The sequence below is a fragment of the Fistularia commersonii genome, chromosome 3, assembly GCF_037954325.1.
Source record: "Fistularia commersonii isolate RoL2024-O1a breed Wild chromosome 3, RoL_Fcom_v1.0, whole genome shotgun sequence".
Taxonomy (NCBI): Eukaryota; Metazoa; Chordata; class Actinopteri; order Syngnathiformes; family Fistulariidae; genus Fistularia; species Fistularia commersonii.
This window is the reverse complement of record NC_141286.1, coordinates 13917764-14036180: the sequence shown is the minus strand read 5'-3', so window position 1 is coordinate 14036180 and position 118417 is coordinate 13917764. Positions and strand designations below refer to the sequence as shown.

Here is a 118417-nt window from a genome sequence, read left to right as displayed (position 1 = left end):
GTCTGCCCGGCATGGAGGTGCTGAGAAATCTGAACCAGCATCACTAAACTGATCTGGAAACATATCCACTACAACATATTTATAACTATAGTTGGAGGTTAAATTATATATTTTTGGGGATTTTTTTTTAATCAGTTAAGTTATTATTTGTGTGTATTGATTATTTGTGTGTGTTGCTTATATCTTGCAATTTTTTTTCTAATAACCTTGATTTGCCCTCCACATCTTATTATCTAATTTTTTTCTGAAAATAATGGGAGACTCCTTTTCTCTTTTTTCATGGTTTTGTTTTTGAGGGAGTTGAGGAAGTGGATAAGTCTCCCCAAATTATCTTCATCCCCACAGTTATAATAAGGCTATTTAGTGGAGAAATCATCCCCCCCTCCCAAAAAAAGTACTTAAGAGAAATGGAAAAGCAGAAAATATAAAAGGGAACAGACTATATAACACACAAATCCCATTGTAAGAAAAACAATCATATTCTATATTTGTATTTATCTCTATTATCTGTTTATTTCAATGTCAAATTTGTTAGAATTTCTGTGAATTTAGTCTTTAATGAAAAGATGACTGAAAATCAGCAAAAAAATTAATTACCTTTAACTCTAAAGAATTCTTTTCAGACCTTTTTTTGTACTTCATCTGGAGTTTTAATTCCATCATGAAATGGCGTGATTTAATCCCGTCGAACACCCCCCCCCCCCCCCCACACACACACACTTCTCTAAAAGCGGGTGGGAAGAGTGGCTCTTTCACTTCCTCCCACTAATCATTTAGACAAAGCAGAATATCCTGTTTCGTGTTCCTGATCGTATAGCAGGTTGTGTGTCACTCGTGGGCACCGGTCAGAAGTGGGTTTCCTTGTGTCTTACTGTCAAGCGGCTGAAAGTCTTTCAACTACTGAATGTACAGATTATGCAGATTTTCATATGTTCAAACTTTGTGAATAAACCAAACTTCACATTTTCTGCGTGCGTGTGCGTGCGTGCGTGCGTGCATGCGTGTGTGTTATCTTAGCTAATTGGTGAGACGCTGCTGAGGTGAAGCACACGCGCAGATTTCTTTGCTCATGCTTCTATTGGTACCACTTCAGTTTCCCCTTTGTGATGCCACAGCCATTCTCGGGCACTGCAAAGCTTCCCTTTTCACAATGTGCACATGGGTGTGCTAGACAGATTCCTGGAAAAAATCAAATACATTTCATTTGACATATTTTCCTACATTGGAATCACAACAGATTAACCGCTGCTTCTGTATAATCATTTGTCCCAGCGCGTTTACTTTTTACCATCCCAGTGTAAATGATCTAACGAAAAGTTATCAAATGTAACTAACAGAATTAAAGTGAATTAAATGACCCTGTAAAATCAAAAATCAGCAGGAAGATGGCACCCTGTTATTCCAGAGTAAGAAGGAGGGGAAATTATGAATCTCCCAAAATGACCGTCAGAGCCAAACAAAGCTGTCTTTAGGCTCGAGGTGGACGTTAACCTACAACAGTCATCTGTCAGTCCCAGGCTTCCCTGTCAATCACACGTCCACACAAATAGACATCAGAACATTTATTTTCATTCACACCCATGGACGATTTGGACTCGTCCTTGAACCTGCTGACTGTTTTTTTTTTTTGACTGTCTGAGGAACCAGGAGAATCCCTCAGAGAACCAGGGCAGGCAGAGGAGAACATGCCAACTTTAGTCTGGTTTGAAAGTGGGGCTTGAACCTCAAGCACTTGATTTTTTAGGTAAAAACAAACCCCTGGGGTAACACAGTGACCTCAAAGTATTTGATCTAGTCCTTGGCATAGCTGCTCGAGCAGTGGGATCCAAGAGGCCCGAAGATTCACCTTTCGTTCACGATTTTTTGTTTTCCAGACTTAAAAAGCTGCGTAATAAAAAAAAAAAAAATCCTAGTCAGGCGTCTTCCAAGATTGGGATCATCTTTCTGTCCATTCCACATCTTCATTTCCCTTTCTCTTCTCCCTCCAGAAGGCTTTCTTAAAAGAGCCGGTTTCTTCTTTCGCCGCCGTTTGTTCTCGGCAGCACCCCATCAAACCCGGCGCGGAGCAGCAGTGACCTAATAGTGGCTGTAACATACTTGTGTCTTACTTTACCGAAAGCGGCGCTATCACAGGACAGATCTGTGGTAGCGTTACACCGTAAAACAATGGCAGGCCTTCAGACAGAGCCAACAATGGCTGCTTTGTCAGGAGTCGCTCCACAGCAGCCACGCTGTCTAAAAATATCTGATCTTTTCTCTGCTGCCTGATCTGGCACGTCTGCCATCGGCAGAAGTCACACGTGGGAACGTGCACCGGCTGCACAATTATGCAAAAACACGATTCATTTTCACCACTCCAAACTTGTTTCTTGTTTTAGGCGTCCCAGCGTGGAAGTTTCCCCAGCGGTTTAGAGAAATCTAACCTTTGCTTTCTGTAGAGTCGATCAGTCGTCATCAGCTTAGATCATCTGACCTTTACAGATTCACATTGAATGATTCTTCACGAAATATCAAAAATATTCTCAGTTTCCCGGTGGTTTCACCTTGAGCTTGGTGGTGAATCACCTTAATGTTCATTGAAAATGTGAAATCAACTTGAGGGCGGGCAATGAAGTTCAATTTTTTTCTAATGATTAAAAAAGAAGGTCAGAAGTTTCAGTGTTGACACTGGAGTATGGTATCTTTAACAGTTGAGGTTGGACATAAAATATGAACTTGACCTGCACGAAGAAGCTGTTATTGCAGTATTAAGGAGGGGCATGACACATCAATCAATGGCTCCAATTGGTCGATGTGAAGAGGTCGATGGAACCCCCCTGGTCCTGTATATTCTTGTTCTGTATATAATCTGCTATATACCCTTCTAGGTTAACCAGCTGCTGAAACCCAAATCTCAGCCCTTGGCTGGACCCCGTGGTGTGTTTTGAGGGGGCGCGGCACCCCAGATGCAGTCAGGTGGTTTGCGCTGGATGAGCAGAGAGCGTCCCTTCTGTAGGAAATGAGACGACATTCCTGGAGCTGTCGTTGGCGCGCATCCAGTGGGTTTTCTCAAGGGGACCCTTTATCTCCTCGCCGCCGCCAGGAGACGATCGGCCATCAGGGTTCAGAGGCGCAGCGTAATGTCGTCTTCTGTCCGGCTCGGAGTAGACAAAGAGGCCCTTTCTGAAGGTTCTCCCTCCTGAACCCCACCACCCCCATTAGCATAAGCAGCTGTTAGCTATGTCATTTTATAAGGACATAATTTCTCAGCGGAGGCGCTTCACCTCATCAGCAGGCATACGGGTCAGCGGACCGTGGGGAAGCACAGCCAGGGGTCGGCCAGTCTTACCTCGCCAGGGATTCTTTTTTAGCGCTCGACAGCGAACGGTTAGTTTTCCGACCGCAAACCGTCGGGGAAGATTTGGTGTGTGAGACCCAATACAAACACCCAGAACTAGGGCTCTTCATGGAGATCCTTCACACCGCCAAAAGTTGTCGTCGTCAAGGACTCCTGGAAAACCTGGCTGTAAGAAAACACTGCAGTGTCTCAGTCCAGGGAAGACCCAGCAACATTTTCTAGAACATTTCAGGGGTCAGTCCTGAGCCCCGGCAGGTAGCCTAGAGCACTGGTCCCAAACTCCCGGGTTACAGACCAGCACCGGTCCGTGGATCAATTGGTACCAGGCTGCACAAGAAATAAAAAAATTCTTTTATTTTGAAAAACGACCTGAATCTCTTGGTTACATCTCGGTCACTTGAGCGGCAAAAATGTAACCACAAGCTAGCAAAATGAGTATAAAAAACAGACGGAAAGTTTTTTTTTTTTTTATAGTCGCAATAAATAATGTACATGTTCTGGCGGTAAAATTGTCAAGCGTTGACCAATCAGCGATGACAAAAAGGTTGGGGACCACTGGCTTAGAGAGTGGATGACCAGTTTGCAGTTTTCTGGGATTCAGGCTGAGTGACGCAACAGCTCTAGAATTGTCCCTTGCACCTAAACCATGATCTTTACTGATAGTAGCGTGAAATTTGTTCAAAATAGAAAGATTTTTACTGATTATAAATGTAAGACATGAAAGCAGGAAGCCGTTCCAACGCAACGGATTTGGGCGCCATGACGTCAATTCAAAAGAAAGATTGTCAACTTAAGGTATAATCAACGTGAGGTTTGTGCCGTTCAAGATGGAAATGAAAATGAATGTTTTAAATCTAATTTTAATTCAGTTAAAAAGGCGGCGCACACTCCTTCCCGGTACATGCCGGAAAATTATGGAAATCCTGCCCACACCTCATCCTTGTCCTCCGTCGCCCTATCTTTTCTTCCGCCTATCTCTGCACCACTCTTTCATGCTCGCTACATTTTCTACTACAGGTGGTTCAGAGTATTTGCTTTCATCTTTGCCACAATTGTATGACATGATGAGAATAAATAGAAATAAGTGACTACGTCTGAGTTCAAATCAATTTTCTACCAGGTCCACATTCGCTGAGACATTAGGTTTAAATTCGCCCTGGAAAAAATAAGTGTATTTAAATAATTGCACCGCTGCAACAAAAAGATGGAATGGATACGGTTGTTGTTTGCTAAACTTCCACATGTTTTTCAGATTTTTCCACAGCTTTCCGTCTCCAAGCAAAGCAAAAACAAGAAAAACGCCGTCCTCAAGAGTCAACCTGTTGTAGGCTGTACTGGTTGAACCTTCTGATGAAAAACACCTCACCTCCAAAACAAAGGAAGCATTCTTTCCTCTCCATTGCTGATTGAGAGATTCACTTACCTAAAGAGCAAGCATCATTTATGAAAATGATTCATCCTGAGCCATCTTTATTCCTTGCCTTTTTGATTATAACTCAGCCATTACTTGTTACTCTGTTATTACATGGTAATTATTGCTCAATTATCACATGGTCTTTATAAGTTATTCATTACAAGGTCGTCTACCATTCTCCTTTCTCCTTTGGAGATTTTTTTTCATCATTTCAAGCTGTTCCTCCTTTCATTGATCACAGAATAAAAATTAAAAAAATATGCACAGGGAAAACAAGAACCAGATATTCTCACCTTATTTTCTGTCGAAAATAGTGGCATTGATAAAATCTGGGTAATGTTTTGTTTCAAGGTTACCCAATAATGAAAATTGGATGTCAGGGTTGATGTTAATAACCTTGTAACTCACCATCTGTTTACAGTCCCTCTATGATTTCTTTGCGCTCTCCTACATCCTTCCACCGACAGGCCATTTTTAAAAGAACCCCACCGTCCACGCTGCGCCGACAACTGGAATTCAGAAGAAATAGCTCATGAAGGCCTACCATCCCTTCATGAAAACATTCAGCGCCATGTGTAAACATCCAAGCTAAACGAGACCCAGCTATTGCTGTTGTGAGGGATTTCTTTGAATTGTTACAAGGTATAATAAACCAAACTATATTAACCACAGGCAATGCAGCCTCAGGGCGGCACTGGCCGGTGTCTCCCCGAGCCAGCCTTGGGGGGACCCGGAGCGGTGTCTCCCTGAGCCGGTCCCAAGCCCGGATAAATGCAGAGGGTTACATCAAGAAGGGCATCTGGCGTAATAATAACCATAATAACCAGATCATACCGGATCGGTCGAGGCCCAGGTTAACAACGACCGCCATTGGTACCGATGACCCGCGGCAGGGGTGTCAAACTCAAGGCCCGTGGGCCGGATTAGGATCGTGAACAGGTTTAATCCGTCTCGCAAAGCTAAAAAATACCAGGTTTGAGGAGTGAATTGAACAATAGGTACGTAACAGTAGTTCATATGTCATGATTTTACCCATCCGGCCCACCTTTGAATAGATTTTCCTCTGTGTTCCCCCTGAGCTCAAATGAGTTTGACCCCCCTGACCTACAGGGAACCAATGGAAACTGGGCTACTGTAGGTCAAAGAAGGAGAGGAGGGAGAGAGGAGGATACAGAGAATAGGGTTAGATGGAGAAAGTTGATTCACTGTGGCGACCCCTGAAGGGAAAACCCGAAAGAAGAAGAAGAAGAAGATGATAATAACCATGAGCAGCTGAATTGGCCAAGGAAAAGAAATCACAGGCGGGAGAGTGCAAAGGAGGAGAGGCCGATGCTAGCATAGCAGTGATGCTACCATAGCAGGGATGCTAACAAGCGCTGATGTGTTTTAGTTGAAAATGTTTGGGACACATCTCTTGTTGCGGTCAAATCAAACCGAAAAGTTTTTGGTCAAATTACTGGAAGAGGAAATAATGAATAAAACATACATTGTAAAAGTGGTACTTCCTGGACCCAGGTCTCGTCAACCTCCTCGTTTGAAATACACCCACTGGTTGGAAAAAGGTATTTCTATTTTAAACAAAATGTCTTTTATTGTGCAAATATTATCAAATAAAACTAAAGTAGTGATGGACACACAAATTTCTTAGCAAAGTACTTTTCACAGTACTCCACTATGATAAGGAGATTGTATTGTGTCCTATTTGTTGCTCTATGTCCACAGAGAATACGCAGCTTTCTGAATGACTTCCTCCACGGACCGGCACACACTGCATTGTGTCCCCAAGGCTTTTTTCCCCTGTTTCACACCTAAAAACACATGCACCAAGTCTTAACGTTACTGACAAATACAATATTGCTTCCTCACGCCGTGACACCCTATGCTTTGCCGACATTATTGCCCCGAGTGATTCTTCTTCTTCATCTTTCGGCTTTTCCCTTCAGGGGTCACCACAGCGAATCAACTTTCTCCAACGAACCTTATTCTCCGTATCCTCCTCTCTCACACCAACTACCTTCATATCCTCTCTCACTACGTCCATAAATCTTCTCTTTGGTCTTCCTCCTGCCTGGCAGCTCCAATTCCAGCTTCCGTCTACCAGTATATTCACAATCCCTCCTCTGCACATGACCGAACCATCTCGGTCTGGCTTCTCCGACCTTCTCTCCAAAACATCTAACATGTGCTGTTCCTCTGATAGACTCATTCCTGATCCTATCCATCCTGGTCACTCCCAAAGAGAACCTCAACATCTTTATCTCTGCAACCTCTAGTTCTGCCTGCTGTCTTTTGGTCATTGTAACAGTTTCTAGTCCAGACAGCATCACTGGCCTCACCACTGTCTTGGACACCTTTCCTTTTATTTTGGCCGATAGTCTTCTATCGCAATTGCCCCGAGTGATTCAGTTGCCTAAAATGCAGATGTTTGAATCTGATTTCAGCAAACGAGGCAAGGGGCGGTTTCTTTGTAGCAAAGCTGGAGGCAGCCAAGATGAAGACTTCTTTAGAAGTTACAAAGATGGTTAGGATCAGAGGGACAGTACATGTTAGACAATTTGGAGATAAAGTCAGACACCAGACTGAGATGGTTTGGACATGTATAGATGAGGCATACTGAATTAATTGGTAGAAAGATGCTGAGGTTGGAACTGCCAGGCAGGAGGCCTCAAGGATGATCAAAGAGAACATTTATGGATAAAATAAGAGGACAGGAAGTTAGTTGGTGTGAGCAAAGAGGATTCACAGGAGAAGGTTAGATGGTGGCAGATGCAACGCTGGGGCGACCCCTGAAGGGAGCAATCCAAAGGCAAAGAAGGAGGCCAGAAGACATTGTTTTGATTCATTTTAGCAAGCTGCTGATGTTATTTACATGTTGGTATTTGGTCGAACGGAGGGCGTGACATCCACGGCAGATCCTCTGACACAATTATTGATTTATGACCAACGCTATCGAAGTTAGGGTCTACACACGTGACACCATTCATGGATTTAAATGTTGATTTTATTTATTTTTTTCAATATTGGATTTTCATTTTCAGCTTAAAATATCGTCCTGATATCAGGCTATAGGCCGGGAATCTAACTATCTACTCTGTTTAGAAGCATTGAAGACAGAATGTCTGTCAAATAGTTAACAGAGCAGGGAGTGTTGGAGCTACATGACTGTAGATATAAAGTTTCGTTTATCTTGACATTCTTGGAAATCAAAAAAGGGACAACATAATCTGTAATTTGAACCGTTAGCTTTGTTGTGGAGAAGGTTAGCTATGGACTGATAAGGCAGCAGGTCCTCACTACTTACTTCCCTTATTTTGTTGCTATGCAACCAACGCTTTTCCTGCTTCCATACACTTTTGATCAGATGGCAAGATACATCTGGTCATCTTCAGCAGTGACAGTTACAGTTGGGAGAACAAGTATTTGATAAACTGCTGATTTTTTAAGCTTTACTTACTTACAAAGCATGAAGAGGTGTGTTTTTTTTTTGTTTTTTTTTTTTTTTAACGTAGGTGCTCTTCAACAAAAATCCAGAAAATCACATTGTATGATTTTTAAGTAATTCATTTGCATTGTATTATATGACATAATTAAATGTATTTGATACATCAGAAAAACAGAACTTAATATTTGGCACAGACACCTTTGTTGGCAATTAGAGCTCAGACGTTTCCTGTAGTTCTTGTCCAAGTTTGTACACACTGCAGCGGGGATTTTGTCCCACTCCTCCATACAGATCTTCTCCAGATCCTTCAGGTTTCGGGGCAGTCGCCGGGCAATAAGCACTTTTTCACGATACAGCGACAACATCCACCTCCAAACCTCTCAAACTCCCGCTTCTCAAATCAGATATCAGGTGTTTGCCTCCCCAGTCAAACTGATTCCCGCAAGAGAACACTTTGGTCCCAAACGGTTCGGTAACCGGGATGTCATCGGATGGGAAAGTTAATCTGCTGCCCTCCAGAATCAGCGATGAGAGATTCTTTACCGAAGAGATTCTTTGTTTCATGCCGTTTGTGAATGAAGTTGCAATTTGCTGTGATCTCAGGAAGACAAAGCCTTCTCTCACTGCGGCCAGCGGACTAGCTAAGTGGCCGGACTCGGCTGAATTGGTGAGAAACAGCCGGGAGTAAGAATCTCCCTGTGACATCAAAAGGCTGGGGGAGCGAGGGATGACAGAAGGCTGCTGGGCTGACACTTATCCCTCTGCAAGCCGAGCTGCCGCCGCCACCGCCGCCCCGCTTGGGCCTGAATGGATGTTGACGGCGAGGCATGCAGCGGTGACAAAACCTGAGTGAGGTTTGCTCCAATTCCTACAACTTCCTGCCAGAGCGGGTTGACGCTGCTTCTACCACTTCTACCAGAGCCCAACAAAGTGGATGAGGGGGAGAGAGAGCTAGAATTCGTGCAACAATGTGATGGTACGAATGCTAATACTAGAAATAGGTAAAAGATAAAAAAATTCACTTGTAGGCCGCCATTGTTGTTTACATCACAGTGCTGCCTGGCTAGTGATGTCATAATGTTTGCCTCTGGCTTGGTCCCATTCATTCATTCATTCATCATGCAGTGCAAAAACATGTCATCTGTGCAACCGTTCCGAATTGAACCTGAGACGCATAAGCGAGGATGAACGCTGAAGACAGAAGTCGAAATGATCTTCAAAATGAAGACGAACAAAGAAGAGGCAAGAGTTGGCCAAAGTCACTGGTGTACATGAGGCAACTGTGTTGCTACGCTATCAGAGAGAGAGCGTCTATTGTAAGACGCTTCACTTTTTGTCATCGGCTGGTCACTGTAGACTTATGGACTGCTATGTTTCCTGACCCGATAGTGCAGGTGCCTGGTCTTTCATTATCAGATGCTACCTCTGAATTAGTAGGTTGCCGACATCCTCGCATGAGAACAACCATTGTCTTCCGCCTGTGGCATTTCTTCGATCGAGCTTCGGTTGTTTCAAGAGGACTTTTCGTCTGCTTGTGACAGAAAACTTCTGGCACGGTGTTTGGTTTTAGTGTCTGTTTAAAACTAGCAGCATCTGTGAGCTCTTTCGGCAGCTTAGCCCGGCTAAATGCGTCAAACACAGCCGGAGAGATGAGGCAAGAATACAGCCTTGGATCCTTAGGATGTTATATACGTCCAGATGCAATTTCCCACTCTTTTCTTCACTTCTTGTCCCTTGGAAAGCTGTATCGACTTATATCAGTCCTTTCGTTTCCCTTCGACCGGAAATAGCACCCAAAAACAGCACAATGTGGCATTATTACTATTTATATCGTACCATGCCAAGCCAAAACATTGGGCATCAGTATATGTCATCAACCCAGCATGCATTGTGCTAGTAAAACAATGGTGGCACCCCTGGGATGAAGTGTGTGTTATAGATTTTTAAAGAAACAACAGTTGTTTGAAACAACAGCTTTTTTGAACAACACATTCTAGTATGAGACAGACAGTAAAGAATATTTATGCCTATCTTTTGAGGGAAAGATTCTCTTGAACTCCCATTGGTTTAAACCTGCATTTGTATACGGCCTTGCTCATGCAGTTGACTGAGAGGAATTAGTACTTCTAATCAATTTATGAGATGAAAATGTCTAAGAGTTGCAAGAGTTAGTGTTAATTTCTCTAGAAGCATATTCAGTGCTCCATCATAGCAGCTGCTGAGCTTGTAGGAGGTTTTTTTTTCCGTTCTGTTCGGTTTTTCAAACATTTTTCATCGCAGAAGTACATGAATTAGTCCAGCTGACCAAACACTCAGTTTCGATCACATGACAGCATCGTCCAAAGGAAAACAGTACCACTGGAAGGCAAATCGTGTAGGATTTAATAAAACAGTATACTACAAAGTTTACAATAAACACCACCCACTGCCACGGCAGTGAAGCACAATCCACTCATTGTCAGCGTGGTGACCTCCTCCCTCCTGGCTCTTACTCCTCCGTAGTTTGATGCTTGGACGGAGTAAAGTTTTGTTGTTTTTTTTTAAATTGTGTATATTTTGCCACAAGTGGAAGACCGCTGTGTTCTCATCAGCGGCTGAAAAGAGCCTTTGTTTGGCTCTGAGCACCTGGACAGATTTATCTCAGCAGCTCCCTCCCTCCCTCTCTCCCTCCTTTTTCACTCCCCTTTTCCTATATCTGCCCATCTTTTCTAATCAGAGTCGTTCCCCGGTTCATTCGGCCTGTGTGTCCAGCTGTAGTCAGAAACAATGGACAGACCTGGGAAACTGCTTCTGCCCGTATAGACGGATCTGGGGGTCGGCTCGCGCGTTGCCGTTAATTAACGCGACACCCGGCCTCTTCTTCAAGGATATAAAATTAAAGAAAAAAAAATGTACATTTATAGAACAGCCATCAAAGTGATAAAGGATTGACACACACGCAGTTAATTTATTCCACCTATCTTTTGCCGGAGGTATGCGATGGGGTTCGAAGCATCCATTGAACTTTCTGCTTGTTTTGGATTGGGGAAAAAAACCCATGCAGACAAAGGAAGAATGTGCAAACTCCTCAAAGACAGGACCCCTGTCGGAATCAAACCAGAGATTTCTGTTACTATTCTAACAAGTACTGTGGAACCTTGACTTACGAGTGCATCAACTTTTGAATTTTCAGAGATACGAGCCATTTCTCAGTCAATTTTTCGCTTTAGGATGCCAGCCGAGATCTGAGTTACAAGCGAGACGGATGAGTGTCTGGCACCGATGTGGCTGCCACTGTCCGTGACATGTGACATGGTGTTTAAATAAAGTTGGACGCACCGCCCGCCACTAGCCAGCCAAGAGAAATTTATTGGAAACATGAGCAAAGTGTGTTTGCTGTTGACTTGTCCATGAAGAGACAGAGAAGTCGTTATTGGTGAGATACCGTGACTGAGAGCATCATCTGTGAGAAGGCATGACGCATAAATGGGGATTTGTCAATGGCCGAGGCATCGGAAGAGTCATTCAAAGCCAGTTGAGGATAGTTTGATCATTTTAAAAAGAAGGCCGGCATTTAATATGTCGCTTAATACGTTCAGCAATAAAGAGTGTCACGAGTAAGTTAAGTTATGCGATAGAGCACAAAATGAAAAATTCCTCAGATCTCCTCCACTGATCTCATCCACCACCACCAGCATTGTTGTACGATCTTCAATGTAAATTCACTCCTTAAAAAAAGCTTACTTTTTCCCATTCTCTTTTATTACATGTGGTAATATTTTATACATTATTTGATATTGATAAAGTACAATTTCTTATTTAAAAACATGCAACTGTAATTGCAATGGATTTATAGCGTTCCACTTCATTTTAATATGGAACATTTCATTTTATTATACCAGCTAAATGTTACGAGCTTTGTCACAGAAAAAAAATAGAAAATCGTAAGTCAAGGTATTACTATATATACAGGTTTTCTCTTCTGCCAAGATTCTAATGTAACCAATGTTCACATATTAACGTTCTCCAAACTTAGCGTCTATTTTACAGTGCCGTTGGTACTGAGCTCTCAAATCCACCTGGTTGACATTGTCTGTTTTTTAATACACAATAAGACATGCATTGTCTTTGAGATTGTTTCAGTTTGGATAGTAAGCGGGCAGTCGTAACTTTAAGTGGATCTGTAAAACTGCAGTTAAAGAAAAGAGAGAGAGAGAGCGATGTTTTTAATTAAACAGGATTTATCACATTATGAGTCCACCACATTGAAGCTTTAAGCTGCCTGCAAAAATGTAAACTGTACCCCCATATGTATTTTTCACTTCCTCTAGGCCTGCTTTTAACATAGTGGATTTCTCTCATTATCTATAATTCCTCAGGTTTCCTGCCCTGCTGTATCCAGCTGCAGCTGCAACACTCCGATTTTATTTTCCAACTCTCTCTCTCTCTGTGTCTCCCTTTTTTTTTTTTTCTCTCCTCTGGTTTCACTCCCGCCTCTCAAATTTAGCTGAAAATGAATGATAATTGCTATTTGACCAATAACAAGTTCTCAACAAAAGACATAATGCTGCAATTAGCTGTCTGGGTACTGATTCTAATTGGCCTTGAAGCTTGCCGCTGGAAGGAGACTTGACCTTCATTGCAACGTGTGCAGCACCAATTAGCCTGAGCAGCCAAGCCTGGAAGACGAGGTGACCCGGCTCCACTTTCCCACGAAGCGACACTCCCAGGCAGACCGGAATATTCCCTTTTTTTTCCACATGACAGAAACAAGTAAATACAGTGCTTGTAACTGTATCGGTAGAACGCTCCATGTGAATTGCCGAAATGTTGAATCAGGGAAAGACGAGTTGATTTCTAGTGATGAAATTCGAAAGTGATGGGATGCTTTATAGGTTGTCTGCTTACCAAAAGTACAATTGTAGTTGTTGTATTTGAATGAAATAGGTTGTGTGCTCCAGGGGGCGTCTTTTGTTTTTCCATAAAAGCGATAATATAGACGCTTACCTGTTTGGGGTGTGTCATTGATGCGTGATAGTCACCTCACGTCTTCTCCTGAGTCATTGGGTTTCTCTCATTTCAAAGTTTCCCAGGGGGGCTTCGCTTGATCTACAACAGTGGTCACACCAGGTGTCCAGAATTGTTTTTTTCTTATATAAATTTTGAAACTATTGTTGTATCATTTAAGCTATAAGCATGTAATTATCATTGCTACTGGCATTACTAATTGATCATTATACCTTTTGCTCCTAACCCTCTTTCATTCCCCTCCTCTTTGTCTTTCTACCCCGCCTGGTTGAGGCAGAAGGCCGCTCACATAGAGCTGTCATCTGTCCAAGATATCTGCCCAGTAAAAGATAGTGTGTGATTTAATTAATAAATACAAATAAAATCTGACTTGACTTTAAAACCTGCATTCTAGCTAATGGCTCAACAATCACCTGGTGATTTTCAACACGGGACAGTTAATTTGATATTATCAGTGGTGTGAACAAGAGAGTGGATATTTAGAATTCTCAAAATGTGGTTCTGTGATTGACATGTGACCCTTTGATTGACAGCTGTAAACCTATCATGTGTATTCTTGATGAATGCGAACTCGTCACCCAACACGACTGTGTTTTAGCCTTTGGGAAATGGGAAAAGTCCACCTGACTGGGCGATTTTGGTCAGAAATAAACTGAGCCATGCAGGAAATGGGAAAGGGGAGCACAATTTTCTTGATTTTAACAATACCCATTTAAAAAAAAAAAAAAAAAAAAAACACAAACGCGACGTGTTTAATGACCCAGATGTCCTCTTCGAGCCGGGAATGTAATTTAGATATGGATATATAGGCTGTGATGTCACACGACCCAAATCGGAACCATATTAACCGTTTGAGTTCAAATTTGATTGTCTTCAGATGCTTTTAACTCCGACTCCCATCCCATCATTGCGACTCCAACCAGGTCAGGATACCCTTATACTCACCCACGCCTGAAGTACCATGGCTTATGTACGTACATATACGGTAAAGAAACTCGTGAATTTCCACTTAGTTTTTCTTTATGTCATAATAAAACACGCCGTAACAACCTAATCTACTTTTAGCTCCACATTGCTGATCGATTGTTTTTCCTTATGCTGGCTAAATAAATTATTCGAATCCAAATCGATTCCAAAGCATGACGTTGTAATAACGTATTTATCATAGTCTGCAAATATATTTCGTATTCTCTGAAATCAGCCCTTCGACATTGGATTTTTTCTATTTATCTATTTAATTTATCTCAAAATGCTGTCAAAATGTTGATCCTCGGCCTCCGTATCTCTCAGCCGAGAGTGAGGCAGGCGAGGAAACAGGCTGTGTGTGTGTGTGTGTGAAAAAGAAAACAAAAGACACTCCAAATAACAGGGATGCCATTTCACACGGGACTCATCACATGACCTCCATGTTTTGCCGAATCTGCAAGGTAATTTGCGGCGGAATTTTTTTGGATGAAGGTGAAGGTAAAAAAAAAAATCTGTACGCCGTCGAGTTTGCCGGTAATCCCCAAAACGAGTCCCCACCGTCGCAGTTTCCCACTGATTTGCATGGGACCGGTTCCACGCTTTGCATTCAGTTTTGCCTGTCCCCTGACTTCTCCTGCCAAAGCCTTCCCTTTCCTGTTTCACCCCCAACACACACACACACACACACACACACATCTTCTCCCCTCTCCCTGCTCTCTCTCAGCCCTTTGAATGGCTCTCATTAGGAAGTGTTAGGAAGTTGCTGAAGTGAGAAATGCTCGTTGTCCTAATTAGACTTTGACATGAAGCGCGACAAGAGGCAGCGAAGAGGAAACAATGGCGGGCTGTGTGTGTGAGTGCGGGTCTGCAGCCACGAGAACAAAAGCGTTTGTTTGCATGTGTTCAAGTCCATTCAACTCCGGCAGGCCCAGGTGCAACTTCACCGGGAACATCACAACTCATCACACCTTTGCATGGTTGACGGAGCGCCCGCAGTCAGGCCGGTTAGGCTGCCGGACGCAGATCAAAGCGGCCGTGTCGGGATGTAAATATTGTGACGAAGAGTGAATCCTCATTACTTTCGCTGGTGGGAAGGAGAGACACGGCAGGGTCGCTCAGGTGTGAAATCTCACTCTTGACTTTCTCACACATGCGGCCTCTGTCGTCCACCGGTCGTAACTGTACGGAATTCCGATGCCAATTCATTTTTAATATCCAAACGTACATTCGTCAATATCCTATCCGATCACGTTGAACTGGACGGCTCACCTGTCATCATAAGGACATCCAACCTTTGACCGGTTTATCGCCGACGGATGTTTGGACGTCAGCGTGATGTCAGAATCACGCTGTACTTGGGTCTCCGATGATTAGATGATGGAAGTCCGGCCCTCTTCCTCCTCCTCCTTGGACTGAAGATGGGAAATAGGGAGCGACAGCTTGTGACAGCTGGTCTGACATGTAAAAACTTTAGGTCATGGTTCCTTGAAAATATATCAAAACAAACCTCCATTAACCCTCTCACTCACACATGTGGGCAATTTGAGGGTCTTCAATGAACCTACTGCTTGTTTTTTTTTTTTGAAGGAAATTCACACTGATTTTAAGATGTTCATGAATATTCTGCATTCATATGTAATAATATAATAATGTGAGCAGTGATGCCATGAGTTTTTTAGAGAAATGTTCTGAAATGGTGGCACCAAACTTTGGGGGATGATAGGATTCACAGATTGACTTGACTGACATTTATTTTGAGGCTCACACTTCTGTTTCACATGAGGAAAAAACAGCATTCTTAATCTGAATTTAAAGATTTGATGAATGCTTGAAAAGTTACAAGAAACTGCTTTAAAATCAAGTTGAGCGTTATCAAAAAAACATAAAACAAATCGGACATTTTCCATTAATCTGCTTAAAGTGGGTTTCACTTTAAGAGAGGAAATAACGTTTTGGAAAGTCTAATCATCCTTATTGTCTCTAAAGTTTACTGATCTGCATTAAAACAATTGATTTCAACTTAATAACATGGTAATTAATTAAGAATTCGGAATTAATCAGAAGTTACCTTCAAACCAATGCCTTTTCTACACTTCCATACTCATGATCATGCAAGACAAAAAAAAACAAACAAAACAATGTAACTAGGTTATTAGTTACTTCTTAGTTACAACCCCCCGTCCAGGTTGTCAATCAAGGGGAACCCCCATGGTTCCTCATGACATTCAGGTTCTTATCATATATGACACAGACAACATGTTCCATGAGCCGCTGGAACCAGATCCCACTCAGATAAGAGCTACTGATGTGTTGTATGGGGGTGGAGCTGCTTCTGTGTCTGTGATGTGTGTGTGTGAGTGTGTGTGTGCAGGAGGGGGGGGCTCAGGGTTTATAAAGAGCCGGTGGATGAGAGACAGTGTTCAGAGGACAGAGCAGACACCCGGGTCCAGGACTGGACCACTGACCCTCCATGGCACAGAATGGAACAGCAGAGAATGGGGAGGCCCCAACTCCTCCCCTCCCCCGTCCCGTCCCGGTCCAGGAGATCCGCCACACCAAGGTAAGTTCGGAACTCGGTGTCCGACCCTCCCTAAGAAGGCACCGCCGAGGAACGTTTGAAAACTCCCCCCCACCCCCGCAGATCTTCATCAACAACGAGTGGAGGGAGTCCCACCGAGGGAGGACCTTCCCCACCTTCAACCCTGCAACCGGGGACAAGTTGTGCGAGATTCAGGAGGGCGACAAGGTGAGAACATCGCTGGTTCTCTCTGAACCACTGGAGGAAAAATCCTCTATCATCTTTGGTCCATCTCATGCCACTTGAGATGTTACCAGCAGATACCGGAAACACAGGGGCGTTACATTTTAACTTAATATTTCCTGCTGCAATTTTGCACTTTGCTTTCTGATATTGTTTTCAAAATTCTCCTTTAGTATTTGTCAAGGTGCATTCTGTGGAATGTCGTCCCGTTCGTATAGCGATTGGCCCGAGGGATCCCCGTTCAAAAAAGAGAAATCGCTACAATTCCACTATGACTTGAAGATTATTCCACTTTAAACATTATTGGAAAAAAAACGACATCGAGTTCGTCGACCCGCTGGCAGAAAAGCAAGTTCTGACACAGGACAAAATTAGACACATGCAAACAAATTTGTAGTTTTAGACAGAAAAAAACAAGAAGCTGTGGACTGTTTGTGTATACAAAGGAAACACATGCGAATCGGGCGAAGGGTTTAATTAAATTAGTTAAAAGTTACTATTATTGTTTTGACACCGCTTTGCGCATTTTAATTCATATCCCACCGTCACTGGCACAGGAGGACGTAGACGAGGCGGTGGTTGCGGCGCGAGCGGCCCTGCAAAGAGGCTCCACCTGGAGGAGGATGGACGCCTCCAGTCGGGGCAGGATGCTGCACAAACTGGCGGACCTGATGGAGAGAGACCGCTGTCTCCTTGCGGTGTGTTGTCACTCCTTTTTTCTTCCAAAAAAAAAAAAAAAAAAAAAAAAATTAAAATGTACAATGCTGATAATTAACCACGCAGTTTGAAGGAAACATTATGGGAGTATTTTGTTCTGAATTTATGCATCTTGTTTTTTTTTTTTTTTTTTTTGAGGTCGTACAGAGCTAAGCCGACATGCGACGAAACAGCTGCTAATTGCTAACATACCCCGGCACTGCTAATCAGGTGCAAACCCTCCAATCTTTGTGGAAATAAGGAACAGATTCCACAGAAAAAACACAGCGTTTTTACATGAGAGAGCGATTTGTCCACTCCCTCATTTAACCCTCGTGCGATCTTAACATTGTGTTTACTCCCCTTGTCCTACGGGTCAAAAATGACCCATAAGACAATCTTTGTACCTCAGTGGTGTACAGCCCACATGGAAACATAAACAAAGAAAGTATAACTTTTTCTGAAAATGGGGTCTTTTTAGGAAAAGTCATAAAATTTCAAGTTGGAAAAAAATAGGTTAAGGTGTTTTTTCTACAGCTAAACATGGCAGTGGGTCACTTTTGACCCGCAAGACAACACAAGGGTTAATTAACTGCTTTGTTCTCTGTAACTCAACACTTGTTTTTTATCATATGTTGGTTTTTCATCCAGATTTTAAGTCAGATTTGTATTGTTCTTTGCTTATAGCTGATCATTTCATTTTTTTCCCCAAAAACATATCATCACATATACACTGCTCAAAAAAATAAAGGGAACACTTAAAAAACACATCCTAGATCTAAATGAATGAAATATTCTTATGAAATGCTTTGCTCTTTACACAGTTGAATGTGCTGACAACAAAATCACACAAAAATGATCAATGGAAATCAATTGTATCAACCCATGGAGGTCTGATTAGGAATCACACTCAAAATTAAAGTGTAAAAACAAACTCCAGGCTGATCCAACTTTGATGTAATGTCCTTAAAACAAGTCAAAATGAATCTGTGTCGCTTCCTGAGTGGACACTATGATTTCACGGAAGTGTGATTGACTTGGAGTTACATTGTGTTGTTCAAGTGTTCCCTTTATTTTTTGGAGCAGTATATTTTGACACATTAGGCCAGGGTGGCAAAGGTCTAATCCATGTTGATTTTATGGAAATTATCGCTCCACAGACCCTGGAGACTCTGGATACAGGGAAGCCCTTCCTCCAGTCCTTCTTTGTTGACCTGGAGGGCAGCATCAAAACGCTGCGATACTTTGCCGGCTGGGCCGACAAGATCCACGGCAAGACCCTGCCGGTCGGTGAGTGTCCACCTCTGACCACCTCTGACCTCTGGGGCTGAGTCATCGTCACCTCTGCCGTCTGCAGGGAGACGGGAGGTCTGGCTGCTTGGGGGTCATGGAGGACTAAAGTTCACCCTCCAATCGATTTTTTTCTTTGAGCCAATAGAAACGGTTGTCAGCCTGTCAGACGTGGGAAAAGGGCAAACAGTAAAATGGGTCTAAATTAAAAACTTAGCTTCTCAAAGATTTATATTTTGCTTTTTAATCAGTTGAAAAGTACATTTTTGAAAATTATGTTGAGACTGAGATGTAGGGACAAAAACACTAACTATTGTTAAAACACGTTAATGACAGTTATTTTCATCATTTTGTAATTGTACTATCTCTAATTTCACATTTCAAAGATTACACCTTGATTTTTTTCATAGCATTCAGATTTTTCAGTTTTCCCCAAAATATATTTAGGTGGTTTGCATTACATTACATTACATTACATTACATTACATTGCATTTGGCAGACGCTTTTATCCAAAGCGACTTACAATATAGGACATAGGGACCGCAAATACACTTGCAAATACACGATGCACAGGAAATATACAGAACAGTAAGCTTGGGTTAGTGAGGTTTTTTTTTTTTTTTTTTTTTCGACAAAGACATACACAAACGTACACACACACACACACTGCATAGCCTAACTTGCTGCATAACCTGATCTGGGGCATCAGCGCAGTAAAAAGTCCTGAAAGAGAAAAGTTTTTACCTGTTTCTTGAAGGTTGAGATAGATGATGCTGGTTTGCATTCAAATACTCAACATGGAAAGTCACAGAGATGAATTAAAACATCAGTAACCACACATTATAATGAACTGGGTTCGTTGGAGAAGCTTGATACTGAAAAAGGTAAATTGAGGGGGGTTCCTCCTCCTGGGGGGGGTCGACCGTGGGTGGTTTGGGTCTCAATACTTCCCCTCGTGCCAGATTTGCGTCTGGTCGTCCTCGTTGGAACGACGGACAGACAAAACACCGGCATTTCCTCTCCATTAGGTGCCAATAGAGTGTTGAGCGACGCACAAAGTGGGAGGAAGAGGCCAGAATGGAGGCAGCGAGCTGCGACGGGATTAACACGCCTCCACGCTAATCCTTCAACATCAACATACTCTTGGCTCCACCGCTGTGTCAAGACTTCTTTAGTGCGTCGCGACCACTGTTCCATTGAAAACACAATGCTGATTCATGCGAGATAAATAGCCCATCGATGTGAGATCGACCGGTTCTTAAAGCTTGTTTGGATTCCGGACGTGTGTGTGTGCATTTGTGTGAGTGTTAACAGGAAATCTCACCCTTACAGATGGAAGGCTAAGCCTTCAAATGTCCCATATTCAGTTCGTTTGTTATTAATAGTCTATTAGCATCGCAAGCTGAGGATTATATCTTGCGGGAACTCATATTTCCAGGGAAGGAGTGTGTGTGTGTGTCCATCTGAAGCATGTTGAGGCTGTGCGCCTGAGGCTGCTGTCGTTCTATGGATGGATCTTGTGTTACAGGCCCAGGACGTTTCCCACTCCCTTCCCACTGAGTGACTGTGACTGGAAGATAAAGCCGGCTGAGACGCGTCATGCCATGAGGGGGACTCTCCCAGAACCAAATCATTCACACACGAAACTGGAGAAGGTCAGGGAGGAGGGTCCAGGATGGGACAACCTGACACACGTTTCACTTGAATTCACAAACTTAGAGCAGAACTCGACTCAACTGGGTCCCTTCTCAAGCAGGCTTCACCTGCTGGAATGGGGTTCTTAACTGCTCGGCCCCAATTTGGACCGGTCTTTAAGAAGCACTAAAAAGTGCTCAAAACCACTTCAACAACCATTTGAACACCACCCATGGCTGAAACTGACCAATCAGACCCTCCAGTAACTGCGCTGCATCTTCTTTTTACACCAGCCCGGGTCACATTCCCAATCCAGAATTGTCAAGTGACTTTGGTAGGGGAAGCAGAACTAGGGAGGAGAGAAGTTGAAGAAGCTAATTTCCCAGCAGCAGAGATGGAAGGCTTCCAGACCCCCGAGGTCACCGAGGAGCACCTGGAATCTCACCAGGCGTCGGAGAGATTCGCCAAGATGCTGAAGATGCAGTAACCACAGGGTGTTAAAGTGCAGGGGTCCCCTTGGTTTTGGATAGGAGAGTCTCGCCCTAATGGAAGAGGTTATGCGATGGAGCAGTGGAGCTCTGGGGGAGGACCCTTGAGGAGTCCACAAACCAGAGATGGGTCCAGAAACAGCCCGTCATCACTGCCTGTGACACTAGTCCTCATCCGGGAGTGTGTCCTTGTGGAGGGCAGGAGCTCGGCCGGGACATGCAGCTCTGGAATTAATAATCTATTTGGCCTCCGATTCTCTATTTGGTATGCTGGTTGTGGAAGGGAGGACAAGGATCACAAAGCCAAGATACAAGGCTGGACAATGTGATGAAGAACCTTCCTGTTTGGGATTTCAAAATGTTTTCCGGCCCCTGGAAAAAAAAAACAAAACATGGAGGCACAAGAGAGATGTGATTACCCGACACCCTTCCCTGGTGTTTGTACCATTTTTCATTGATTTTCAGATCACTGATCACTGATCATTGGAGATCTCATGCCAATCTTAACATTGTGTCTTGCGATATGTTTCCTGATAACCCCCCCCCACATCTTTGCCCTCCCACACCTGCACCGGATGACTCGCGGTTTGTGTCTACATGTCTTGCAGATGACAACTTTGTGTGTCTAACCAAACATGAGCCGGTTGGAGTGTGTGGCGCCATCATTCCAGTGAGTCAAAAAAGAATAACCTTATCACCAGTTTTCTCTGATGATGTGCGTTTGTCTGTTTGTCTTTTATGTGTGTGAGTAGATCCATCCATGCTGTTCATGATATGTCCATAAATGCAATTCGTTCCTAATAGGAATCTCCGAAAAAAAAACAGAAACCCCCCCAGAGTTGCGCAACATGGGAGTTGTGAGCAGAGAACAAACAGTGGTTCAGCTCAGGGATCCAGTGTGCACAGAAACCGTCACGTGTTCCGTCTCTGGATTCCAGATGAAGCCTTTCACGGGCACGTAATCACAAATACTCAGCAGGGATCCACCCACTGAGTATTAAGTTTTACAACTTATTAAGTTTGTCATGTTAGATAAAGTAAAATCTGAATCCCTGGGAATAACTTGTTTGCCAATTTATACAATGGCGAATCGTGAATAAATGAATCATTTGGATTCATTTGTTCATTCATTTATTATTTGGGACGCTGCTGTTTATCAAAGCTGTCATTGGGTGAGAGTTGGTGTTCACCCTGGACCGGTGACCTGTACATCTCAGGGCTACATATAGATTTAAACAGCCATTTACTCCGTCATCCACTCGTCATATAGAAATACAACATTCACTCTCACTCACACCTCATGAAGAGACATAAAACCATTAATTCTATCATGTAGATAAACGTCATATGGAGATATCATTCACTCTTTCATTCACACCTCATTTAAAGACATATTTAGAGACTTAGACATACTTTATTTATTAGTTATATTTACATTAAAAAAAATTGATGCAGTGGGTCAGAGCACAGCAGGGATATTAACAGAAATTACATGTCTAAAAAATAGAGAGGTGCACAAAAACAACCAACCATTCACCCTGTTATTCACAAGTCATGTAGAGACATGTGCAAATTCACTCTCTCATTCACGCATCTAGGAAATGAAGGGCTTATTTTGATTCAGAGTACAAAAGCTTAACTGCCATTGAATTGACTGTTGAGTTGTCGCTGGTCAGGTCTTGTATTTGAACAATTCTGTCGGAAAGAGCTGTCTCTGAGTGCAGCAGGTCTGCAGAACCGGACTTTGGGCTCCAGGCTTCGACGGTGACTCACTTCCAGCTGTAATTGCGCACCATCCCTCAGCATAAAATCAGTTACAGTGTTAAATCTCCTGCTCAAACAAACACACATTTGGTTGCTTTTGCTGCCAAATGGACATTAAACAGACTCAAAGGAAAACTGTGGGGATGGGTGACAGGGTGCAAGACAATATGGCCCAGCAGCTGTTTGCCCCGAATCCCATGAAGCTTTTATTCAAAGGAAAAATGCATTCGTGTCCCTGGAGTGAAGTGAAGGCCCGGAGGGGCCGAGTGGCACAGAGGACATCCAAGGCCGCGCCTCGCTGTTTGGTCCCGTCGCTGAGCAGCAGCAGAGAAATCTAGTCGTGCCGCGCTCACTTGAAAAAAAAAGTTGAGAAAACACCAGAAATAGATAATAATGCTTTATTTGTTTATTCATTTGTGCTGCTTCCAAACAGGACGTACAGCTCTTGAAAGCTCTTTTCAGCAGGTAAAAGGACATGAGCATGAATGCAAATAAACCAAACGCAAATAAACGCAGAGAATAAAAAAACATATTTAAGCATTAATGAAGACCTGCCAAATATTGATAGGAAATTAAGTCAAATAAGGCGTTGAATCTCTTTTTTGTGTACATGTGTGCGTTCCAGTGGAACTTCCCTCTGCTGATGCTGACCTGGAAACTGGCCCCGGCGCTGAGCTGTGGGAACACGGTGGTCATCAAGCCGGCGGAGCAGACCCCGCTCACAGCCCTGCACCTGGGGTCCCTCATTCAGGAGGTCTGGCACATCACCACATCCGCACTGGTCTGCTTTTGTCATGCACTTGACCTCAAAGGTCATCTGATTTAAGTCTGTAGAAAAAAAAAACTTTCTGACGGTTATTAATATGTAATAGACCGAAATCTTATATTGGCCTTGTCAGCTTCAACTGTGGCAAATTGTGTCCATCCTCAAGAGTAGTTAAGCTTTTTGTTCGCCGATCCCCACCGAAAGACTGTGGTTCTGTCATTTGAGATGAGATGAGATGTACTATAATTATCCCATGCTTGGGAAATTGCAGCGACAAGACATACAAGGACAAAACGAGCCAAAAAAAAAAAAATGTAAAAAATAAATACAATAAATAAATTCTGAATTGTAAAAGTATAAAGTACAATCTAAAAAAAGCCTTTCATTCTCATATTTACCAATACACAGGAATACATAATGAGCAAAGTGGCAAAGTGAAGTAGGACAGTAACTGATAGGAGTGAGTTATTGTATAGGGTTATAGCATGAGGTAGGAAAGATTTCCTGTATCTTTTCTTTACAGTTCAACAGCAGAACTGTAACGGTCTGCTGGAAAAGCTTCTCTGTTGTCTATCCAGTGTCAGGTAGAGGGGGTGGTCGGGATTGTCCATTATGGATGATGTTTTCCTTTGACATGTATGTGTAGAAGCGTGAGTCAGCCTGTATGACCATGGCGACGCCTCGGGAACTGATTATTTGTATCTTTGAGACAAAAAGAAATTAGCCAAAGACTGTAGGTTTGCAGTCATACACGGTGCACCCTCGAGCAGTGACGGACAAACTGGCTGACATGGATTTAGATTATCTGCGCTGATACACAAAGCTTTGTAAGAGAACCCTTGACTCCCCCCCCCCCCCACACACACACACACAGGTGGAGCTCCCTCCTGGGGTCGTCAACATTGTGCCCGGCTTCGGCCCCACAGCGGGAGCCACCATTGCAGCCCACATGGATGTGGACAAGGTGGCCTTCACCGGCTCCACAGAGGTTATATTTGTTTTTTTCTAACCAGTATAAAATGGCATCAGCAACTGCAATTGATCTGAGTTCTTATGAGAAACCTTAGATAAAGCAAGACAATCCACATCAGATCAAGAGGCTGCATAGATTAAGGATTTAAGTATGGCACCTTACTCTAACTTTTATTTTACCAAGCAAATTCATGCAACACATTCATGCAATACATTTGGAATATGTCAAATATTGTCAATTTTTACCACATGCTTATTTTTGGATATTTGTCTTGGCTTTTTAATTTCATAGTTTTAATCCAATTATTATGGCCTTTTTACTGATTTGGGCTACTTTTCTTCAGAACAAGAAAGTCAATGCATAGATGTATAATTCATCAGTGAGAAATAAGTAAACGATTCGTAAATACCATGAGATAGTTTCAGAAAGACAATAGATTGCAGAAATTGATGCACATATTTGTCAGATTTAGTTGGAAAGATTTATTGTCGAGAGCTCCTCTTCCTGTCCATATGACTTTCTGCGGTGCTCTGGCGCAGGTGGGCCAACTGGTGATGGAGGCGGCGAGCCGGAGCAACCTGAAGCGGGTGACTCTGGAGCTGGGAGGGAAGAACCCATGCATCGTGTTCGCCGATTGCGACTGTAAGTAAATTTCTCCCCTTTCTCATCCCAAACATCTTGGGTTTCATACAGTCTTCTGTGTCACTCGAAGGCCGTGTTATCTGGAACACTATTTGTGTGTGCGTGTGCGTGTGTGTGTGCGCAGTGCAGCTGGCCGTGGAGGAAACCCAGAAGGGAGCCTTCTATAACCAGGGTCAGTGCTGCACTGCAGCCTCGAGGGTCTTTGTGGAGGAGACCATCTACGAGGAGTTTGTGCGCCGCAGCGTGGAAAAGGCTAAGTCGATGGTAATTGGAGACCCTCTGGACCCCAGAACAAGCCACGGGCCACAGGTGCACCGCATACCCAACACACACATATTATTTTGAGATTTTTACCCGGTTTTGATTTGTCACTGAGCTATTGCATTTCATATTGTTCCCTTATAGTAGTAGTTTCACTTCTTCATATCTTATCAGGTTCTGTATTTTGATTCTTAATTGTGCAGTCTTGAGATTTTTATGACTGTGTGTGTTTGATGCAGATCGACCGGCAGCAGTTTGATAAGATCCTGGAGCTGATAGAGAGTGGTCGTCGGGAAGGGGCCCGGATGGAGTGCGGCGGTGCTTCCCCTGGAGGGAAGAGCCTGTTCATTCAGCCAACCGTCTTCTCCGACGTCAAAGATCACATGCGCATTGCCAGAGAAGAGGTCAGAGTTCACGTCTCCTTGTCACATCACCTGGAATTTAGGGTCATGATGCTGATTGTTTAACGGGAAAGGCTGGCATCTTGTGGACATATGCCTCTATTACAACTAACACACTACAAATAATTAATATTCTCTGCTGAATTACATTCATCTTAAGGTTTGTCATCCGGGACCTGATTATAATCAGAAGTGTAAAAATAATTAAAAAGAATCCTTATCAACAGCTCAGATGACATTTTTTAATGTTGATAACAGTAATCATAATAATGATAAAATATTTGATAAAATATGTATTTGCCTTTGCATATAATACGCCTCTAGATGTGAATATAAATAAGTAAAAAACAAATGAACAAATAATAATAAATAATCAATAATTATACATACAATTAGTACAATAAAAGTAATAAGTATATAAGTAAATAAGCAGAAGTATATAAGTAGAAGTATAAATAAATAGGTGAAATGAATAAATTTTGATTTTACACTTTACACTGCATATTCAAATATGTGTTTGTGTTTACTTTGCTTGACTTTATTTGTTTGTTTCCCCCAGATCTTTGGTCCCGTACAATGCATATTCAGTTTTAAGAGCCAGCAGGAGGCAATAGAGAGGGCCAACAGCTCACCCTTTGGCCTGGTGTCTGCTGTCTTCACCAGCAGCCTGGACCGTGCACTGTCTGTGTCCTCAGCGCTGGAGACTGGAACCGTCTGGTCAGTCCTGTATTATCTTCTTGTCTTATCCTATCTTATCTTAGTATCCCTTCCTATCCTGGTATATTTTATCTCACTACACAATGAACTTCTTTTGAATTATCTCTGTATCTTCAACTTGTGTTCATTCACCTTTGATTTGCCATCTATTCAACCTGACACTGTATCTTATTATCAGTTTTTGTTGTCTTACGCGTCTTATCATTGACTTGTCTCATCACATCTTTAATTTATTTCATCTTGTCTTGTTTGTCATATATTGTGTTACCTGTGTTAAGGATAAACTGTTATAACGCCCTCCACGCCCAGACTCCCTTTGGCGGATACAAGATGTCAGGAAATGGACGAGAACTGTAAGAAATTGTGTTATTTTATGCTTGGCCTGTCAGTGTTTTGTCCATCAGTTTAACCTGCCGGGTGTCTCGTGTCTATCCTGTCAGTGGGGAGTATGTCCTGGCTGAGTACTCAGAGGTGAAGGCGGTGACCATTAAACTAAGCCAAACACTGTGAAAAAGACACAAACTCCAGCTCTGCAGTGTCTCCCCACATAAGTCCACGGATGAAATGGGATTTGACGACCCCCCACCCCCCTACAAGTCTGCGACCACCATCCAAGTCTCTACATTCCAACTACAAGTCTCTGCAGTCTTTACATAAAACAGTCACTTCAGTTTCTCTGGACAACTCCTGGGATCTAATTCAGCATGTGGTATTTTAAAAAAAATGGATTTTACCAGAATGTCATGGGAAAAAAAGTCCCCTGAAACATAAAGCAATTCAACAAATGATAGTTAAATGCCAAGTAAACAAATAAAAATGAGTTCAGTGACACAGGATCACATTACTGGTGCTTAAAGAATCAACAAATGATATTAAAATGTCAAGTAAACAAACAAAAAATAGATCAAATCTGTTAAGTTCAGTGACACAGGTTCAGATTTCTTGTGCTTAGAATGAAACTTTTACAGATATCAAAGTCCATATTGAGTAAAATTACTGCAGATTACAGTCTTAATAAGAATTCACTTGGAGCAAGAGGGTGAAGGAGAACCTGGAGAATGATTTAATATTCAAAGATAACAGTAGACTTTCTGAAAACACTCCCAAAATATTCAAATAATCAATGGACGACATACCTTATCCACAGAAAACAAATCTTTGCATGAAAAAGAAAATGTAAACAATATAACACATACAAACAGGGACAACAATAAAAATGGTTTAAAGTCTGTACCCGTTTACCTCAGCTGCAAATTCTTCTGGTGTGACAAGAATCGTCACGGGGGGTCTCTCTATGCAAAGTTATTTTTTTTAATTAGGTTGACAAAATGTTATAAAGAGCACACGTCTCATACCTGGACATGGATCAACGTGGGATGTCTGTTCATTGCTTGGTTTGTTTCTTAACGCACATCTGACCTGACAATGTATAATAAAACTTCTCTCCGTTGAAGAGAATGTGCCTTTCAAAGTTTGGAAGGAACCCCGTTTCCTGACCCAGATGTGGTAATATTTACCATTTTCATCACTGCATAGTTCATGTCGACCGCTTTTGTTTTTCACCTAAATTTCTTTTTAATCAGCAACACAAACGAGAAACATGTCTGCTTATTTCCTAGTTTTGTATTTAAATAGACATTAAAAATAAAGGAAGGCAAATATAATGTCTATCGCGTTCATTTGTGAAATCTCTTTGGGTATTTCAACTTCCAGGGATTTTTCTTGATCTGTTAGTCTGGTTTATGTGGAACCACAAGGGCATAAATATATTTAAGTCCAGAGCCAAACATTTGCAAGTAGAAGAGAAGATTTATCCAACAATCTAAATTATTTTGTCCAAAATCAAGATTTAGTATGTAGAAATAAAATGAAACCAATATTTATTTTACTGTAGCCCAGTGCTTCTCAATTTTTTGTTACATTCCCCCCTAGGAGAAGAAATATATAGCGCCCCCCCCCTCCTCTGCAACTATGAATAGTATAATTTGTCTATAAAAATGTTATATATGGAGACCTCTACATAACATAGTATCCTTATTAAAATTAAAGAAAAGGAAAAAAAGAGACCACTTATAGATCACCTTGCAACAAAGAATAACTTCATGAACATTGTTTTTTAGTCTGTGACAGAAAAGATTTAAAGTGCATCAATTTGCCAGAAATAAAAAAAAAGAATCCTTTTTTAATCGATAAACATTTATTGACTGACTGAACTATTTGATACTGAAAACTAAAATTAAATAAAACCAATAAATAGTAATAAATTCAAATTGATCAGAAACATTAACTGTGGTGCGCAATATAGTGTAGCCTTTTAGTCAGGGTAACACCCAGGTAATGGTAAAACATCTGGTTTAATGAGGAATAGCCACAGCAACGCCACACAGTCAAGCCATACAGTTGTATGAAAAAGTTTGGGCACCCCTGATCATTTTCAAGATTTTCCTTTATAAATCATTGGTTGTTCGGATCAGCAATTTCAGTTAAAGATATCATATAGCAGACAAACACAGTGATATTTGAGAAGTGAGATGAAGTTTATAGGATTTACAGAAAGTGAGCAATAATTACTTAAACAAAAGTATGCAGGTGCATAAATTTGGGCACCCTTGTTGTTTTATTGATTTGAATACCTTTAGCACTAATTATTGGAACACAAAATTTGTTTGGTAAGCTCATTGACCCTTGACCTACATACACAGGTGAAGCCAATTCTGAGAAAGGGTATCTAAGGTCGCCAGTTGCAAGTTGTTCTCATTTTTGCATCTTCTCTGAAGAGTGGCAACATGGGAACCTCAAAACAACTGTCAAATGACCTAAAAACAAAGATTGTTCGTCATCATAGTTTAGGGGAAGGATACAAAAGGCTAGCTCAGAGATTTCAGCTGTCAGTTTCCACTGTAAGAAACATAGTGAGGATATGGAAGACCCCAGGCACAGTTCTAGTTAAGGCCCGGAGTGGCAGGCCAAGAAAAATCTCAGATAAGCAGAGGGCGAAGGATGGTGAGAACAGCCAAACTCAACCCACAGACCAGCTCCAAAGACCCACAACATGATCTTGCAGCAGATGGTGTCACTGTGCATCGTTCAACTATTCAGCGCCCTTTGCACAAGGACATGCTGTATGGGAGAGTAATGCGGCAGAAGCCTTTTCCGCGCACATGCCGCAAACAGTCGCTTGAGGTATGCTAAAGCACATTTGGACAAGCCAGCTTCATTTTGGAATGAGGTGCCGTGGACTTCTTCTTTCGGCTTTTCCCTACAGAGGTCGCCACAGCGAATCAACTTTCTCCATCTAACCCTATTCTCTGTATCCTCCTCGCTCACACAAACTACCTTCATATCAAATTTTCTCTTTGGTCTTTCTCAAGACCTCCTGCCTGGCAGCTCCAATTCCATTATCCGTCTTCCAATATATTCACTATCCCTCATCTGTACATGATCAAACCATCTCTGTCTGGCTTCTCTGACCTTCTCTCCAAAACATCTAACATGCGCTGTTCCTCTGAGACTCATTCCTGATCCTATCCATCCTGGTCACTCCCAAAGAGAACCTCAGCATCTTCATCTCTGAGACCTCCAGCTCTGCCTCCTGTCTTTTCGTAATTGTAACTGTTTCTCGTCCATACAGCATTGCTGGTCTTACTACTGTCTTGTACACCTTTCCTCTCATTCTGGTTGATAGCCTTCTATCACATAGTACTAGCCCTGACACTTTTCTCCAGCCATTCCAACCTGCTTGAACCCATCTCTTCACCTCTTTTCTACACTCTCTGTTGCTCTGGGCTGTTGACCCCAAGTACCTGAAATCCTCCAACTTCTTGATCTCCACTCCCTGTAGCCTCACCGTTCCACCCAGGTTCCTCTTATTCACACACATCTACTCTGTCTTGCTGCGACTAACCTTCATTCCTCTCCTTTCCAGCACATACCTCCACCTCTCTAGATTTTCCTCAAGTTGTTCCCTGCTCTCACTACAGATCACAATGTCTTCTGGAAACATCATGGTCCATAGCGATTCTTGTTTAAACTCTTCTGTCAGCCTGTCCATCACTATTGCAAACAAGAAGGGGCTCAGAGCTGAACCCTGATGGAGTCCCGTCTCAACCATGAACGTTTCTGTTACCCTAACGCACACAGCGCCACTGTCTCACAGCTAACACACATGTCCTGCACCAGTCTAAAATACTTCTCTGCCACTCCAGATTTCCTCATACAATACCAGAGCTCCTCTCTTGGCACCCTGTAATATGCTTTTTCTCGGTCTAAAACATGATGCAGCTCTTCTGGCCTTCTCTGTACTTCTCTATTAGCATTCTCAAAGCAAACACTGCATTTGTAGTACTCTGTCTAGGCATGAAGCCATACTGTTGTTCACAAATGGTGACTTCTGCTCTCAGTCTAGTTTCCACTACTCTTTCCCATAACTTAATTTTATGGCTCATCAACTTTATTCCTCTATAGTTGCTGCAATTCGGCCCATCCCCCCTATTCTCAAAAATGGGCACCATCACACTTTGTCTCCATTCTTCAGGCATCCTCTCACTCTCCAAGATCTTGTTGAATAATCAAGTCAGAAACTCTACCGCTGCCTCTCCTAGACACTTCCACACCTCCACAGGTATATCATCAGGAGTAAATGTTAGTTTCCTCACTGTGTTCATACCTATGTACTCTGAAAGTAATATAACTGTTATTTCGATTACTCACATGATGACACACAGACATATTTTTTTCATCTTTGAGCACACTTATCCTTGAACAGGAACATATCCTCCCTGAGCATATCATCCTTGGACAACATAAATCACACAAGAACTGTATGAAAATTACGCATGTGTGCAGCGTGAGCTGACGTCGCCCCTGTATGACTATGCATGAACTGTTTTATCCAATGAAAATTGTTATGTAAATAAACACGCTTGCCCATTAAAAGGCTGAGCAAGGAGAAACTCAGTGGGATTCTCTGGATTTGCCTCCAAAAAACACACTGAGTCTCCCCCTCTGCAGAGCACAAAAGAATAATCACTTGTCTGTGTTATTTCTTATGGTAACCTCAGTTTCCTCTTTATAGGTTTCAACTTAGACCAGCATAAGATAGAATTACTCCTAAACAAAAACTTTGTGCTGTGACCCGGATCCCAAATACATCCGAGGACTGACCGCTGGTGGAGGACACGCCGAAGCCCATCGATGTCCAGATCCAGAGATCTGAGAGAAAGACCCAGAGAGTGAATTCTCTACCTGGCCGGTAGTTAGAACTTCATACCAGCCATCATTGGATTGACGGGATCCGACCGAACCGAGGCGGCCGAGGAGGAAACACCACAATAGCAGACTGAGTATGGTTTATACTTTTTCCAGTAAAAAAAGTAGATATGGTTTCATACTACTATCTTTTTCCATTAAAAGATAGTAGACAGAGGATTATACTTCTAGTTCTAAGAAAAGAAAGCACAGCAGAGTGCACTGATTTTGTTTGTGTGTGTGTGTAACTGATACATGTGTGTGTTACTTCAAAGAGATTTTATACTGACGAGAGTCAGTCTCTGAAGTAAGTGTATTTTTTTGGTTGTGGTTAAAATTGAGAAAGTTGGTTTGCAGTGACAGCTGTGTCTGCAGAATACTAGGTTCTGTAGAAGCTTGGCACAGTCAATGATCTCTGTGAACATTATTACCGATCATTAACCACAACAACCAGCAGTGTAAAATGAGAAACTCTTGTAGTAGTAAAAATAAAAAAGACTTGGAAGGGGATGTGAAGTACATGCACAAATTGGATCCAGATAATGTAAAATATGTGAGAAAATGGAAAAAGAAATACAACTGGGATGGAAAATTAAGATTGGCATCATTAAAAATATGTGAAACTTATGGATGAACACGAAAAATGCAATAACAAGAAAAAGAGTAACAAAAAGTTTGACGAAGTAAGAAAAGTTTAAAAATGGATAGAACAAGCCACTATAACAAACACAAAGTGCACAAAAGAAGAAAAAAAGAACAAATTAAAGGTCAGAGCAAAGAGACTATGTCAGTCTCCTTCTCAAGAACTGGAATATATTAAAAGGTGCAGTGGGTGGGGTTCCAGAGTCATGATTCCCAGAGCTTAAAAAGCTGCCAGCATATGAGGACATACACAAAGATGGACAAGAACAATTTAAAGTAAGACCAACACAACAAAAGCTAAAATATAGATGAGGCCGAAATTTATCCTATGATACAAGTTCCAAATCCACACAATGCGTATCACCCCCACCTGTATGTGCACGGACTGTGGTCACATACTGAGGTAAAAGAAGCTGCAGCAGCTCTGCCTAAACCTGACGATGGCTGGGGGCCATTCCAAGATGCAGTTTTCCAGTTAGCTGAGTCATATAGATTGAATGGATTGGAGTTAGAACAAATATTCAAACTTGTTTTTCAATTAAAATGGGCAAGATGTAGAGGTGACTACACAGGAAGAAATCTCCAACAAGAGATTTTTCAACATCCAACAGATGGTCCTATGGTTGGAGATTATCTGGCTGCTGCACAAGCAGCATTAAAAAGACCAAGGCCACTGCATGCAGCCACTGCATCCCATGCACAGTTAGCAGCATACAAAAAAGAACAGGAGAAACTGTTTCACAGTTTCAATTCCGCTATGAAGGGAAATTTAGAAGCCATAGTGGATTAGAATTCAATGAGCAGAATGATTCTCCCTTCCAACAACATCTGAAACTTGGTCGGCTAAGAGGATTTGATCCAAAAATAAGTGCATGGGTAAAGAAACATCTGATTGGGAAACAGCGACATATTATGGCATATGCAAGGCATGCAGAGAGATTACATACAACCAAAGAAACATCAGCTTATGTCATGGAAGATGATGATGAAGAATTGGTAATGTTTCAAGGAGGTCGTAGAGGACGAAGACCTCAGAGAGGAAGTAGAGGAAGATTTAGATATCAGAGTGGATATGAGAAAGGACAAAATAGACAGAAAGATGACACATGTTAGCATTGTGGTAAAACAGGCCATTGGTCACGACAGTGCAGGCAAAAGAGACAAGGAGGAAAGGGACAGAAGAGATAGGTGAAGTGAGGAGCGTGCACTATTACCAAGTGCACGCACCCCACCTCAGTCAGATGAGGATGATAAAGAAGAAGAAGAACTAGAAAGTGTAAATATAGCAAGTGCATGGGAACTACTGAATAATTTCACAGAAAAACCTTACATGAATTTGGAAGTTAATGGGAGTCTTAACAGAATTCCTGTGTGATACATGAGCATGCAAAACAGTTTTGATAGGAGCATCTCCGAGAATAAAATCTTCAAACACAAATATAAAAGTTGAAAGTACCCATGGACACATCAAAATGCAAAAACTCACTCAAAGATTAATATAACACACCCAAATACAAGGCGATCATGTCAAGTACAAGTAATCATTGATCCAAGATGTCCTGTCCCACTTCTGGGAAGAGATGCAATAGCAAAGTTAGGAATCTTCGGTGGTTCCAGTTAAAGGAGGCATGAAAGCATATGTTTTCTGGCTCCCAGGACAATTGAACAAATAGGGATCAACGAAAAAGATCATAACTATCATTTGTTAGATATGGGGGATGCTGAGGAACAGGAAACAATAGATGCACTAAAAAATGTGGTGCAACAAGTGAGAAGATTCCCATGGGGTCCAGAAACACCCAATTGATTGCATGGAACCATGGCAATCGGCAATGATGATGACGAGTGACAGTTTTTTAGGAAAGTACACTAAAAGTTACACTGACGCATCTTGTCTCTGACAGACAATGTGATTTGTTCTGTCTTGTGAGATTACCAAAAGAAGAGCTGAAACTGTACATTGTGTAAAATGGGACACCACGTATGTCCTTGACTAAAGTCATGGGAACGCAGTGGAAAAATTTTGCAACAAAAGTGAAACATGCAGAAGAAGTAACAGACTGGCAGACGGTGTCCAGTTAAACTGAAAGTGCACACCCTATGCAACCAAACATTTCTCAGGAAAGAAATGACAAAACAATGAAGAAGAGATGACCCGAATTGATGATGTTATGAAGGAACTTCTCAGCAAACTGACAAAAGGCCTATGGACAAATGGTCCTACAGATGTGGGAAATTTGAAAATCGCAGAACCAGTAGTGATCGTTCCAAAAACAAGCTACAGGCCAAATGTAAGACGATAGCCTTTGAAACCAGATACTATCAAAGGAATAAAAACAGTAATCAAAGAATTATTAGATGCCGGGGTTTTAAGACCATGTTCTGGCTCTCCACTGAATACACCAATTTTCCCAGTAAAAAAGGCTGATGGTGAACACTGGAGAATGACACAAGACCTCAGATCAGTGAACTCAGCAGTGGTTGCTAGAGCACCTGTTTTGCCTGATCCACACACATTGTTAAATAACCTGACACCATCTGCAGCTTACTTCACTGTAATTGATTTAAGCAATGCATTCTTTACCATACCAGTACATCCAGACAGCCAATTCTGGTTTGCTTTCACATTTGATGGAAAAAGATATACATACACAAGAATGCCATAGGGGTATGTAGAAAGTCCAGCGATCTTTGCAGCAGAGATCCAAAAGGTCATTGCTGATTTCAGGCCTAAACATGGTGCTAAGTAATGTAGATAATCGATTACTAGCAACAGACAGAGGATGCATGTAGAAGTGATTCAGTTAAAATACTCCTGCACCTACATAAACATGGTCAAACGTAAAAAGGGAGAAATTACAAATGGTGCAGACAGAAGAAACTTATTTGGGTCACAGCATTTCCAAAAGGAAAGCAATTAACTGGAGCAAGAAAAAAACGCGATGAAGAAAGCTCCTAAACAAAGAAAAAATGCTGTCTTTCCTCGGTTTATGTAACTATTGTAGAGCGTTCATAGCAGAATTTGCAATCATAACTGCACCCCTTTTGAAAGTGGTAGATGAAAACCCATTTGCTATGAATGCTGTTCTCACCTGGACACCAGAAGCAGATGAAGCATTTGTGGAAATCAAACGACGACTATGTAGTCCATCCGTACTGGCACATCCAAACTACAATAGGCCATTCATCCAAACTGTGGACTGTAAACAGTCCCGCATGACGTCAGTACTCTAACAGAAATGTGGGGATAAATTTAGACTTGTAGCTTGCTTCTCAAAACAGTTGGACAGTGTAGCTAGGGCTTTCCCATCATGTGTACAAGCAGTAGCAGAAGCCGCTTTAGCTGTAGAAAATTCGGCTGATGTAGTTCTATTTTATCCACTAGAACTATTAGTACCACATGCAGTAGATGTTCTCTGACTGCAAGCTAAAATGTAATTTCTCTCTCTAGCCAGACAACTACATTTCACAGCGGTGCTGTTAAGTCAACCACATCTGACCATCAAACGATGTGCACAACTCAATCCAGCTACATTTTTACCATTACCAACAGATGGCACACCTCATGATTGCATAACAGAAACATCACAAGTACAGTAATTCTATCAAGACCAGATTTGCAAGACACACCACTACCTAATGGTCGTGTATGGTATGTAAACTGATTATCTGTTAAAGATGACAGAGGAGTCACACATACAGGCTGTACTGTGGTGGGACTCCCAAACCAGGTCACAGGCTCAAGAGCGCTACCAACGTCACTATCAGCTCAAGCAGCAGAAATTGTAGCATTGATTACACTGATAGCCAAAATGCCCACTCCACACTCTTCGTATTTGCAAAAATGTGGCAACAGCGAGAGGCATGGTGACGACTACAGGAAAAACAGTGACACATGCAGTACTCTTACCAGAACTATATAAGCTATTCTACTCCCACGAGAATTAGCAGTAATAAAATGCAGAGCACATCAATCAGAAACAGATATCACAAAAGGAACCGCATTTGCTGGCAAAATAGCAAAAGAGGCAACAAAACAAAAATACACCATGCACACTGACAAACCACCTACCACACCATCATTATTTGACAATGACGTACTAAAAGATGCTCAGGAGAATGCTTCAGCTGCTGAAAGACAATCCTGGGTCAAGAAAGGAGCAACAGACTTCAATGGAATTTTGATGATAAATGAAGATCCCATCCTACCAAAATCATTATTTAAAGAAGCAGCTCTTTTGACTCTTGGGCCTTGCCATGTGTCAACAGGAGGGATGGAGGTACTTATATCACAACACTTATATTCTATTAACCTAAATTCCTATTTAAACATTTTTTTGTTTAAAAAATCACATGCATTAAACATAATGCTCAAGGAAACTTAAGACCAAAGAAAGGAAGGTTTCCAAATCCACAATATCCTATTGAAGTGATGCACATGGACTTTATTGAATTAAATTCTGTAGGAAACTACAGATATTGTTTAATAATGATCGACAGCAACATTAAATGGGTGGAAATTACATCCACTATAAAAGCTGATGGTGAAGCTGTAGTTAAAGCTATTTGTGAATACATTCTGCCAACTCATGGCATACCGCAGAGAATCTACAGTGATAATGGCCCACATTTTGTAAATGTAGTCGTAAATAAAATGGGTCAAGTTATGGACATGGACTTAAAGAAACATTGTTCTTATCATCCACAAAGTGCAAGGTTGGTGGAAAGAACGAATGGAACAGTAAAAAACAGACTAAGAAAATGTATGGAACATACAGGAAAGACATGGCTAGAGGGCATCGGTATGGTAAAAATGTACATGCACATAGTTCCCATAGCAAATGGATTGACACCATTTGAAATAATACATGGTAGACCATTCAGGCTACCGATGACAAATCCAGACCTAGAGAAGGCCCACACAGAAGAAACCTTAGCGGAATACATGAGAAAAACAATAAGACAGCGAGATGTAACAGACACAAATGATCTGCCCAAATCTCAATCTGCTCCACAGGTGAAGGTCCGAGTTGGTGATTGGATCTTCATGAAGGTCATAAAGAGAAGCTGTTGGAGTTCAGCATGCTGGGAAGGACCGTTCCAAGTACTTCTGACCACACCAACTGCAGTGAAAATTGCGGAATGACTTGGAATCCACTTGGATTCATCAATCACACTATAAGGTACTCCCTGTTGATCCTACTGACACTGGCTAGTGGGGAAGGCTGACTACAAAGGGGAGTAAGTAAGATAGTCTTACTTGTCTCAAGGCATCGGCTGCGTCAGTGAAGAAACCACCGGATCCCTAGTCATTTAGGTTGGAAGGATCCAGGATGAGCCAGCCAAAACAAGAGAACTCAACCCAGCAGGAGAAGGCAGAGACAAACAATGACAAATCTGACAAGAGGGGGCTATTTCAAAATGATAAACTATAATGATTCGACTGTGGAAGACGACGACGATGTTGTATGAAGTGTTATCTGTAAACTATGTACCAACATGGCATGATGATACTGAAGTATTTAGCAATGTTCGTAATGTCATAAACAGGAGGCGATTGTTAGTTTTCTCTCTACATTCATACCTATGTACTCTGAAAGTATCATAACTATGTTATTTCGATTACTCACATGATGACAACAGACATTTTTTTATCGTTGAGCACAGTTATCCTTGAACAGGAACATATCATTCTTGAACATAATTTTTATTTTTGAGCACACTTATCCTTGAACAAGAACATATCCTCCCTGTGCATATCATCCTTGAACAACATATCATAAATCACACAAGAACTGTATGGAAAAAACTACGCATGTGTGCAGTGTGTGCTGACCTCGCTGCTGTATGATTATGCATGAACTGTTTTATCCAATGAAAGTTGTTATGTAAATAAACACGCTTGCCCATTAAGAGGCCGAGCAAGGAGAAACTCAGTGGGATTCTCTGGATTTGCCTCCAGAGCGCACTGAGTCCCCCCCTCTGCAGAGCACAAAAGAATAATCACTTGTCTGTGTTATTTCCTATGATAACCTCAGTCTCCTCTTTATAGGTTTCAACTTAGACCAGCATAAGTTAGAATTACTCCCTAACAAACTCCCTTTCCACTCTTCATCCTCTTCAATGCCTTCCCCACTTCACTTTCACTAATCTCTGCTACTTTGTGGCCTACAAGTCACCTCTTCTACCCTTGCCTCTCTCTCATTTTCTACATTCATCAGCTCTTCAAATTATATTTTCCATCTTCCCATCACTCTTCTAGCATCTGTCAATACATATCCCTCTCTATCCTTAATCACCCGAACCTGTTGTACATCCTTTCCTTACTGTCCAACCGAGCATACAAGTCATCGTATGCCCTTTGTTTTGCCTTTTTTTTTAATCTATCTTTACCTTGCGTTTTATCTCCTGTCTGCTCTCATCAGTCCTCTCCATGTTCCACTTCCTTTTTGATGACCGCCTAACAGCTACTGCTCATTAAACATACGTTTTACCGGCACCCAGGTGTTTCCCTGACTAAAATGCTACAATTCTGTCCCATGGGACGGGGAGACTGACCAGTGGAACCCCACAATCAATTGCGAGTGAAGATGACTGTTGGGAACTTGGTTCTTGGTTAATGAACTCCGTAATTAAATAACAGTACAATGCTGTGTTTGATGTCTGACACTAACCTGCACTGTTAGTGATCATAACGGGGGAGACTCAGAGACACCCCTTGGGTTTCCACAGTTCGTTATCTGTTGAATCTGTTAAATCTGTATCTGTTATCTACAACCACCTTCTAAAGAGTAATTCATCCATGACTCCGATTATTGCCACAATATGAAACACAAAGGAAACAATTTGTGATGATTTTTCAATCAAAATAATTAAGTCAGGGTTAATGGCTACAATGAGCACGTTTTGCAGTGCACAGCTTTTCCAAGCCGGGTTTGAAACGTGATATTGTAACTGGCAGCTCACGGTAAACACACTGGTCTTTCCTCGTCTCCCAGTGTAGTCATAATAAAGCCAAGTACTACACACGCTTCGTCATTTTTCCTTGTCTTAGCTGGCGGATGACACTTTTGTCTAATTTTTTCCACGGTGTCTCTTGAGGGTTTGTTCACTGCTCTTTATATCTCCTGCTGTGTGTGCGCATGCTCGATACAAGAACTCAGCACCACAGAGCTAATACACTGCGCACACTGACAATGAGAGCACTATTGCCACCCACTGTTGATGTGCAATTACACTTTATTCTAATACAGCAAAAATACGCATGATCCCCGGGCTCATAAGCGTCCCTCCCTCCCTCCCACGGCGCGGGAGTTACTATTTGAGAAGCTATGCTGTAGACCGTTATTTTGAAAAGATCATTTGAATTTGATGCAGAAAATAAGCAGAGATCAGTTAAATATAATGACATATGAAAGCATTTTCACTAAAATGTATGCAACAAAAAGTTATTCCCGTGTGATAGCCCTTACCATTTGTCGTTATTTTTACATTTGATTAAATTTTGAAGACCAAGGAGTAGAAAAAAAAGAGGATGGACGCGCTTTAATTTGAAATTCCTCCTCGGAAGTGTCTCTTTCTTGACACAGCGCACGCTTGTTTGGGAAAGTTTACACCGGATGATAGAATCAGGAAGTTGAGTCAAAATCATTACTGATTCAGTCGCTGTCACGGAATTGTCCAGGTTTAACTCCTCCAATATGCCGCGTGGATGTCCACTCCTCCCGGTGAGTTTTTTGTTATTGTTTTTTTGTCTCTATCTTCATGCGATGTGCAAAACATTAGCAAAAGTGTCCACTGTTTCCCTCATACACGCGTGGTACGTGAAGGCGACACCACTGGAAAAACAAACCCTGATTTCCTTTAATGTTCTCCTTTAGTCTGTGCTACAAATAATTGATAAAACAAGTTCAACGGTACTTTCTATCAAGAAAACGTCCGCTTCACGAAGAGCGACAGCATTTAACACGTTAAGGCTTAGAAATAACCTTCATTTTCTTGTAAAAACAGTCAAAAGTTAGAAGCTGATCACACGGCTTCCGAACACAGGTGCTGTGATTGCCTCTATTAAAATGGCTGACAGAATTGAACATTAAAATAATGCCCGGTCAGACATGCACGCTGGCCTTGATCGATTTATTATTTGTTTGGCAGTGAAATTATATACATATGTGAGTGTGTGTGCTTACGTCCGTCGAGGAAGCACTGAGTCAAGCCGTAGAAATAAAGGCGGGCGGTGTGTGTCCTCGGTGATAGCGGCCTGGGTGTCACCGGGAGTTCGACGGGGTCAAAGAATCAATGTTGTGCTTTCAACGTCACTGCCGCCTTTTCAGCGGTCCAACAAACGCGCACGCATGCCCAAGTGTCGTGCGTGAATCGCACAACGGCGCCGTGTGTTGCCAGGCAGAATTATGCCACTACTTCTTTTTCTTTTGACTGCTCCCTCCACCACAACAAATCATGGGGTTCCATATATCCCTGGTTTCTGCCGCCACAGTAAACTCCTCTTTCACTCCATCCATCAATCGCGCCTTGGGTCTTCCTCTAGGCCTCCTGACTGGAGGCTCCAACCTCACAATTCTTCTATCAATATTGTGGCAAGCTGGGGTTAAGTTGCTGCCTGGGGTGTCATCGCCATTTGGCACATCTCGCAGGGCTGTAACTACCCAAGTCCCATATTCCAGTTCCTCTGAATGCTGACAGTGTTGGTACAAGTCCTACTGGCGGGGTCGTCAGTACAGTGCGTCTGCATTAGTGTGTTGGCAATATAATGTTGTCCAGAGCATCGTCCACCTGTGGATAAGAATTCTTGCGAGTGAGTTCAATAAGCGGTAGTCCACACAAAAACGCTAGGATTCGTCCTTTTCCCTGACCAGAACCACTGGAGTCGCCCAGGGGCTAGTCCAGGGCTTGATAATCCCTGCCTCCAACATCTTTTTTATCTTCCCTTCAGCTGCAGTGAATGGTAGACGTTGGGGGCGGAAACGAATTGGTTGCGCCCCTCCAGTGTCAGTTTCATTCTGGACCAAATTGGTCCAGTCCTCATCTCTGGCTGCGAAAATATTGGCACCGTATCTAGGAGTTTCCGTAACTGGCGTCTCTCCAAACCCCCACAGCTCCAGCAGTATAAGTCATCAATCGCCTGCCTAGTCTCAGTGGATGATGGGTCCGGGGTTGCTGGATTGCTTCCTCGGATGACCGGTGTTGAGGTCGTTGCGCCTTGGGCTGGAGATGAGGTTTGACGGAGTCCGTCTTCACTAGTACAATTGAGTGTAATGGCTTCCGCAGCCAGGTATAGTGTTTCCCCGGGTACATCAACCACAGCCCCCCACTTTTTTAGAGGGTCAAGGCCAATAATCCAGGGATCCTGAATACTCGCCCGCTAAAGGTTATCTTCTGTGCAGCCGGTGGCAACAGTCACTGGGAGGACCTTCCCTCCCAGCACCTTAGTGCGCTGATCCGTGGCAGTGGTGATGCTGTGGTGGGTGCATTTCCAGCCCCCACATTCAGGCTCAGTAATGTCAGGAAGGACCCCAGGCCAGATCAGCGAGATAGTTGACCCTGTGTCCACCAGAGCCTGGCATTGGATGCTATGGATGCCACAGTCCACACACAGTCCTTGGGCTTGCCTGATATGACCCAGCAGGGGTACTTGGCACCTTGCTGCGGGTGCTGGACATTTGCATGCCACATAGCCTGGCTCCCTGCACCGAAAACTCTCCTCTGTTAGCTGTCGATCAGCTGCCTTCGCTCTCCGCCGGGAAGGTCACAGGGCTCCCCATGGGGCCTGGCGGTTTGTGCCTTCATCCTCACTCGTTTTACCTTCCATCCGGCAGGTAGTTGGTCTGCCACTGCCCATCCCAGATGGAAATTCTCTGTTTCCCAATACCTGTTCCACTCCTTTGGCTTCCCCTAGAGCTTACGCCAAGGTTTTCGTAGCATGTAAACTGATGCTTTTGAAGGCAGGGAGGTTAGAGCCCTCGAACAAAAGCGTGGAGGGCGAGCTCATCCTATCCAGTAGCATCAAAGGTCGGGTATCCTTGGTGAGCATAAATCTGGCGGTCTGCTGCATAGGCCCCCAAGTTCTCCCCCCTCCTCCTATGATGGATGGGGAGCTGGTTCCTAGCATCCCCAGAGAAGAGCCGGCGACTAAACCGTTGGTGCAAGGCCCTTTCTATGGCCAGGAAACTTCACCATTCCTGTGGATGGTGATCAGTAAGGATTTGTCCGGCATTACCCTCCAGGGACAGAGCAACCTGGGTGGCTTTTTCCTTCGGGGACCAGTTGTTGAACTGGGTCACCATCCGCACCTGAATGAGGTACGTCTGTGGGGTCTTCTCCCCATTGTAGCGGGGTAGCTTGGTCACAACCCACTTGGGGGTAACTTGACGTTTCAGGGCTGATGACATGTTCGCGGCCATGGTCATGTCTGCTGCCAAGGACGATGAATGGCTGGTGGGGCATTTTCCCAGGGTTATGGGAAAACTGACCCTGTGATTAACATCCACTCAGTGGGGCCTGTTCCTGGCATCCTCAAGGAAACAATTGCCACTACTTTAGTCCTCGAGGAAAGGGTTTCCAGGACTGTAATCCTCAATGAAAGGATTGCTGGTCCTCAGGTTGCCGTCGTTCATCCTTGGGCCGCTGCAGATCCTCGCATGTCCGTCTTCCAATCTGCTGATCTTGAACTTCTGGGCCTCAAAACTCCACTTCAGCAGGGCAAACTGAAGTTCTGACGAGAACGTCATATCCTCCATTTCTCTGAACATGGTTGTTATTTTGCAATCCCACTTTTGACAACTATGTGGCGAGCTGGAATTTAGCAATGCAACAATGGGAGTCAAGGATAAATTGCTCTTTAGAAGGTGGCTTTAATTTAACAAACCACGAACAGTGGAAACCCAGGGGTTGTCTCTCTCAGCGCTAACAGTTAGCCAGAGGGTTCACTCCCCCGTTATGGTAACTAACAGTGCAGGTTAGTGTCACACCTTGAACCCAACATTTTACGGTCATTCAACTATGGAGTTCTTTAACATAGAACCAAAAGAAATTCCCAACAGTCATCATGATCATCATTTGCAAAAGATTCTGGGGTTCTGCTGGCCAGTCCCCGCACCACGCTACAATATATTCACAAGCCCTTCTCTCTGCATGGCTTAACAATCTCAGTCTGACTTTGTCTCCAAATCATCTAACACATGCTGTCCCACTGATGGAATTACTTATCATCCTATCCATCCTCATCACTCTACAAAAACAACATGCACATCTTCACCTCTGTTACCTCCAGCTCTGCCTCCAGTCTTTTCCTCAGTGCCACTGTCTCTAAACCACAGAGCATCGCTAGGCTTGCCAACATCTTCTGCACCCATCCTTTTATTCTGGCTGGTTCTCGTTCGGCACATTTGACACTTTCCCCACAACCAGCGATAACAACAATAATGATAATAATGATTCTAAGAATCAGTGAAAAATAATGAGGAGTGTAATGGCTCCTTAGACTGAAGCTATCAATTTACAGATCTTCTCTCCATCTCTCATATTTTCAAGTAACTGAATAGTGTCTTTTTTTTTTACCTCCTAATCCTTAAACATGGTTTTCTAAATGTAACCTATATCAGTTTTCTTTGTAATTTTCACGTGAATTTAATTAAAAGTATTACATTTTTTTAAAATGCCTTATTCCAGGCATTGTAATCAAAATGTCAGACTTATTAGAATTCTATATATTCTTTATTATTGTGATTGGATAGAGTGGGAAATGTTTTGATAGATGCTAGAAGAGTGATGGGAAGATGGAAAGAGTACTTTTAAGAGCTGATGAATGTGGCATATGAAAGAGAGGCAAGGGTAGATGAGTTGACTATTGTAGACCACAATGCAGCAGTGTAGGAATCCCCATGGACCATGATTTTTGCAGATGACATTGTGATCTGTAGTGAGAACAGAGAACAAGTTTAGGAAACTCTGGAGAGGTGGAGGTGTGCACTAGAAAGGAGAGGAATGAAAGTTAGTCGCATTAAGACAAAGTATATATGTGCGATATACGTATACTCTATGTACTTTGGGTCAACAGTCCAGAGCAATGGAGAGTGTGGAAAAGAGGTGAAGAGACGGGTTCAAGCAGGTTGGAATGGTAGGAGAAAAGTGTCAGGGGTGCTATGCGATAGAAGACTATCCGCCAGAATGAAAGGAAAGGTGTACAAGACAGTGGTGAGACCAATGATGCTGTATGGAGCTGCCAGGCAGGAGGTCTCAAGGAAGACAAAGAGAAGATTTATGGACATAGTGAGAGAAGATATGAAAGTAGTTGGTGTAAGAGAGGAGGTATACAGAGAATAGGGTTAGATGGAGAAAGGAGAAGAAGATTGTGTTGGTTCTTTTTTTCTAAACACCCCATTTCCTACACTTTTTCATACTGTTGTTTTTTTAAATTAATTATTAACCTTCCTATGGAATGTAGAGTCTTTTTCTTCAGTGTGTTTTTTAAGCAGATGATGCTCATAATAGCTGGCTCCGTGTTGTAAACCCATTCATTAATTTGAATGTCTTTCACAACTTGCCAGTGCAGTGATATAAGGACAAAGCTCTCACAGCTCTCTAATCAGAGCCTCTTATGTATTTCTATGTTTAACATTGTCAGTGTGGACTTTTCCCTGGGCTGTTAATGTTTGTTTGTTTATTTATTTATTTGATTATGTTTGTTAAATTGCTCTGTGCCTGTTGTCAGTCCGTGAGTTTTAATTGTGCTGTGTCTCCTTGCAAGGTTTCTGAACCTCTGCTCTGACTGGTTGACCAGGGATCCCATTAGAAATGTCCTACTGGTCTGTCGGCCTCCCCGAAAACTCCAGCAACGGCATCATGGACCAACTTGCAGGTAAGTCTACTCCCTGTCTAAACATCAAGCTGCAGACTGAAGTGGTTCTGGCTATGGGCTGCCCGCTGCAGTAAGTTTAGCAAAAAGAGAAATGAAACTGCAACTGTTGGACAGTCCTACTGTATGTGGTTGGTTTTCACCGTGCTAAATCAACTCAACTTATTCAAAGAAAGTCTATCACTTACAAACCCCCCGCTAGCCCTTTCTCGCTTTTCCAAAGCAGTCAATATCACTAGTGGAAAGACGGATGGAGAACGGATGGATAACAGTCAGGAGGCTGTTTGTTTCATATGAAATAGATGTTAAGACAAAATAATAAAGCAAAACTAGGCAGAACAGAATGTAATAATTCAGCTGTTTATCCTTTTGGAACCTGAAGCAGATGGTTGAGTTGTTCAATATGATTGTATTTGTAATCCTGAATTCTTCATCCACATATTTTCCTACCGAACATCACAAACTTTTGTTCATGTTGTCAGTTAGATATGAAATAAAATCAAAACTGTCCAAAACCGCAATCATCATGACAGGTCACTGAAATCAAAATCAGCTGTGTGGTACAATGTGGCAGTCTCAGGTACAGGCTGTTAACAGAATTTCCCCATGTTGTGTCTGGTGCTGTGGTTTGGAAGTTCTACGGTGTTACGTCTGTCCTACTCTCAACAGTAACTGATGTGAAACTTTTTTTTTAATCCTTTAATCGCAGCAAAAGCTTCAACTGTAGTTTTTGTGCTCTGGTAGTATTCCACACTAAATGCACATTTAGTCAGTGAAATTCTGAGGGTATTCTTAGACTAAATCCTTTTGTTCGCCAATATCTTTTTACCAAAATGGCAATTGTCTGCCCATTTTCTGGTGCTTCCTCCAATTTTTTCTTCAACCTGGCTGACACAAAGTCGCAGACGAAAACATGCAAGGCATGTCAATCTTCCCCAGTCCTAATTTACCTTGTCTTACTGCTAAGCTAATGGTGTCCTACCTGCCTTCCGCAAGGGCTCAAAAGATACTGATCCCAAATGTGTTACAGCAGAGCGAGGTGGGTGAATGGGGGGGGGGGGTTGCTCTCAAACAAAGGAGCATCATCCCCCATTTCCTCTCCCTCCTTCTCCTCCTCCATCTCCCTCCCTCCCGCTTGAGAGGCGGCAGCTTATCCAGCCAAATCGGCTGAGGAGGTTGGAGAGGAGCTGCGCCCATGAACAGATAGCTTCATGTGTGATTGGAGTCACAGGAAGAGGAGGCTTCACTGCTTCGCTATGAGCAGGTTAGTGAAGAGAAGAGAGAGAGTAGGGCAGCGCGAGCCAAGCCTTGTTTACATGCTGCACATGTCGAGCTGGCAGCTGAAGACGATCACTGTCCCTGAGAGAAAGAATGGATGTCTCTGGATGAATGTTGAGTATGGATTAGACTGCCAACGCTTTGTCGTCCCAATGTCGTATTTCACGACTGAGCGAGTTTGAATTGTAGGAGCCATCAAAGAACTTTATTTGATGCCCCTCCATCCTGACGTCATCATCTCTGTGGGCTGCGTATTTTTAAAGTCCTCTCTGATTGGCTTGTAGATGCCGAGTGTCCGATGTTGACATTTTGTCAGTTATATCTATGTGATTGAAAGATGAAGATGGGTCAAACTGGGGATTTCTACAGGTACAGTTTGAGTGACAGTACCACTTAATGCTAACAGGAAGTTGTCCTCATTTGACATAATTTCATTCACATGAAAATGTCATTTTGTTTGGAAGGGAATGATCGGCTGGGTGGGAGAACTGGAAAAATCCCTGCAGAAGAAAATTATTGAACAATTTTTTTTCTTGCATAATGAAGAATGGTTAAATTGCTTTGAAGCTAAAGCCTGTAAGATTGGTTCTTTCCAAAAGAACAGAAGATTATTGTAATATTCTTTCCAAGTCTTTTGACGTATTTTTTTGTTGAAATCTGATGTACATTTTCAAACTTTTTACATGAATCTTTGTCGAATTAATTTTTCACTTTTTCAGTATATTTTCAAAATTATTTTTTGCAACTATGATTATCTTGTGACAACCTAGACACCAGATTATTTTAAGAAATTTGATATTTAAATAAGTTGAATGGGTTATTTGAGCCCGAGTAGTTACAAGGAAAACTAATACAATTATTGATACATTTATTTAAACAATTAATATTTTCTTTTTTTTAAAGGTAATATTCCAGACATTGCATATGGCAAAAATAGGTATTTCAAGCATTAATCCATACATGAGTTTTACATAATTTTATTATACCATTAACTTCTTCCTCAAACCCAAAGAATAATATTTGGTCTACGAAAGAAATATATTAATATAGCAAATAGTTACTGCCTACACAAGATATTTAGGGGTCACACTGGGGCACTTGTGGGTGTATCTTGAACAGTTTTAGGACCCCTGAATTATGTAACAGGCAGAACAACCTACTCGTTCTCTCCATGTGCTACCAGCAATGACCACTCAGGGTTCTGTGAGCGCTTTGGGGCCATGTAAGCCACGCAAATAGAATCCTATGTTTGTACCAAGTAGCCTTGGTCGTCATTAATTTTGGCCGTTCACATCTACGGGCCGAGGTGTTAAATTGACCGTGAACCCTTCAGCTGCCTCTGGGCTGCCCATGTGTGTGTTTCCTGCAGCCGGTCCTCGATGAATAATTAAGGCTCTGACTGGGCTGCTGAGGTTACATGAGAAAGCCTGAGGGAGTGATACCATTACACCCCATATGTGCCTTCACCCTGCATCCATCCAGCGGCCTCCATCACTAAGCCTGTCTATCTGAGGAGAGCGGTGAGCCATGACCACGCCACCTTCAGCTGGTGAAAGACCACTCTAGGCAAATGTTCACGGGAGAAAGACCAAGGGTGATTGTCATTATGAAGATGATGCAGGCGAGAGAGATTGAATTTATCCAGGAAAGGGAATAAATAGATTAATGTGAAAAAAGAATGCCAAAAGCACATTTTTTTTTTCCCATAACATAGCAAAAGGATCCATTTGCAGAAAAAATCAAAGGAATAAAAATGTTTATTATGAGTATATATTTAATATAATTTTAAGGCCTCTATTAATGAATGTATAGATCCACTAATGATAAATCAGTGGGGCTGAATCCGATTTGTATTGTTGACCCTACCATCAATAGAGAAAAGGGTCTGTTTTTAGCACAAGCCCTTTAAATAGGGTCCATGGATATCTGATATTCATATGACCAGAGGAAAAACTTGAAAAATAGAAACTAAATATAGCTGGCAAAAAGCTCGATAGACGCCTGAAGAAACCAATAAAATGAGGATCTGTTAGTTCATAGTCAACATTACACATCATATTTTAGATATTCTGCGAAACAGTGGTCAGTATTGATGAGTTAGGGTCCATCTCTCTCCTGCCCCACCAGATCTGGTTCTTGGTATTGCCTCCACTTGCCTCCTCACTCCTCCACTGGGCTAATCCACTCACTGCAGTTAATAGGGTGACCTACTTCTTGTTACTGCTGCTGTTCTGCTGTCTCACACATATTGTGCTTACCCCACCTGTGTGCGTATCTGTGTGTTTTCTGTGTGCTGTCAGACCCTGGGGATGAGATGGGGGCCAAGCCGTCACTGCTGGAAGGTCCAGGGTCCGGTTCCGCTCTGTCTCTGTCTCCTACGCTTGAGAACATCCAGGCAGCATATGAGGAAGGCGAGCTAGAGGCTGCCGGCGAGCTGATACAGCAGGCCTGCTGTGTAGAGTGCAGCGCTGGGACCCCCTACATTGAAGGGGTGGGTACTCTCTAATACACTAGGATAACACTGTGAGTATCGCTGTGTTTGCCAATCTGTGTGTTTATATCTGTTGACTTATTAGTGTAGAACTGCACCTACTGGATATCATCTGAATTTTTCATTCATAGAGGGGGGGAATTTTAGTCATTACTGCCGTTAGACGCAAGCTGCTGACAAATATATAATTTCAGTTCAAATATTTTCTCTTTTAGGCTTTTCATCATTAATTGTCTAAATATTTCTTATGTGAATATTAAATTATTTAGACTAAGAGCTACAGGTTGAAATTATAATCTCAATAATCATTTTTCATGTTTGGATTGATCAATGTGCATCAGGCATGGATCGAAAATGAATGAGGTTAACATAAAAGTGAACGTAGTATTTTACCTTGGAAATGTTGTTTATCAACAAAGACAGCACATTTCTAAAGCTTGGATTCATTCATCTTTGTACTGAGTGTTTGTAAAATAAATCACGAGCTCCTTTTTAAAATGAAAAGGCACAAACTATTCCACATTTTACCAGCAGGGGGTGTTTACTGTCTGTGCTTCCCTGATTTTTAGTGTAACTTTTTTGATAGTAGAAAACAATCGACAATTAGTGAAGGAAAGTTCTAATTTACACACAATAATTAACCAAAGTTCATGTCCGTTCATGCAGGGAAAGATGGAGAAAATCTTATTGTGTGAAACATTTTGAAACCCTGCATTAATTTGAAATCCATTTCATGCTCCTGCAGGCTGCAGTAATGTGATTTAAGCTCAGCACAACGACTGATTAAAGCACTGAAGCTTGACCTTTCCAAGGTTTGGCAGTAAGCCTATTTACCAGTTTGAATGATGTCTTCATATTTATTCCTCACTTGCTTCAGAGTTGTTTTACATTCTCGTGGTCTAAGTGGAAAGGATATCGATTTATATGCCATAAGTGCATCTGATGGACCTGTTCTTTTTGTGGAATATTGTGACTGTGTTCAGATTTATTAGTGTTGTAATGATGACGCAATGATATACAACACTAATTATAAGTGATAATTTGATAAAGATTAGTAAGCTTCAGAAATGTGCTTTCTTGTGTTGATTAGTAAGTTAAATGTAACAGTTTTCTGTGTTGAAGTTGGCCTCAGAAACACGTGTTTTCTGTTTTGTTTTTTTAAATCACATCTGTTCATGTTTTGCAACCTGGGCTGGTCATCCAATAATGGTGACATCACCCCCATCCACCACTGTATACTAGTGGCTATCCAACTGCAAACTAAGCAAAACCAATTTTAACATAAAACTGCTAAAGTAAAACTAGAACATCATATTGCAGTTTTGCTTAAAACTGCAACATATGGGATCAGGAATGAGTCCATTACAGGGACAGCACGTGTTAGATGTTTTGAAGAGAAGGTCAGAGAAGCCAGACTGAGATGGTTCAGTCATGTGCAAAGGAGGGATAGTGAATAGATTGGGAGGCGGATGCTGGAATTGGAGCTGCCAGGCAAGAGGTCTAGAGGAAGACCAAAGAGAAGATTTATTGATGTGGGTGAGAAAGGATATGAAGTTAGTTAGTGGGAGAGTAGAGAATACAGAGAATAGGCTAAGATGGAAAAGGTTGAATCGCTGTGTTAATTCCTGAAGGGAATAGCTGAAAGGACGAATGGAAACGCGTGTGTGCATGTGTGTGTGTGTGCATACAGTGGAGCAAAAAAGTATTTAGTCAGCCACCAATTGTGCAAGTTCTCCCATTTAAGAAGATAATAGAGGCCTGTTATTTTCATTATAGGTACACTTCAACTATGAGAGACAGAATGCGAAAAAAAATCCAGAAAATCACATTATCTGATTTTTAAAGAATGTATTTGCAAATTATGGTGGAAAATAAGTATTTGGTCATTGACAAATAAGCAAGATTTCTGGCTTTCAGAGACCTGTTACTTCATTTGTAAGAGGTGCCTTACTCCTCCATACATTACCTGTATTAATGGCACCTGTTTGAGCTGGTTATCAGAATAAAAGACACAGACACCTGTCCACAACCTCAAACAGTCACACTCCAAACTCCACTATGGCCAAGACCAAAGAGCTGTCAAAGGACACCAGAAACAAAATTGTAGACCTGCACCAGGCTGGGAAGACTGAATCTGCAAAAGGTAAGCAGCTTGGTATGAAGTAATCAACTGTGGGAGCAATAATTAGAAAATGAAGACTTACAAGACCACTGATAATCTCCCTCGAACTGGAGCTCCATGCAAGATCCCCCGTGGGGTCAAAATTATCACATGAATGGTGAGCTAAAATCCCAGAACCACACGGGGGTCCTTGTTCGTAACCTGCAGAGAGCTGGGACCAAAGTAACACAGGCTACCATCAGTAACACACTACGCCGCCAGCGAGTCAAATCCTGCAGTTCCAGACGTGTCCCCCAGCCAAAGCAAGTACATGTTCAGGCACGTCTGAAGTTTGCTAGAGAGCATTTTGATGATCAAGAAGAGGATAAGGAGAATGTCCTATGCTCAGATGAAACCAAAATAGAACTTTTTGGTAAAAACTCAACTTGCCGTGTTTGAAGGAGAAAGAATGCTGAGCTGTATCCGATTAACACCATACCTACTGTGAAGCATGGTGGTGGAAACAACATGGTTTAGGGCTGTTTTTCTGCAAATGGACCAGAACGACTGATCCGTGTAAAGGAAAAAATGAACAGGGCCATGTATCGTGAGATTTTGAGTGAAAACCCCCTTCTATCAGCAAGGCCACTGAAGATGGATCATGGCTTGTTCTTTCAGCATAACAGTGATCCCTAAACACACCACCCGGGCAATGACGGAGTGGCTTCGTAAAAAGGATTTCAAGGTCCTTGAGTGGCCTAGCCAGTCTCCAGATCTCAACCCCATAGAAAATCTTTGGATGGAATTGAAAATCTGTGTTGCCCAGCAACAGCCCCAAAACATTACTGCTCTAGAAGAGATCTGCATGGAGCAATGGGGCAAAATACCAGCAACAGCGTGTGAAAGCCTTGTGAAGACTTACAGAAAACGTTTGACCTGTCATTGCCAACAAAGGGTACATGAGAAAGTATTGAGATGAACTTTTGTTCTTGACCAAATACTTATTTTCCACCATAATTTGAAAATAAATTCTTTAAAATTCAGACAACCTGATTTTCTGGATTTTTTTTTTTTTTTTTTTCCCCCGGCAACGCTCGTGTAGCTATGATAAAATTACAGGTGTCTTCTCTTTTTAAGTGGGAGAACTTGCACAATTGGTGGCTGTATAAATAATATATATGTATGTATGTATGCGTGTATGTATGTACGTACGTATGTTTGTATGTATATATATCTATATGTATGTGTGTGTGTATGTATGTATATATATATATATATAGATATATATATATACACATATATACATATATGTATGTATATACACTGCTCAAAAAAATAAAGGGAACACTTAAAAAACACATCCTAGATCTAAATGAATGAAATATTCTAATGAAATACTTTGCTCTTTACACAGTTGAATGTGCTGACAACAAAATCACACAAAAATTATCAATGGAAATCAATTGTATCAACCCATGGAGGTCTGGATTAGGAATCACACTCAAAATTAAAGTGTAAAAACAAACTCCAGGCCGATCCAACTTTGATGTAATGTCCTTAAAACAAGTCAAAATGAATCTGTGTTGCTTCCTCAGTGGACACTATGATTTCACAGAAGTGTGATTGACTTGGAGTTACATTGTGTTGTTCAAGTGTTCCCTTTATTTTTTTGAGCAGTATATATACCATTGTACTACTGACCCGGCAGGATGAATCCATGCATTCAGGTTATTGAGTGTGATAGAACCTGATAATTTTATGGTTCACTTTTCAATTGTCTGATTCAAATTTTATAATGGTTCAAATTTTATAATGTTTATAGGGAGGGAAAACCAGGAGCTCAATGAGAGATCATTTAATTATATTTATTTGCTTTTAACAAGCCAGTCAGTGAAAGGATGATGTTGTACTTGACAGCAGAAGCCTATGTTGTATCTTATGGTGTTTCCTGTAATAATCAGGACACTAAAGGCATACAAGGGGAACTCAGGTCTCCTTTAGGTGCTTGAAATTTGAGTTGATTTGATCACAGGATGCTGCTTTTCTTGTGGGATACCCGTGTTTTAAGGAGTGAGTGGGTGTTTCTGCTGCTGCACTTGTTTGTTTGGATGCATCAGCAGAAATCTGTCCTACTTCTGCATGTACTAGTAAAGTAGAACAGATTTTTAACAACACCCAGTCCTCAAGGATACATAAAGATTAGACAATAAGTACAAGGAATGCAACATCATACTGAAATCCTCATGGATTTAATTTTTTTTCTTTGGGAGATTAAACTGAAGCTGGAGAATATTCTCTGTTTGTTTGGAAATCCACCACAGGCGACGTCCTCTGTATTGAGACACTTTGCATTCTGACCAAAAATAATCAAATCACTCCGTTGGCGATATTATGTGTTCAGGTCAATGATATCTTATTGAGTTGAGTTGCAGATAACTCCAATCACTGCATCCAGATGGATGCTGTGCTTAATTCAGATTTCACGGAAACATATAATAGCATTCAAAAATAACAACATCATGAAAGCTGAAATTAAAGCAGAATTTGTCACCCAGTTGTTTTTGTCAGACAGTTCATAGTCACTAAGATCAAGGCCTCCTTTCTGGTGTCATGTGTGAAACTGCAAGTATTAAAGGAGAAATAATTGTACCCTGGCCCTTACACTGATAAGACAGCTCACTTAGACCACTGCTCCTTTTGCAATATTAAGACTTAATGTTGAAAAGTAACACATGAGGAATCTTTGTGTGTCTCAACTAACACAAACTCTGTAAGTATGTGCCCTAGTTTCACGTAAGAATAAGAACAACTTTATTTATCCCAAAGGAAATTGTTAAATAATGTTGTTCTTATTCTTATTCTGTTTGAATACATGTTGTTGAAAACATTGTTTATATCTTAAGAAGAAAGGAAAAATGATAAAGATGATATTTTTCATGTCACTTTCTGTGAATTGTTTCCAGAATCATAAATAGATATTTGCTTCTTACTGTGAACCCATGTTTTGTAAGCTCCGAATCAAATCTCTGGGGCGGGGTAGGGGGTAGAGAGTTTGTAGAGCTGGCATTGCCTGGCATGGATTTCTGTGCGTGCATGTGAATGGAAACCTGTGTTTAAAAAAAAAAAAAGAAAAGTCCCTTGTTTGATTAATTAATTCTTAATTCTTCCGATTGAGATTTGCAGCCATATACCTCTGATGCCGGTATAAACAAGCTGATCGGCTTTAATTGCGTGCATCACGGATCTTGGAAACATGCTCTTTAAAGAATGTTAGTTTTTATTGTCAAGTTGATAAGAATTTTGTTAAAATAAAAACAGGTAAGCAAAGTCATATGCCTAGTTGGTCATCCTTTTAATTTGATTTCGCTGCATTCGGGTTTTGACTGGGAGGATGGCATGTGTACTTAATCACTAATTGTTGCATGTAACATGTAGTAGTTGGTGTTTCTTAAGGCCATCAAAATTTATAATATAATGATCTCCTACATCCCAAGAGACCTATAACTGAGACTTAAACCAGCTGTTTGCTGCATCTGTAAGACTTGAATTCAGTTGGCATGGACAATGTCTAATGGCCAAACACTCCAAGGTAGAGTTTGATATCATGTAGGAAGGGGGACAACAGGTACCATGTTACCTGAGAAAAATCCAAAGTAGACCATGGTAAGGCAAAGACGAAAGGACCAAGGATTTAGCCCTGTGGTATACCATTGCTGCAATTTTACATTTTCAAGGAATAAGTCTGATTGTACTCCAACTTCCTTTTCTGCAAGCTGCAACCTAAACCAGCTGGTTACACTGTGGGTACTGTGTGTTGCTGTAGGTGCGTCTCCTGTGTGTGGCCACTCAGCATGGGGATCTGAAGAGTGTGTGTTACCTCCTGAAAGAAGCCCACGTTACTGTTCCCAGACAGCCGTCTGACAACAACCCTGCCATCCTAGCTGCTTACCACGGCCACAGCCAGCTTGTCAAAGAGCTACTGGATGCCATACCTGGTGGGAATTCAACAAAAACTTTTTGAAAAAGTGTTTATTCTTTATTTTCTTAACTTACCGGTACCAATTGAGAAATAAAACACAGATGTTGAAACAGTTCAGGTAGTTTAACAAATCCAACCAGAGCCTCTGTCAAAAAAATACAGTTTGCTTTCTTTTTAAAACACAGAAAAGAAAATAGATAAGGGGAAAAAAACTGGGTAGGGTTAAAAGAAAAACGCAGAAAACTTCTCAAAGTAAATTTGAAAATATTAATTGAAAGGTCAGAGTTTGGCAACCTCGCCTCCATCAGTTTTGCAGTAAATTAGCAGCTAAACAGTAAATTAATGATAAAATGTTTTTTTTTCAACTAGCTGTGGAAGTGAATGAGGCCTTTAAAGTGGATGTAAATTGTTTCTGCAGAGCTCATCAATAGTGTACATGACCATTTTTCAAGAAAAAATGCTGCCTGTGTCCTCCTAGCTGCATGTTTGCAGAGCAACCTGCTCAGCTGGATGTTGGCCACAGCATGTCAGCAGGGACACTTGGACGTGGTGCAGCTGCTGGTCCACAGCTATGATGCCGACACCAAAGGCTGCGGCATCCACAGCAATGATTTTGCCATCATCAGTGGGCTGCCACTCTATGCCGCTGCACGAGCTGGTAGGCAACCCTCCTGTAGCATTATTTATTAAGATGGGTTTGAAATATGAGACTAGGGTCGTTGTTTAATATATAGACAATGTATTAAAAAAGAGTGAAGGTAAATTGGCATCTTAGATTTAATTTATCTTCTTCTGCATATAATTCTTACATTTCTAAAATGCAGCTTCTTCAACATACTATGAAAATGCAGTGCTAGTGCAAAATACTTAATGCCACTGTTTTCTTGTAGCTCATTTCCATTGCCTGGAATAATCCATTCACATGAGTCATAGGTGCACTATTTCTGTGGATGAACAAAGTTGGAAATGAGAAAACAACTGTCCTGTCTTGTTCTGACCTGGTTGACATGGAGTGACCAATGTATTTGGTCCAACAGGAAATGAGGAGATTGCTGATTTCCTGCTTCAGAACCGAGCGGGCTTCTCCTCCTACACCCTGATTGACCATCCCGCCTTCAGTAAACGCCTCCTTAGACGCAAAGTCCAGGAAGTGCTCGAAACAGATGAAGAGGCAGAGCTTCAGGTTTCACAACGGTTTCTTTGTTACTTTGTAGTTTTGTCATCACACCTATATATTTTTAGCATAGCGTTTGATAACTGAAACTGTGGGTTTAACCTCTGAAATGAACAAGTAGGTTTGTTTGTTTTTTTTCGATCCAAGAAAATATATACAAATGAAGTTTAACTTTTCTTTTCTTGGTGCCTGAACTAAATGATTTTTTTCCCAACCAGATCTAAGACAAAGGTTTGACAGCTAACAGTTACATCAATGAACCATTACTAATGAATAAATGAAACACTTTTTGGCTTCCATGTGTGTATAGTTGCATTTTAGAGAATGATGTACAGTAGACATGAAAGACAAGAGTCTCTGACTGAGATTAGGGACTTTGAATAGTGGGACTATGACAGGAAAAGGTAGAGTTGGTCGACATGGTGCAGAGAAGGAAAGTGGACATACTGTGTGTCCAGGAGACCAGATGGAAACGTAGTACGGCTAGAAGCTTAGGAGCAGGCTTTAAGTTGTACTATCATGGTATTGACAAGAAGAGAAATGGAGTAGGAGTTATCTTGAAGGAAGAGTTTGTTAGGAACGTTCTGAAGGGAAAATGTCAGATAAACTTATGAGTCTGGAACCGGAAATTGAAGGTGTGATGCTCAATGTTATAAGTGCCTATGCCCCGCAGGTGGGATGTGAGTTTGAGGAGAAGGAGAAGTTCTGGAGTGAGTTAGATGAAGTGATGTAGAATATCCCCAGAGATGAGAGAGTAATAATTGGTGAAGACTTCAATGGACATGTTGGATACAGTGCAGATACTCATCCAAGCTCTAGTCGTCTCTCATTTGGACTACTGCAACTCCCTCCTTGCTGGTTCCCCAGCAGTGACCATCAGGCCTCTGGAGCTTATTCAGAAAGCGGCAGCCCGCTGGTATTCAACCGTCCCAAATTCTCCCACACAACTCGCCTTCTTATGTCCCTACACTGGAGACAGGTAGGAAAGCACTTTGTGTATCATCTGGAAGGAAAGTAAATAAAAGGATACTTGGTGGTGGAATGAGGAACTGCAAGAGTATATACAGAGAATGCGGTTAACAAATAAGAAGTGGGACACTTAGGGGACTGAAGAGAACAGACAGGAGTACAGGGAGGTGCAGCGTAAGGTAAAGATAGAGGTAGCAAAGGCAAAACAAAAGGCGTACAATGACTTGTATGCTTGGTTGGACAGTAAGGAGGGAGAGAATGATCTATACAGGCTGGCGAAACAGAGAGATAAACATGGAAAGGATGTGCAGCAGGTCCAGGTGACTAAGGATAGAGAGGAAAACGTATTGACAGATGCGAGAAGAGTGATGGGAAGATGGAAAGAGTATTTTTAAGAACTGGTGAATGTGGAAAATGAAAGAGAGGCAAGGGTAGAAGAGGTGACTATTTTAGACTACAAAGTACAAGGGATTAGTAAAAGTGAAGTGAGGAAGGCATTAAAGAGGACGAAGAGTGGAAAGGCAGTTGGTCCTGATGATGTAACTGTGGAGGTGTGGAAGTGTCTAGGCGAGACAGCGGTAGAGTTTCTGACTCGATTATTGAACAGGATCTTAGAGAGTGAGAAGATAGTTGAAGAATGAAGACAAAGTGTGATGGATCCTATTTTTGAGAATAAGGGGGATGTTCAGTATTGCGGCAACTATAGAGGGATAAAGTTGATGAGCCATGCAATGGAGTTATGGAAAAGAGTAGTGAAAACTAGACTGAGAGCAGAAGTCACCATTTGTGAACAGCAGTATGGCTTCATCACTAGAAAGAGTACTTTAGATGCAGTCCTTGCTTTGAGAATGCTAATGGAGAAGTAGAGAGAAAGCCAGAAGGAGCTGCATTGCGTTTTTGTAGACCTAGAAAGATTTTATGACAGGGTGCTTAGAGAGGAGCTCTGGTATTGTATGAGGAAATCTGGAGTGGCAGAGCAGTATTTTAGACTGGTGCAGGACATGTATGCTAGCTGTGAGAAAGTGGTGTGGTGTGCGGTAGGGGTAGCAGAGAAGTTCAAGGTGTAGGTGGGACTCTATTAGGGATCAGCCCCTTCTGAGCCCCTTCTTGTTTGCAGTGGTGATGGATAGGCTGACAAATGAGGTTAGACAGGAATCTCCATGGACCATGATGTTTGCAGATGACATTGTGGTCTGTAGTGAGAGCAGAGAACAGGTAGAGGAAAATCTAGAGAGGTGGAGGTATGCTCTGGAAAGGAGAGGAATGAAAGTTAGTCGCAGCAAGACAGAATATATGTGTGTGAATGAGAGGAACTCCGGTGGAACGGTGAGGCTACAGGGGGTGGAGATCTAGAAGCTGGAGGATTTCAGGTACTCGAAGTCAACAGTCCAGAGCAATGGAGAGCGTGGAAAAGGGTGAAGAGATGGGTCCAAGCAGGTTGGAATGGGGGGAGAAAAATGTCAGGGGTACTATGCGACAGAAGAATATCAGCCAGAATGAAAGGAAAGGTCTACAAGATGGTGGTGAGACCAGCGATGCTGTATGGACGAGAAACCGTTACAATTACAAAAAGACAGGAGGCAGAGCTGGAGGTCTCAGAGATGAAGATGCTGAGGTTCTCTTTGGGAGTGACCAGGATGGATAGGATCAGGAATGAGTCTATCAGATGAACAGCACATGTTAGGTGTTTTGAAGAGAAGGTCAGAGAAGGTCAGAGAAGCCAGACTGAGATGGTTCGGTCATGTATAAAGGAGGGATAGTGAATAGATTGGGAGGCGGATGCTAGAATTGGAGCTGCCAGGCAGGAGGTCTTGAGGAAAATCAAAGAGAAGATTTATGGATGTAGTGAGAGAGGATATGAAGGTAGTTGGTGTGAGAGAGGAGGATACAGAGAATAGGGTTGGATGGAGAAGGATGATTTGCTGTGGCGACCCCTGAAGGGAAAAGCCGAAAGGAGAAGGAGAAGCTGTACAGTAGACATTTTGTACATCAAAGATTCAAATCACTGTATTTTCCGCACTGTAAGGCGCACCGGATTATAAGACGTACCTTCAATGAATGGCCTATTTTAAAACTTTTTTTTATATATAAGGCACACCACATTTTAAGGCACATAGAATAGAAACTACTTTAATGGCTTGGGTTGTGTTATGCATCCACTAAACAAAGCTGCGCTAAAGGGAATGTCAACAAAACAGTCAGATAATTCAGTCAGTCAAACCTTATTAATAGAATACAAACCAACATTCTGACAACTCTGTTCACTCCCAAAACAAGTTAGTGCATTCACAATACGGTACCTTACGTACCGGTAGCTCTTTATGGTATTTGCGCCGCCTTAATTGAAAACAATGTATTTCCAACTCCATTTGTCACACTTCAAAGCTTTTCATAAAACGAAAGCACCAAAAGGAGCGCCTCTAAATTCATTGATCATGTGGATAGCTAGCATTGTTTCCTCCATTCAAATAGTGACTGTAGAGATGCTTCTACTTGCCGATCTCTGTTCATCAACCCACTGTTCAAGTTTGTCCTCTAACTGTGGCCATCTCGCTTTGTTTCCTAGGAAACTTTGTTTAGTCTTCTTTACTTGGTGCAGGTCATCTTGTTGCTTCCTCCACTTCTGCATCAATGATTCATTAATGTTGTATTCTCTCACTGCTGCTTTATTCGCGGGTTCTACTGCGTGACTGATAGCCTTGAGTTTAAACTCTGCGTTGTAAGCGTGTCTCTTGAAGGAGCCATTTTGGGGCCTTTACACACACACACACACACACACACACACACACACACACACACACACACACTGCCAGTGACCAGGGGAGCCATATATCAAGCATGCACCGCACGCTACTTCTACGGGAGAAAATTAAGTCGGTGGCTGCTTCCCGTAGTTGTGAGACTTGTTGCAGCTCAATATGACCCATATATAAGGCGCACCAGATTATAAGGCGCGCTGTCGGTTTTTGAGAAGATTAAAGGGTTTTAGGTCTGCCTTATGGTGCGGAAAATATGGTAGTCGCTGGGGATGTTAAAAAACACAATCTGACATTCAGTCAGGAAGCTCTAAAAAAAAGTTAATGCTGACAGAAACCCAAGAGGTGCAATAGTCTGGTCCAGGGTCTTCTGATTTGGACTCTGTTCGTCATCTGTATTCCGATGTGGCAGCTGCTCTTCTGTCATTTTACTGATTTATGAGAAACAGATATTTAATGGGACGAGGGACTTATGTGTTTTTAATAGATGTGTCTCATTATCTATTGATGCACTGTACCAATGTCTTAAAGGACATTTTAAAGATTCTCTTTACGTGACCTCTCAAATCAGTTTTCACTTTCAAAGACAAACTTGCTTTGAATCCCAATATTGTATCTTTATGGAGGTGTGTGTGCGTGTGTGCGTGTGTGTGTGTGTGTGTGTGTGCGTGTGCGTGTGCGCGTGTGTGCGTGCATGCGTGCACATTCATTCCCAGGCGGTTAGTGTTTGTTGGAGTTGCCTCCAGCTGCCCTGGCTAGAACTGGATTGGTTCATGGACGTGTCTGCATCCATCACCCAGCTGGATCTTTCGTCCAACAATCTGACGGCCCTTCCGTCCGTGATCCCCTGGGGTCTTGTACACCTGCAGGAGCTGGACCTTTCCAACAACCTGTTAAAGGAACTGCCTGCCACCCATAGCTCCCAGGAGGTCATCTGCTCCAGGTACACTGCCTCAAGGAGGAGAATATTTCCTCATCTATGTCTGTGGATGTTCTCAGTCATCCAGGTCATGGTGAATTCTTGTTGAAATTTTTCTTGTCTTGGCAACTGGACTTGAATATCTTCACTTGAAGAATCCCAATATTGATCCCAGTATGACTGTCAATTGCACTGAGGTATATGAAGTATATATCACTTGAGGTACCAAATATGCATTGATAACAGTGGAAAAATAATTAATCCTCAAATGTTTTTCTTGTATATACTTGCGCTGTCATTTTGTGTGCACTCCTTTTAAAACCATCACAAAAAAACGATTAACTTTTCAATTATAAGAAATACTACAAATCATACACCTGACTTAGTCCTCGATGTTTTGTATGAAAATGAACTGTGTTGGTCTTGGAAAAGGGTGACCCTCGGGCTCCAACTTCCTGTGCTCCAGGTTACGGCAGATTAATCTCTCCCAGAACCAGCTGACCAGCCTGCCTGCTGCCCTGCTGCACCTGACCCAAATCCAAAGACTGTCGGCAGCCAAGAACCAGCTCACAGTCCTCTTCGACTTCCCCATTAGTAGGTTCCAGCCCTACTTATATCTGAATTCCTAATATCTTTCACGGTCAAGTCTTTTATTGAGAAACCCCAGACAAGCAGGGCCACTATTCATTGCATTGCACTGTTCAATTATTATTAATTGTGAAGGTAATCCCCTTTGATGAAACCGATTGCTTTCTTTCAGCTACGAACTGGATTGGCCTGCGTAAGCTCAAGGAGTTGGATGTCTCTGATAACCTTCTGACCAGCCTGCCCACATCCATCATGCACTGCCTCAAGTCCCTGAGCTTCCTGAACGTCAGTCACAACAGGTTGAGCATCTTCCCTGACCCCTGGGCCTGTCCGCTGGTATGAAAACACATTCATAGGGATTAGATGAAACTAAAGTCATAACAGCATACTAAAAGTAGGGTCTGGGATGAATTTCAATACATAATCTGAGCCTTTCCTGGTTTCAAAAATGTCTGTGAAAACCTTACAATATGATCTCGTGTTTCCCGTTTGTTTCCCAATCGTGCAGACACATTGCAGAGCCTCCAACAATCTGATGGAAAGTCTTCCCAACACAATCTCCATCTTCTGGAGAACTCAGCTGCAGGAAGTGGATTTCTCTGACAACTGTCTGCAAGAGCTGCCCTCATATATCTTCGAGTTGGAGGTGGGTAGCCTGTTTTAGAGTACAGTCGTATTAGAACTGCTGCAATTGCTTGCAATGTGCATGCCAGCCTCCAGATGACAGTAGAATCACGTTTGACTGCAGCCTACTGTCCTTTTCACAGAAATGTTCAGGAGCAAGTTGTAATGAATGGAGGATAGTCTAGACGAACTTTATAACTGGCGTGTTAAAAAAGGAAGGCCCCCAGGCTTATATGTTTCGTAATGAGACATGTAAGTCGTTCATTTTCTACATCAAAGATTCGTCATGTTCATACTCAATTTCAATGGTGATATTCAGTGACGTTTTAATGGTAACATGAGAAATCACTGATCAGTATCACTGATATGACTTTGAAATGAACAAAGGCATTCCTTTTTTTTTAGGAAGTGTTTCCAAATAAATTACTTTCAGATTCCCTGGATTTCTTGCATTTAAGATATCTGAAATTGAAGTTTTTCCTACCAAATAAATTAGTAATCATAGCTTACACTTCAGGACGGAGTCAGTTTTATAAAAGAATGTTTGTGCACAGGGTTAGATGTTATTTTGCTGCAGGTGTGTGTGAGATTCAATGGGAAGTTCGACTTCCTCCGGATTGACCTCCTTTTTCGCTTCACCCCCCACTGCTCCTCCTCTACCCTGCTCTGCATCATCTTCCCCCTTCTTAACCTCCTTTATCTGTTGATCTTCCTTTCACTTCTCCTCCTCCTCATTGTCCTGGTTTTATTTCTCCCCTGGATTCTTTTCTTTATTTTCACCGTCTTGCTCCTCCTTGTCGGCCTTCTAATCCACTTCGTTTTCCTCCTGCTCTCGATCATCCTGCATATTCTCATTCTTCTCATCCTCTCCACCTTGTTCTTACCCTGATAATAAACCCTTCTCCCGTATCTCTTTTAATACTCATCTTACAACTCCTGCTCCCTCATCCTCCTTGTCCTCCTACTTTTACCCCTCCCAACAGGCCCTGCTCTCTCTCAGACTGTGTGGGAATCACATTGCAATTCTTCCCGCGTCCAATAAGTGGAACTGCTCTCAGCTGCGGACACTGGATCTTTCCAGGAACCAGCTGGGCAAGTAGGTACACCACACACACACACACACACACACAGACACACTCCTTGCCCTTTTCCTGTTTCTCGCTCCCGTCCTAAACCTCGAGCTCCCTCATCTCCTCCTCTTCATCCTTATCCTTCTTACTTTTTCCTCCTCCTCCTTTTTCATTGTTCCACTCTCTATCCTCCCCTCACTCCTGTCCTCTCTCCTCCCATCTGCCTCTGTCTGCCTCTACTTTTCCTCCCCCTTTCTCCTTCCACACCCTGGTTCTCCCATTTTTTTTTCGTCCTTCTCCTCCTCTTCACCCTCATCCCTCCTCCTTTTCGTCTTCCTCTCACTTCCTATTGGTTTTTACTCATCCTAAGCCTTCATCCTCCCCCTTCCCGCTGAATCTGTGTGGGAATCACATTGCAATTCTCCCTGCATCCAGTAAGTGGAACTGGTCTCTGCTCCAGACAGGACAATCTTTCCAGGAACCAGCTGGGGCAAGGAGTTGGACCCACACATACGGCATTATACGAGAATCAATTAAGCAAGGGTCCATGAAGATAATTAGACGTACGAATGTCAAGCTGTCTGTGTCATAAAGCTCAGGAAGAGGAGCAGAACATGAAGAGCCAGACCATCTGCAACTATGGGAGATAAACAGATTTGAAAAGAGATCCAAAAATCTTAAGAGGTTGTCTTTACAACTTTCATAAAACTTCTCTTGATACAGAGGCACTTGCATTTACTGGATTCTGTGCTGTCTTGGCTTGATACTATGGTGCATTGACAATTTCATAACTGTGTCCTTGCTTTTGGTTTACTTCTGTTTCTCATAAAGTCACTGATACATTGTTGTGGGCTTTGAAACATGTAAACCAATGAAGTCCACGTTGCACTGTTAGCTCATTGGCTTATTTTCAAATCGATCGGATTCTCCAGTAATAGCCACATTTCATGCTATGAATGAAAACAGTTGTTTTTGTTAATTTCATGTACAGAAATGCCAAAGTTTTATCAAACTTTTACTGAAGTACACTGAAGAGTCTAAGTGACTGTGAGTGGTTAGATGTGTCAATATGGGGACTTGTAACTGACATATAACCAATCCAGGACAAACCCTACCTCTGGCCCAGTGTCTTCTGGGATTGGCACCAGTGCCCCCCCACTGACCCTGTGAGCAGGATAAATGTTGGAGATCTAGAAACTCTAGAAATAAAACCAATCACACTTAGATGTTTCATTTGTTTAAACTTGAGGACAAAATGAAAAGGCTGAAGTCTGACATGACTTGGGTTTTGATGATTTTTCACTTTTCCCCTAATGAGGATCTTTGCATCTTTATCTGTGTGACAAGCAACCTGCGGTCAGTTGAGTATGCCTTTGATTACATAGAAAATGTTCTCTATCCTCTGTTTCTCATCATCTTGGTCATTATTGGAACCACTCTGGATATAGTTTTTATCCAACAGGTATGCTAATGCATGTGAAAATGGGTCCCTGGTGAAAATCAGGAGTTGATGCTTAATTTGGACTCGGTTACATTTACATGTGGCATTGATATGTGTGCCCACATTGAGACCCGTTCAGTCTGTTCAGCTTGTTTCGGATATGTTTAGTGGTGATCAAATCAAACAGAGGAAAAGATCAAACAATCTGGGAATAGCAGAGGAGACTGCTACAAAGTGTTCTCCTTTGGGGCAAAACATGCACACCCACACACCAACCTCAACAGCAAAGAGCCAGTCTCATCACAGTGTATTAAATTGAAGCAGCGTGCGAAGCTGGATAGCTATACCCTGTTTGGGTGAAGAACTTATCCCTGATCACCAGAATATTCAATAGTGGCACAGAGAAAACTGCTGAGTCATGCAGCTCCTTTTATTCCAGCTGTAGTCAGTGGCTTCACTGGCCAGGGGAGCATCTGGAAGCAGGAGCTCTGTCCTGGCTACAGGAAGAAGACAGGGATGCACCCGAATGGGATGGAACCCTACATAAGATCAGCTGTTTTTATTTTATACGTGAAATTGTGAACTTGGACCTGGAACATTGAGATGCTGCTCCATATTTCAGCCTTGCCATTAATTTCCACTCGACCTGTGTCTTCCTATTGTGCCTTGGAGGTAGATTGTTGTTTGGATTTACAGATGGACTTTTGTCTAGATTTTCAGGTGTGAATGTTCTGTAGCCGACATGTTCATCGTGTTTGAGTTCAAAGATGCACGGTCAACCCTGACCCCTCCATGTCACAAAACACCTGCGAGTGACCTTGGTTGGAATTGGTTTGGCGCAGTGCGAGCTGGAGATGCCAAAGGCAAGTCCTTGCAGGAGTTTTGCTGCGCCTCCAACCCGCTGCCATGCACCTCCAAAATTAATTGTGCAAAGATGGACTGCGGAAACAGTCTGAAAAAGATCCAGAGTGGTTGCCAGGCCTGAGAGAGATGGTTGAAGGTAACATCTGAGGTGGCTTAGGGATGAGTGTTGGTTTGGTTCCATTCACCTGTGGATTTCCAAATCATCTTTGTTCAATGCTAATGGACAGGATGGCATTCATTTAAACCTGTTTACCTCAAACGACTAACTCATTTGTCCACTTGTCACAATAACAAGCGTGCAACTTAAATAACAGTGAACTCCCTCTTCACTTGAATTTGAGCCTATTGATCTGGAAAAAAAAACTTGACATTCTCCAACAGCTCAAAATGATCTTATTCGAATTGTGAAAGAAAAAGATAGTTGAAGGCACCTTTTGTGAAGTAATAGCATATACTTTTCCACTTTGAATTGTAGCAATTGTATTATATTAATAGAAAAGTAAATTCTGAAGATGTTTAGGGGCTCAAAATTCAAATGTTGGTTCTTGTGACCAATTTCTGACTCCAGTATTTTCTTGGGGCCTTAAGTAAAACACACTTGGGACTTCAAAAATTGCTAGCAAAGCAACAACAACCCACATCTTATTTGTATTTTTAAGGCTCACATTAATATCTCTGTGAAAAACCCTTTTTATTGGGTTCATTGGGTTTTCAAAATAATGATCACAATGTCACAAACATTACAATATCCACTAAAGACTACATGCAGTGGTTCATCAGTTGTTTTGCTTTCAGGACAGAAGAGGGTCCCAAATCCAGAAGACTGGCCTTCCTGACCACATGGAATAGAAGGGACCCAGATCCAGGTAGATCTGCTTGTCTTGACGGGCAAGTTTAATCAGACTGTGCTTAAGAATGTGATTTATTATCGTTTTTGTGTATTTGTATATATATATGTATGTGTGTGTGTGTGTGTGTGTGTGTGTGTGTGTGTGTGTGTGTGTGTGTGTATATATGCGTATATATATATGTGTGTGTGTGTATATATGTATGTATGTATATATACACACATAAATATATACATATATGTATACATATATATGTGTGTATATGTATGTATATGTATATATGTAGGTGTATATATGTATATACGTGTGTGTGTGTATATGTGTGTATACATAACACACAGATTTGAAAGCAAAAGCCTTTTAGTTTCATCTACATAAAATCTCAATACCTCAGTATTTCCAGTGGAATAATCCAACAGTCCTATGTATTAGTTTCAGCATTAAAATTAGTGAGCGCATTCATTTTAACATACTCTTATATTGAGCTTTGACAGCTAATGAAAATGAAATTGAAAATCTTGGTGACTGGGTTTAAATTATAATGAGTACTGGTACACAAGGAAGGCACTTCAATGGAGATAGGATCTACAAATCCGAAAAGATTGTTAATCAATCCAATTTAATTGTATATTGTTGACCCTGAATAATTTTGTATGCAATTTTCACTTTGATAAACCTTTTGTTGTATTTGTGGACTGTCAGACCTGGACTTAATGATGAATATGGCTTTTTTTTTTAATTAATCTGTTTGGGAGGTGCTTTTTCTGAATTTGTAGCCACTGGGTAAGGTCTTGAACAAAAACTAACTGGTTCCTGCAGGTTCATTGTTTAGAACGCCAAGTTTCAGCACAAGTGATAAACCGCAGCCTGCATAATAAACACGCATTGAAGTTAACAGTCTGACAGCCTGAATCTGGACTTCAGCCGCTGAACTGCATCCCATGAGATTGTACAGAAGGGCCTGATGAAGTAGCTTTTATTGTCGGCAGTGTTGCTTCCACATGAAGTTTGAGAGGAAGCTCCTCCTGCCAAGAGCCTAATCCCACGACGGTTCATGTTGCGTTGTTGTCGAGGTTTGGCAGTGAGTGACACCAACCCTGTTAGCTTTATCCTAATGACCTGTGGCTTCACGCTGCCACCCTCTGTGTTGGCAGTGTGTCCTGTGGAGTTTCCTGTCATTCTGAGGGACTCGCTGGAAGTGCTTTTCCTGAACGACAACCAGTTGGAGTGTGTCCCACAGTCAGTGTGTGGTCTGAACAGCCTCACCGAGCTCTACCTCTCCAAGTGAGTCACTGCAGGATATCTCTTCATCAGTGCAGCTATTTTATTTTTGGTGTTGTTCATGTTTAGAGGGACAAGGTAAAAAATATATTTTATCATTTTGCCTCTTTCTCATGGTAGGTAGTTGAAAATTAACTTTATGAAATGCTCTCCACAAAACACAATTCACATGCAACATGACAGCTGATCAAATTATTATAACCGTTAAAATCAATAACGACTGGGAAATATATTGAATATATTGAAGAAATGAAAATTTCTGCGAATTCTGAAACTTCATGGGGATTTTTTTTAAGTCATAGACTTTATCCAGACATGGATTATTGTATTTTTGTTTTAGTATTTTTGTTGTATTTTATTTTTGTTGTATTTCATTGGAATTGACAATGGAAATTTTGCAGTGAATGTAATTATTTCAATGGCCACAGAAATGACCATGGGTGAACTTACAAATAAAAAAAAAAATTAAAAAAAAAGCAAGAAAAAAAAAATCAACAAGAAATTACATACTAACCATAATGACGGTGGGGATGGAGACGGTCAAGGACGTCTTGAACCTTGATTTGATAAGTTTGCCGATAATTAGTTTCTCTTTAAATGTGTGTTCAAGTGATTTTGAAAGGTTTGATAAACCACAGTTTACAAACATGGCATTTCAATTGAAAACAATCTGAACTTTTATGTTTTCAATTGAAATAATTTGTACCAGACACAGTGCTGCGGTTTAGCTGTCTTTAATTAATTTTAATTAACTTCCTGTGATCAATCTGGTTGCTGGATCTTGTTTATTCAAAAAAGGAATAAAAACAAACGAAACAAAAAAAAAAAAAATATTTGCATGCAAATATCACCATCCTTCCAATGAGGACAAATGTGAAAAGAAGGGGGTGATTATAGCTTGACTCACCTCAGTGAGTCCTTTACCTTTAAAATCATGCCTCCAAAGTTTAAAACGACTCGTCGTGACCACCTTGATTACCTCTGTGGCTGCAGCCGCTCCACATGAATCTGCTCTCATCCTGAACTGCGGAATCTCACAGACGTTCCCAAGCCATGGAGTTTGTGACCTGATTTGTGACACTGCTTCTTCATAGCATGCTAACTGATTATGGTAGAAAATACAATCTGTGACTTTCACTGGGACTTAGAGAAATATCTCGTCACATTTTGCTTGATGGGATGTAATTTCTAGCTGGATTTCAATTTACCTCTCTTTGTTGGGAAAATTTTTATTGTTGGAAATCCCTCACTGGGTTTGAGGACATTTCTTGCAATGTTTTAGTCGGTCCTGATGATTAAGAGTAACAACATTATCTGGACATTCTAGTAATTCCCGAGTCTTTGTGAATAGCTTTGCACTTTATTGTCTGCATGAGATTGAAAAGGTAAAGAGACATTTTATTTCAAAGGTTTACCTATTAAGTTACCTATAAATACCTTTGGAAAAAAAGACAATGGAGAGTACTGTTGTTGTTGCTTTTTTTTGTTTGTTTTTTTGCATTCACTGACATGTTGGAATTCCCAAAATACATTTTTGGTACTTGATACAAAGTGAGACAAAATCAGTTATGTATGGTTGGAGTTGTGAATAATTTGTCCTTAACATTGACCCTGCAGTAACCCAGGGATCCAGGAGCTTCCGGTGGAGCTCGGCCAGCTGTCGAACCTATGGCAGCTGGACATCGAGGACCTCAATATTACCAACGTACCACAGGACGTGAGGAGTGAAGGCAGGTTTTCAGTTCTAAACCCATCCAGCCAGTGTGCAAAGAAACACAGTTGTTGCTTTATCTTGTCATTCTGATCAAACACTTTTCATCAGGGTTTAGGTCTCAGGTCCACCTTCAAAAACATGATAAAAAAGAAAAATAAATAAATAAATGGCATCTCTATTACTCAAGAGTAACAGCGACAATATGAAAAACAGGGCAGAATAAGAAGTAACAATAAAGAAATAGACGAGTAAATGATAGAAGAAATTTCAAACAAGTATAAATGAATGAAAGAAAAATGTATACTATATCTAAATACATACACATACAAAAAAACAAAATAAAATAAAAAAAGATAAAATCATCCATCCATCAATTGTCTGCTGCTTAACCTGCATTCAGGGTTGCAGGGGATGCTGGCGACTATCCTAGCTGTCATTGGGCGAGAGGCGGGGTACACCGTGGTCTGGTCGCCAGTCTGTTGCAGGGCCACATATATAGACAACAACCATTCACTACCTCATTCGAGGCAATTTTCCCCAATTTTTCAAATTGAACTGCTGCATGTTTGTGGACTGTGGAAAGCAACCAGAGAATCTGGAGGAAACCCACGGGAGGACGTGCAAACTCCACACAGAAAGGCCCCCTTGTTGGAAGCGAACTAGGTTCCTTTGTGCTGTGAGGCTAAAGCACTAACTTTGCTCCCCTCTAATAAATATCAATATATTAGAAAATAACAATAAATAACAATTATACATAAGTATGATTTATTTGCTGTATACAGCAAATAAAGCAATATTGAAAATCAAATACCAATACATGGGTGGCATGGTGGCGCAGTGGTTAGCATTTCAGCCTCATAGCACAAAGGACCCTGGTACGATTCTGACCGTTCTATGTGAAGTTTGCATGTTCTATCCGTGTCTGTGGTTTCCTCCCGCTGTCCAAAAAACATGTAGGTTAATTGGAAATATTGGGAAAATTGCCCTGAATGATTGAGTTAGTGAATGGTTGTTTGTCTATCTATGTGGCCCCTGCAATTGATTGTACCCCACCTCTCGCCCGTTGACAGCCTCCAGCAACCCCCGTGACCCTGAATGCACGATAAGTGGAAGAAGATGGATGGAAATAACAATTCATTCTTAAATATGTATTTAAAAAAGGAAAAGTAATTGAAAATGATGGAAGGCAGTAGAAAATACAGTTAATGTGACTGAAGTCAGAGCTACAGTTATCAAACTATTGGCCATATACCTTCGGTATAACCTGTACTAACCATGTGTGGTCCCCCAGGCCCTGCATCCATACTTTCCTTTTTGAGGGCACAGCTTCGGAAGGCAGAGCCCTGCAAGCTGCTGAAGATGGTGGTGATCGGTCCCCCGCGGCAGGGGAAGACCGCCCTGCTGGAAGCCCTGCAGACAGGCCGACCCTCGCCCTTTGCCCCACCTGATTGTAGCATCTCCACCTCGACCTGGGAGCTGGACAGGCCCTGTGGGGGAAAGAACACCGTGAGAGAAAACACCCTAACATCATCCACAAAATAAAGTTTTGTCACGGTTGAAATACACAGACACAAAATAAAGAAGTCTACGATGTTATTTATCAGCCCTAATTCAAAGCAATCGAGGCTTAAACTCAAAATAAATTATATAGAATCGGTGTTATTTATATTGAATGCTTTGATTTCAAAATTGAATTTAAAGGGTCTATATATTAAAGTAATCAGGAAATAATTGATTGTATTCAAGCTGGAAATATTCGCTAGTTATCTTAGTCTCCCTATTTTTTATTTTTTTAAAGTTTGTTTATGTCTGGATTTTTCTTTTTTTAGTAATAACTCCTTTGGAATTTTTTGCTAATTTTACAATGATTGTCAGTGATTTCACCTGGTCATCTTTATGTATTTATTTTAAAAATAGTAAAGTGAATCTTTCTTATCTCAGACTCAAACACTGAATGTGTTTGCCTTCCTGACTCATCCCTTAGTTTAGAGGTGACGTCCTCTACCCTTCCTCACAGAAGAGGATCTTTCTTATTATCGCCTCATATTATCACCTCATAGACTCTAAATATGTTTGCCTTCCTGACTCATTGCCTGACAATAATTCTTCCTCTGCCTGTCCTCACAGAAGAGCTTGGTGTCATTCAACGTGTGGGACATTGGTGGCCCAGCCAGTATGTCCACCATCAACCAGTGCTTCTTCACAGACAAGGCCCTGTACGTGGTTATCTGGAACCTTGCCATGGGAGAAGAAGCTGTGGCCAACCTGCAGACGTGGCTGCTCAATATAGAGGTCGCATCCCATGCACACACACACACACACCCATGAGTTTGTATTGAGGAAGTCTGTTTAGTAATAATGATTTGTCTGTGATGACACAAGTCTAGACCTGGTCAATATACGGCCCGCGGGCCATATCCGGCCCGCCAAACTATTTTCTTTGGATATTTAAATAATTATTTTCAATCAATATCGAATTAGAAACTACTTATATTTTCCTTTTGTTTAATTTTGTACGGATGATTCCATGTAGAATAATGGTACACTTTTATGATCGTTAATGATTTTAAATTTTAATGAAATACCCCCAAAATTTAAATATTGCAATTTTCATTTTGTTCAAATTACATGAAACCTAAATACCTGATACCTAAAAAAATCAAATACAAAATGTGGCCCGCCAGCCAAAATAATTGCACGCCCCTGCACTAGTCCATTACTGGGCCCATTTCACTACCTCATGTTATGTCATTTAACTAGAATGTCCAAAGTATCACAATAACCTGTTGGTTTTAAGCCAATTGTTTGATTATAACATCTGAAAAATGCTTTTTACTTTGCTGACAATAATAGCATGCTATTACTCTATATACATATCTCATCAGATGATAAGATAAATCATACTAAATCAAAGATCTCAATAAATAGTCCCATTTAAAGTACTGATCGCCATGCCCGCAGGCGCGAGCACCCAACTCAGCAGTGGTTGTCGTGGGAACCCATCTGGATCTGATCAACACGAAGTTCCGTACGGAGAGGCTGGCCACGCTGAGAGCCTACATCCTGGCTCTGTGTCGCTCCCCATCAGGGGCCCGAGCTACCGGTTTCCCCGACATCACTTGGAAGCACCTGCAGTCAGTGGACCTCTTATCTGCCAGCTTACATAACGGACTTATTGTCTTAAAGCTAGTGTTCAAAGCATGAGGGGCCAGGCCCAGTTTGGGTCTTAGGAAGATTTAAAGAAACATAGTTTACTCTGATGACTTAGCAAGAAATACTTTTTTGGCATTGGACTTTTGTTATCTACAGTTATGCAATCTATTTCTAATTTTAATTTAAAAAAATGACAGAAACTGTCTGAATATGCCCAAAATGGTTATCAGTGCCCATATGTTTTTGCAAAAGTTAAAATGTCTTTAAAAAAACGTAATTTGAGGCATGCATGTGTCTTTGTATTTGTGTGTCAGTGAAGTGTCCTGTAAGACCCTTGAGGGTTTCGAGGGGTTAAAGAAGCTGATCTACCAAGTCACTCTCTCTATGAAGGATAAGAGCATTAAAGCCTCTGGAAGCAAATTGCTCGGAAGACTGGTGAGTCATTCTATCCCATTGCATGTCTGCCTGTCTACCTCCCTGTGTGTGTGTGTGTGTTTGTGTGTGTGTGTGTGTGTGTGTGTGTGTGTGTGTGTGTGTGTGTGTGTGTGTGTGTGTGTGTGTGTGTGTGTGTGTGTGTGTGTGTGCGCGTGTGATAGACGTGCAGTCAGTAGAGGCAGGGGAGGCCAGGCCTCACCTGTCATCACAGAAAGAAAAAAAAAATGCAAAATTAAAAGATAAATTAAATGGTTATATTTTTTCACAGATTTGTACTATAAAGTTATTTTCCACATACTGGTAGCTTCACCATTTTTATTTTTTATTTTTTTTCCAAAATCACTAAAGAAAATTCACATTTACTGTTCAAATATGAAGAAGAGACGTGCGTTGACGACGTCAGTGCCTCACCAGCCATGAACCTCACCGCACGTCACGTGTGTGTGTGTGTGTGTGTGTGTGTGTGTGTTTGTGTGTGTGTTTGTGTGTGTGTTGTGTGTTGTGTGTGTGTGTGTGTGTGTGTTATTTCATCAGTTTCTGAAGGAAAGATCCTTCAGAAAGTTTTATCAGCTAAAATGTGCATCTATCTCTTGGCAGTAGACATGCTGTCAATCAGCCTGGGGACTCCTCATGGCTGATTTTGTAAAAACTGTATTACTGATTTAGCTGTAGAGAGGCACATGTTCTGGCCTGCCCTGTCGGCACTCCTGTAAAACAAAAGCGTGTCAGTGTGCCCACCCACCGGGAGACATGGCCGCAAACACTGGAGGGGCTCCTCCATGTTTCCAAGCAGACAGTTGGCTACACTTCAGATTTAAAAATTAAACTGGGGGTACTGATTCAGATAAAACACATCATTTAATGACCTTTCCTACTGGAATTAAATATCTGGAGGACACAAGCCGCACCCCGTCTTTACCTTTCAGAGATAAAGCATTTTTATTTTTTAAATATAATTTATTCATAGGAAGAGAGTACTTTGAAAAGTTGATGGGGGAAAATAAGGAGTAGAAGAGGTGATTGTTGTGGACCATAAAGTAGCAATGATTGAAGTGAGGTGTGCATTGAAGAGGATGAAGAACGGAAAGGCAATGATGATATACCTGCCTAGGTATGGAATTGTATAGGAGAAGTGGCAGTACGTTTTTTTTTTTTGACAAGATTGTTTAATAGAATCTTGAGAGAGTGACAGGATATCTGTAGAATGAATGGGAGAAAAAGAGTATCAGCCAGAATGGACTGTATAGGATCAGGTATGACTCCAACAGAGGGACAACACATTTGATGTTGAACCGCCAAGGGGTAGGGCAAGAGGAGGATTGAAGAGATCCATGGATGGAGTGAAAGAGGACATTTAGTTACGTGGTGTGAGAGAACAATGCAAAGGGGAGGGTTAGATGGAGACAAAGTTCTTTGTGGTAACAGCTGAAGAGAACAGAAATGGAAGAATTGTCATTTACTTATGCATGTTTAATTACAGTCTGCTGCAGTCTGTCTCGTAGCACTGCATTGTGATAAATCACGAGGTCCTGGCCAGTATCTGTCTGTCAGTAACCACAGCAGACACTTGTTTTCTTTTCTTGTTGCAACTGCAATTCATCTCTCATCCAAGAGGCCTCTTCAGTTGCGCGCTAACCTGAAGATGTGTAGTGTTACAGTTGATCCTCATCGTTGTCAAAATTGGAGTCATCAACAATTATAGAACTACATGTTCACTTTTTAAATTAAAGTCACAAATCAGTCAGTGAATCAGTCAAACTTTATTCATATTGCATTCTTCAGAAAACCCAGGGCTGCATTTGTATTGCGAAATAGAAACCTCACTGAGGAGTTGGGGTAAACTGTTACCATAACTCAAACAATGAATATGTGTGAAAATAAATCAAGTTTAAACCCCTGTTCTTAAAGTAGGCCTTGAGCTTGGTTTTAAGATATACAACAGCCTCCAAGCCCAGCAATTATCCAGCAATTAAATTTCCAAGTACACATAAAATGGAACACGGGAGATAAATAGAAAATTGAGCATATTGCCAATTAAATTATGTAACATTATCAGTGAAAGGCTTTAGAACAAGGATAAGGTATCTCTGTAAACGAAGTTCCCTCTGCATGTAAATAGAGTGTAAATAGAGTCCAGCTGCCTCTAAAAGAATTCTAGGAACAGAACAAAATTGAGTTACTTCTTCACCTGCAGCCCTGCTGCATTCATTTAAGTTTTGTGTTCTAGTTATTTGAGGCCTGTATATTGTATTATTTATTGAGACAGTTAAAATCACAGTACTGTAACAATACATATTGTTACTGTCTTATATATATATTACTAAACAAAAGTTTATTTTTCTTTTTTTCATATCTTTCTATTGACTCTCAATAAGATGTCATTATTCTTATCGATCCTGTTTTCCTATATTTTATTGTATTTTGCATTATTTACATTAAAAGTTTTTTTTTTTAATTGTATAATCAGCTAAGCCTGTACTTAATTTCTTATTTTGACTTTTTACATCAAGTCCATTTTATTCTGTATTTCTATCATTTTTATTCGATTTCTATTAATGGTTTATTCTCTATTTGTCATTTTTATCACTATAACCTGGCTTTTATTCAGTACACCATTTGCACTTAAACTAAATTTGCTTTTAGTCCAATTGCTTTTCTTTATGTCTTTTTAATGCAATGCCTACATTCTTTTAAGAGTATTATCTACATATTGAAGTCCAGGGCTTTGTCCAGCAGTTGTACCATAAATTGTATGGCTCAGGTTAGTCTTATGTTACGGAACTAGCAGGTGCACAACTCATCTGGCTGCATGTTAACCACAGTAATATAGGCGAACAGGGTAGAACATCTCGTTCAATAATGTAAAAAAAATGATGGTCGGACAAATTCTCACCCAGGAGCATCAATTCAGGGGGCTTTTTAAGATTCCTCCGGTCCACCAAGGCTCCATCTCATTTGGAACTAGAATAAGTTGATTCACATGGTTTAATCCTGACTAGAACCTTTTAGAATCTGTTGGTGAGCTGAGGAGGGACTGTCAGAGGAATGTGTCTCACAGCATCTTAAATAAAGTTAAGAACAAAGAGTAACAATTAAAAGGCTGAATGTCAACAAGATCAAGCAATTATATTTTTGTATTAATGCAACTCCATAAAAGTGGAATGACAAGGTGACAATTGTGCAAATTATTAAAACTGAAAAATAAAATCTCCCCTTATTTGGCAAGGATATTTGTTTTTAATGAAAGCGTCTTCATTTTTCTGTCAATATCTGTCAGGTACTTTTTGGCATATAGTTGTTACCATAAATGCATAGGAAGTCTTGAACAGTTCAGGTGATACAGTTACAATGTTAATCCACAGTGTTTGGTCATTTGACCCAAATTCACAAGGCTCCAGCCCTGGTAGAAGAGAAATGGAAAGTTTTCTCTAAAGTATGAAAATGTTAAAACAGTTATTTTCTTAGCAGGGCAAATTTGGGTGAATTTGTTCGCCTTAAACAAGCACATTTGCCTGGATGCACATTTTGATATGACAAATTTCTGTCTCATTGCCTTTTGTTTACATCCAATCATATTGCGAGTCATGACATCTGAGTGGAGGCTACTTCAAAGAATGTTGCCTCAATTAAAAATCATTTCTTGATTCCCTTAGTTTCACTTCTAACCCTTGACCCCAGATTCCCAGGAGCTATGTGATGCTGCAAGATGCAGTGATTGCAGAGAAGCAAAGACGCGACAACGAGAATGAAGTACAGTACCTGACCGAGACCGAGCTGGACCGCATCATTGAACAGAGCCCAGAAAGTGACATCAGAGACTATGAAGACCTTCAGTCAGGTGCTTTGACCGTGCTGGACTTTTATTTAATTTTTTAGTTTCTATTTTTCACGCAGATTGTTGTGTACAATGTAAAACAGAACATTCTTCCCCAAATTTGGGAGAATTTTAGTAGTTGTGGTGGGAAGACTTCAATATTACTTGAATCTATAATAATAAAAGCCCAAGAGACATCCAGAAATTGCAAAGCGACAATGTGAAACACATATGAAAATGGAATAACGTTAATTTTTTTTTCAGAATAGCACATTTAAGATTAGCAAGTTTTTTTGCTGAGACATAAAAACTTGCAAGAAATTAGCGTGAAATCAGCTAGACTTTCTAGGATTGTCAAGTCAATGATGTTGTGCCAGATATCATTTTATTTGAGTGTATTTATATATGCACACACTGTTTTTGGTACAAAACATCATTGGGCCTAACCCCTTTTCCTTCTATTTTAGAAATTTTATCCAGATTGAATATATTCAAGTGATGCTATGTGATGTTCTTGCCTGCTTCCTGGAGCAAAAAAACTGTTAGTTTGTCTTACCCAGCCATCAGCTTCCTGATCGAGACAGGGACCCTACTACACTTCCCTGACACTAGCCATGGCCTTTGCACCCTCTACTTTCTGTGTCCTGTGTGGCTGTCCAAGTGCCTGGAAAGGATAGTCCACCTCAAGTCATCTCCCTCCCTGACCCGGAACGGAGTAATCCGAGCCGAAGACTTCAGGGTGAAACTCCGAAAGCCCAGAGTTTAGTGGACCGCGTCAGTTTGTATGTTGATGACGTCTCTTTGCAGATGCTGCTGGTGGGAACAGGCTTCACTCAGCAGACTGAGGGGCAGTATTTCCAGTTTCTTGCCAAGTTTGAGATTGCTCTGCCTGTAGCCAACAACAGGTAGGCTACCATTATCCACATTAGGGCCGGATGTGAGAACAGCCGTAGGTTTGCCCGGATTTGCTATAGATGTGCTGCTTTTCATTACTGGTTTAAGATTATCATTGTGGTGGAAATAATATTTTAGCAAGACCTCACAGGAACATCCTTTACACGTGTTGTAGCAGACATTTCGTAATAACCTTCAAGTGCTCTTCACGAAGCAAAGTTCTGGCAAAATTACACAAATTCTTACCAAAAATTTTTATGTGATGTAGTAATGTGTTAATATTTTGCATCCAAAATGTCTGAGGCAAAGTTCAGTCTGTCTGTGAAATATACACACACGGTTTAAGTGATTAATGGTGGATATTTTGTTGAAAGTCATGCTTCTATTAAGGTTATGGGATAAGCATAGTACATTAACAAATGTCGAAAATAGGACTGCAATGATAAATCATCAGCAGCAAAAGTTTTTAACTTTTTTAACTTTTAACTTTAAATTGACTATCTCAAAATGGAACAGCCCTGCAAGCCCACATTTTCTTCAAACAATAAAGTTAGATAAGTTGAATCCTCTTTTTACCATAGCTACCTGCTGCCCCACCTCCTGCCTCCCAAACCAGCCCTGGACATCCACTGTCTCCGCCAGCAGACTGCCAATACTTTGCAGCGACTGTTCAAGATGAGCTTCGTTCCTGCTGGATTCTGGGAGCGTTTCATCGCCAGGATGCTCATCAGCCTAACTGAGATGGACCTGCAGGTGCAATAACCACCATCTTAATGGCTTAAAGACATTTTTTAAATAAATAACTAAAAAATCCATTCGGATACAAGATGTAAAAAAAAGAACAAGAACTAGTTGAATTCACATTAGACCTTGTTGGGTAATCTTGTTGTAGCAACAGGACTTGTTCAAAAAACTACCCAAGTCTTCTTTCTACAAGAACCATGACCTGAATGGCCAACAACCTTCAGACACAATTTACACATTTTATACAATTTCTCATTAGTATGTTTCAGCTTTACATCATGGTATGATGTTTATTGATTCCTAAGCATATGGTGTACTACATTAGACACAAACCAGAATGAATGCATAACATCAAGGGTTTTGCTCTAGATAGGGGTTCAGAATAAATAACTAATCAAAAGTACCCTGATTATGGTACCTCCTGGAGCCAGGTTTGGGAAGGTAGTATAAGCCAGTGTACGAGGTAAACCCTCACTTGCCAGAAATAGTTGGACTCTTCTCTTTACATAGAATGTGTTTTGGAACTTAGGGGTTATTCTTTACTGTAGCTGCTCAGGGTTTAGGGAATTGGGTGAATGTGAGGATACTTCAATTCAACAGCTGAATGCTAGCTGTGGGTCCCATCCTAGGAACACTTCAGAACAGAAATCTCCTATAACTTCTTCGCATTTATGCATTAAGCTGTCAGTTAGACTATCACCCCCTCTTCAAGTGACTGCGAGGTGCCATGTTTTATTATCTTTATTACAATAAATAATATCTTCTTATTCTGTGGATTTAATGTATGTGGGAGATAGAAGGATAAGCATCCTGCCTTGGTATAAACTGAGTACTTCTCAGCCATTGGACCTCTATGGAAAGAACGGATTAGCTCTATCAAATACCATATTTATACATAACACTGTTTGATTTGAAAGCACCTGAGACAATCAACAACAATTGTCTCACTGTCAACAACAGTCAACAATTGACTGTATAGTACCATTGGATCTGTGTTTTATATCTCGGACTCTTGGTTGCAGAAAGGAAAAGATCTTTTAACAGTTCATCATCTGGACCCGGAACACTAAAAAAAAAAGGGACCAAGTGTTGGACTTTTGATTAAGGAAGAACAATTATTATTGTATAGTTATTGTGGCATTCAAGCTAAAGGATGCAAAGATTTAGGAATAGTACTATGAGCTAGTCATTGTACTGTTCTTCACCATGTTGCGTAAATGCTCTGAAATATGTCACTTCAGTCATTTGAGCCCAGAAGAAATCCACACAGCCAATGCAGCAGGAGTTCCGTGATGTACAGCTTTGGTGGGAACCAGCAGAGGAACCGATGCAGCACCTTCAGAGTCCGTCGCAGCCAGACGATCTATTGGAAGGAAGGGCTGCTGGTCACATTCGATGGTGGTTACCTAAGGTCAGAACTGAGGCCATCATTTAAATCAGTGATGACAAACTAGTCGAAAAGGTTTGGCATGAATGGAGGCTGGACACATGTGTGCATGGATTCTACAGTGTGGAGTCGTCCTGTGTCAACTGGAAGCGAAAGAAGAGTGGTGGCATAAAGATTATCTGCCAATCTGAGATGAGAGACTTCTCTGCCATGGCCTTCATCACAGACCACGTCAACTCTCTGATTGAACAGTGGTTCCCTGGTTAGTGCTCATCTCCTTCATTCAGTCTCCACACACCTGGAAGTTCTGTGCAACATGATGAAATGTACATTAATGATGCCTCTACGTGATTCAGACAGCCCTTATAAAATGATTTCATGTATCATAAATTGTTTCAAATAACTGTATCTTTCAGCTTTGACGGCCAACGAGAGTGATGGGAGCCTGGTGATTGAGCAATTTGCCCCCTGTCCACTCTGTGCCTCTCTGGACCATAACCAGACAGGGCTACCTGGCAAGATCCATGAGCGAGGAGCAAATGACAAAGGAGGGGAAGCTCATTACTTCAACATGGAGGATTGTTTGCTGGCTGCTGTGGAGGAGGAGCACATCGTCTGCCCTCAGCACCCAGACCAGCCTGTCCGTCTCCAGGAACTGGTGCCTGAACTCTTCATGACCGACTTCCCCACACGGTAACATTTCACACTTACAGAGAATGAAGAGCTAGCTTGGATCCACTTCAACATGTTGCCACGCAATAAATTGTTGATCTTGTTTTTCCATGGTCTGAAACAAATTCTGTTAAAACAAGACGATGAAAAACTTCACCCTAGAAAGTTGCAGGTGTTTGAGTGCCAGAAAGCTCAGTTAAGCACCAGAGAAATAGAAGTCATATTGGGCTTAGGATAAATCACAAACTGGATTTTCAAACGATGAAGTATCAATAAAAGATAAATGGTTGCATTGTGTCAACATAAGGCTGTTGTATTTTCATCAGTCAACACCACCACTAAAAAAACAACACAATCTCACTGTCAAATGTTATTCGTAGCTAAATGTATTGTTGACATTAAACATCCAGACATTGACGTCACATCAATTTTCCGCCAAATACCAAGCATGAGTGTCCAGATTTAAATATAAATACAAAAAACTGATCAGATCTTTGACTTTTCAAGTCCTTATTGATATTTTCCCACAGATCGTGCTTACACACATGCAACGTCAGAATAGGTATAATTGAAGTTGTAAAACTTGCATCTTTGTTACTCGTTGAACATTCTTTTCATTTTATTCTTTGGAAAAATTCGCTGGCTTAACAGACCAATGCTTCCAGATTATATAGATTTATAGCAGCAGAATTCTTAAAGCACCTAAAATGGAATATTTGTATAAATACCAGATAATGGCATCCTCCTAAAAGTTACAGCCATTAATATTGTAGCATAAAATTTAGCTTTAATAGAATTGAAAGGTTGTTAGAAAATTCGTCTTCCTTTCAGTGTAAAAGCCACACAAGTTGTTTCAACAGTAGTTCAATTCCACTAATTAGTTCCAGTAGTAAAGGTTTTAATAAAGTATTATCACTTTCAGACCCATGAGTAACATGCTGGACTCAGCCACAGACATGGAATTTTTGACTCACGCAGACAAACTGATAAACAAAGTGTATGTTTGTGTTACTGTGGATGTGTTTGTGTCAGTTTGTTTCTGGAGAAGAGCCAGCTTGACTATTCTGAGGAGGAGGCCAACATCCTCGGCCAGGGGGGAAGCGGGACCATCATCTACCGGGCGCGATACCGTGACCAGCCTGTGGCCATTAAACGCTTCCACTTCAAGAAGTGCCGACAGCAGACCTCCAGCAGTGATACAGGTGATGTCTGCCTCAAGTCTTGCACCAAGTCATTATTTAGAACATATACCGTAAATTCCGGACGATAAGCCGCAACTTTTTTCACTTTAACAATGATGAGGCTAATATATGGATTTTTTGGGGGGCGGGGGGCTAGCGAGCTTCACGCCGCTAAAACATTTATCCTGGTCACATCAGACAATTAAATGACCGGGAAATTCTTAGGCCGTTCAACTCTGACACCGAAGGAGATGACTTTGACGGTTTTAGTGTGCAGGAGGAAGCCAAGATAGCGATCGGCTAGCCGGTGCAGCTTATATTGAGGTGCGCTCAATAGTCCGCAAATTATGGTAGATAAGGAATATGGTTAAATTCCTCTGTTGGCAACAAATAGAAATCTGCCAATTGCAAAATCCAAATGTATCTACTCCACAAAAAAATACTTACCCCTAACATGAAAATAGGCAAGAGGGAAACCAGAGTACAACAGTAGAAAAGAACTCCTATATGTGTGGTGTGTGTATTTGTTTATATCTATATGTTTCCTTTTACAAAATGAAAACTTATCTTTGGATTATTTTCTTCTATTTCATTTTATTCTTTCTTTTTTCTGACACTTATTTTTCTCCTTCTTCTTCTTTTCCTTTGGGCTGTTCAGCTCAATGTCTACAAAGTAAAGTGGCAAAGGCTCAATATTGTTCCCTGAATAACTACATCGGGCCCTGTCTCCCTTTTTTTAATCACTCTGATTTTGTTGAAAGTCATTTTATAAATGCATGCCTTTTGTAATTCTTGAAGCATATTTGTGACGTTGGTTTTTGCCAAAGTAAACCACATTGTTACCATTCTCCCCCACATGGCAACAGACACCATGGTGAAACATCTACGGTCTGCGGACATATGTCGCAGTTTTTCAGAGTTCCGCCTGGAGACAAGCATGTTGCACTCCTTGCAGCATCCCTGCATCGTGTCGCTGGTGGGCATCAGCATCCACCCTCTGTGCTTTGCCTTGCAGCTGGCCCCACTCGGAAGCCTCAACACTGTGCTAGAGGCCAAACGCAAAGGCATGTACTTTTGTGAATTCATCACTTAAGAATCTTAGCTTAAGTTTGTCATGTGTTTTATTTTGCAAAATGTTTTCATTTTTCATATCTTGGCTTTTTAAAAAATGTATTTTATTTTAATTCCTTATCTCTAACTGCTTTTTCATGAAGACTCCTTTCTTATACAATGAAAAATTCCAATTAGTTACTTGGTTTAAAAATGACAGGATACAAGTAAATAATAGTTTAATTGATTTAATTAAAGGATCTTTTTTGGTTTAAGACATCTGTACACGGAAAAAATGTGAAAATAGTATTTTTTGGTTTGCAATTTTTTTTTTATATATATATGGCAAAAAATCAATTTCTTTTTCTTGTTACTATAGTTATGGAATCAAATATGTATAATTCAAAATTCATCATGTCCAATGAATTCAATGCCCTCAATTCTCGTCTTATATTTTAGATTTTTTTTTTTTTTTTCATTTGTTGCAAAAAGTGATTTTTCTGATTATAATCTCTTGGCTGACTCTCTCCTGGTTGGTGTTCTAATTTTGCAATTTTGCATATAGTTTTGGTATGCAGTCGTGTGTCTCTGGATTAGCATGTTGAAAGTTTGAATGAGAATGTAGAATGTTTGCTGTGTGTCTGCAGCCACCAGGTTCATGCCCCTCGGCCACATGTTGACTTTCAAAGCAGCCTATCAGATCGCTGCCGGCCTGGCCTATCTCCATAGGAAGCGCATCATCTTCTGCGACCTTAAATCAGACAACATCCTGGTCTGGTCACTCGAGGTTGGTACAGTTCTTTCCAGGATCCCCATGCTGGTTCTGCTCACTTTGTGATTTGACCCTTGTTTTGTTGCTGCAGGTCCAGGATCCAGTCAACATCAAACTATCCGACTATGGTATATCGCGCCAATCCTTCCATGACGGGGCATTAGGGGTTGAAGGAACGCCAGGATACCAGGCTCCTGAGATCCGGCCAGGCATCGTATATGATGAGAAGGTAAAGTCCTCTTCAGGGAATCCAGGACACTGGGAAAGACCATAGTTAACTCTATAAGACTCATAACCTCTTCTGAAGTGACTGTGCTAGATATGGACCATGTTTGGCAGAGATGGGTTTTGGTTGCTTGGATACTTTTAAAAACAAGACTCGATCCACTATCACTGAACGGACAGCTGGCAGACAAATTTGTTGTTTATTTTGCTTTTGAGGGAACCATCTAGTACAAGTTTGAACTTGGGTTTTTTCTTCATTTTTTTGAAGGAGCTGCTTCCTTTTTTTCCCCTCTAAGTATGACCTTCCAATATAAAAAGTTGCACAGTTTGGAACAGAATTCTGTTTCTAATTTCCATTTGTCAAAACCTTATACCCAGAAAGAAATCAGAAATTACTCAATCAGAGATGGAAGACCTTCAACTTCAGAGTGCTGAACTTGATATAAAATTAAACTAATAGTGATTTCCTCTCAGAATATGTTTCTTTTGTAAATGAAGATTGAATTCAGCCCCGTTGAAACATTTTGAGCCCTGCATCATGAAGAACAGCCTTGTCAGCTGAATATGGAAGATTAGATAACTGATATTAATTTTCTTCCATCCTACCAATTTCCGTAAGCAGGAAAAGGCTGATTCGGACTGGTGTGTTGGCTTTGTAGCCTGTGGGAGGCGCTGACAGAGCTGCAGGCCGGACTATATATCCACATGGGATCATGTCAAGCTGGGATGTGACAGATTTAATGTCCTCCTTCCTTTTGAGAGATGTTTTATTCAGTAGACATCCCTGATGTAAATTCAGAGCTGGAGGAGGAAGTTAGGCCCTTCCTGCACCTGGATGTTCTCGCTGAGACACATTGTCCTGACCTGGGACTTTTGTCCAATTAATACATGAGTGGTTCAACTTGTGGGTCTGGGTATACTAATGTGGGTTCTGGGGTCTAAAAGCGCCGCTGCCTTTGTGTTTGTTTAACGTGTTGCCGCAGAGGATTTACGGTTAGTGGGCCGATTGTTTTGACTGACCACTTCCTCTCTGCAGCTTGTTGCCTCACGGTCTAATTGGTACCATGTGTTTGCTGTCATGAGGAGGGAGGTGGCCAAGTCACACAAACACACTTCCTTTATAACGGTCCAAATCAACAGCAGAATACTTTTCAGTGTTTACATGTCTAATTGTAGACGTAGGGCTTAGCTATGCAGGAAATATAAAACTCACAATATCCAGTGGCATTTTTCTCCACGTACAGACAGTGTATTTTTGTGAATCACGTAGCACAAAGATTAATCAACTTTAATTCCACTGGATACATTAAGATACATTTCTGCAATTATTTAAAATTTTCAGTAATTTTCCCCCGCTTTCTTATTATGTTTGCAATTTTTTACACAACGTCTTAACTCTTAAGTTCAGTTGAATTTTTTTTTTTTGTAACTACTTTCTTAATGTTTAAAATTTACTTAACTAGATGAATATCTATATCTAATACCTATTAGATATTTACACTGTAGATATGTTTTTACAAAGTTACAGTTTTTAGTATGTGAGCACATACCAAAAGCCATATACATCAATTTATGTATAAACTAAACAGACATCAGACAAACCACATGTGAAGATAAAAATATTCAACAAGTTAGATAAATTCAAGTAAAAAAAAAAAATCAATGACTTTTATGACCGCACACACGGACACATACTTGTGTTCAAAATAATGGCAGTGTTTTTTAAAACGTGAGTAAAGCTCAAAATCCTTGTTTTTTTTTATTTTCGTTCATTGGGATCACTCCACATTTTATTTTACATAAAAATATGAAGATACAATTCATAATAGACATTCATAAAGACCTAATATTTTTATTACTTTACAGAAAATGAAGGAAAATATCATATCTGGCTGATCAAAAAAACAGCATTGTCTGCATTTTTCATTACAGACTCAAATATTTAGTCAATAAATTGAAAAAAATGTTAAGATTTAGCATTTCTGTGAATCACTAAACTAATATTTAGTTGTATAACCACTGTTTGTGAGAACTGATTCACATCTGTGCTGCATGGAGTCGACCAACTTCGGGCACTTGTAAACAGGTATTCCAGCCCAGGATGATTTGACAACCTTCCACAATTCCTCTGCATTTCTCGGTTTTGTCTCAGAAATAGCGTTGCTGATGTCACCCCACAAGTTTTCCTGTTGAATTAATGTCTGGGGATTGGGCTGGCCACTCTATAACCTTATTTTTTTGGGCCTGGAACCAAGATGCTGCTTTGGGGTCATTGTCTTGTTAAAATACCCATCTTAAGGACATTTCTTTTTCAGCATAAAGCAGCATGACCTCTTCAAGTAATTTGATATAAGCAAATTGATCTATATACCCTGGTATGCGATAAATAGGGCCGACACCATAGTAAGACAAATAGCCCCATATCATGATGCTTGTACAATTATGCTTCATGTTCTTCATAATGTACTGTGACTTGAATCCAGTGTTTGGGGGTCATCTGACAAACTGTCTGCAGCCCTTGGACCCCAAAAGAACTATCTTACTTTCATCAGTCCACAAAAGTTCTCCATTTCTCTTTAGGCCAGTCCATATGTTCCTTGGCAAATTGTATCCTCTTCAGCTTTTTTAACAGTGGGACTTTGCAGGGGCTTCGTGCCAATGGATTAGCATCACACAAGTGTCTTCTAATTGTCACAGTACTCACAAGTAACTTCTGACTGTCTCTGATCTCCTTGGAGCTCTTTGGCTGAGTCTTTGCCATTCTGGCTATTATTCGATCCGGTTGAATGATAGTTTTATCATTTTCGTCCATATCTCTATGGTTGGCTTTCCGTGGTAAAGCAGTGGAGGTCATTTTGGCTGAGCAGCCTATCATTTTATGCACTTCTTTATGTTTTCCCCTCTCCAATCAAAGTTTAAATCATGCCACGCTGTTCTTCTGAACAATGTCTGGCACGACCCATCTTTTTCAGGTGTTCGGAAAGAATTGCATATAAAACATGTGCTGGGTTCATTCTTAAATAAAGGCCACCTGTTTCTTCACATAATGAATGATCTCACTGATTGAACTCCAAACTGCTATTATTTTAAACACGCCCCTTTCTCTTAATTATTAAATTACACGGATTCAGCAGCATTCATATCATGACTGTTGGGTTTGGTTTTTCTGACTCTACTACACCTACTGGTAAATCATTTGCCACGTAACAATACGATTAATACCGAGAACCGTGACTGATCTGGTTAGTCACTCGTTGCACTGCTATTATTTTGAACACAACTGTAGATTAAGTGGCTGAAAGTCGGGATGTTTTTGTGAATAGCCTGTGTTTCTATTACCAGTATGATTCTGAACACTATCACAAAATTATTGCCAAGGACTCAATTTTAAGGGTGTACAGCTCCAGTCGTTCTTGAACACGGTCGTTCCTCTGCCTCCCCCCGGGACCAGCTGGCTATTAGGCTGTTTAACGGGGCCTGCTGGTGTGTAGCAGCCTTTGAAAGACCGGAGAGGAAAGTCTCTTGCTGAGCTGCTGAGCAAGCAACGCACAGATACTCCACTATTACATTTCACTTTTTAATGAGGTCTAACCACACTAACGAAACACAGACAAGACTAGGGGAGGACATACTAAAGAGGAGGGAGGAACAATGTCAGGAGGGAACCACCAGAACCTCTGCCAATGTTGATTTTTGAAGTATTGTGCAACATCGCTTGCTTATATTGGATGAATAGGCTGAATGAATTATTGAAACTATATCAAATACCGATTGTTGATCATTTTCATGCAATATTTAGATTAGAAATTGAAATTCAGTTGTTGTGTGCCATGAAGACAGACTGATTTGATTACTTAATTCAGACCATAGCATTAACATATGCCCAAAAAATCCCTGAATTTTAGGAAACTCCTGAAAATGTGCTCAAAATTATTACCCGGTCTCAATTTGACAATTTAATCGTAATTTTCCCAGAACTACTGCAAAGCCTATTACAGAGTGACAAGAATACTAATTTGCCAATGATCAAAATGTTTCAAAGGACTGTAGGAAATTGCTCAATTGGCTAGATACAGCAGTTTCTTTCAAGAGTTATTCTTAAAAGAGAATTCAGAAAATAATTGAAACCCCATGCCTGAAAATTAGAGGAAAATTAAAGGATATTAATATTAGAAAATGATTAAAGTGACATTTCAAAACTAAAATTACATTCCTAAAGGTCAGATGTCATGTATAAATGCTTGTCAAAAGAATTCCTTCTGAGAACAGCATGATATGTTGGTGTGGTGGAAAAAAGGGCAATATTAAGTCACAGTTGGTGGTGTTTGGTGGCCCCCAGAGGTCGAAGGTCACTGATGGATAATCTGAGCTTGAATATTAATTTCAGATTGCCAGCTCAGCATCACCGCCGAGTTAGTCTTTGTCGTCATGGTGAGGATAAAACATGGTGAGGGACAAAATGTAGAGTGGGGTCAGTCAGACTACCTCTCCTCAGCCAGTGTGTCACCATGGATACAGACCTGGCTACCCTCAGACCTGAGTTATTCTGGTCGTGCCCACAGCCTCCATCTGACACATAGGAATTCGGCACTTGGGATATAAAAGCAGCAAGCAGATAATGATGTGTGTAGAGATCGAGAAGTCGTGCCCGTCCCCCAACCCCAAAGACCTGATGATAAGCGCAGCTTTTAAGTGTTTGAATACACAAGTTACTTCTGTAATTTTCCTCCAAAACCCTTTGTGAACCTTTACAAAGCTTCAGCTGACATTATGTTCATTTTTGTTTTTGACTTTAGCCTGCTTTCGCATTTATTGCTCTAATTTGACTTTGATGTTATCCCCAAAATATTTCTAGCATTGTAGTTGTTGTAGTTGGATAGTAAAATCGAACTTTCATCTTTCTAATTTTATCAGCAGAGCGTTCATTCCTTTTTACATGGTTTTTCAAACTGAGCAATAAGTCCGACAAAATACAGTAGGGTAAAACAAGTATTTGATACAATGCTGATTTTTCAGCTTTTCCCACTTGCAAAGCATGTAGAGGGTTGTAATTTTTATCATTGGTACTCTTCAACTGTGAGTGATGGAATCTATAACAAAAATCCCAAAAAACACATTGCATGATTTTGATCATGAGCAAGGTGAAACATCATCCCAGAACTACACGGCGAGATCTGGTCAATTACCTGAAAGAGCTAGGACCATAGTATCAAAGAAAACCATTCGTAACCCATTACGCCATCATGGATTAAAATCCTGCAGCGTATCTTGCAGTAAGTTTGCAAACGACCATCTGGATGATCCAGAGGAGGAATGGAAGAAGTGTGGTCTGATGTGGTCTCATCATGTGGTCTGAGGAGACAAAAATAGAGCTTTTTGGTCGAAATTCCACTCGTTGTGTTTGGAGGCAGAAGAAGGATGAGTACAACCCAAAGAACACCATCCGGACTGTGAAGCATGGAGGTGGAAACATCATTCTTTTGGGATTCTTTTCTGCAAAGGGGTCTAGACGTCTGCATCGTATCGAGGGAAGGATGGATGGGGCCATGTATTGCAAAATCTTGGCCAACAACCTACTTCCCTCTGTAACAGCCTTGAAGATGGGTTGTGGCTGGGTCTTCCAGCATGACAACAACCCAAAACACACAGCCAGGGCAACTAAGGAGTGGCTTCATAAGAAGCATCTTAAGGTCCTGGAGTGGCCTAGCCAGTCTCCAGACCTGAACCGAATAAAAAAAATCTTTGGAGGGAGCTGAAAGTCCATATCGGAGGAGTGGGCCAAAATCCCTGCTGCAGTGTGGGCAAACCTGGTCAGGAACTATAGGAAACGTCTGATCTCTGTCATTGCCAACAAAGGTTTCTGAACCAAATATTAAGTTCTGTTTTTCTGACGTATCAAATACTTAGGTCATGCAATAAAAGTGCTTTTTAAAAATACTTAAAAATCATACAATGTCTTTTTCTGGATTTTTGTTTTAGATTCTGTCACCCACAGTTGAAGAGTACCTATGATAGAAATTACAGACCTCTACATGCTTTGCAAGTGGGAAAGGCTGAAAAATCAGCAGTGTATCAAATACTTGTTCTCCCCACTGTATCACTCAGAAGTATGATTTACTAAGGGAATTAATGATATTGATTCATTCTCCAGTTTCTGTAAAATTGTGAGGACACTAGCTGTTTAATTTGTGTGTCTGGATTCAATCAGATTTATTTTACCCTTTTTTTTTTTTTTACAAATTTATGAAATTTATTTGTTTCACTAATAATATTTGTGAAACATTGAAATGACACTAAGATATTGTGACTTAAAAAAATGGCAAGAAATCTGCAGTTACAAATATAAAAAAAATATTGAAATGACGCTAAGATATCGTGACTAAAAAAAATGGCAAGAAATTTGCAGTTACAAAAAAAAATTTTTTTTTCTTCTTTTTTTTTCATATATCATTATATTTTCTCACATATGTGGGGTAAGTATGAACCAGGAGAATCTCTAATGTAGAATGTACTGTAGATGGATTGATATTCAAAGTCACCCAACAGCCTGAAGGGCTACTATCAGTGTGACCTTTAACCTTGTGTCTCTTGGCCACAGGTGGACATGTTTTCCTATGGGATGGTGTTGTATGAGCTTCTGTCAGGCTGCCGGCCAGCACTAGGACACCACCAACTGCAGATTGCAAAGAAACTCTCCAAAGGGGTTCGTCCGGCACTGGGCGACCCAGAGCAAGTCCAGTTCTACTGTCTGCACCTGCTAATGATGCAATGCTGGGACACCAAGCCAGAGAAGGTGTTATGCCACCTGGCAGGCAATATGCAAGATTCACTGGCAATCACATGCAAGATTGTAACCATGTGTGTGTTTTGATGTTTGCTTGTGAGCACAGAGGCCTGTGGCCATGCAGTGTGTACGTGGCATGCTGGAACCGAGCTTCCCCTGCCTCAAATACCTGCTTTCCTGTGACCGGCATTCACAGCTCTTCCTGTCCAATTTGCAAGGCTACAGCGCTGTCTTCTGGGATGGAGACAAGGAACTCAGGTGGGTGTTAGCACACAAAGGCATCTCTTGTTCACCATTCATTACATTGTTATCCATTTTGGCTTTGCATGATCATGACAATTTGTCCAGCCAGATAAATCCACTTTTGTAACATGGGCCATGCTACTCAAATTTTTCTGACTTTTTTAATGATGCCAATAGAAATCCAAAATACTAGTTTTGATCATTGTTTGCCATCTTTCTACCGGATCTAATTTACTTTTCATGGAGTATTTTTCTGCCTTAACGATATAATCGAAATCAGAAATGGATACCACGTCTCTACATTTGATTTTCATCGAGTGTGATGTCTGCCAAAGTTTGATGTTGATAAATCCCTCATAACTCCTGCTAAAGGCCATGCAATTTATTAAGTAATTTTTAAATACTTTCTTGTTTCAAAAATACATAAACTCTTCAATGAATTTCTGTTAAAATCAACATAAAATGCTCCAAAAGCAGACAAAATCCACATAATACTACCCTGCGATCCAAATTCCTGACTGTCTTGGGGCAATTTTTAATGAAGAACTACTATTTTCCCAAAAGGCAACACAAAGGTGCATATCATCTTCACTGGCTGGATTAAGATAGGAAAAAAAACAGACATTTCTGCAGAGCTTTACAATCACATTTTGCAGGAAGGACAATTTAGAGTGAAAACAGACTTCTGAAAAATTTAATAACTTACATCTGAAGTACTCCAGTTGAAGAAAAAAAGCACTGGGGGGGCAAGAGGAGAAATGTGTTTATTGATTTTATTTTATGATTAACTCTTCTTGAAGGTCATGTAGAAACCCTTTACCAAAAATAAATCAAAAGTGAAACTAAGTCAAACTTCCATAAATGTCACTGGTGCATGGAACGTTTTATTCTGCATATAAAAACAGCAAATGAAAGGGGAAAAAAGGAAGAAATTTCTCCTGCTGCCTCTCCTTTGCTGGTCAAAATTTATACCTTTCACAATGCAATCTGATTAAGATAAACATCGACAATAAGCTGGGAAATATGACATACATCCTAATACTAACAATTAAACAGCCACGTATGCAGATTGTTTTTGTTTTTGTGCTGTACATCTGTACCATCCTACAGATGCTGCCAGGGGTTGGGTTTAGAGATCAGGTCTAAGGGTTAATTTATGGTCTATGTACGCATGAAAATAGATCTGTTCCTTTTGAACATTCTGAACATCACATCCCTTAGATATATAAGTGGCCTTTGTGTTGGGAAAAAGTTTTCGGCAGTACAAGAAGGCCCCGCTCACTCAAAGGTTTCCATGAAAAGGAAGAAGAGTCAAAAGCTAAAAAGGCAAAAGGGGGCAGCGTAGTGGAAGATGATGGTTTATGGGGCCATTTAATACCTCAAAACATGTAGACTGATATTATTTTCAATTGGAGTATCAAGAAGAGAAATGGACAACGAACAAGTATTTCCCAATATCGACTAGGGCGTTTTAAAACCTGCTTGGCCGAATGACTCTTCTCATCAATGACTTAAGTAATAATTAAAGTAAAATGAACATTCTGCAACAGTTGTTTGTCCCTGTGTCGTGGTGACGCAACATCGTAAATGTGCTGATAATTTAGAATAAAATCCCGCAGCCTCTCCGTTTTTATTCAAACCTAGAGATCCAAGATTCTACTCACCGCTGCCCCCTGTGCCCATTAAACTCCCAGAGGAGCAAACACGCACAATGATGCAGGAAACAGCTCTGTAATATTATAATGTATATCAAACACAGCTTAAATAAGCCCATGTGTGTGGTAAAGGTTCTTCCTCAAACATGCCTGCAATGTGCTTGCTAACTGGGAAACAGTGGACTTTTTTTTCCCTTGTCTTTGTGTTGAAAACTGTCCCGGGTTGCTCCTCCAGCAGTTGGTTATTACTGGTAAGCTTACTGGGTAAAATAAGTTGATTGATGTTTGATTGTTTTTAACCCGTGGAGCATTAAAACACTGATACCCTTTTTCGAGTGAATCTAGACTGCTTGCCTTAATGCAATCAGACACCAGCTTTTCACGATCTTGCGATTCATGGAAGGTCCAAATTGATGATTTTATGTTGACTTTTACTTTCCTTGCTGTGGTAAAAGATCACATGTTTCAGGCCAAGGATGTTTGACCTCCACTCTTTAGTTTCCTTGATTTATCATGAAATGAAGCATCATTAACCGACTTCAACTTTCATGTCAACTTCAGGCTGTGCCCAGGTGCCTGGTTTTCATTTCGAGAGCCTAGAGCTCAACTCGCCTTTAAGCACATTAAGGTTTTACAGTGGGAACAAGCACATACATACATGCTGATTTATAATCCGCAAGCATACATACACACACGAACGAACACACAGGCTTTAACAGCTCCCAGGTGCTTGTTATAAGAGATTCATTGTTTTCCAGATTACAGGTTAATCTACATACAGTAAAGCTGTTTTCATCTTCGGTGCAGGCGGTGTTAATGATCGCGGGCTCTGCCATCAACCTCCTTCCCGTCATTAACCCCTTCACCCTGTGCACACCCCTCTTTCAGGTCCTTAGACAACACTTAGAGAATCATGATGACACTCAGAGGGAGTCAACGCTCCTTTGCATGTTCATACACTGACATTTAGAGATTTTACAACAACTTTCATGTTTCCATTTAGCATATATTTTCTTTTTCTGAAGTTTTCATATTTGGAACTTTGATGCAAGCATTACGACCCATCCCCCATATTCTGCCATGAATGCAACACTTCACCTGCTGCCTTTTTTTTTTTTTTTTTTTTTTTTTGAGACATTGAATGTGTGTTTGCATGAAAAATGTTTTTTTTTTTTGTTGTTTTCTTTTTTTGCTGTCCCACCACAAAACCTCACAATGTCTGGCAGACGAGCCTTGCAACTTCTAGCCACTTCCTTTCATAGAATAGGCCATTTCTTTATGTCTTTATGTTTTTTATTTTTCAGAAGAGACAATCTTTTGTCAAGGCGGACCAGTCCAATTATTATTAGGATCAGAACTTTGAAACCATTCAGTCTTTTTTTTCCTATTATTCAGGTGGTTATTCTCTGTTTCAATAGGCTTTGTCTCACAAACCAACACCGGAGTCTCATTTTTGTAACGCATAACATAAAGCACAGTTCCTCCATTGGTCTGCTATTACCGTTTTTCTTTGAAGGCCTTTTTTTCCTGATTTATTCTTCACATTTAAAAAAAAAAAAAAAAATTAATCATTATTCCTTTTTTGTGGCTCCATCACTCTATTAAACATCCTATTTTAGGATTTCAAAAATAAACAAAAAAAAAAAATCCAAGAGAACATAATGTTACCAATACCAAGCAACATGTATATCTACTTGATTCGTATAAGCGTGTAATAGATGATGAAATAGCAATAATGTTTTCTGAACAGGTAGCATAATTGCAAACCTTAGTGTCATTAATGTGTTTGTTTGTGTGTTTACATTTGTGGTAGGAACTACAGCGTAGTGAATGTGGAGAAGGGCCAGATGGAGCTGAGGAGAATGTCATGCCCTGGCAGCAAGATAAGCTGTCAGATGAAAATGGGGAACACGCTATGGGTCGCCACTGTGGTAAGCTCTCCCTGCGACACGACTACGATCACCTGACCAGACCCAGTAACACATATGTAGTATATGATGCCTATTTATGGAACCCATAAAGAGTAGCTTTATACACTTGAAAAAAAACAAACAAATGCTCACCTCATGCTGAAAAGTACTAAAGAAGGTTTCTTTTGAAGTGAAAAGATTGAGGTCAACAATATTTTTTTTTCAAGTTGTAAAGTCATCTTCTATGTTAAAAAACACATAATGACTGACTTTTATGGCATAGTCTAGCCTTTTTTATGGGAAAGTGGGAAATAAAAAGACTACAAGAAAAAAAAAAAAACAAAGCAGAAGACCAAAAAAGCTGTAAGAAATCAGCAAAAATGCAACCAACACAGAAAAAACAGCAAAATTGCACTATTTTTTTCCACAAAAATCAGGAAGGAACAGTTGAAATTCCTTAATAACTGGAATAAAATCGTACTTAAAATGCATTTAAAGTACTTAAAAAGCAGCAGTTTGACAGCCCATAGAAGCAGATGCCATTTTTGGTTTGTTGCATCGGGATGATTTAAGTTCAGCCTTTTATTTCCTAAATATGAGGATGACTCAGGTAGACATTAAGTATATTATTTGAACATAACTTTCAACCAAGGAGTTGGAAATGTTTTTTGTTGCTTACAGAATCTTTTTTTCGCTATAACAGTTCATTGATTTCATTACTGCAACACACTAGTTTTTCTATACAATGCATAAAGGGTAAAAAAAGATACATGCAATGCTATCTTCCTCTTAGATGTCAAAAGGGTTTCTTTTCTGTGGGAAAGGCTTCCAGATGTCTCTCTGGTAATCCCTGAACTGAGGGGTTCCTTAAAAAAAAAAGGAAAAAAACAGCTTGCCTGAAAATGGGCTAAAAAAAACAGAAAAGAAAACTTACCTGCTTATTATGCTGAAGAGGCATTGTTAAACATTTGTGTTGCATGTCTGTTGTGTGGTGTTAAAGTCAAGGTTTGAACACTTGAGGGTTATAAGATGTGGTTTGTGTCTGTTTCAGGAGCAGGAGGTATTTATCTACAGTTTGAAGGACATGTGTCCCCTCAGTCAGCCTCAGAAACACTTCTCCTGTCCAGCTGTTGTCACCTGCCTCTTTCCAGTTCCCGCAGGACGTCAGGTCAGTCTAGAATCCCGCTCTGTGTCACCTGGTCCCAAAAACAATTGAAAGACCCCTCTGCCTCAAAAGAAAAAAAAAAAATCACCGAAGCTATTGGCTAAAATTATTTTGCTCATAATTTGCATTTTAAAGAATTGAAGGTTCAACTAAATGCCAGGAAAGAAGTGAGGAAAAATGAAAACAGAATCCCATTTGTCACATGCATATTCTCTAGCGATGTATTTACATCCGATAGATCCTGGATCTGAATTTCATGAGTTCAAACAAAATCCAAACAAAATCTGGGTATCAGGATCCATATTGAATACAGTCACTGCAGAAGACGGTCTGAGTTCTATTTAGGGTCAACTCTTGGTACCGGGCACTGAGAAGATCCTAGGAAATGGGATGATGAAGGGTAATTTTTGGCACCCATACTGACTGAAATTTCTGAAAACTACATATTCCAAACAAGAGGGTAAATGTATGGTTCTTGTTTTTTCCTTGTTTTGTTTTTTTTCCTTTTAAAGAGAACTGGAATGCATTTTTCTATTATTATTTCTATTTATTTTTCAGTGATTTCTGCCTCGTAACTCTTTTGTAACATTACCTTAACCGCTGGTCTATAATAGATGTTAAAAATGGGTAATGTAGTCTGAACAGGGAATTTCATCAGTCCCTCTTGAGTTGTAAAGTCTTCATCAGAGGATGTCGGCAGGACGAGACCGCTGTCCTGCAATAAAGGCAGGCTAATAGTTTGTTCCTGTCCTCAAACGTCTCAAGACCAGTGACACGACTGCAGGAGTCAGTACTGGAACAATGCTTTGTGTGGGGAAAGCTATTTTATTGCCTGTTCTCTGCCTGACCTCTGGCCATGGTTTCCTTTATGAAGTGGGCTTCAGATGTTAGGAGAGTGGTGGCGATGATGGTTGAGCAGAGAAAACCTCATCCAGTGAAGCACAATCTCTTTCCCTCCTGTATTGGTTTCACATGTAAGTGATCATTTTTCAGTTTATCCTTGCAAAATTTTCTGTCCCTAAACACAGTGGAAACAGTCAATTTGCAGGCCCAGTGTCTGGTTATCCAACTGCGGCCCAGGTGTCGAAATCTGGAGTTGGAAACTCCATTGTACAGTGCTTTGTATATCTAGGTTAAACTCTTCTGGACATCAGATTTCTCCCTGGTTCTTCCTCATCATGTATGTCCTGGTCATGGCAGCAGTGTTAAAGTTTTAGGTTTCCTTGACGAGGTCAGAGGTCATGAGAGCGGTGCCCCTGAGAATAGGCCCCAAGACTGGTCCTCCACTAAGCTTCCCCATGGGTTAATGGCTTCCTTATTGACAGTAAACACAGGGCTACACCAAAAATGAGAGGGAGTTTAAGGTCAAGTAAGTGATTTTTGCTCCATCCGGCAGTGGGAGTGTCTTTACAGGCTGAATTTAGAGGCAGCTGTGCATGATTGATCAAAAAGGCAGGGTGTTGACTGACAACATCTAAACGTTTCAGTATCAAACCAGGCAGAATAACATCTGTCCATCCAGAGCTGGATACACAGATGCTTAGATTCTGTCAAAACAGTAACCACAGACCTTCTGGCAGTCTGAGGAACCTATCCTTCCGCAGTATTTTCAAGAAACAAAACAGAGTAATGGAATACAGTTCAAAAAGTTCGGAAATATGAGGATGCTTTGGTTTCATTTCTGTCCGTAAAACTCAGCGGATTGTTCCTGAAAATTGATATGTAGGCGATGGACTATAAACTACAGAGGACCATGTTTTAGCTGGAAGTATTTTACCCAAAACCCAAGCAACTGACAAACTGTAAAAGCAATGTTGTCATTCCTTTTTACAGCAAGGGCATATTTATGAAAAGGAAAAAAAACGATCTCATAACGCTGGTGATAGTTGAAATAGATAAGTTGATTAGTAAGTAGTGGATACCTGTCTCTGTCCATGCTTGGGTTGCGTTTTACCTAGATATATTCTATTGCCTATTAACGATCACATATGTTCAAGTGTTTATACATCCATGATCTGGATACAGAAATGAAGATTAAACCAGATGAAGAAGGTCAACATCAATTATCAACCTTGAGAATTTAAAAAATGGCTAAAAAAAACTTTTTTTTCTCTTTCCCTGTCAATGGGGAGACTTGATGTTGTCAGCCTTTCTTCCCAGTGATGTTGTGAGAAGATGACTAAGCATGAAAATTACCAACCATAAAACAGCAAATGAAGCTTGCAAAAGCCTGTGAAATAAACCCTGATGCAGCACCTGATACAAACCTAGAAATCTCCCTCACATGATCCAAAAAATGGTCAGACCTACAAACCAGAAACCCTTGGCTTTCACTTTCCACATTCATTGTGTCTTTAGCTACTTCAGCTGTGATGAAATAATTTAATGGATTTCATCCATTTTGGCTATCAAATCATACACCTGCTTTTTCTCACAATTGCAAGTCTGGTATTAACATTAATAAATGCCTTCTACCCTTGGACCACTCTAGTGGGGAAAAAGAAGAACTTTGATCTGTGCTGAATTTTGGTGCGTGCTGTCCACTTTGCAGACAGTCCTTTGATGATAATCTTGTTTTTTTTCTGCCCAAATGTGTAAATTGGAGCCCTGGTACTCAGTATTTCTTCGGGACTTTGATATTTCTGATGCGGAAGGCTAAACTTTATAAATATTACTCTAAGAGCGCATATGAAAATGAAACCAATACTCAACATGAGTGGCTGCTACAAGTTGCTGCTGAAGATCATATACAGGAGATAAAATTTCTCTCACTCTCCATCTGATGGTGTGAATGATTCCAACCCTGACACAGCAGTAAAAAGTGACTGTAAATTTGAAAGTTAAAGCACACAGAGAATATTACCATCTGGACCCCCCAACTCTGGCTGTGGGCAATTGTGATATTCATATCTACAGTCTTAGTATATTTGAATTTTATCATAGGAGAACTTGGTGAATTTGCAAATCCATTCAGTTTACCAAATGTTCGCTGTCATTTTCCCAAAAACCTGAATGGATAATGCTATCAGCACCAAAGACTAAGCTTCATTTAGATGTCTATTCTGACAAGAAAAAAACTTCTTATCTGTAATTTTACACTCGGAAACCTAGATCTTTTTTTTTTTCAAACTTGAAACTTGGTTCGACAGATAAGAGCCTAGCTGTCCTCCCCAAGTCAAGCCCCCCCCCCTATTTTTAGTTTTGATTTAAGCAATCGGACATCCAAAGGTGGTGAGGCTTCTAAATGGTGCAAGCTGATATTAAATGTTCATGCTGATTTTTTTTAATATTTTATTGTGAACGCTGACCCGTGCTAAATCCCGTGCTAATATTTTTACTGAGAAGGCCAAATTCCTCTGTCATCAAAAGTGATTTTACCTTTCTACCATTACTGTTGGTGGTCTCAACAGTGAATTGCCAATCATCAGGACATTGGAACTGAAGAGCTACACTTTTTGATAAATATGAACTCACCCACACTTTTGTGAACTATTGTCAAGAGGGCACATATGGGTCTTAACATTTTAATTCTAGTCTTTTCCTCAAACATACTAATTTCTTGGACCTCAGTGTTTACTTAGAGCCAGATGCTCTGTGTGAACACTGTGTTATCTCTAAAAAAAACATTAATTATTCATTCAGAGGCTCCCTTCATGCATGCTGACTTTTGGCTTTTTGAAAGAAACTCTCAGCTTTAAGATTGCAAATGTCATTGATGCTGTTTCATCCATTCAAGTGATGATTATCCCTGGGAAGAAAGTATCTCTGCTGGAATGTGGTGCTGCTCAAAAGAGGAAAGAAAGGAATTCTGATTGTTGAATGCAACTTATGTGAAACACAAAACACAAGGGTAAACATCTTTAGAAGGACTTTGAATTTAATGATTTGAAACATGAGAATGCAAGGCTGTCCTCCTTCATTTAAATGATTGTCCAATAACATTGATGCATGAACAAATCCTCCTGTATCTGTAGCCTTCAAATGACTATATCTGAAGACCTGGATTTAATTTGCTTTTTTACATTTTTGTTTAAAAACTGAAATTGAAACTGTATTACCAAACATGGTCTCAATACATTTCAAAGAAAATCAAAGTAAATCCTGACCAAAACAATTTGAGCTGCATCCTATGAAATCGTAAAAAAAAACTGACCAAGCCGGACCTCCAGTTGTGGTCATGGAGTCAGCCTGAACTTTAAGGGCTATATTAAAACTATTTCAATTTTGAACCATTGTCAAGTTTATTATATATTAAGGATCAAAGGGCGTTTTTCTTCGGAGGGTTTGTAATCAACCCCATGTTTTCAATATAGTTGTATGGCCCTTTGAATATCAGCGTTGGCGAAATGTGATGGCATGTAGAAGTCTATATTGCATTACATTACATTTGGCAGACGCTTTTATCCAAAGCGACTTACAATAGAGGACAAAGGGACTGCAAATAACACTTGCAAATACAAGATGCACAGGAAATATACAGAACAGTAAGCTTGGGTTAGTGAGGTTTTTTTTTTTTTTTTGACAAAGACATACACAAACATACACACACACACACACACTGCTTAGCCTAACTTGGTGCCTAACCTGATCTGGGGCATCAGCGCAGTAAAAAGTCCTGAAAGCGCAGTAAAAAGTCCTGAATTATTGCTATATTAGCAACATTAGCCACAATGCTAATCATTCTAATGTCTGCAGTCTGTTGTTTTTTTTTTTTTTGTTTCATGTCAACGTTTTGATTGTTTGTTTAAAAAAAAAAAAGAAAAAATTGTTTTAAATATACAGTATATAAATATTGCCATTGTTTCCTGATGAAGAGCTTGGCCCGGGTGTTTGCTGGCACGTCAGATGGCCTGGTGGTTGTGTATACCCTGGTGGATGGACTTCCTCTGGAGGGAGAATCCTACCTATGTTCCCATACCTTCAACAAGACCATGTTTGGCCTGAAGGACTCTGACCCACGGCAGAGACCGTATGCCGTCCAAAGCATGGCTCTGATTGGCAGCGGCTCCCAGGTGGAAGAACCTTTGCTTTGTCTCGTCACTAAAATCTTCATCTTTGTATGATAATCCCCAAGTTTGAGACGTTCTTAAATTTATTTTTCAGTTGTGGTTCTCCAACGGTCCTGGCGTGCTAGTGATAAACTGCCTGACTCTTCAGGCTGTTAAAAGACTGGAGGCTTACAGTCACCCGTCATCGATTGTTTCCATAACAACAAGCTTCAGTCTATGGGGCGAAGAGGCTGTGTGGATGCTGGACGACCACAGCAACACCCTGCAGCTCTATCACGCCGCCTCCTACCAGCTCTGTGCCACATACAGGTCAGTTTCTGCCGATTGCTATTTAAGTTTTTTATAGCCAGGTCCAGTCATTCTGATGGGCAGCTTAGCAGAAAGCACAGCATACCGTTCACTAAAACAAAAAACACAACAATGTAATACTACAGGGGTTCTTTTGTAGGCAGTTTATAGACACAAATGAGAGGTTTCAAAAGGATTTTTCGACATCAGATAGAAACAGAGGATTATTGTTTTCCTATTTTTATCATAATTGTTTATGAAGAGAGATTATGTCTAAAAATTTTACAAAAAGTATCACTCAATTTTCCCCAGAGGACGTCTCTACTATTTTCTCTGTTCTAAGGATAGTCATTTATCTTTATCTTATTAAGGTCTTTTGTCCCAGAAAAAGAATTTTAATCCTTTCTAAATCAAACATATCTGCAATTGAGTAAGACTTCCTTAAAATTTTGTTTAATTTTATGATACTAAGAAAAAAGACTTTTGCCGTATGTTTTTCAGAATCATCACAAAAATGCAAGACAAAAAATATTTTTTCATGTGTTCCGTTTTTTGTTTTGTTTAATTTTTCTTTTTGTTATTTTTGGGGCAGCACAGAGGCGTCATGGTTAGCGCATCCGCCTCACAGTAAGAAGGTCCCTGGTCCGATTCTGTCAGGGAGCCTGTCTGTGTGGAGTTTTCATGCTCTTCCTGTGTCTGCGTGGGTTTCCACCGGGTTCTCTGGTTTCCTTCCACAGTCTGAAACCCTGCGGAAGGTTAACAGGGAGGCCCTAAATTGGCCAGATGCTTGAATAAGAGGGTAAATGATTGTATGTCTATTTATGTGGGCAGTCCAGAGTGAACCCCACCCCCTGCCACCCAAATGACACCAGTGATAGGCTCAAGTATCCCCGCAACCCTGAGTGCTAGATAAGTGAAACGCATAGTGAGTGAATGAATGAATGAATAAATTTTCACTTAATTGTTTTTCTGTTGAGCTTTAAGACAAAAACCATGAGCTACATGTTTAAATATAGTTAAAAGCTAAAAATTTGTTTATTTCATGAGTATACAGTGCCTTATTTTTTTATTCTGCTGGCTTCACACCGAGCCAGCACAATAAGAGAGAAATCACAGTGATTTTGTTTTATTTTGTTACAGAAGAAAAGTAAATCTCCAAAAATGTCAAACTTTTCTCTTCAATAGAAAAAAAAAACAACACTGCTGGTCTAAGGATTATTTTTAGTCCTAAAATATCAGTATAGCAGGAGAGCTTCTGATCTCGCAGCTTCCGGAATGAACTCTGTAAAATCTCAGCCAGGAAACGTGGCCAGAAAGTGTGAGGTCTAGTGAGAAAAAGCCTCTGGAGGTTTCTCCTTTATCTTGGTGAGTTTGGGGAAAGTTTGAATGTGTAGCTGATGAGGGTCTATGAATCCCATTAAGATCTGCAGATACTGAGGGAACAAATGAAGCTGACAGACCTCCATGTTGTATGTTGCCTCCAGTCAGATTATTGGGTGGGTTTATTTATTTGGGATTTAGACATAAGATGCTGAGTAGAAACCTGCAGGGTAATAGAACTGATGTCACTCACCTTTCTTGTTATGTTTTAATTTAGTTTAGTTTTAGCTGGTTACAATATAATGTTTCCAATAATTCCACCGGAGACAAGAGGAGCCAATGCAGGCAAAGTTTATTTATAGAGCAACTTTGCAACCCAAAGAAAGCAAATAAAAAAAAGCCAATTGAAAGAGTCTAAAACCTAAAAGAGTAAAGAAATAAATTAACGATAATTTGGATTCAATGAAAGGACAAGGTGTAGCAACCCCTAGTGTGTCACTTCTAATTGGGAGGTCTTGAGAAATGGTTAGGAGGCAGGGGACCATAGAAAGAGCCAGCACAAGAGGACATGAAGAGTAAAGGAAAGGAGCCAGGCAGAAGAAGAAGGACAGAACCCATGCAGCAGAGCATGGAGAAAAACATGGAGAGAGCTTGTCGAGGAGAACATGGAGATAATCCGGGCATGTTGAGAACAATAAGTGACAACCAAGTTAGAACATTGAGACAGCACAGAGAACCCTAGCTGGAGAACAGAGAGAAAGAAAATGAAGTGCTATTTGCTTTATTAATCCACAGAGCACCAGAGAACTAATCTGATTAGTTATATCTACATTTGCAGCTATTCATGTCAGAAGTTCTCTGAAGCAGTATACATGACCAACTCACATCCTTTATATGTTTTCAAAGATTCATGTCCCTTGATCGGATGTGCTCCAAAGTAGCAGCAAGGGTAAATTTATATGATCTGAGAGATCGCTGCTATTCGGTTTTACTGGCAAGACAGATCATCACCTGTGTACCGCAGCGTCGCAGAGTGTAGGTCATTTATCACAAGACACCCTCTGCTGAGGTAGGCCCACCACAGGTTGATCAAGCCTAGGTGTGTGTGTCTCACGATTAGCTATACGTCTTAGCTTCCTCTTCACCTAGAGCCAATAACTGGTACTCTTGGCTGTGTTCGCAAGGTTTCTAATTGTACTGGCTATAAAGCCCCTACAACACTATCAACTCTACCAATTCCTTTCTAGAGAATACTTCCACCTCTCTTGATTTTCCTCCACCTCGTCTCTGCTCTCACTACAGATCACAATATACTTTGTAAACATCATGGTCCATGGAGATACCTGTTTAACCTCATCTGTCAAACCTGTCCATCACCACAACAAACTAGAAGGGACTCAGAACTGATCCATGATGTAGTCTCACCTCCAACTTGAACTTCTCTGTCACACCTGCAGCACACCTCACCACCGTCTCACATCTGGCATACATGTCCTGTACAACTTTAACATACTTCCCTGCCACTCTCAACATCCTCATATCACACCCTGTGGAATGCTTTTTCTAGGTCTACAAAGGCACAATGCAGCTCCTACTGATCTTCTCTGTACTTCTTTTAAAGCAAATACTGTATCTGTAGTGCGCTTTCTAGGCATGAAACCATACTGCTGCTCAAAATGATGACTTCTGCCCTTAGTCTAGTTTCCACTACACTTTCCTAAGCTTCCTTGTATGGCTCATCTTCTTTGCTAACCTCTTTCTCTGTATATACTCCTGCAGTTCCTTATTCCACCACCCCGTCTCCTTATTTTCTCTCCTTCAAAACGACACATCAGGTACTCTCCTATTTGGAGAGTACTCTCCTACTCCCTGTTCACATTAGCTGTAGTTGTCTCGTGTTATCTGGAAGATCCCCCTGAACACCCAGAGCCTTTCTCAACTCCAACCTGAAAACCATGCAACACTCCTCCCCTTTCAACTTCCACTACTTTGTCCTTCGCTCTGCATTTGTCCTCTTTATCTTCCTTGTCACCTTTCATTCTACAATCCACCGTGTTGTCTGACTACATTCTCACCTACATCTGCTTTTCAGTCACTGATCTCCTGAAGATTACATTGTCTATACAAAATGTAGTCTACTTGTGTGCTCCTACCTCCGCTCTTGTGAGTTAACTTATATTCCTACCTTTGAAAAAAGGATTCACCACAGCCATTTCCATCCTTTTTGCAAAGTCTACCACCATCTGTCCTTCTGTGTTCCTGTCCCAGATACCAAACCTCCCCATCACTTCGTCATCACCTCTACTGTCTGCACCAACATGTCCATTGAAGTCTCCACCAATTACCACTCTCTCAGCTCTGGGGATATTCTGCATCACTTCATCTAACTCACTGCAGAAATTCTCCCTTTATTCTTACTCACATCCCACCTGTCTCTTACTGTCAGTACCATGATTGTACAACTTAAAACCTGCCACTAAGCTTCTACCCTTGCTACCTTTCCCCATAGTCCCCTGGGCACACAGTATATCCACCTTCCTTCTCTGCGTCAAGTCAACCAACTCTATCGCATTCCCTGTCGTTGTCCCAACATCCAAACTCCCTACTCTCTCTTCTTACGAACACACCTTCCTCCTCTCCTTCTTTGACCCCCAGTAGCCCATTTTCCATTGGTGCCCTGTAGGCTAATGGCACCAATGGCGGTTGCTGTTAACCCAGGCTTTAACCGATCCAGTGTGAGATTTGTAGATTTGATTTCGCATATTTGGTTGTGGAACAGATTTATCACCGGACACCCTTCCTGACACAACCCTCTGCATTTATCCGGGCTTGGGACAAACTCAGATCAACACTGTCTTGTGCCCCACTGAGGCTACATTATTCGATTTCAAACATGAACAAATTAATGATTTTAATTCATAAAATGAGAATCTAAAACAGTCTTAAAAGTAATGTTCTCAAAAGACTAAACGGTAACTAAATAGATACAACAGAGTGAGGAAGACAATTAACCGAAAAAAGGAAAGAGTTCAAAACCAAATACCCAATTTATGAAGAACGCAAGGTGAAAGAAGTTAATAATGAATTATTAAAACTGGAGATAAAAATCAATCAAATTACGATGAAACATTAGTCATATCTCAACATGTCTCACAAGCACACAAGTGCATGTCATCATCAATAGGCTGAAAATGAAAAATGAGCAAAACAATTTGAAGCCAGAGACAAAAAGAAGATGGGTATATAAAGGGGTTGAATGAATTAATAAACAAATACATACATACATACACACACACACATACATACATACATACATACATACATACATACATAATAACAATTGTACAGAGAACTGGTTCCTTGATTGAACAAACAACTAAAGCTGAACCCATCAAGCCCTCATATTAACCCGCCATAAGTTCATAAACACAAATCTTAAATTCATAAAGCAAACATGATTAAAGGAAAATGAGATAAGAGAAAGAAATCAGGGGTGAAGTCTGGGTGACACCAGAGTCTTTTCAGATATATTTTTTTTCACTAATGCGATTTGAAGGCCGTTATAGACCATAAGAAAGTGCAGTTTAATGAATTCTGCAGATGAAAGTGCTGTGACTGATCACCTGATGATTGATTAAAAAGGAAAAGTCAGTCCGTGTATTTGGAAGTCCGTGCCGGGGACGGGTTTGTCTGAAGACAAAGACAAACAGATGTTTGTAGAGTTTGCACCTAATATTCTGAAAAAAGGTGGAATTTACAAAATAAAGGAGCGGGTGGAAGTTTGGAGTTAACTTAACATTAGCCTTTTTTTTTGTTGTTGTTGTTTTGTTTATTTAGGGTGGGGATTAGGAGTCTTGGATTGATGTGTATGTTTAAGGATATTCCCAGGTAAATAGAATGGAAAGGAAAAAAATTAGTGACTTGAGCAGTTGGTATAAAAAGTCCAAACTCTGAAGATGAGACTTAATCCTTTTTTTGAAGGCTTCAGTTCAATTCAAGGAATGGGTAACAGAATCATTTATCTACCTGGCTATATTTTGATTGCTATTTATCAGTGTATCTGCAGATTCAATCAGGTAATCTATTGTCGATTGTGGTTATTCTCTCTAATTCCTGTGCAATTCATTAATGTTTAGAGGTACTTAATTCTTATTTTCACAAGGTAACGTTTCATATATTTGAGGATTATGGCGGGATGTGTTGATCATTTCATACTTATTTTTCTGTCATGACCTTCTAAATATTTGCTTGGTGTCCTCATGCAATCATGACCTTTATTTTTAAGTTTAATCTGAGGGGAAGCTCAGAAAGTCTGAGTGGGAATGAAAGGCACTGGTTTCGACCCTGAGATCCTGAGAACGATGAGCTGACTTCACCATTCTTCACCTGACTGTTTGAGCATGGTTCAGATGTTCAATTCAGAGTACTTCTTCAGAATTTCCGGACCCCTTGGTATTTGTACTCAAACCATGTTTGAGCCTCTGTGTTTGTATTTTTATGTGTTGTTAAATAATTGATAAAGACAGACTCATACCATATTTCAGCTGTGGAGACAGTAACCCTCTGCGGGACATCTTCAATGTGAAGCATCCTGCCGGCCCGACCACACTGACCACCTCTGACCTCGATACGGAAAAGCAGGATGAGAAGCCAGAGTGGCCACACGAAGGCATGACGCTGACCTTCAGTGAGGAGGCAGGGACTCAGATCCTGCTCCACCAGGACTCTCTGACTGACTTCTGTTCCATGTCCTCCTGCCACTCGCCGGATACATCGGAGTCCACAGGCACGCCGGAAGCGCCAGCCTCAGACTCTGTTGTCCTGTTAACCCCAGCGGAACCGAATGAAGCAGACCAGAACCAGCAGGAACCCAGAGAGGCTGAGGTCGTGACTGCGCAGATACCAGGGGAAACGGTCACATCGCGACCACCTCGCTTGCAGGCACTCACTGTGTTGCTGGTTAACAACACTCTGTGGATCCCCAGGTAAACAGCACAGGACACCGGACAAAAGGTGGGGACTAGGAGGGCTGACTCGGCAGCAGGATGTTACAAGCCAGTAAAAACACTACTTTACAGGTTTGCGTTTAGAAAGACTTCACTGGGGCCGGCATGTAGGATATTTAGCACCCCAGATTAAGATGTTAATTTGACACCCTAGATTTGATATTATGAATATTTAAGAAGTGACACCTCTTTCGGGTTTACGCCTTGGTTAGATCTTTACGTTGTCAGATAAGACGACAGCCTCTTCTCAGATTTTTATGTATATAAAGCTACTCGCTTTGAATTCACGATCTAAAATGTCATGTTCAACTTCCATATTGTGGCTCAAAAGAGCTACAATACATTCTTCATTAACTATTAATTAACTAATTATTTATAAGCACTGAGTTTAGGTATTTTTAAACGCAACATTACAGATCTGATTTTAATTAAAATATTTTATATCATTACAAATACTGTTTCTCATTGATGTTGCTCTTCTCATTTTCATAAAAAATAAAAATAAAAAAAGGAGCACATGATTATTAAATCTGTTATTTCACATCATATTTGAAGTAGATTCAGGCAATATATTGAAACAAATGTCACCATTGTTCAGAACATTTACTGGATAAAACACCTGAAAGCGGTATATGATTGGGCGGAAAGCAGCGCACACTCATTTTCTTTGTTAATGTGCTTGAAACACGTGGCCTGCTTTTATCATCCTAAGACACGGAGGAGATATTATGGTGATCGAGATGCAGAAGCAGGCTGAGGAGATGAGAGGGCGGGTCGTGGCTGTCCTCACCCCCCCTGGATCCCCGGGATCTCTGGGGTGAGTTTGACTCTTTAAATCCTGCATCCTCACTCAGTTTCTTCATTCAAGTGCACTGGGATAAAACTGCATCACGCCATGAAAGAAATAACTCTTTGGTAAGAAAAAAAAAAAAACACAAGCCTGATAGAAAGGGGACAGCAGAGGGGCGAGCCTCCCTGTTGGTCCGCAACAAAACCACAGTGTTGCGTTGTGTCTCCCACATCGCCTGTAATCAGATTAGGAACTTCTAAGTCTGAGCTGCCAGTAAATCATAGTGATGAACTCAGCACAAATATAGGTTCAAAAGTTAAAAGCTCAAACATCTATCGGCTTTAAAAGGCAACGTGGGTACCTTTTTGGTTGTAGGACAATCAAAGATGCACAGAGGGAGGCAGATCTATGCCATACATGCACAGCAGCTTACATCTGAAAAGAGGCCAATAAAAGCAGCTGCTTGAACCACATCAGCGTCAAAGACTCCTCTTATCCCCGTCCAAGATTCAAATACACTTTGGATGCTTTGGTTTGTATTTAGCCAACCACATTTTGTCTACATCATGCAGAGACCATAATTCAGCAACCACATTCAGGCCATTCCTGTAGCATCAGTGAAGTGAAGCCCCACGTATCCCGGGCTGGGCCACTCGTTCCAGGAGCTCTACTCTTGATTCTCTCTGGTACTTAATCCCAACCTATAAATTTGACCTTCAAATGCAGGTTTTTTTTTTTTCAAGGCTATTCTTTAAGGAGTCTTCTTCTTCTCCTTTCGGCTTTTCCCTTCAGGGGTCACCACACCAAATCAACCAGTTAATTTCCAATTACTAACTTATTTCAGTGACTTTCTTTTTTCGTAAATCTCGGTAATTCCATTTCATTTTTATTCTACTTTATTATAAATTTATTTGTACTGAGTTCAAGGAAATAGTAACATTTATGTTAATATATTCTCAATATTAAAGCCCTGCTACTGGTGGTAAAAATATATTTTAGTCATTTTCAGATCATGTGTAATAGTGAATCCATTTCAAGAATATCCAAGCTTTTCATAGAAAATAAAGCCTCTTTCAATGAAATATGCTGTTACTGGTTTAAGCTTCCTTTGTCTTTCCTTTTAATTAAACCTCTAATACCAACGGCAGCCTTTACATTATCTTATTCTTCCAAATTTACCCTCATATAATGAGGCTAGCAGTACAGGAGTCACCGTGAAAACTGCTGAAAGCAGATGGAGGGCCCCACTGAGAAGCGAATCACTTAATATCAGACAGAATCACTTAACTCACAGCTTCTAACTCCCTGGGAAAGCACATTTCCAAAAGTATGAAATAATGTTTGGTATTTTTTTGCTTCCTGCACTGGAAGGATTTCTTATTACAGGTCATTTAAATCCTCTTCATCCATCATTGAAACGCTGTTCTTGTCCGAGGCTCTATTTTCTCATCTTTTTAGATCCAAATGGTCAGTCCATAGGTGCCTTTCATTCTCTGCAGCGTGTGCTGCTAAAAATAAAAGAGTCCTCTAAGCTAACGTCTGACCTTCACCTTCACATGCACATGACATATGGTTCTGACTTTCTCTCTGCTGTGCACACCAATATTTTATTCAAAAGGCTCAGGCTAGAACATTTTCCATTTTAAAAATGCCGTTTGAAGTTTATCCGCCTGATTAGTGTGAAGTGATTTACCTTTATTTTCTGAGGAATCCTGCAGCCGGTCCTCTCCATATACGCTGAAGTTTATGGTAGAGACTGCGTTGGATGGAGGTCCGAGCTGTGTTCATAAAGCCTCTGAGGCCCCGGGCCCTCTAATCTTGGGGTCTCCAGGGTCTGGACAGCCAGTATCCAGCCTGCTACAACTACACTGCTCAAAAAAATAAAGGGAACACTTAAAAAACACATCCTAGATCTAAATGAATGAAATATTCTTATTCTCTTTACACAGTTGAACGTGCTGACAACCAAATCACACAAAAATGATCAATGGAAATCAATTGTATCAACCCATGGAGGTCTGGATAAGAATCACACTCAAAATTAAAGTGTAAAAACAAACTCCAGGCTGATCCAACTTTGATGTAATGTCCTTAAAACAAGTCAAAATGAATCTGTGTTGCTTCCTGAGTGGACACTATGATTTCACAGAAGTGTGATTGACTTGGAGTTACATTGTGTTGTTCAAGTGTTCCCTTTATTTTTTTGAGCAGTATATTTAGTCCCCTTTATGCTTGAAATCAGCCGCAAAGCAGTGTTTCCTCTGCTGCTCCCCCTTCTTGGATCACGTTTACAGTTCTTCAACCTTCTAAACCCTCAAGGTAACCCAGGTCCGCTTTTGACGATGTAGCTGTTACTTTTCAGGTCCTTGTCCTTCACAATAAAAGTGACTTAGATCTAGAACCCTTTCTTTCCACCAACAAGTGTAAAATATTCTTCCCTTATTTTTTTTAGATTCCTTTCTTCCATATCAATAACCAGTCATTACTGATTTTGTAAGTTGTTCCTTGCATTGTCTCAAATGACTTCATGCGTCGCATCTCAGTCAGGTGAATTACAGAATTACAGAAAAGCTAAACACAAGGCTGTCTACAAACAACTATCAAAATTAATTTTCAGGTCCATTTTTCCTCTTATTCAATAATTTTATTAAGTTTCTGAAAAATTTGGGAACCACCCCCCGGTATCAACTGACAAGGATAGCAATAGATGGATGGACTGAGGTGAACCAAGAAGATTTGTGTTCGTCCAATGTCTCTCCAGGACACCATGCATTCATCTGGTGTCACTTTGAATGAATTTGCATTCTGAGAAGGTTCAAAATTGCTGTCACTTCCCCCCCCCTGAATTTACAGTAGAAAAAACATGGAGAAGGAAAGCCAGAGCGCCTCACATTAATGCAGCCTGTTAAAGTGGAGGCCAGTCCCTCATCACATACTTGTGGGACTTTGCTGAGTCTGTAATTACTGCTGTAAAGGAGCCAGCAGCTGGTCCTGGGCTGAGACGGCTCCTGTATGAGCAGCAGCCAATAAACAACCAACCAAACAGGCCCTTAATAATTACTTATTACACTGTGCACCTGTAACCCGGGTTACATGTCAGGAGGTCACAGCTCAGGTCAGGGGAAGGGTCAACAGACCAGCCGGGACTGACGCTATATTGACGGGGTTACAAAGGCTTTTTATTCTAGCCCCAGGTGCCGATTGAGAATGTTACGTTTTAGGGACGTCGGCACGCTATCAACTAAAATCTGGGAAATTATGACAGAAATAATTCACCCTGAGTGAAGCAAGAAGATTAAGTCAAAATATGTGGCGACTGACCTACAAAGCCGCAGGAAATTAAATGAAAGTCAATACATAATAATCTACAAAATGAGCACAAAATAACCTGAAAGTCAGCAAGTAATTAAGCAAAGATCAGTGGGAACTTACCTTGAACTTTTGGGGTGAAAATGCTGGAAAGTCACAACATAAATAAATCTTTTTTTTCCACTGAGAAACACATACAGTATATATTTTTTTTAAATTGCGATGAGTAAGAAATAGATTGCAAAATAATTAACATACAGTCAATTAAAATTCCCTACTATTTGAAAAATAACATCAAGCATGAATTTACAAATAGGTTGGCAAAAAAATAAATAAATGAATTGCCTGAAGACCTGTCTGAAATGACCCCAAAAAAATTAGGTATCTAAAATTATTTGTCAGCTTACAGATGATGAACAAGAAAAACAATATCTGCAAATTCCTTTTGCAGCATGAAATTAGGTTCAAGTGCTCCTTAATCTTCTTGGGCCCCAGTCACTACATTTCTTTCTGCTAATTCAGAAGCAGGCCAACATTAGGGGGTCCTGGGCCTGGAGGCCCTGCGGGTTGGCGTCTGATCTCACCTGTACTTTCAATCCTAAGGCTGTAGATCTCGGAACATCAAGAGGAGATAATTTCAGGCCTGATATGTGGTGGAGCATCTGGGTCACAGGATCTTCTCGGCCCCTGTCTTTGAGGACAGGGTTGCAGGGTTAACATGTAAGAATGAAGAGGAGGAGGAAGAAAGTCATTCCATTCAAAATGCTTTGATTCTTAGATTCATGACAATGTTATATATTTAATTTCCTCCTACTTTTTAACAGCGTTCATTTGCTTGAAAGTACAACAATTGGAGACTAGTCCAAAAAGTAAAAAAAATTCATCATAAAGTCACACACAGAAAAAGGATTGACATGTTATTTAATATCTATCTATCCATCTATCCATCCATCCATCCATCCATCCAGTTTTTTGTTTAAATGTTTGTAGGAGGTAACCATTCTCTCTGTGGGTCTATCAGGGTTCCTGCAGAACCAAAAGCAGGAAAAATGTATGACCTGTCCCCTACTGGAAGTCAAACTATTTGACACATCTAACACATTTAGAAGTGACACCTTCACAGAAAATGAAAATAGTTTTACCAAATAGCAAGTTAATCCAAGCCATTCAAAATAACCACGGCAAGATACAAGAAAAAAGAAGTTTTGAAGTTGTTAAAATGTAAGCTGAAAAACGTTAAAATGTTACAGATAAGATTCATGACGGGAGGTAATTTGTTAATCCAATGTTGAGCCGGAGTCACCTTTCAGAACCACCAACCTCCAGGAAGAGCTTCTTAAGAGCCGCCATCTTTGCTTTCCCGATCCGCGCTTCACTGTCGACTCCATGTGTCCCGCAGGAACCTGACAGAGGCGGCGCTGGTGGCCCAGGACACGGTGGTGTGTGGCTTCCAGAAGGACGACATGGAGTGGTACCTGTGTGTGTGGCGAGGCTGGGGGGGCGCCGAGCTGGAGGTCTTCTACCAGTCCTACGAGGAACTAGGCAGAATGGAGAACAGCATGAGGAGGAGAAGGTAGCTGTTGTTGCCGCTGCAGCAGAGGCAAGGATTTGGGGTCGGGACCGGACAACAGCCCCTGTGTTCAGGCCCAGGAGAGGACGGGTGGAGCTGGCCCCTGCCAGTGGTCTTGTCCCCTCTCGCATTGAGGGTAGAGGTGGGGTTAAAAGCAGCGAGACACAGAGGCCAAAAAGCTGCATCACAGCCAGAACCAAATGTCACTCCTGCGCTGAAGGTTGAATGTTCCTTATTGATGCTGGAAGTGGTCGTGGGACAGTGGACCGATCCCACCGAGCATCAAGACACCATAGTATTTTTTAGAGCCCGCAAAATCCAGGAAAAAGTTCCTTACAGGTTTGGAAACCAGGGCCAGCCTGCAAGGATGGGACTCAGTGCTGTTCGGTCTGCGCTAAGCAGAATACACTGCATATCTGGGGCAAACATTAGCAATGTAAAGTGTTTAAATGTAAAAAGGCGTTTAATTTCACATTCATTTTAGATCTATTTAAAAAGAAAAGAAAAAAAAAAAAAACAATTTGCGCTAGATTCTGGTGATCTAGAATCTACAACTGCAAAAAATGCAGTTTTCTAATTTTTTGGAAAATTTACCCCAATAATTGGGATTTAATTCCTCTGGTAATTTTTTGCCAATTATCTTGCGGCATTTTCTCATGTTTTCCACAAAATCAGGAGCGTGTTTAAAAAATGAATAAAAACGCTTTCCTGTGTGGTAAAAAAAGTAATTCAAGATAACCACACATTTTGTGTTTGCACATTAGATTTCTAGATTGGTTTGGAAAAACACTTATCACTAGAGTTAATAAAATTATACAAATACTTGGTGACAACAGTCAAATGCAGGATATGTCAATCGGCAAACTGGAATTTTAATTGTTCTTAAATGTCTTTTAACCTCTTAATATTAAGTGTTTGGATTATTTGATTTATTCAGGAAATGTCCCTCTGGTTCTCTAATATGTCCTTCATGATTATTTTTTTTTAAATTCTTTTTCAAATTGAAAATCCATATATTTTTAGCTGCTCAAAAACAATTCTGATGGTCTGAAACTTTCAAATGTTTTAATTTTACACACGAATGCATCGCATTTAAATTTGAAGTGAAGAGACAAATATCACACAATATAGTGAATCAGTGGAAATCAACACAAGTTTTATGTTCCTGGGTATGACATTTAAGTCAGTTATTCTGGTCACATGATCACTTTCTCAGCTAGTTTGATCAAGTCATTTAGTATTAAAGGGATGATTGACAGCTGCTACGAATGAAGCTCACATCATCACAGAGGTTTTTACAAACTGTTGTCAGGGATTTTTTATAGGAGGTGTTCGAGAACACTACATTGTAAAATGTTGGTTTTCCTTTAATTTGTCACTTGTTTTGTATCTAATATCACCATGTCACCTCCGGAGAACTGGTCAGTTGGCGGAATGTGGGCTGTGGTTGGGGCTTTTTTGCCCACTGTAGGATTTTATTTGATGTAAATCTTTAACAAAAACAATGATATTCTGAAATGAGTTTTAATATTTTATTCTGAATGATGTGAGGGAGTGATCTACGATAGAAACAACCATTGTTTCGGAGAAAACCCAAGCTAAATCTGTGGATGAAGTCACACCTGAAGAGGGCGGGTGCCATGTTTAGCAGCACAACCTTGGATCGTTCCGATGTTTTGGGGTCAGAGGTCATGGTGGGCTACATCTTTTTGCGTCGCTTTCCTTTCTTGTTCAGCTTGATGGTAGACTTTAGGAGCCTCCACTCAAGATGGGGATAAGCATGTCACTAAATCCTCACAACACAGGACGTGCTAGATGCCTATTTTTAGCTCGATGATAAATGTCCACTTTACAGCTTTAGCTGCATTTATATCAACTTAGATCTTGAAAAGAAACTCATGTCTCCATTAGATAAATGAAATAAATTCATATAAATCATTCTTTTGATTGTTTGCTGTTTAAACCGTGATTTGAAGTGTTAGCCAAGATTTCAGAATTAAAGACACGATGATGGACGTATATTTTAACGTCTGCATTATTACAGTAGATGAGTGTTGATATCCATATATTAATGCGATTGAATATATCATTACCATCTAGCCTCAGACTTGGACCCTAGTGATGGGGATGAAAAGTCAAGTCCAAAATTTGCCTTGAAAACTGCTGGTTTCAGACAGAAGATGAACTGAAGAGTCAGTTAAAATTAATTAATATATAAAAAGGTGCCCTCTCACCTCTTCAACTTCCTCTATAGGTGGATCAGGAAAGCCATTTATTGCACAAGCATCAACTTCTGACTGAGCCCTTGATTGACAAAGTTGCAGCTGCTGCAGGAAAACAGCTGTGTTACTCAAAACAAACACATCACACACACACAAACAGAAACAACACACAGAGTCACACGCTAAGCAGCAACTCCCATAGTTACCAGAGCGGCCGAAGAAGCAACAAACTCACATCTGTGCTGCGCTGCAGCCCTCTGGTCCCCTTCGCTCGGCCTCGAGCTTCTTGCAAGGTTAGCGGCGCAGCTTTTCCACCTGAGGCTTGATTTACAGGTTTTATCTCTGGTCTTTTGAGCATGTTTTCTTACCACCAACCTGTCAGCCTCCACACCGCCCACAGAGCCATAACATCAAAACTCCCGGTGATTCGTTCTCTCTTTATTTTGTGCCATTTCCTCTGTTTGAAGATGATTTCAAAGATATTAAATCCTGACTCTGTTTCTCCTGTGGTTTTATGTCTATCTGAGGATAATAACCAGACTGACTCTGTTAAATCAGGATGTTGTTCGCCTTTATCCATTACATATCATTTGGGGAGGTTTTATTGATCAGATCAAGGAATAATAATCCTGGCAGAACTCATGATTCTGTTAAGGGAAGTGGAAACTCCAAACAGAATGGAACAAAATGACTTAAAAATGTATGACATTTTAGTAATTGTAAATAGGACAGACAGGAAAAGAAGGCTAACATCTACCAAATTTGCCCATGAATTTCCAAATTACTCTATAAAACATTACAGAATCAACTTAAAAGATGCTCAGCATAAACTTCAAACCAAGTAAAGAGTTTTATTTAAAGGAGAAAAAAAAAATTACACCAGAAAACCCTCAGTGTCAGCAGTGTGTCAGGAAGGGTTGTGTGGTTCTGTCCACACCAAATACATTAGGTTGAGTGTGGTGAAAAGAGCCAGTCTGTTGTTGGTAAGAAGGTTTCACTCCCAGTTTCACAGAAGCTGCCAGTCAGTGACCCCGAGGCACTGGGTTTAAAGTTTGACCGTGAAGAGACGTATTTATTCTCAGAATTTAGTAACTTCATGTGTAAATAAAGCTCTGGTACATAAAAACTGTTGGGAATAAAACTCTCTTACTTAAAGGCTCTGGATCTTTTGTGTGCAAGTGCATAGGTTTCTAGCATTTGACATTTGTTATGTAGTTGTTGTATTGAAATTCAGCTTCTAAGCCTCAAAAATAGGCAATGAAATCCATGTGTCTGATATATTTCATTGATCTCTAACTATTCAGGACATCAGTACAAAAACACCACCACTATATACCCTTCACATTTACTCATTTTGACTTGTGTAATTTCAAATTGATTTTATCATTTATCATTTATGTATTTATTATTTTTATTTATCTTTTATAAGTTCTTTTTTAAAATAAGAATCGAAGAAACTATTGGTATTTTAAAGTCTGGCATTTTTATTATATTACAACATTCTACTCATGTCTTTTTAATAAAGCATTAACTTGTAGCTTTCTTTGCCCCTCAATACAATTCCTATTTAACAACTTGCTATGCTATGTGTTTTGATATCAGACCTTTATTCCCATTCAGTGTCACTTGTGACCTTTTTTTTTTTTTTTTTTTTTTTTTCATCATTCCATCGATGTATCTTGTTAATTTCATGAAGCAACTTCATTCTAAGAGTGAGGTGCCTTCACTTTTCTTGAAAATGCGGACACTGTTTTTGAGACGATGGACTCCCATTTCCACAGTGTCATGTGACCTTTGCTCGTCACCAGGCTGTTCTCACCTCAGATGCTCCAGGACAGGCCAAAACAAGCGGCTACTCAGGGTTTTCTTGGAAGCAGCCGGGGGCCCACGGCCAGCTGTTGACTCAGCGGCCATCATGGCGTCTCCACAGCGACATGAATGATGCTCTTGTCACGTAAAAAGACTCGCACCTGTGTGGGACCAAAGGAATCCGCACAGTCCTCGCGTTCCCAGGTGACCTCCGCCCGCCCCAGGAGACCCCCCTACCACCGCTGGGCGCCGGTCCGTTTCAATGACCTACCGTTTCAATGACGGCCTCTGAGAAAAAGCTTCTTACCGCTGTCTCGTTCTCTTTGATCATCACCTTCCTACTGATTGATTTCATTTTTAAATGTCGTTCTGTGCCCCACTGGTGCAGCGGTTTGGCACCTCCAGCCCACAACAAGAAGGTCCATGGTTCAACTCAAGACAGGTGGCCTTTCTGTCTGGAGTTTGCAGGCTCTAACCGAGACTGTGGGTTTCCTCTCATAGTCCAAAAACCAACAGTAGGTTCATTGGCGATCCGAAATTGCCCCAAAAATGTGAATTAGTAAATGTTGTATGTTTCTCTATACGGCAGTGCCAGCGGACTGGCAGAAGTGTAACCCCCCCCCTTGCCCAATGACAGCAGAGGTAGGCTCCAGCACCCCCACAACCCTGAGTGTAGGATAAGCGGTATAAACAATGAATGAATGACTAAAGATCTGTGAACGGTTCCACATGCTGTATTTTAACAATGCTCGTTTTGGTATCTAGGGTTTATTTTCTGGTTGCATACACGCTACAGGTGTGACTTTGAGTACATCTCTTCAAGTGTTCATGCGTCCAGGTCACATCGCATCCAGTGCCAACTGGGATCGGTTGCAAGATGAGGATATCGCTTATTTCATTCGTTCAGCCATGATGAGCCAACCCTAGCTGTTCTTGAGGTTTAACCTGGAACTATCATCTGTCAGTCATGAAACCATTCACCATCTCATTCACACCTGCAAACAATCAAGTTTTCAACTTGCTGACTGTTTTTAGACAGAGGGAGGAAGAGGGGAAAAAGGAGAGAATCTAGGCAGGAAACAGGAGAAAATGAAAAGCCAGAAAGGGCCACTATGCTGCTCTGGAAGTTTCCTGTTTCATTACCACTGCAAACGAGCTGTACTTCTAGTAGATGCTAACCAAAAACAGAGATGTTGTTGAGGAGCAGGTCTAGCTCTGGGCATTTACTAGACCCTTATGATGATGAGGAGGAAGAGGCGGTGAAGATACAGATTTTATGTTCTTGAACTGAAAAAAGCCTCAGCAGCTGGATGAAACTTACATTGTGCTGATTGTCAGATATTGACTTCTTATTCGTGCTGTGGTGCAATTGGTATTTTTAGTCCGTGGACATGGTCAGAAAGTTTGAATGCTCTCCTTGTTCCTGTCTGGGTTCTCTCCAGGTTCTGGTTCCACAGACAATCCAAAAACAGCAGGTTCATTGAAGACACTAGATATTATAATAATATAATTTTTTTGATTTTTTTTTTTTTTTTTTGGCCTTACAATTACCTGGTAATTTTGGAAAATAAAAAACCTTTTACCAACAG

At 40.9% G+C, this 118417-nt stretch overlaps 2 protein-coding genes and 1 long non-coding RNA gene across 5 annotated transcripts; all 3 read left to right on the top strand.

Annotated features, from left to right (window-relative positions):
* Window positions 1-16584: 16584 nt before the first annotated feature.
* aldh1a3 (aldehyde dehydrogenase 1 family, member A3) lies at window positions 16585-28223 on the top strand. Of its 2 annotated transcripts, none has more exons than XR_015105917.1 (13): window positions 16585-16726; window positions 16808-16912; window positions 17485-17625; window positions 18784-18913; window positions 21646-21707; window positions 23427-23555; window positions 24442-24555; window positions 25080-25182; window positions 25307-25491; window positions 25683-25847; window positions 26404-26561; window positions 26740-26914; window positions 27002-27074. XR_015105917.1 is itself a non-coding variant. In XM_086143720.1 (13 exons), exons 1-13 carry the CDS (start codon window positions 16637-16639, stop codon window positions 27069-27071), a joined length of 1527 nt encoding a protein of 508 aa, XP_085999846.1. In that variant the 5' UTR covers window positions 16585-16636; the 3' UTR covers window positions 27072-28223. The 2 variants fall into 2 exon arrangements, 1 of the variants encoding a protein (XP_085999846.1); XM_086143720.1 differs by having other exon boundaries at window positions 26840-26914; window positions 27002-28223.
* A 3294-nt stretch (window positions 28224-31517) lies between these two features.
* LOC147235602 (uncharacterized) lies at window positions 31518-38447 on the top strand. Its single transcript, XR_015105918.1, has 2 exons — window positions 31518-31903; window positions 37468-38447. It is a non-coding gene; the product is annotated as an uncharacterized LOC147235602 (long non-coding RNA).
* A 1601-nt stretch (window positions 38448-40048) lies between these two features.
* Window positions 40049-116174, top strand: lrrk1 (leucine-rich repeat kinase 1). 2 transcript variants are annotated; one of them, XM_086143718.1, is made up of 38 exons: window positions 40049-40177; window positions 45217-45327; window positions 48903-49093; window positions 55018-55189; window positions 55652-55831; window positions 56211-56356; window positions 60789-61015; window positions 61458-61585; window positions 61752-61915; window positions 62088-62225; window positions 63187-63299; window positions 66374-66444; window positions 67581-67710; window positions 69325-69437; window positions 70713-70927; window positions 71549-71713; window positions 72383-72555; window positions 72889-73009; window positions 76688-76847; window positions 77384-77562; window positions 77631-77728; window positions 78299-78470; window positions 79703-79872; window positions 79971-80110; window positions 80265-80541; window positions 81553-81722; window positions 82568-82765; window positions 83399-83538; window positions 83615-83752; window positions 90347-90541; window positions 90639-90790; window positions 94244-94361; window positions 95392-95508; window positions 100320-100517; window positions 100609-100823; window positions 106667-107107; window positions 107841-107945; window positions 112627-116174. In XM_086143718.1, exons 2-38 carry the CDS (start codon window positions 45264-45266, stop codon window positions 112802-112804), a joined length of 6072 nt encoding a protein of 2023 aa, XP_085999844.1. In that variant the 5' UTR covers window positions 40049-40177; window positions 45217-45263; the 3' UTR covers window positions 112805-116174. The 2 variants fall into 2 exon arrangements, with proteins under 2 accessions (XP_085999844.1, XP_085999845.1); XM_086143719.1 differs by lacking the exons at window positions 40049-40177; window positions 45217-45327 and adding an exon at window positions 46498-46588.
* The last annotated feature ends 2243 nt before the right edge of the window (window positions 116175-118417 follow it).

Excerpts from the sequence above, each read along its gene's own strand:
- lrrk1 (XM_086143718.1), top strand. The coding sequence starts at position 45,264 with ATGTCCTACTGGTCTGTCGGCCTCCCCGAAAACTCCAGCAACGGCATC. Across the intron at positions 61,016-61,457 it reads CAGGAGGTCATCTGCTCCAG|GTTACGGCAGATTAATCTCT; the intron begins GTACACTGCCTC and ends CCTGTGCTCCAG. Across the intron at positions 83,539-83,614 it reads TCCTGGTCTGGTCACTCGAG|GTCCAGGATCCAGTCAACAT; the intron begins GTTGGTACAGTT and ends TTGTTGCTGCAG.
- aldh1a3 (XM_086143720.1), top strand. The coding sequence starts at position 16,637 with ATGGCACAGAATGGAACAGCAGAGAATGGGGAGGCCCCAACTCCTCCC. Across the intron at positions 25,183-25,306 it reads CGTGTTCGCCGATTGCGACT|TGCAGCTGGCCGTGGAGGAA; the intron begins GTAAGTAAATTT and ends GTGTGTGCGCAG. Across the intron at positions 25,492-25,682 it reads GAACAAGCCACGGGCCACAG|ATCGACCGGCAGCAGTTTGA; the intron begins GTGCACCGCATA and ends TGTTTGATGCAG.